The sequence below is a fragment of the Scomber scombrus genome, chromosome 2 (assembly GCF_963691925.1).
Source record: "Scomber scombrus chromosome 2, fScoSco1.1, whole genome shotgun sequence".
Taxonomy (NCBI): domain Eukaryota; kingdom Metazoa; phylum Chordata; class Actinopteri; order Scombriformes; family Scombridae; genus Scomber; species Scomber scombrus.
The window spans coordinates 29,838,754-29,967,654 of record NC_084971.1 but is presented as its reverse complement, the minus strand read 5'-3'; the positions used below and the strand labels follow the sequence as shown (position 1 = coordinate 29,967,654).

The 128,901-nt window shown below is 38.1% G+C and overlaps 6 protein-coding genes, 1 long non-coding RNA gene and 4 other non-coding genes across 11 annotated transcripts in view; 4 read left to right on the top strand and 7 right to left on the bottom strand.

The window, feature by feature from the left end:
• Positions 1-2,911, bottom strand: part of c1qtnf6b (C1q and TNF related 6b) — a 12,072-nt gene extending 9,161 nt beyond the window's left edge. The window contains exon 1 of the mRNA XM_062433214.1: positions 2,874-2,911. The gene's annotated coding sequence lies outside the window, so the exon portion shown is untranslated. The remainder of the gene's footprint in view (positions 1-2,873) is intronic.
• A 19,906-nt stretch (positions 2,912-22,817) lies between these two features.
• trnac-gca (transfer RNA cysteine (anticodon GCA)) lies at positions 22,818-22,889 on the top strand. Its single transcript has one exon. It is a non-coding gene; the product is annotated as a tRNA-Cys (tRNA).
• Positions 22,890-23,204: 315 nt separating this feature from the next.
• trnar-ccg (transfer RNA arginine (anticodon CCG)) lies at positions 23,205-23,277 on the top strand. Its single transcript has one exon. It is a non-coding gene; the product is annotated as a tRNA-Arg (tRNA).
• Positions 23,278-29,415: 6,138 nt separating this feature from the next.
• LOC133996393 (transmembrane protease serine 6) lies at positions 29,416-46,312 on the bottom strand. The gene is made up of 18 exons (XM_062435960.1): positions 46,084-46,312; positions 43,671-43,803; positions 43,442-43,584; positions 43,153-43,220; positions 41,651-41,838; positions 41,258-41,299; positions 40,349-40,553; positions 39,921-40,057; positions 38,395-38,507; positions 37,988-38,097; positions 35,634-35,776; positions 35,418-35,516; positions 34,085-34,198; positions 33,746-33,862; positions 33,385-33,553; positions 32,526-32,803; positions 30,613-30,749; positions 29,416-29,818 (listed from the first exon to the last, which is right to left on the bottom strand). Exons 1-18 carry the CDS (start codon positions 46,156-46,158, stop codon positions 29,654-29,656), a joined length of 2,436 nt encoding a protein of 811 aa, XP_062291944.1. The 5' UTR covers positions 46,159-46,312; the 3' UTR covers positions 29,416-29,653.
• trnac-gca (transfer RNA cysteine (anticodon GCA)) lies at positions 42,648-42,719 on the bottom strand. The gene has a single exon. It is a non-coding gene; the product is annotated as a tRNA-Cys (tRNA).
• On the bottom strand, positions 42,883-42,954 carry trnac-gca (transfer RNA cysteine (anticodon GCA)). The gene has a single exon. It is a non-coding gene; the product is annotated as a tRNA-Cys (tRNA).
• Positions 46,313-49,314: 3,002 nt separating the features above from the next.
• On the bottom strand, positions 49,315-54,012 carry LOC133995967 (uncharacterized). Its single transcript, XM_062435478.1, has 7 exons — positions 53,967-54,012; positions 52,908-52,995; positions 52,681-52,808; positions 52,318-52,510; positions 51,545-51,635; positions 51,337-51,409; positions 49,315-50,325 (listed from the first exon to the last, which is right to left on the bottom strand). Exons 3-7 carry the CDS (start codon positions 52,711-52,713, stop codon positions 49,315-49,317), a joined length of 1,401 nt encoding a protein of 466 aa, XP_062291462.1. The 5' UTR covers positions 52,714-52,808; positions 52,908-52,995; positions 53,967-54,012.
• A 140-nt stretch (positions 54,013-54,152) lies between these two features.
• Positions 54,153-65,902, bottom strand: LOC134000395 (uncharacterized). The gene is made up of 4 exons (XR_009927431.1): positions 65,888-65,902; positions 57,247-57,305; positions 54,394-54,583; positions 54,153-54,267 (listed from the first exon to the last, which is right to left on the bottom strand). It is a non-coding gene; the product is annotated as an uncharacterized LOC134000395 (long non-coding RNA).
• Positions 65,903-67,204: 1,302 nt separating this feature from the next.
• Positions 67,205-72,078, bottom strand: LOC134000385 (3-mercaptopyruvate sulfurtransferase-like). The gene is made up of 2 exons (XM_062439712.1): positions 71,340-72,078; positions 67,205-68,144 (listed from the first exon to the last, which is right to left on the bottom strand). The coding sequence occupies exons 1-2, from the start codon at positions 71,917-71,919 to the stop codon at positions 67,837-67,839; spliced, it is 888 nt and encodes a 295-aa protein (XP_062295696.1). The 5' UTR covers positions 71,920-72,078; the 3' UTR covers positions 67,205-67,836.
• Positions 72,079-72,799: 721 nt separating this feature from the next.
• Positions 72,800-78,493, top strand: rps19bp1 (ribosomal protein S19 binding protein 1). Its single transcript, XM_062436706.1, has 4 exons — positions 72,800-73,345; positions 74,559-74,750; positions 76,191-76,288; positions 77,791-78,493. The coding sequence occupies exons 1-4, from the start codon at positions 73,291-73,293 to the stop codon at positions 77,935-77,937; spliced, it is 492 nt and encodes a 163-aa protein (XP_062292690.1). The 5' UTR covers positions 72,800-73,290; the 3' UTR covers positions 77,938-78,493.
• An 11,519-nt stretch (positions 78,494-90,012) lies between these two features.
• On the top strand, positions 90,013-95,712 carry atf4a (activating transcription factor 4a). The gene is made up of 4 exons (XM_062436397.1): positions 90,013-90,160; positions 92,058-92,243; positions 92,363-92,686; positions 93,751-95,712. The coding sequence occupies exons 2-4, from the start codon at positions 92,195-92,197 to the stop codon at positions 94,782-94,784; spliced, it is 1,407 nt and encodes a 468-aa protein (XP_062292381.1). The 5' UTR covers positions 90,013-90,160; positions 92,058-92,194; the 3' UTR covers positions 94,785-95,712.
• The last annotated feature ends 33,189 nt before the right edge of the window (positions 95,713-128,901 follow it).

Sequence of the window (128,901 nt, the reverse complement as noted above, 5' to 3'; positions counted from 1 at the left end):
ATTTTGTCATTCATCTTCATTATAATAATCTGAAATTCACAATTGTAGCAGTAATCCTCTGAAAAGATGGAGAGGAGAAAACAAAAATGTGAGAAAGATGAGAGTGAATAAGTAAAACAGGGAAGAGACACTTGAGAGAGATAACAGAAAGATTCCCAGAGGGTTTTTTTTTATAGCGATGGATGAATTTTAACAGGATTTGAGATGATGGATGGGGCATGACTGTGAGAAAATGAAATGACTGGAGCTCTGCCTCAATATTTTTATGTGTCTGATAATAAAATATGATCAGAACAGCCATTATCTGAATATGCTTCAGTATCTCAGCCAGTCAGATGTCAGCGGGTACATTTGCACTCATTTCCGAATGTGTACAACTCTTTTTTTTCCAGGTTTGCAAATGACTGTAACAACAAAATCGCTCAAATTCCTTTGGCATCAACTTTACAAACCATCAAAATAATGAGAGCTAATGGAACGTTTATGTAATTTAGGAAGAAGGATAATATGGCATCTTGTCGCTACAGTTTGGAAGTGTTCACAATAAAACAAGGAGAGTTTATTGCACTGGTGTGAATAACTATAACATATTTTATTATTTTGGAAAGCTGTCGACGGTGGATTTACTGCAGTATTTGACACTATGGGGCTGAGACACTGGAAGCCCTAAACCATCGAAACAAAACCTGTCACTTCTAGCAGCCTCTGTTTTCCCCAGTGGAGGTTCATTTTTACAGTAGATCCTATATCACTTGAATGCAGCATATGAGTCCTGATGGGTGCACTGAAGTGAGAGGATGCTGAGAGGTGCTGAGAAAGTTTCTTAAAAAAGTAATCAATTACTTATTACACATTACTAATTGAAATTTAATTGCATGACTTTATTCAGTGCGCAACAGTAAAAGTAGGTACAGTTATTAACCCCCAGTCAAACTCTCTGTAAGACTGTAAATGGGTCGACCCACGAAATGTTTAAGTAACAGATCGTTACTGGGATTACTGACTGTGATGAAATTGCTGAATTTACAAATCTGAATCCCTTACACTACACTACACCCTTGTTACTGAAAAAAGCTGAAAACACTGTCAGGTGGAAAAAGTAAACTGCTGTCAGCTAAAATCCTAAACCAATCAGCATCACCCATCCAAGCTGAACAAAGTTATATTGCAAAAATATTGATGTAGGAATAAAGACTGCTACTGTATTTCCGGCCACAAGTGGGTGAAATGGAAGAAAATTGATTTTTTTTTTTTTAAACTTATATATAGGTCACACAAACATTCAATGCCAGAAATGTTGCATCTCACTCAACTCACCATCCGAGACCACAGTAATATCAAGCATATTGTTTTGATTGATCGACTGACTTTATTGTTCACTTTGATGGAAATGTGTCTTTGACTTCTCCCAAAGTAAATGGTAAATGGACTGCACTAATATAGCAGTTTTCTAGTCTTTTGACCACTCAAAGCTCTTTTACACTACAGGTCACATTCACACACTGATGGCCTCCTGATGAGCAGGATGCCAACCTGCTCATCAGGAGGAAACTAACATTCACTCATAGATTCATACATCATTGGCATAGCCATTGGGAGCAAATTGGGGTTAAGTATCTTGCTCAAGGACACGTCTACATGCGGACTGGAGGAGCCAGGTATCGAACAGCTGATCTTCCGATTTGTGGATGACCGCTCTACCTCCTGAGCCACAGCTTTCCCCAGCTACAAGAATATACATACACTACGCATAGTGCAACACACCATTAAAAACATACACAATATACAACATTGAATAGTGTTAGTGTTAGCAGCAGGTAGTTATTGTCAAAAATATAGCTTAGGAGTGCAGAGGATATTTACAAAACCTGCAAATAGATCCTTTGTGCCTTGAAACTGTGATCCTTAAAAGATATTTGACCCAAAGTTTATTTTTTATATCAGTGTATAACGCAACATTGATTTATTGACATCTGTTCATTCAACTGGGCCGGTTTGCTGTGCTCTGGAGTGCAATAACATAATCCATTAACCTACTGGTTAGTGTAGTACTGATACTGTACTTCACACACCATCACTGTCCATTCACATGCTCTTTGACTGAATGCATTTGTTGAATGTGGCTGCATGTGCAAAAGACAAAAAAAAAGGAAAAGAAAGCTACTGATCTGAATGGCTGTCAAACAAACTGCAAGCACACAAACAGAAAGATTCAAACATACTTTGCACTTGTGCAGCTGAATAACTTTCAGTTTCAAATTTCTTCACACATTTGTCTGACAGAAACTATTTTAATCCATTACATCATAACCTGAGTTTTTACCTCCTCTCTCCTCCCCCAGAGACCACTGGGACCCCCTCAGAGCTGTGTGCACAATCATGATGACTACACACAGCTGATGAACTGAACACACACTGACTGACACTAGGCCAACCACAACACACATCCAACAGCCATAATGAATTCATTTAGGAAGCCACGTCTACAACGCCAGAGCATCAGTTTGGCATGCAGCTGCACTCCGGATAAATCACACAAACACACACACACATGCACGCATACATGCACGCACGCACACATGCACGCAAACTTGAGCGCGAGAACGTGCACGGGGATGTTATGTTAAGGGTAACTTAAAATTAAAAAAAAAAAAACTGCTGCTGAGTTGGCGACTTTTGAGTAACTTTTTCAATCCTGCACGTCTCTGCACGCACGCAAACGCGCCGCCGGGTATTTGTTCGCCTTCTTCTTCAACTTCTTCTTCTTCTTTTTAAACTCAGGAGAATTATTTTGCAGAGTCGTGTCGGCCATGAAACATATTGTCATAAAGTCATTGTCACATCATGTCTGAGTGTCTGGTCGCTTTTCTTACCTGGTGGAGTTTCACTACAGCAGAGGAAGAAAAACGGAGTGCTGGTGTCAAGACTGAGAGGAGGAACTACTGAGGAGCAAGCTCTCTCACTCTTTCTCTCTCCCATATAGACACACACTCTCTCCCCCTCCCTCTCTGTCCCTCTCTCTCCCTCCCCCCTCTCTCTCTACACACACATGTATAGGACACACACACCTTTGCTCTCTCCTTCCCTCATCAAAGAACATCAAAAGTAAGTCTTTCTCTCTCATACCCCAATTATGTCCCCTCATCTCCTGTGATCACCTCCTGTGCTCCCTCACCAAAAACTCCACATCCATCACTCTTACTTTAGGGAGTTTTGACTGCTCTCCCTCTATCCAGCATTTTGAAAACAGAGAGCCAAATGTGGCATGAAGGAATTGTTGCCACCTAAACAGAAAATGTAGGTCGACTCTCCTTGTGTCTCTCCTCCGCCTGCATTTTACTTTACAGTGTCCATGACTCAGGTCCTGGACAGCAGCAACTCCTTTTCCTTTCATTTGTACCATGCTTTCCTATTCTGCATGCCAAAAATAACTTCATTATATCACCTCTCATAAACTCCCACTGTTGTTCTTAAATCACACTGTAGGAAATTATTTTTTATTAAGCCTGTCATCTTTTTTCCGCTCTCAGCTGATTCGTTATCTCTGTATAAAAGCTTGCATTGTTGTGTCATAATTATTTACTAAAGCACAAGAATAATGTAGAGTAATAAAGACACAATTGATCAAATGCAGATCACAAAACTCTCTTTGGTTTCTCTCACACAGAAATTCTGAATCAAAAGTTAGTGTTTCATTCACTGTAGGATGCAATGAAATACTTGCATTGTATCCAACAGATGTACCCAGCATGAGTGCAGGAAACAAAATCATTATTGGGTAAAGTGCAGTAGATAGAATGACAGCTGTGATTGTGAATTCATTAACAGGCTCATGTATATAAAGAGGAGGGTCATGAAGCATGTATTTCCTGTAACAAACTGCATGTTTGTGGCCCTTTGGGATTGAACACAGTGGCGTATAGAAGTCTTTAAAAAGAGAGAGATAAAGAGATTGGCCATTTCTCTACTAGTACTGCAGTATAGCTTCAACATTACCCAATGCATCATACCAGCAAGAAAATAATTATCTTTCCCTCCCTTCTGCCATTTCTTTTATCGCCTAAAAATCCCACATATCTTGAAATGACTGTTTGTATTATCAGATTCCATTAGTGTTGGAAAAGTCTCACAAAGCTGTAGAATTAAGCAATTTCACATCAGTCATGTGTGCGGGGGGGAAAGTGTGAAGTGAACTGGTGCTGCTGGAAGAAGTAGCTAGCCTGCATGCTCAATTGGTCAACAAAAGCCTGAAAACATTTTAGGTGTATGCACCTTCTCAGAAACTTTCATTAGACTTAATGATGCATCAACTTGGAACATGGTATCCAGTTTTCTTATTTACCTCCATGGCTTAATGCAACATTCTTTGTTATATCACAGTTATTGTAATTACAGGTTTCCAAATGGTTCATGTAAGCATCCAAGTTGCAATTATGACTTAAAAACTTGTATGTGAAAGCTCTTGTATATCTGACTTGACGCTATTCATTATTACATTATCAGTCTGCCTGAAAACCAAAAAAACATGGGCGCCTCGCTTAATCTTAACATCATTATTCAGTAGAATTAGACTTAATGTCGATGGCCAGCATTTCTGTTCTCACACAACCGACTCTGTAATCACACGACCGTAACATGGTGTTCTTTCCCATCAATCCCATGTAATGTGAACCTGGCATATACAGATTTTTTTAGATGAAGCAAACAGCGTCCTCTGGCAATCTCTGAGGGTTGTTGAAAGGCAATCTGGGAAATGCAGTAAGAACTGCAGTTGATATTTGGGTTGAGGGAGTCATCAGCATAAAGACATACAAAACCCCACCACCACAACAGCCATCATAAATATCTCCCGATGATATATTACTGTGTACAGTCGGATCAACACAGAGGGGAAATATAGCAGACTGTTGTGATCTAAGCCAAACTGGAACAAAGTCACTTGCTCCTTTTTAGTGGCTTTGGCCCGGAGCCCACTTGCACTTAGAGCTCTCATTGGTTGAAGCCCACATGCAAGTACGCCTGTGATCGTAATAACAGCTAATTATACAGCGAGCACACCCCGTGGTGCCTTTTAACCATCGTCTGGTAGCTGCACTTTCCTAACTCGCTGTCTCAGTAAATTTCTGCAGCGTGCTTTCAGTGCAGGTTCGCCAACCTGGAAGCACCAACTTCCATCCGCCCAACACAAGGAGGGACTGTGCTGTTGGCACTGCTGAGATTTCTATTTTAGTCTACTCTATAAATGACAGGAAGAAAACTATATTATTTTTGTCATACCAGGATATTTTTGGTTAATCTTGTTTCACTGTGTCTCTATTCACATTTTGTCTCCAAAATTTCTCATGATCTATCTTTACCCTACTCTCACAGCCCCCCCCCCCACCCCCTCTCTTTCTCTCTACTGTGCCTGCTATCCATCACCCAGACTTTCCTTCTTTCACTCAGGGCCCTGGCTGTGTTCTGCTTGTTCTGTTTCCTGTTGGCCCGCTCAGCTTGGAGAGCACTCAGTCAACCAGATGCCACAGGGGTGAAAAGACAAAGTAGAGCTAGCACATGAAGAAGAGGAAAGCAATACCTATCTGTGGTGTTGGAGCTGCATGTATTTCTATCCTAGTGAAGAGAAAAATGTCTTAACAGAGCTTTAAAGATGAGGAAAAACTTCAAAGAGATATTTGTCTTACGGCTCCTCGCTCCTTTTTAAGTATTGGTGCAGGAAAAGCTGCCCTTATTTACAATCTCTGTAAATGAATGTAAGCCCATATAAGCCCATATATTACCAATACTATGACCAACCCTTTAGATTTAAGGGCCTACATTTGTGCACCATTTTTAAAGTGACACTGTATAATTGGAGTTTTGAGCGATATGTATTATTATAGTACGTGCCAAATATACTGGCGCAGGGAGGAGCTGCATGGATCCTTTGCCCACACAACACAATTTGATCTGATGAGATGACTTTTTGTTCTGGCTCCTATTTCCCTTGAGACTGTGGAGCTTTAATTGGAGTGCTTTTGATTTATTAATCATATTTGGCAGTTTTTTTTGTGTGTGCTCAGGTTAGGTTATCTAAGGAATTGACTAATTATGTTTTTTTTAGTTGGCATGTCATTTAAATTTTGACCTGATCATCATGAAAGATTCATCATTAAGGTACCATGAATTTCTTCGCTAATCCGCCAAGTACATGTCAAATTATTTAGTAAGTGCCGTTGGCGCTATAAAGTAATGGGATCACCAAAGTAATTAGATTTCATCACCTCCCATGGGGCCCCGAACTAATATATTTTCTTAAATATAAATTATAATTTAATTATTAAAGTTATTAATTGGCAAACTTTCACACAACCAGTGACTCTGTGCAAAGCAGTTGTTGCAAAGTCAGTTAAATCTCACTGGAAAAGTATTCATCTTTGTTTAGACATTTTTATTCTGCCAGGTTTGCTGAACACGCAAGTTCAAGAGTTTAAATTCTTGTTTGTGCCAGACTGGAAACTTGGGTGCAGAAAGGCATGAAACCTAAAACATATTCACCCAAACATAAGAAATCGTAAAATCAATCACCATAAATAAATGCATTTAGATACATCAAATGAGGAATGTGAAGTGCAGAAAGCATTCAAAAATACCAGAGCATGACCTGGAGAGTCTTTCTGTCCAATTTATTCTCACGAGATTTTTGCACTATTTGTTTTAGCTTGTAGCCGCCAAACCTGTGATGTGAAGGGAGTGACTCAGGTTTTCCCGACAAGAGGTGAACGCCGAGACAATCTGGGCTTTTGGCATTGCTTCTTTGCATACAAACACTCTTTTTATTAGGGCTGATTCATCTTCATAGTTACCAACATTCACACTTTACAGCCACAGTCCGCAGCTGCTGCTCTGAACAGCTGCACTGTTGGACTTCTGGTTCAGCAGTATTCACAGCATCAGCGTTTGACAGGGAAAGACATTCATTACAGTGGACCATGTAGTGACAGAGAGTATCAGTTAGTGCTGCGGGTGATCATCAGCCCAACAGGCAAACAGAGGATTGATATTTTGAGTGTAGACGGGTACTTTATTATTGCCAGGCAACAATGTTGGTGGTAATTGTTTGGTACAGCGTGGTAGCTCAGCTCCAGTGTAAAAGAAAGAAAAAAACAAGCAAACAGGGACCGTAAACCATTAAAACAGCACACACACATAAAGGAAACCCATCAATGTGAGAGTATGTACTGTAAATATACCCATCCTGTTGTCTTCTCGGATCTGGTTTGACTGCTTATAAAACATAAGGTATAAATCATCATCCAATTCTGTGTTAGACCTTTTTAGCCAACTTCATTCCAGCTTCTTACCACACTCATATTTTTGGAAATTATGGTCAATAGGCCTCATTTAAATGAAATTATATCTCATCTTTGAGTTAATGCTTGTTGTCCTCCTGGGTCAAAATTGACCTGAGGACAACAGGAAGGATATATGATATGGAGAGTTCAGTTCCTCAGAATATCAAGCAGCCTAACACACTGAAAGTACAATGATTGATGAACCAGTGCACCAAGTTTAGTCTGCATCAAGTGCATTCAAGTCACTATTAGGGGGGGCTAGTAAGAGGTGTTCTGACCGCTGTAGGGAAGATGTTTTTGAATCAAGCAGTATTGGTTAATATGGACCTGTTGCACCTTCCAGACGGGAGAAGCTGGAAGAGGTGATTATTTTAGCTGCCTGGTTGAAAGTGCGCTTTATATACAGCGAGCTTACTGGAGGAAGGTAACAACCAATTATGTTGGAGGCTTTAGTGACAGTTCATTCCAGTTTCCTCTTGGTGTGACTGTCTGAGCTCCCGTACCAGACAGTGAGATAATGATGGCTATATAGAAGTGGGCCAAAAAGTGTTTTTTGACATGATACATATTTAGTCCTTGCTGGACCTTTTTGATGATGTGGTTGGTGTTGATGTTCCAGTGTTACTGATATAGGGGCGAAGGAATTTGAAGGAGTCTCTTACAGTTATAGATTGGTCAGTGATATGAACCAGGGCGTTTATGTTTGTCCTCCTGCTGAAGTCTACAGCTGTTTAAATCATTTTTGAGGTGTTGTGTAAGAGGTCGTTGTTCACCTCTGGGCGGTATTGAGTCTCGTCATTGTTATTGATAAGTCCAATGATAGCTTGATAGTGTAGATGGAGAAAAGCAGAGGCGATAACACACAGCCCTGTGGTGCACCAGTACTGAGGGTCAGAGAGTGTGATGTAGCGTTGTTAACCTTAACAGATTCAATTCTGCTTCTAAGAAAGTCCAGTATCCAGTAACACAGAGATGAGTTGCCGTCCATGTCTTGAAGCCTGGTGCGTGAGCGTGAGAGGATTAATGGTGTCAAGAACCGAGCAAAACGCTACAAACAGGATGTGTGCGTTGGTGTTGATTGATTCCAGGTGTTGCAGAATGACGTAAAGAGCCAGGTTTATAGCATCCTAAACGGATCTATTGGAGTTACATTGCAAAGAATTTTCATTTTCAGTTATTAATGGAGCAAAAGAGGAAACTCTGATATATTGTTTATGGGGAACAAACTATAAACAAAATGTGTTATGTGTTATGCAGAACAACAGTCCAGCAATGCTAGCAACTCTGCAAGGCTGTGCTTAGTCACAGCGATGCTTTGAGCTGAAAGCTAACATGTTCACTATGGTAATGTTAACATATTGACTTTTAGCAGATGTCTTAGCACTCCATATAACAGTGTTTGCATGCTAAAATTTGCTAAATAGCACTAAATAGAAAGTGAATTGCTGTTCACGTTGATGGGAATGTTACCAGTTTAGGCATCTTGTCATAAACCAAAGTACTGGACAAAATACAAATTTGACCTGATGATGGTACTAGATAAAATATTACTGACTTCTACGTCAATCCATATAATAGTTGTAGAGCCATTTCACTCTAAACCACACATGTGAACCTCGTAGGGGCACTAAGGAAGAAGTCAGGGGCTCATTAAAGTCAATATAACTGTACAAAACTTTGAGCTGATTCATCCAGATGTTGAGATATTTCACATGATAAGTGAAAATGTTGACCAGCTGGTGGCACAAGAGGAAAAGTTGGAGGATCACGAAATTGGTTTGGATCCCCTGAGCACCATAGATACCTGTACCAAATCTTAGCAATCCATGTGTTGAAATTTCTCAGTAAAAACCAAAAAGGTCAACCTATTGGTAGCGCTACAGGAAAAGCAAGAGGACCACCAAAGTCATTAGGATTCACCCTCTGGGGAACAGGAACATCTACTCTAAGTTTCAATAGCACCAATAGCTGTTGAGATATTTCAGTCTGGATTGGTGGACTGACTGTCAGACCAGCCATGCCACAGAACCACGTTGCTACCGTGGCAACATTTGGCAAAAACAAAATGAGTTTTTGGGGATGAAGAATGGAAAAAACAATGAACATTCATGTCAGGAATTCAAAAGTTTCCATGCTCTGTGAACTTATTGTGTGCTATGAGTCATTTGAGGATGATTCAAAATGACGAGATACTAAAAAAACTAAAAAACTAAAAATGAGAACATAGAATTGAATGCACTGTGTAAAAGCAACTCATTGCTGATTGTCAAGGTAAGGGATTTATTTTTTATTAACTCCCGCCCCGAGTTAGCCAACGAACTGGGGGCTCGAACCTGCAATCTTCCAAACTTCAAAGTCGGTTTTACATTTTCCAAACAGAAGATTCCTCCTTGGCATGAAACGCTCTTCATTTCATTTAAGTGTGCAGTCATTGGTCTTTACGGCTTTTGGTCTGCATATGTTCTAAGTTAGCGTACACTTCCTCCCAGTTCCCCCTCGACTCATGGGCTTCCAGCTATATTGTGCATGTATGCATATTTATCATTAATAGCAGGCCAAGCAGGATCAGTGTACTGCATGACTTGGCTGCAGATGTAACGTCGTTCATCTGATCTGGAGTTTGTTGGGCTTATCAGTTCATTACAAAAGCAGGGCAGTAAATCTGGGCGTCTGTCAAGCTGAGATTTGTTACTTGCTGTTGTTGAGGAAGTCTACATAATGACACCAGAGTTTCATCTGGGCAACCATGTATGTGGAAGGGATTGCTCCAACTCTGTAGTTTCTCTAACCTCTACCGAGCATTTGTGTGTATTTCAGCTCATTGTGTTGGTTTTACAGCTATTAGCTTTACTACAGCTAGTGCTCAGTGTCATCACCAATATATTCTAACATTACTCCACATCTGCTCAATGTGTTAATTAACAACTGATTACTAACAAGTTCGGCATAACTTTATGTGGTGATATTATGTCACTGTTGTGTTCAAAGCTTCTATGTGTCGCTCCAAAGTGGCGGAAAAAATCAGTTAATGGAGCTTTAATTTAAAATTAGAGTTAAAGCATAGCTCAGTTAAATTGGAATTAAATTGAATTTGATTTTAATAAGTTATAAGAGGTTTAAATGATATTTCATTCATCAGTTTACATTTATTCTGACGTTTAAAGCTCTGAATCATAAAATTGAATTGGGCTTTCTTTAATTGCCTGTCGGCTGGATCATCACTCATACTGCTTCAGCTACTGCAAAGAAAAAATACAATAATTTGGACATTTAAACCAATACTGTACTTAACTGACGAAATGAAATGAAAAAGACGAAAGTATGATAAAAAAAAACATTTAATTCTCATCCAGTACAGTTTAAAACTAGATTTGATTAAAAAAAAAAGATAAAATAAACCTTGCTAACAGGTTTAATTGAAATCTATCAATATTGGTTGATAAAAACATGTATTTTTCATTCAGTGTCTTGTCTTATCAGCTGTCAGCTGACGTAAAAATCTTTTGTAGGTATTGTAGGTGTTATCATAATAAATTTCAGAGCAATATAAGTGCAGCTGAATCTCTGTTCCTCCAAGCGACTCCACATGCCAAAAATATTCACGATTCATCTGGTACCTTATTGTAAACCCTCATAATACCACCTGTCTCTCTGTCACATTGTCTTTTGTTCTGTGTGTGTCTCTCTGCTCCTCTTTGTCTCTTGACGTCTTTACCAGCCTTTTTTTTCTTCTTTTTTCTTCTTTTTTTTAATAATCAAGGTTCAAGTTGTATCATCTCCCAGCTCTGTGTGACACCTTTGGGTCCCATCTGTGAAAACTCAACATGGAAGAAGATGAGACAGATGGTGGGAGATACTGAGGGAGTTGACAGTGTGTGTGCGTGTGTGTGTCCGTGTGTGTGTGCGTGTGTGTGTGTGTGTGTGTGTGTGTGTGTGTGTGTGTGTGTGTATGTGTGTAAGAGAGAGACTGTGTGCATGATTGAGAGTATTAAGTGTTATTTAAAAGCTCAGAAACACATCTATGAACGCAAAGGCTTCTTTCAGAGGAGCAGCACATGTTAGAGTGAAGCTAACGCACACACACACACACTCACACTCACACTCACACACACACACACACTCACACTCACACTCACACACACACAAACACACACTTCTTTCACTGATTCCTGTAAAATGCTTTATGTATGTATATGTTACATAAAATAAAATATAGATTATTCTTGAGCTTCCAGGCTTGAGCTCTCTCTCTATAGAAATGCATTGAACAGTTTCATGAGGAATATTTTGTGTGACACATAGCACATGAAGCCAGAACATTTGGAGGATCAGTAATGGATAACATCCACCCACACACAGTATATGCTCCTATTCAGTTTTTGCTTTATTGTCATTGTGCTTTTAGCTATTTCTTTTTATTCTCTTTCGGTCTCCTCTCTTCTGTTTACATCCCTCTCCCACTACTTCTTTCCTCTCCTCATCTTATCTGAATGTTTAAAAGTGTTGTCATTGAGTATAAATCTGCTTCTAAAGAGCTATTCAATGTCAAAAAATGGGTGGTGATAGGGTTTCATAAGATAAGTTTGCAGCCCTTTTAATCTTCATGTCTTCCTTCCCCCCTCAAATTGTCTGAGGGTCTCATAACTCCAGTGAACTACACAGAATAGGACAGATTTACTGCTCAGGGCCTCAACTGTATACACTGAGTTTCTTTCTGTACACTTTTGTTTACTTTAGTCTCCCGGACTCTGAATTCCACTTTGCATTCTGTTTCTGTCCACTCATGTTCTTAATAAGCTCACGTACATGTGGCTTTTTGCTAGTGTTGCATCAAAATTCATTTGAAAAATCATTTGTTTAATGGATTATAAAAATCGAAACCAATAAAAAAATGGTTTTGGCCAGGATGAAATCAGTCCATCATGGTCAGTCATGTATGCCAAACCTGCTTAACTCTGCATACATGTACAAGACTGAACTGTTGCACTGGATCAAAGCACGAAATAGAAAGGAAGAATACCTCGATACTCACCTCGAAAAAACACCATTACATCAAATATTCAAGTTATTTTGTATTTATGCATTTTCTTTGACCTTTAGTCATAATGTGTGAGGGCAGAAATGCATTCATTAATCTAAAATTTGAAGGAATGCTTTAAACAAATCAATTCATGCTCTTACCTTTGCATTACCAGCACGACTTCAACTTCAACTTCTGCTTTGTTTGGCACTATAACTTTCATATTACATTTATTTTGCACATATTATCAAACCTGTGTTCATTGTGCAAGCCTGCATTGTATAAAATCAATTCAAATAAACACTGAAGCTTGAACCTTGAAAATTGTTGTTGTTTTTTTTGAATGAATGAATGAATTGTGTCTTAAGAATAAGTGTATTTACATTCATGTCCATCTCCCATTTCCTCTCTCACTGTTTTTCCAAAACTGTCTTTTGACGTATGTCTGGCCGTGTCCTCTCTTTATACACAACAATAGTTTCCATGTCATTTACTGTAACATGCTCTGAGTAAAGGGAAATGTTTAGTTGCTCCCTTGTCTCAAATAACTCTGCGTTTATGAGTCAGACACATAAACCTCACAACCTTCAGCGGATTACTCTGCTAAACCTTCACAATATCAATTACATCAAGCCAAAGTTGGATGCAAGCAAAACGTAAAAGTTTGATAGACCGTGCCACACGTTTTACCTTTTCAGTTTACTTTTAATTAAGCTGTAATCCATGCAGGAATATGCATTGCAGATGAATGTTTAAGTAGGGCTGAAAACAATCATGACAATCTTCCCTGGATGAATAAAGCTGAGATCATTTTAAAAACACTGTGGTGATTCTGGCATACAGCGTTTTTTATTATTTATGTTTCTATTACATGCACCTCTTATGTTTATCTTAGAGAAATATGTATTTGAATAAATTGAATGGGTTCAAAGGATGGCTTCAAAGGACAGACGCTGAAGCATTCACTCCACTCAAGATGAAAAAAAAAAAAAGACTAAAGAAACATTAGACAAGCCGCTGACGTCTGTATAGATGTGTACGAATCAAAGTGAAAGGATGATGTGACCAGAACAAAGATTTACCTGGCCGTTCTCTTCTACTCAACCCCATGATGTGACAGTAACATAAGAAAGAAAATGAAACCTGAACAATTGTCATATGTGAAGTATGGTATAGGTTGCACTGACTACAAGTTATTTTAATTAGTATAAACAGCAGGGTTAATAAGAAGATGACAAGAATAATGGCCAAATCATAGAAATAAGACAAAAATGAAACAGTCTTTCTCTTTTTTTTCTTCTATCTGACTAGTTTGAGATCTCACTGATCATTGCAGCATGTAACACCCTCTTATTCGGTTCCTCTCGCTTTCTTTTACACCCACCGCCATTTTAATTCTCTAAGTCTAACATCTTTCTCACTCTTTTCTCAATCCAATTTTCTCCTCTTCCTTCCTTCTGTCATCTCTTGTCCCGCTCGCTCTCCGCCTCCACTCCCTCACATCGTTAAGTTCTTTTCATGTGCCGGTCACGCTGTCTACTTGATTGGAGCTCGCCTTTATGCAGTTTTCCATTGTGTAGCTTTGGGTCATTTTCTATCTGTCTGTTTCATTCCCATGTCCTCTTTCTATATTTCTCATTTCTCATCTTTTCTTCTAAGTTACTGCAATTTTTCTTTTATTTCTCATCTTCTTTCTTTCTGATTTCTTTTTGCCTCACTATCTACTTTTTCCCCATTTACTGTGCTGTCACCTCCTCTTCTTCAATGTCTTCTTCCGACTCATGTTACTGTTCCCTCAGCTCCTATACTACCCTGTTTTTGTGCTTTTGCCTCCCGCCCCCCTTGTCTCTCATATGACCCAATTCCATACTACCTACTAATACGATAAGTATTTGACTATAATGCTTCTTTTCATAGTATATCCTCATGACATTTATAAATGCGAAAAAATACCACCAAACTGTCAAAGTGTGAGTTTCAAAATCTCCTCCTAAAGTAGAATATGGAAAAGTAAAAACTACTCATACTTTTCATGTAACTATATGACTTTGACTCAAATAAGCCATACTTTATTACTTGCCTCACTAGTGGAAGGGCTATCCTGGTAGCAATGTCAGCTAGCTAGCCCATCTGTATGTTGGTCAACACGTCATACTAGCTATGCCAAATGTTAGCATGCTACTAGCTGACTGTACCGAGGACCACTGAGGCTTGAGGTCTTGCAACAAAAGCTTTGGATCAAGATAAAGCAGCTGCATTTCCTATAACTGACCAATGAGCGATGGTCAGCCCTACAAGATCTGCCCCCAAAAGTTTCTGTACTTTTGGAAAGTATTATAAACCTCCCAAGCTGGGACCTTTTACCAGTAACGCAATCTCTGTGGAACTTCATTAGAGCCTGCTTCCTCTAGTGGAAACACAAGTAAAGGAAATTAGTTCTTCAAAATGTTCTCAGTCCCCTGTGGTGGAAACGTGGCTTAAGCTGTCTCACCATTGTCCACAACATGGCGGCGCCAGAGATTGTTTGATGCTGGGAATAGTTGGGGGCTGTGTCATTTACTGGTAGAGCACAAACGCCCCCCCCCCCCCCCCCCCCCCCAAGCAGGGACCTACAAACCCTTCTGAGTATTGAAACACACTACACACAGTAATGACTGCAGATTTTTCTTCAAGGTGATAATTAACAACTATGTTCAGCATTTTAATAACCACGTGCAAACAGAAGGCAGGCAGATGTCTGATTACTGCGGTAAAGTTGGGAAACTGACTGAAAGAACTGACAGCTCACATTTAGAGAGGGAAAAAGCAACAAACAAGAAGTAAAGTGAAGTTAAATGCCACGAGATGACTGCATCTTTAGTGACAGAATATTCCAGAAAGGGCTCTTACTCCTAAAAGCTCTCAATAACACCTTGCTGCAGGTTTTGGAGGTTTTTTTTGTGGGGGTACATTATCAAGGCTGGGTGCCAGGGTCCCTCAGGCTGCAGCACCAGAGGAGCTAATGTAGTCTGTCACCAGTGGCGCTACACGTGTGACGGGCTACACTACAGGCTATTCTCCCTGCCTGCCTCCACTTTGTCTTTTTCACTAGGTTATTTCATGATGAAGCAATATATTTTCATCACGCTGACAGCGTACCAAAGCAAATGAATTAATAGTTTAGCGTGAACTCCCTGAAAACATCGCGTGACATGAGCAAATTACTCAATATGATGATTCGATTATGGGAAAAGTTGCTATGGTAACTAAAATATGAGGAAAAAGCAGCCAAAAAGGCAAAAGTTTACATGTCAAGCAACTTGTAATTACTTGTTGGGGCCTCATCTAGCCCAACTCTAGCACTGCCTTTTGTCCACAATTGATTTTTGATCATTTCCAGCCGTTTCTCTTCTCTTTTTCATTGTGGATTGGACTGTGGGACAACAAAATCCTCCAATGCCACACAAAGACAATATATCAAGCTAATGTAGTGTTCATATACTGAAATCTATCAGTACACTTATTGTAATGTGTCCCTATTCCAATATATTTAAAACCCCAGTAAGAATTATGTAGTATAATATTTGGACTCTGGATATTTAGATGTAATCTCAACCCTCTTCAAACCTTCTACTTCCTCCACCACACAACCCTCCTCTTTCCCACCACATTCAGTATTTGACTTTTTCTATCCATATCATATATATGTATATATAATACGTTATTATATTTGACAATATAGCTCTAAAGTCGAACCATTTGAAAATCAGTCAGTTTAATCTTTTACATTGTATCTTGTAACAAGAATTAATCCTGTTCGATTGCCAACCATTTATTCATATCTTCTGCTTCACTGTAACCTTTATTATGCTGTTTAATCTGTCTCATTTTAGTTTAACATTCTCTCTTGTATTTTAAATCCTATCTGTATGCATACTTTTTACTGCCTGAAAGTCTTTCATGCTTTACATAAAGCACTTTAAATTTCCTTGTAGCTGCTTGTTGGTGCTGTATATATAAAATTGCCCTGCCTTCAAGTGCTTCAGTGTGGATAGAAAACAACTTGAAGATACATTGAATGGAAAATGTTTGACATGTAGACAACATTTTCTAATTAAGCTTTTCCTCTGCCGCTAACAACTTCTCCGTCATTGGTAAACTGTGGGAAGCTCCTGTAAGCTGAAGCCCTATTTCAGTAACCAAAGGATGTGGACGTGGGTCAGACTAATCACTTTAATGCATTCACTCAGAAAGCCGGAAAATACAGTATAATGAGGTTTCTCTATCCCTGCCTGTCTCTTATTATCTCTCAACCCTTCTCTCTTATCAGCATTTCTTATTGCTTCCATAAATAAAACCAGTTTAAAGTGTGTTTTCTTTTTTTGTACATCTTGCACGACTGCACATAAACAAATACAGTATTCTTCTTCTGGTGACTCATCCATGTCATGTGTGTAAGATTTTCCTCTCACATGTTGTGGTTATGTATTTGATTTTGTGTGTCTGTGTTTTGCTTTTGCTCGAGGCAAAAACCCACACAGGCACTTCAAAACTCTCAAATAAAGCATCCGTCCCTTCTTCTCTGTTTTTTCAGCTTGCCTGATCTCCTTTTTTGTTTAACTTTTGATGTGGTGTGTGTGTGTACATTAGTATAACACACATGCTGTGTTATTAAAGTCGTTACTGTCATGCTCCAAGTGTTCCCTTTTTTGTCCCTTTTTCTTGTTTTCTTAATATAAAAATCCAAAAAACAGGAATCCAGTTCCAGTCAGTGAGCAGAGAGAACTGTGAGCACCTCAGCTGGAAAATGAAACACACCTGAACCCCATTAACCTGGGTAAATATACTCAAGCTGTGTCCTATTTCAGGGGCTAGGCTGTACCTCCTACAGAGTCTGCGTTTCAAGGCTGAATATGTCTTGACAGCGTTGTCTCATCCAAAAACCTCCTCCAAATTAGTCTGAAAAATGCTGCCTTGTTTAAAATGTGTAGAGCAACGAGGTGCAGGTTCAACAAACCAACCTTGAATTTGATCACAGTTACAGCATTTTGTCATCTTAGTTGTTAGAGGTTACTACAGCCACATGAGAAAAATGGTGAAATACTTAATCAAAGAAGCTCATTAGTAAACTGAAGCTTGATTCAAAGAGCTAAAGTGGGTGAGGGGTTGATGGTGTTGCTTTAAAAAGAGTTAAGGTCTCCAGTGTCACTGTTGGCTTCTCGTTAGGCCTTTCTCAATATGCTATGAATGTCCTTTAATCAAACAGAAGGATTAATCAAACATTTATTAATGACTGATGGTGAATTAATGAATGTGAATTGGTGTAGAGACTAATTATGAGTCAGGATATGAACACTATGTAAGGGTTAACATTTACAGTATCTTCCAGTATGTGTTCCTTTTAAAGTTGGACATTGCCAAATTGAAAATTAAGGATTATAAAACTCACAGTGTTCCACGACTCAGGCGCCAAACACAAACAATGAACCTGGCTGACCGCAGGAAACTTGCATTCTTAGGGCAGACAGCATGAATATTTGCAACACTCATGATTCATTTTGACATCATTCTGCACAGATAATCCAACAGAGCTTTACAGCAGTTTGTGAAATAGTCACAAAATGTAATCTGTAGATTTATGGACTTGGACACATTTTTTCAAGGCACTCAGCATGACTTTGAAACTAATGTATTTTTAAATGGAAGTATCTTTCATGCCTTTATTCTATCAATCGGGGCTGTGAACTGTTGCACTGTTAAAAAGAAGCTGTTTATGGATGTGACCGTGCCGTGGTTAAGATCTGGTTAGGTTTAGGCTCAAAAACCACTGGGTTAGGGTTAGGGAAAGATCATGGTTAAGGTTAAATGATACTTTCTTAAAGTTGGGTAACCATTGTCGTCATGACAAAATAAACACCATGACAAGAAAACATCTGGACTTGCAGTTGGAAACATGACACTTGAGGTTGGAAACAGGAGGCAAATGGTGGTCCCCTGCAGCAATGTCCCCCTTTTGTCACTTATCTGTCAAACCATCCACCTAATCCACCTCCTCCAAACATGGAAATGTGTACAGTTGCATAGATGGCATGTGTCAGTCAAATGTGGTGAAAGCATAAAAGACACTTCCAAATGAATATATTAGTTTGAAAGTCATGCTTAGTGTCACGAAAAAACTGGAAAATTCGTGTCCATGTACACAAATCTATAGATTAAATTGTGTGACTCTTTCACAAACTGTTGTTACACTCTGTTGGATAATCGGTCTAAATGCATTAAGCTGATTCATTACCATTCACAGTGTTTTCCTCCATGTTCATAGGTTTTGTGCATGAAATTGGCCTGAAGCTCCCAGCTGTAGCTCAAACTCTGAGAGCCACTCCAAAATGTTCAATAAGGAGGTCAAAAATGTTCAAGTTCTGAATTGTCTCACTGTAAATGCCCAAATGACCAGAAATGTTCATGTTCCACCCATTTTCGTGAGAATGCTTGGGAGCTTACTTGTGCGGATTTGGGGAAGACGACTCTCCCAGCAGGCCACTTGAACCAACCAGCTGCATTGAGGATCAGAGCCAGACCCCCAACTGTCATAGTTTTTATCTCACCACTGTTAAGTCAGCAAAATAAAGTTTGGAGACTTTAAGGCAAGAAATTAGACTTGCAGATTTGGAATATGTGGTCAATTTATCAACAATAGTGCCTATGTGTACATTTACATTGTGTCTGTGTCCATCTGTTCTTTTGTCTTCTTCTCTCTGCTCATTTCTCTCTGGACCTTTGCACACTCTCGACACCCTCCTCCCACATCCTCCCTCTCTCCCAGTCTAACCTCTACTCCCAAGTCCCAAGATAAATCTAAACCACAATGAAAACACACACAGCCTTCAGCTGTTTAACCCATCGTTGCAAAGAACAAGAGGGAGAGGAGCCCAGGGGAGCAATGGAGAGATGGAGAAGGAAGAAAAAAAACGAGGCAGAAAAATATTTTTTCAACATAAGATAAAAGTTACTTGGCTGGCTTTGTCATCATGGCAGAACAACAGGCACCGCAGCTGTGAGCCAAAAGCAGTGCGGTTCAACAGCAACGTTAAACCATAATGTAACATGAAGGTTGCAGAATTCCAAATTGTTGTAAATTAAAAGCATTCACCGCTTTCTGTCTTACTCTAACCAGCCTTCATGTTAGTTTCTCAGTGCATGGACCATTATTTCATCAGACTTTATAAGTAAAAATGAAATGAAATGGCATGTTTTTTCATTTATAATGTACATTCCTGCCCCATAAATCACTTGTCCTGTGAGGAGAAACCAAAAGGGATACATTTATATTTCATATTATTTGGTTTCAGGAGTAGACAGAGCACATACAACCAATCAAACCACTTAATTTGAAACCATATTTCCATAAAGCATTTAAATCACTCTTCTATCACAGTCTTTGCTGACCAAAGGCGTGATTGCATCCTGCTACTAAACACAAGGGCCACAGACTTTAAACATCAGCCCACATTAGCTTTCCTGGTAAAGTCTCCCTCTTCTCTAACTTACAAATATGAACATACGTCTTGTCCTGCATGTTAGCTCACTTAACAAGCGACCAAACAAACATTCAGCATTGTTAATCAGTCAGTTAGGCAATATAGATAATTATCTGCTTAGCTGAAGCACATTAAACATCCGTATACACACCGGAAAATGGCACTTTGGTCTGTTTAGAAGCTGTCGCCCTTATACTCTTTAATACCACTTCTAACAACACACTGTCTGCCCATGATTTATACACTACAGCACAAGTTTGCTTACTTTGTCTCTATAGTTTCCTGCCAGAGCTCAGCCTGACAGCTGCTGTCGATCAAAAACAAGATAAAAGAGAAGAAATACATTGATATTATTTTTGACAGGAGGAGAGGATGAGTAAATATGATTTAATGTGGATGTTTTAGTAGATATGATAAAATGCACTTGATATAAACTTGATATTTTGAAGTAAACGGCTGTCCAGGTTAATCCCTGCATGCATCTTTCCAATGCCGTCAGAGTTGACCCATTACGTTGTCTTTGTTCCATTAATTGAAGTGCTTGTGTACAGTATTGATCTTGATTGAGCTTTCCATTTGACTGTCAGTCAGAGTAGTAGGGTTTTGTGTTTTTCTTTGTTTGTTTTTTTAGTTGTGTTTTGGGGCATTTTGCCTTTATGGGGCAGTTAGTGGCAAAGAGGCCAACAGGAAACAGGAAAAGGTCCCTTTGCTGGACTCAAACCAGGGACTCTGTGGATATGTGGTTGTTATGACCCTCTGAAATGGCTCGTGTCCAAGAGGGCCAAACATAACAACATCACCAGAGTCAGGTTGTCAGGAAAAATGACCAATTTACTAACAAAAACAAAGCAACAATCTCAAACTAAAGATGATGGGCCAGCCAAACTGAACCAAAAGAAGGGAAGACAACCAGACCAGCCCACAAAGAGCCGTGGGACAACTACAACTAAACCCAACTGAAAAAAAGCAGCGAAAACAGGACTGCCCGTCCCATTAAACAAACAAACATACAACAGGAAGCACACAAGCTGCTGCTGTGAAGTGGAAGAGGGAGCGTGTGTTTCCTCCCCTCTTTATAGGTCCTGTGACAATCAGTCCAAACCACAGCACCTGAAGAGAAACACACTCGGCCACCAGGACTCAAATTGTTAAGTTTTATGAATAAGGCAGATTAATATCCCTCCACTGGAGATTCACAGCTGTCAGCGTTGGAGAGAGCTATTAACCTTCATCAGTCCAGAGAAAATTAAGTTTATAGGCTTTTCCATCAGTTTAGTAACGTCAGTCTGTCACTGTTTGTTGAACACTTTAGTTCAGAGTGTTACATCGTCTTCTTAAAGATGGATTTATTTCTACCCAGAGAATGACTACTAATATATTGCTGATCCTTTTGCTGCAGGGCCAGAAAAAAAGTGTTTACCAGACTAATACAGGGTTAAATGCATAGATAAAAACATTCACAAACACCTATAGAGAAATTTAGAATGTCCAATTAAGCACATAGTTGAGATTAATTGGGGTTTAGATGGTGGAATGACTATAGAGGCCCAAAAAGTGATATCTTTTTAGATCCATGTCTTGTATGAACATGTTATTTAAGTGTGCAAACAAGATGAAAACATGTGTGTCTAAAGTAAAGTATCACCTTTAAGGATATGAAGGGCTCTGTGAATAACTAAGAAAATCTTTGTATTAATAGCATCAGCAAAACCTGGGCATTATAAATCTTGCACTGCTGTTGGATTGTATTGTATTAGCTTGTTGGCATGTTCCTTAATACTAGTTAACTGTATGCTCCGTCTTAATGAGACTTTTTGGTTATGTCTCTGCTCTGTTTCAACATCTTGCTGTTGTAGTCTGTGGACCTTGTCAAGAAAAACAGAAGCTTCCCTTCATGCTCCTGTGTGTTTCTTTGAGTTATGATGATAAATGCACTGCATCTTAGCCTGCGTCCATGGCATGCACTCAGTTCTTCCATAACAGTGAAAAATTGGTTTGTAAATCCTATTGTGCGCGAGGACACCACTTACACTACTGCAAGGCCAGTATTCATGGTTCAGTGAGTGCAGTGAAGATGTTTTAATCTAGTAGCCTCGAGGACAGCAAGTAAACTACTGGATGTAGATTAAATGGATTTCATCTCGCTGTGGACAAAGTTATTACCACACACACACACACACACACACATTCACACACACACACACACACAATCACAAGCTTTGGCTGTAGCAACGCTATCATAACAAAGACTCAGCAGGATTTATTTTGTGGTTTGACCGCATTTATGAAGACGAATGTGATGTGTTAACCTCGCACAGTAAGTTTCTGTATGTACAAACATGCTCATCTATTGATCCAATAAACAGTCACCGCTCTCCTCATGTATTCAATATGTCACAGAGCATGGGTGAATATTTTGTGGGAATCTGCGAACAGATTATTGTTAGATCTGAACTCCCTGCAGCACGAAACAAGTGTGTTTGTGTACTTAAACCAGCTGTTCAAAGTTTAATATGGCTGCCTAGTTGTGCAATGAAAATATGTCCCAGTGAGTGAGACGTAGTTGGTCGATGTTTTGAGGTCAGAGAGGATGTTTGGAATCGTGGAATACTTTAATGCTGTCAAAGGGCGTTTTCATACTTGGACTAAATACTTGAATGCCGACCCAGGACTATTTCGTTTGAATAATGGGTCATTATGAGAGGGCTGTTCTTACTCGGAATTAAAGTTAGCATTTAGTCATGCCCTCACTGGGTGCTATAATTTTCACAGAACATAGTTACACATTCAAACAAGCATGCTATACACCTCTCAGAGTCTGAAATTGATAGTTTGAAATAAATCCACAAAGATAAAAGACGTATTTTTCTGGACAGCATCCAAATTCAATTTAGTCTTTCCAATATCACCAAATGTTGGATAATAGTGGGACTTCTGATTAAAGAAGAAGGGGGTGTAGCTCAGTGGTAGAGCATTTGACTGCAGATCAAGAGGTCCCCAGTTCAATTCTGGGTGCCCCCTTCATCAGGCTGGTGTAGTTCATTTTAAAAATGTGGATAACAGTACGCACTTCTCAACAATCTCTCCTGGAAGGTATTCCTACTATAGTGTACATTAGAAGTGACAGAAATACTTTTGCAACAAATATATAAAGAGAACTTGAGATAGAAATTTAAATCTTGCTTGGATTGTTGGTTTTGGAAAGTTACAGAAACTGTGAGACACAAGCTTTCAATACTGACGCCAGGAAGATGTAGGAGAAGTAACATCATCATTAACTGATACCATCTGTCAATCCCTTTTTGGCTATTTAACTGTTTTATGCTGTATGAATGTGGCCCAGTGGCCTAATGGATAAGGCATCAGCCTCCGGAGCTGGGGATTGTGGGTTCAAGTCCCACCTGGGTCGGATAGTGGAAACATTTAACTGTGAATCATGAGTAACTCCACATTTGAAGGAAGTGTGGTGTTATAAATTGAATTTGTCATGGTGATTTGGTCAAATTGAATAAAAATAAATACCCCATTTGAAGAAAGAATACATCCTTTATACCGGAGCCGGAGGGTCACTGGATATTCATTTATTTCACAAACAGTTGAGTGACCAGAGAAACGTGTTGACTGTCAACAAGGTCGGCCACAGCTCGTCGTTTTCCCCTATAATCATCTCTGCTTTCCCTTATATGATTTTCTTTCACCAAATAAAGTGCTGCCAGTTTATAATTGAAGAGAAGTTGTTTCCAGCCATTCAAAAGCTTCCAAGTCTCTGTTTACAACAAAATAAAAGACACAGAAATAAACAACTCAAAAACAATGCATGAAGACTGCTTCTGTCCATTGTTGGGATTTTATGCTTAATTTTGAATTGTTGCTTCTGGATTTGTGACGGTAACAGTATCGAGCTGTTATAACAAAGCAATTAGATATTTCAAAAACAAATGCAAAAATCCCTCTAACACATGAGTTTTGTTTGCCTTTGCTTTTGAAAACACACACACACACACACACACACACACACACACACACACACACACACACACACACACACACAGGACTTAAATATGTCTATTTTATTACATATTTCACGTGATGTCTTGCATGTTTGTTTGTTCATACAGGCTGTAAATGTAAATATCGTGGTCACTGTCGAGTCATATTTGACAGGACATACATTATGCTGTTCTGTTAGTTGGAATAAAATCAGCTCCATCTGTCTCCCTAACTGTTTTCATAGTCAAAGCAAAACATAAGTGGAGCGAGATGGCTGATGTCCATAATTTAATCAACATCCCACGTCTGCTGGCCTTCTCCTTCTGGCTCTCTCTGCACAATTTTTCATAACCACTCTTCTACTTCTAGACTGCATGCATTTAGCGTCTACCTTCCTGATAAATATGCTGATTGTTTGGTTGATCTGTACATATAGATAAATTGCTCGTTTGTCTGAATACTGGAGTTCAACACGGCCTCGGGTCCCCACTTTCACCTCAGTCACTTTGTCTATCTGGCATTCACCTCTGCACCGTCACCAGCTGTCAATCAGTGACCTGAAAACCTCAAACTCCTCAGAGGGCAAAGTGGGAAACAGCTCATTAGGGAAGAAAACAAACCAAGACACTGCAGTTTCTTTTTTACCTCCCAGGGAAATAATAATTATGTTCTTGCATCGATGATAATGACACATATTTTAAGACAAGTAACATATTTTTAGACGGTAAACACATACCACAACTGTGTTTTTGGGACCCCCGAGGATATGTGTGTGATGTTATCTGGAAAGCTCAGAAAGGAAGTTTGGAAGAGGTTTTTGTTGTTGTTGTTGTTGTTTGTTAAAACTTCAGCTCAGTGGCCCAGTTTGGTAGACTTGTCTGTAAACGAGCACCAACAACTAAAATTGAATCATAGGTAAAAACTACATAAAACAGTTTTATTTTATCCTGTGGCAATTCACTGTCTGTCAATCTCTCTGTATCTGTTTCCTAAGTCTACATTACGTTCACAACAGCCCATTGAAGCTGTGGATTGTGGGTATAAGTCTCTTAATTTCAAATTGAGATTCTCTAAAAATAAAGAAAGAAATCTCTACACACCTGAGTAGTGCCTGGTGTGTAGGAGGAATGTGCTACCAGAAATAGAAAAAAAAGCTCCCACACACTAGTTAGCGAGACAGTCTGCATTAGCTTATTTTGAATCATTTCCATAAATTGAGATTCTCTAAACAATGATATGTGCATTTTTTTGTAGTTTTCAAACAGAAATTGTATAGGTACACATATCGTCAAATACATCAGGTCACTGCATTTACAGTGGTTTGTATTACTAAACATGCTCATTGTCTAAATCCTCATATGCCAAATATTACTATAACTGATATAACCCTTTAAACAGAAGTGATTCAAATGTTTCTGTAATGTGGTAATGTCTTAAAAAGATAATGGAAAATTCAATAGCATCAGATTTTACTGCAATGAGTTGGTTGATTGTTAAGGTGAAGCTATTCCTGAACTCCAGTGGTTTCAGTTTTAACTAATAGCAGTAGGTATATATAGCTACACCAATAGCCATGTGGAGTACTTCAATACCTCAAGTACCGTATCATACAATCTCGACCCAGGAGGACTATTTCTCTGGAAGAAGGGGTCATTATGAGAGGTTTAATCCCACTCTGAACTGAAGTTGACATTCAGTCATCCCCATTCTGGCTGCTATAATTCATACTGAACGTGGTTACTCATTTGAACAAGCATGCTATACAGCTCTCAGGATCTGAAATGGACATCTTAAATCAAGGCCAGCCTCAAGCTTTCACATTTCACCAAATGTACAATAATAGAGGACCTTGTGTTCAGAGAACAATGGGTTATAGCTCAGTGTTAAAGCGTTTGACTGCAAATCAAGGGGTCGCAGTTCAATTCTTGGTGCTCACAGCACTAGGCCAGTCTAAGGCTCAAACAGCATGTGTGGAAAAGTGTCCTCGACAAGCTGTTGAACAACATAACATTTATCTAATCCATGTGTTCGGGGAAAGTTTTGATTGCTTTAAACAATAGCATCTGTAGTTTATGTCAACAAAATTTACCAACTGCCATAAAATCCAAAAGACAAAACAACAGGCCTAGTGAACAATTCTTGTCAATTACAGTATTCTGTGTTGCAGGAAATATAGCAGGAAATATAACAGGAAGAATAACAGGAATTATACCAAGAGAAACGACCATTGCCACAGCATAAAGAGGGCCCACTCATGCTGTGTTGTTGGCCAGTGACTACAGTCAATGCTCTGCTTTACAGTTTATCTCATGTGGTCAAATGTGGATTACAAGGGCAACCCCTCAGCTATCATTTACACAACACTGGTGAACCTGAGTTTTTGGTCTAGACAGACATCATGGAGCGTCAACAGGAAAATACACACAGTATGTGATGTGCTCGGTCAGAGAGAGAGATGACCCTTGAGGTGGAGTCACAGAGGACAGAGCTTACATGCTGCCTGTGTGAGGACATTATATCAGAGATATCTGGATGCCAAAATGTTTTTTTTGTGTATTTTAAGGACAAATATCAGACCAAATGCTGTGGTCAGATAGAAAGGTTTTAAAAGGATGGATTTTTAGGAGGACATATCTGAAACATGAACATTTATAGTGAGAATAGACTCTTGAGACTAGTGTATGTGTGACATGAGCTCATTTACCTAGTTGACTTTATTATTAGGTTACTGTTTATAAGTCTAAATGAGAAATTACATAAAGAAACTCTGTCATGCTCACAGTTACACAGCCACAAAGGCATTTTAATGGCGCATGGATGAAGGAGGTGATGCCCTTGTTGATTAATTTATTTTCCTTTGATGCATGACTTAAATGTTTGCTGGAGAAATAGATTATTGTTGGGAACACTCTTGGTGTTTTTAGGACTGCATAATGATTTCAGAAAATGTGCTAAAGCGTTTGAGGAAAAACTGTAAAGCAAATGTGGGATTTTTGTTCAATGGCGCCCTCTAATGGTGACCATTAGCAAGAGCATGAAAACTTTTTCAACTGCATGACCTAGAAATCCTGCAGTCATTTACACATAACATTGAGGGGAAAATCCTTTAAATGTTTGAAACTTATTTTCTATTTTAGGTGTAAATGTCAATGAAAATCATGCTACACAGCACACGATGAAGGTCATTTATAAGCATTGACCATTACTGAAAATGTTTAATGATAAATGGTTTTTCTGTGGCCCCCAGAGGCCAGTTTGAGCACTGTAGTTATGCTTCATAGAGCAGAACTGTCATTATGGTTTACAGCCTAATAAAATACCAATTACACTGAAAATGGGAACTTCCAAATATTGAAACATCCCCTGAGGATTAGAGCTCATTTCCAGAGTGAGAAAGAGGAGCGAAAGAGGGAAGTTAATGATACAAAGAGAAGTATGAGGAGAAGGGGGGTGACATTAGATAGATAGATAGATAGATAGATAGATAGATAGATAGATAGATAGATAGATAGATAGATAGATAGATAGATAGATAGATAGATAGATAGATAGATAGATAGATAGATAGATAGATAGATAGATAGATAGATAGATAGATAGATAGATGTGTGTTACTTCTTCTCTTGATGATATCCATTTTTATATACAAACCACAATGACTTATGAGCATCCAGCCACAGGGAGCAATGGCAAGCTCCGCACCTGCTCCCAATCCTTTTGAGAACGTCATTGTTGTTGTTGAAAATAAAATCAGACGAAAGAAGAAGAAGAAGGAGAAATAAGAAAAAAAAGCCTCTCCTCGGATGCAGTGATTCATAAACCCCAAAAATAACCCTTACACAGATGTCAGAGGATTAAGTTGTACCTTGGCTGCTGCAGCTGCATGTGATTTCCACCAGAGGGAAGTGTCAGTCACACAATCAGAGAACCATACATGGGCTCTGGGGATGGAAAAAGGTTTTGTCTGTTTGCCCACCATTTTGGTCTAAACTCAAATATCTCAGCAATTATTGGATTCATAGAGTACCAGCAGATCAAAGTTTCCATGTATCCTATGAAATAGCTCAACAGCTATGGGGTGGATTGCCATGCATTTTGGTGCAGATATCAATTGAGCCCACATAATGTATCCTATGGACTTTGGTGATCTCCTGACCTTTCCACTTAATTGTGCCACCATGAGGCTGACATATGTCATTTTGAGTGACGATTCTTAACAACCATTGAATGAGCTGCCATGAAAACAATGTCCCTTTAGGAAGAATTGTAAGGACTTTGGTGATTGTGTGACTTTATATCAGACCAAAACAATAAATAGTCCAGTAGTTTGGTTTACGCCCAAGTAGCAACGGTTACTGTGCAAATATGCTCAACTAAGATGGTAAACACGGTAAACATTACACCTGCTGAACCCCATGTTAGCATTAAGGGCTGTCCACACTGACAACGATAATGATAACTATAACTATGACAACAACGATGTGAGCGTCCACACTGAGAACGATAACATCCTGTAAACAGCGGTGTCAAGCACGTGCTGCACGCTCCAGCTGTGAGCTAATTATTGATGAGCTGTCACTGCTGTAGTATGTTATACGGAGAAATAAAAAGAAAACCAGAAGAGTTCAGAGGCGGGTGCTGATTCAGTGTGTTGGTCAGTGTTTCACACTAGTTGCTGTGATGTTTCAGTATTTATGGACCAAACTGACCCGCAGCAGATGTTGAACCGCTGCAGCAGTGACACACAGTATGAGCATAGATCCACTTTCAAAGATCCGCTAACTTTGTTTTTTTACATTATAATGGAGAACAAAGTTCCAGCATCTTTGTAATAATTAAGACCTATCTAAATAAATTACCTCTGGGTGTCAGCCTGTTCGAATTTACAGCGCGTCAGTTGGTGGTGAGAGAGGAGCAAAGCTGCATTCAAATAAATGAATAAATAAGGATTTATATTGACAGTCAGCATTTTTATCGTTCATCAAATAGCTCTGAAAGTTATTCCAACGATATTGTTCTCCTCTATCGTTATCGTTATAGTTGTGGTGTGGACTCCTCCGTCCATTTGAATTATAACGACATTTAAAACTATACATTTATAGCTATAGTTATAGTTTTCGTTCTAAGTGTGGACGGCCCTTTACCATTGTGAATATGTTAGCATGCTGGCATTAGCATTTAGCTCACATTGCTGCTAGCACAGATTCACTTTCACAAACACACACACACACACACACACACACACACACACACACACACACACACACACACACACACACACACACACACAGTAAATCAATACTTGCAAGCAAGAATACAAAAGAAGACTATGTTTTATTATGGGAAACATGTTCAATAGGCTGTCAAATAAAAAAGATTCAGTCTGTAAGAGGGTACATGATCAAAAAAGAGATGGTCTTTTAGGAAGTAGCCAACCTAAAAATACTAACATTGTGTGCCATCCTTTACATTTAAATGACTTCACTTTTCGTAGAATTCAGTTTCATTTCCCCTTTCAGTTGCTATTTTTTGGCATGGTTTTTTTTTTTTTTTCTTGTGTGTGTTGGACGAGCACTTCATATCAGTTCTGAAATGTGCCACATAAATATTCTTAACTTTATTATTTTATGATTTTGGAAGCCATTTTTTAAACGTTACCACCTTTCTTTTTGCAGGGAAGAAATCTCAAATAATCTACCATCGATTCCTGAGTTCATTGGTTTAATTTTTTTCATTTTCACCCAGCTTCACCTGATGAGGATATTGATGTAAAAATGATGAAGATACTCAATGACTCAGAAGCTGCTGATGACCTGCTCGATCCAGTGGGTGAGCCTGGTGACACGAGTGTAGACGCCATAGTAGTCCGGACGCCCGCAGCCTTTGCCCCAGCTCACCACCCCGGCCAGGAACCAGCGACCTGACGGCTCCTGGCAAACCAAGGGACCGCCAGAGTCTCCCTGACAGAGACAGGCAATGTTAAAGGGGCAGGGGGTTTAGATTTTCTTGGCTCTACAGCAAAAATTACCATAATCATTGAAAGGGCTGATGATCAGTACCAGTGACTCAACCATGACATCACCGATTGCATGAATGTGCAGCTGTTAAGACTCCTTTTATGGACTGTGTATGAGGAGGAAAATCTCTTTGATAGGATTTTCTAGATTCTCTCGACCTATTTACATTGAGATGCAATAGCTTGCAGGGTTTGTTTTGAGAACATGCGATTTTTACTTTTTTCATTAAATGGATTCCACTTCTTTGTCTTCTGGGAGATACAAATCCAAACAGAGAAAGAAAGAAAGTACATATACCCTAACCCAATTCATACATACCTAAATTTACATTTCAGTGTATAAAATGATCTATAAAATATTACAAAAACATTACTGTTGTGCCAAATCCTCTAAAAATCTGCCTTATATAACGATTTGGTGAATGTGATAACAGTTGCCTTTATGCACATCCAGCAGCAGATATTGGCACTGATTTGATTACTTTTAGATCCAATATTCACTCTTTTTACCTCTTACTTTACTCTCCACTAACTCCTGAGGAAAATACCTGCTAAAAAGTCAACTATGTTAAACAACTAGATGCTAACTTTTTCTTTACAGTTAAAGATGCTGCAAATATCTGAGAGGAAGTTTCACATTTGATTGATAAAAATACTGGTTATAGCAGCTTTGGATCATGCAATTAAGTAGAAAAAGAACATTGCATCTATGTGGTCTATGTATGTGTTTCTGTGTACCTGACAGGCATCTTTCTCTCCACTGCGGTAACCGGCGCAAAGCATTCTGGGAGTCACCACATGGCCATAGGAGCGAACACAGGCCTCCTCACTGACGAGGCGAACGTCTACCTTCTGTAGCACGTTACTGGAACTGCCTGTAAGAGGTCAGAAGGCAAAGGTCAGCAAAGGGAAGGCCAAAAGATTAATCCTCTTTTAAACCTTTTCCTGTTCATACACTTGAGACAATGCATGAACTCTCAAAATGAACCCAAAAGTCATTTTCCCTCACTAATAGCCTGTTTTTTAAGCCTGTTGAGAGCTGAAACTAAGATAATAACTACTTAGGTTTGATCCGCTTACTGAATATCAATTCTAGAGCTTCAGATGACTTTATATGAGCAAACTACAAACCACACAAACCAACAGTGAAATATCTCACGGACTGCAGTCACACATATATCCTCAGCTTGAGCAGAGCCATGCTTGTAAAATCAGTCGTTAAACGTTTTATGTTTAACACTCTACAATAATCAGCCTGAAAATGTCCTACATGACTGTAGCGGCCCTTTTTATGTGTGCAGTTACACACCAGCTCAAGATGTAGTAAATGTTTCATCTTAACAGCTAAATGAAACCACTTCACTGGAATTATAGTGGTGTAACCACACTTGAATGTGCACGAATCAAGGTAAACTTTTTCCTCTCAAAAGATGCAAAGCCATCTACTTCTATGAATTTTTGAAACTGATCTGCACCTTTCTGCTCAAGCAACCTTAACCCACTTCATTTAATTCATCACAATACCGGAAACCAGAACCACAAACTTCCACCCCCTTTACTCAAAGATGAAACTGTTTCTTCTTTTTAGTGTTTTTTCATTTTCTGTGTTTAAGTGCAAATATATTTTTGTGGTATTTTCAGTCTCAATTAATTATGTTTATTCTACTTTGGTCTCCTATTTTTGTTTGTTTCCTGTCTTTGTAAGGCACTTGGCACTCATTTTTGAAAAGGTCAGGTCACTCTATTAGCTCCCAGTACTTTAATCTAAATACTTCATTGCTCCACAGACTTACTCCCCAGGTTATGTTTGCTCTATTATAATGATAGCGTAACCTACTTTTTCTTTTGTATCACCACAAAAAACCCACCAAAGTGTTCAAAGTGTCCCAGAACAAGCGTGCTTTCAATGATTGCACAAGACAAAAAAAAAAAATTGCTTCCTGTGAAATTACTGAAGTCAGTGGAAAAAGTTTAGTGCTCAACATCTAACACGAAAAAAACAAATTTAGAATAAAACAAAATACTCTGCTCTTTTTTCTTTTTTCTTTTTAAACCTACAAGTCAAAAGCCCATATTAAAAGTATTTATGTTAATAAAGCTGCACAGTTTCATTTAAAAGTGTCTTTACAAGGTGTGATATCATGTCTCTCAAACCAAAGAGGTAAATTGACATTACTATAGTGCATGATGCAGGGAAACATATTCTTCTGACGTCAGTGCTGAGATAAACTTTGTTGAATTCATTACTGTGAATGAATTCAACAAAACTGTGGAGTAACTGTCCCAAGCACTAACTGTGAAGTTGCTGTGGCCCAATAGTTCCCATCATGAGTGCACAACAACACAACACATTAACACAACATACTTAAAATTACAAAACCTTTTCTCAATAACTTCCAAATAGCAGAGGTTAGGTTGGCTCATAATTATTCCTTGGTAAGCCTTCCCACAATTAAAAGGAACAGACATTTGTGAAATCTGCAACCTGAGCTGTAATGAGAAGTTGCTTCAGGTCACTTTGTAGCCACTGTGTCTGCTTTTAACAGTAAAACCCATTGTCTGCAAACCACACCACTTCCACAACCAACCTCACTCTCTACCCTCTCTCCATATACCAAAACCCCCCCCTATTTCTCTCCTCCCCTCTTCACCTCCCTCTCGTAGCGCCCCCCAGCCGGTGACCCAGCAGAGCAGGCCCGGCTCCAGCTGATGCGTGGGCGGGGGCAGGCAGGCGGGTCGAGCGTGCCCGGCAAGCAGCATGGAGGCGGGCCGGTCCAGCTTCAGCAGGGCCAGGTCATAGTCGTGGGACTCATCGTCGTAGTATTGGTGAAGGTGGATCCTCTGAACTCGCGCCACTTCTTCGGTGGGGCTGCTGCGGCTGAGAAGGAGTTTTCCCAGGTAGACCGTCCACATCGAGGGGGAGTAGAGACTGGAGGAAGAGGAGGAGAGATGAAGAGTTGTTATGTGTAAAAGGGTGATTTGTTATGTGTAAAGTATGATTTTCTTCCAATGGCACAAATTAAAGTGAAATACTTTCAAAACGTACTTTCTACTTTAGAGCCAAATCTCTCTCATCCACTGAAGTTCCATGGCTCTCTGAGAGCTGCACAAGCTTTTAATCGCTGTACAAGAAACATTAAAAGAGAACTAATCCTTTACAGTATGTTGCAGGCAGCTATAGCTGCGGCAGTGATCCAACCGGCTGATGCTGGCTTTGAAAGATACAAGTGTATAAATGCATCCAATGAATACTCATTCATGTGAGTCAGACATGCTGTCACAGCTAAACCCTGGATTGTAGAGACAAAGTCATATGTCATCGTGACATAGTCATAAAAAAGTGCTAAAAATGCTACAAAATATTCCATCAAATCAGCATATAAACATCTTTTACCGAAGATAATTAAAGTTTTTGCTCAACAAAGTGCCCTGGGTTGTTTTTGCTCTAAAAACACTTTCTCACACCTCAAGTAACACACCACTTCCTCCCCTCTCTTTTCCTGTACTCACCGGTCGTCATAGAAACAGTGGGCTGCAGATATCACCCACTGGCTGGAGATAAGCGCGCCCCCACAGATATGGGTACCTCGTACCTGAAGGCTGGCCTGCCATGGCCATTCCCCCTCTGTGGCGTTGCCCCCCCCAACAATACGGCTGGGGAACTGCCTCAGTCCGCATTCTGAATACACACAGAAGTACAAAGATGTTGACATAAATATATGTTTCTTTTGTGTTGAAAAAAGCTTTAACATGACATTTTTACAAGAAAGAAAATGCCTTTTTAAGAATGATACTGTGAAAAAAAAGGTTCCCCCGGATGAGGTTAGTTTTAAGAATGAATTGGTCTAACAGGAACTTGGTCAAGTCTCACCACAATGTTTCTCATCAGAGGCATCAGGGCAGTCAGAGATGAAATCACACTCTGGATTTGGTTTCTTCAGGCATGTTCCATCAGCGCACACATAGGTCATATCTGTACACTGCACAGCTGGACACACGGACACATGGACACACACACACACACACACACACACACACACACACACACACACACACATACACACACACACACACACACACACACACACACACACACACACACACACACACACACACACACACACAGAAATAAAGTTTTTTGCAAAAGATTGTGAATCACTTTGAAATGTTGTATGAATGTGGATGTGTAGATTTGAGTGTGTTACAGTACCATCAGTACAGTTCAGCTCGTCTGTGCCATCGGGGCAGTCTGGATGTTGGTCGCACACCTTGTACTGGTCCACGCACTGACTGTCCTCTGGGCACTCGTACTGCGCCACACACACTTAAAAAGGACACACACACACACACACACACACACACACACACACACACACACACACACAAATAATGCATGACCTATGATGAGTACTGAGGTCACTGAATGACACTAGAAACAGTTTAGCATTAGATTTAGCAACAAAGGCTACATTTTGCTCTGTGTTGATACTCTTAATTAACTTTTTTTTTTAACAATATTGAGAAACATAAATGAACAACCAGTACAGTACATGTTGTCACATTTGATCATCTTTGGAGTGAGAAATGAGAAAGAAACAATATATTAACTATGAGTATGTAATAAAGTTAATGATAATGATGATTGAGAAAGTGTCTCTTCCCTTTTTTACTTTCAGAATAGTCTATATAATTATTTCTATTCTTCTATTCTTTCTAATGTGTTTATATCAGATGATAAATGTTTTTTCCACCAATTCAATCTTTGCACCATCTGCATTCATTTCCTTTTCAATACTATGTATAAATGATACTGCCTTGCTCTTGAACACCACTTCATACTTTTAATCAATTTATCTTCAATCCACTAAATTGCCCTCTTTAAACATCGTTCTTATCTACAGAAATTACATTTTTTTGTGCACTGTTGTGTGTGCACGATTTTTCAAACAGTTCTTCTAATTTATGTATTTATCTTGTGAGGTGGGGTTGTATATAATGTACTTATTGTAAATGTTTTACCCAGAAGGCCCAAGCAGCTATATGACCAGCTTTAGTTTTGCAGTAATACCATCATCACTTTTGATGAGGTCATAGCAACTTGAATTGTTGTTTTCTTAGCTTTCTCTTTCCATCGCTTTATCACATGTTGTGTATTATCTCTTGGCTGTCACAGCACATGAGTTTCTGTCTATCAAAAAGTCAAACTGATTATAGTTTTAGCTTGACAAGTTTTCACTTTGCCAGATATTGTCAACCATCCAAGTAGGTTTAGCGACAGAAAAGAGAAGAAGGCCCATCAGATCAGATCAGCATCACTCACAGATTTTTAAGCCAGCTTGCTTTCATGAGCAACAAGCTGAAAAGGCTCACGTTACAGATGCTTGAACAATCCAGCCCTTAACAATTTTATATGATACAAAACCGGCAACTTTTTATCTTCCAAAGTAACGCAGCAGTCAATTCTTTACACAGCTCCAGTTTCAACAGGAAATACTGTGCAGGATGTGATATGTGAATTCATACGTTTAAAACTAAATATATACCACAGTTCCTCTCATCAAGTCCACTGGGACAGTCCTTTATTCCATCACAGGCGGGGACACACAGGCCGTTCACAGTGCACAGAAACTGACCCGGGCAAGCTGTAAAACACACAAATGCATGCAGTCACACATCTGTTCAAAAACAGAAGAAATTTGACCTATTGATTGCTTTAATCTGAAATGTACTGTGCAGTCTCTTCTGCATCCATAACTTACGATCCGATAGGTTAAAGACGCTGTAGTGCAGCTGGAGGCCCGGCCCTGTGAGTGACACCTCTGATGCCATGACAACAGTGGCAGTCATAGAGAGCAGGAAGAGGCGTTCGCTGTATGGCTGGAGGTTCCTCGTACCACACAGTCTGAGAAAAGACAAAAAAAAGACAGAGATACTACAGTAAAATCAAATGGAACTGAAAGAGTTTGTGTCTTTTTTGCAGTGCATGGAAGTTACAATGTAATATACTGTATATGTTCTGCTATGTCGGTCTATTCTGTGCACACAACATCTCCAGTATTACATGTCTGACTGTGCTGGGAGAGGGATCCCTCCTCTGTTGCTCTTCCCGAGGTTTCCTGAGAGTTTTGTCTTATTTGAATCAAGAGTCTAAAGACAGATTGTACAGAAAGGCCCTCTAAGGCAAATTTGTGATTTATGATATTAGGCTATTTGACATGACTTGAATTCCTGCTATGTTTCCCTGTGGCAAACAATTGTTCTTTTGTTCTTTTTGGCCAGGCCTCCTGACTCTCATTGTTTTGGGTTAGTTTTGGTATTCATAGCATTGGTACATTTATATATTCTTTTCAAATAAATCAACTTGGTGATCGTGAGTTTGGATTCAGTGTCTGACTGTAGGTCAGTCATCATTTGAGCCATTTGTAAGTTTTGGTGGCAATAACATAAAACACACACACACTGAAGGTAAAAATTGGCAATGCATGAAAAATTATGTAGCTATCTGCAGTATATTGAGCTCAAATGAGATGCTGGTGCCCACTCTCGTCGGTGTAGGAAAATGTGACGACATGACATAGACAGAACATTAATGCTGTGTAATATAAATAATAATTTAACACATTATGCGTATTTACTTTTTTAATCATAACTGAAAACACCTGACTAGTCTGCACATTGTGACTTACATGGAAAACTTTGACCTGCACCAACGCTTCCTGTCAGAGAGCAAACTGCGTAGGTTAAAAATAGTCATTAGATTAATCTGCTGGAAATATGCTCAACTTATTCTGATCTCTGTACACATGTTGCGTAATGTCTATTTATCGATGTCCTCAACATGTGGTTTTTCTGAGAAGAAACAGACTAAAGAAGATGTAGGGCTCAACCTAAAACACCTGTGCCTATTAAAAGTTTTTATATATTTAAGTTGTGGTGTGCAGACTTTCCAGTTGTTCTCATTTGAAGATCAAACACCTGCAGCACTACACAGATGAGTTTTAAAACGTCTTCACGCACCAGAATTTCCATTGGTTAATCGTTTCAGCTGTTTTATCAACCAAAAATGCCAAATTACAGACAAAACAGGAAAATTACGACACTGATCTCTCAGAACTTGTGATAGGTATTTTTATGCCTCCGCACCAGCAACGGCCGTGGTTGGTGGCATTATGTTTTCAGGTTGTCTGTCTGTACCGTCTTCTTGAGAGAATTTCTTAAAATTTGGCACAAGCGTTTACTGGAACCCATGACTAGATTTTGGTGTTGAAAGGTCAAAGTTACTGTGACCTCACAAAACACCTTTTTGGCCATAAATGAAGAATTGATACATTAATTATGACAAACTTTCACAAAAATGTCTAAAATGATCAAAGGATGACATTTTATATCCAAAATCATAGATGAGTCCATCATCAAAAACACAACTACTTTTCAGTAAAACTCTAAATATGACAACTTTAATGATTACCTTACTACTGCAATGGCCTTAACTTTAATAAAACCCTTAATTTTCTTGGTAGAAAAACACCAATTAAGGATATTTCAATTTCAAATTAAGCTCATTGCAAGCTAATTGATGACAAAAATACAATTTCATCAAGAAAAAAGCTTGTCTCATGTCTCATTATAGTAAGACAGCCTAATATGGCTTTATGATAATATCATAATATTATAATATTCTGCAAAAAACACTTTTCTGGCCATTATTCAACGCCTTAACTCAGGAACAAAAGGGGAGATTGTGACCATATTTCACATTTGGTCAGATACTGAACTCATGACACTAATCTTCTGTGTCTTCATCTTGAAACTGTGGTGATTGTATTGATCTTTTGTGCTGCTGGGTTGACGAGGTGTGTGAAGCATCCACATTTTAAAATGTGTAGCTTCTTTGCTGCAATATGGATATTTAAAGCATTGTCTACTGTCTGGAAAATACACTTAATACCTCTTATTACATTCCTTCAAGTCTGGATAGACATGGATGTAAACTGCAACATGACTGGTTGGTGATGGCATTAAAGCACAAGGCAGTTTTTCTAGTTTAATACCACTGAGGCTGAGTCACCCTCTGTTCGTACAGACCAGCTGGACTCACTGTGGTACAATCTACCTGCGGTTCTGGATGATCCACGCTCCCTGGGTGCAGGCCTGGTTGTAGCTGGCTCGGCTGAGCTCATAGCCCTCAAATGTCAGAGATAAGCCCATCCCTTCACTGGGCATCTGAACACACACACACACACACACACGCACACACACGCACACAGATGACAAAAAAACAAAAAACCCAATCACAGACATACAGTATAACGCCCTTAAAAATACAATTTTTTGGTGAATTTCATGCTAAAAGAATGGTGCTTCGGGTGCTTTTTACTGGCCTCAAATGTCAAAAAATGAGTCATATTTGATCTATAAAGGTTAAATAATGTATGCAATTGGGTGAATGACAGATTAGATTGATGATTAAATGAGCAAATTCATCAATTAGTCAATCAACGAAAGACACAAGCGTCTTACAGTAAAGTTCCAGGTACAGTTGGTGTCGGGCGGGTAGTAGCTGGGAAAGAAGGGTGTCTTCAGTACGCCCTGGATCTCTGATACTGCCTTCAGCTCTATAGTGTAATTACAGTCTGAGAAAGAGACAGTGGGAAAGAGAGAGAGATGTTCCTCAAAATAAAAATCCATTCTCATTTGAGGCATCAATGCATTTTAATTACAATACACAGAATGAGAAAAAAGTTCATCTTGAATTCTGTGGCGTCTACGTTCCACCATTGTCTGCATCTGAGAACAGAGCCTGCAGGTTTTCATACAAACTGGCTCAATCAGGTCCAAAGTGGTATTCATTTAGCTATGTCGGAGATGACTCATCGCGTTGTATTTTCGTAGTTTCCCTTGAAAACGAAATAACACCATTAACTAATTCTGGTTTAATGTCAGCTGCTGAATAATCACAACTTTGGGTTTTTTCCTATGAAACATTTTAACTCCTACAGCCAGTGGCAAAACATGTTATTCAGACATTCATGTCGCCAAGATGATGTATCATTTTTTAAATAATATTATTAGAAAATTGAGTACTGATAGCATAGTGTTTTATCTACACAGTGTATATAGGTAACGCTAGTATAATAATAGTGTTGTGGTCTGTGAAGCCCCTGTGGGTTCATGTGTGGGGACGTGGCTAAATTCTCTCTCGCTTGCAGGTGAACAGCTGAGGCTGATTGCAGTAACTCAGGGCATCTGGGTCCAGCACCCTGTAGCTTATTTGCGATTCCTCTTTCTCATTCATGGGAAGGCTGTGCTAAAGTTCAGACCACCCTGCTGACTCTCTTCCCTCTGCTTCTCCCCACAGGCATCACCATCTTTGGTTTGGTTTCTGGATATGTAGCTTCAGTTGTAGATATCTTGCTTTCTGCACATTACAACACCCTCACCATTCATCATCCAGCCCTTCCAATACTGACGCCACTGATGTCCACAGCTCATACTTGAATTACTCTAATTTGGCACAACTTTTAATTTGGTCTGGTCCTTCCCCCAGGACCTGTTTACTAGGGGCATAAAGCCCCGGACAACTGAGCTCCTAGGGTCATTGGGACACGCAAACCCCTCCACCACGATAAGGTAGTAGCTCAGGGAGGGGACCAACCAAGAAATCAAATCAAAGGACATAAGAAAAGCCATGAACATATAGTCTGTTTGCAAGAGGAAGTCATAGAATTGGTCTGTTAAGAATCATTGACGTGACCAGAAGATGGATATTAACGACTTTTGTAATCACCTGACTTTTAAAACCTCATGGGGTTGAAATTTTTGTCATTTTAAATTAAAAGTCTCCTCAGCTAATGAATGTCTCTTATTGTCATTTTTGCAAAATGACATTCCCATCAGCCTTGGCCTCAGGTTTTTATTCTGCTCACTGAATTGCAAAGCAAAGAATTCATATTTCAGTATACTAGAATTCATCCTACTCCTTTCAGTCTTGTTTATGTAACATTTGTGAACTAGTAAAGAAGATGTGGGCATTCAGGTGGTCTTACCCTGGTGGTCCCAGGCCTGTGCAGTCAGAGAAAAGGGGTCCTTGTAGTTGTACAGACCCTGTTTCCAAACTACCGTCATCCACTCGCCTGATGAAAGGACACGGACTACACGTTCATGTCTGCTGCAGCCATAAACACTGAAGGATAGAGAGAAATATGGATAGAAGGATGGAAGGATGGAAGGATGGAAGATAATTAATGACAGGTAGTGAAAATCCATGAGAATCCTAATCTCTAGTCTCTAATTATGCATTGACTTTGGAAGAAGTGGACAGAAAGTGATGCGAATGTGTTATTCTACTTATTTGTGGACAGCAGTGACCAACTGATATCAGGTGTTTACCGGAGGGTTAATATTGGCCTCATATGTCACAGCCAATATGTACAGTATCTGTCTAATTGTATACTTGTCAGTGGATGAAACTCACGAGGTGATGAGGTGAATATCAGTGGGGGTGAGGGAGTCATACACCACCAGTCTGTCGCGGCACTCTGGCAGCAGCCACTCCATGTGAAGCTCCAGCTGGGAGCCAGGGGCGGCCTGGAGGTGCCACATGCAGGAGGAACGCTGTGTGTCGGGGCCGCGGAGAGCCACAGGACTGCTGGACACCAACTTTTGATAACGGTAACAGTCTGGAAGAAGACATTTTAAAAAAGAATGAGGAGCGGTAGAACTAAGCTGTCCTTGTGTGGGAACTGTTTTGGAGTAAATTTTGTGTTGCGGTTGAGACTGACTTATGGGTCCAAGTTGCTACAGATATTGTAGGAGATGAATGGCAATATCAACACTATCAAACCCTTAATAAAAGATTTAATCTATTATTCAACATTATGAAGGCCTATGTTAATTATTTTGGTAAACATTTGCTTCAGTCAATATTCGGAAATCATAGCTGAATCCAAAAACATAAAACTCTAAATATGACAACTTTAATGATTACTCTTTTACTACAATGAACTTTAATAAAACTCTTAATTTTCTTGGTAGAAAAACACCAATAAAGGATATTTCAATTTCAAATTAAGCTGTTCTCTAATTTATGACAAAAATATAACTACTTTGTCAATATAAAGGCTTTAAATGTCTCATAATATAATAAAAGATGAGACAGCCTAACGTGACTTTTAGTTTTATTTAAATATAAAGTTAAAAGCTTTAATAACTGTGTTAGAGACACACATTGGAACAACCATGTATAACAGTGGATCACTGCAGTACATGCAGAAAATTCATTTGCAAATTCATTTTTGTGATGCATGCTCATAGATCAGATGAATCAAAAAGCATTGAAAGAAACTATAATTATGAATAAGGAAATGAAAATACACGGTTATACCAAATGAGGCTTTGAGAAGTTCTATAACTTTGGAGTCGGTCTCTGTAGGGAGCAGAACAAAAACACAGAAGAGAAAATAAAGAAGAAAAAAAAACACTTTTCATTCCTGTGTCTTCATCTCTACACACACACACACACACACACACACACACACACACACACACACACACACACACACACACACACACACACACACACACACACACACATACACACACACACACACACACACACACACACACACACACACACACACACACACACACACACACACACACACACACACACACACATACACACACACACACACACACACACACACACACACACACACACACACACACACACACACAGTCTTTCCTCTCTTTGCTTCCCCTCCTCTCTGTCTCTCACCACTGATGGACAGCGAGGGGAGGTGAAGGAGGTATCCATCAAAGCTGACCGTCTCCTCTTCCTCTGACCTCCAGTAACCTCTCAGACCCTCCACCAGGCTGCTGGTCACCTTATCCAGTCTCACCCTCTCAACATGGCTGCTGGGCACAGACAGTACTATCCAAAAGTGAGCCACAACACTCCCTTCCCTGCAGAAACAAAGCAGAGACCAACATTTATGGTGTTTAGGAGATGTGAACACACACACAACAGATGAAAGTCATAATATGGCTTTCCCTCTGTTTGTTTTGTTATACAAGTCATTTTGGCTGTCGTACATCTGTTAAAGGGTATTAAATAAATAAACCAGCAGTAATGGAGACAGTGGGCAGAGTTCACGAACCTATTATACAATCAAGTGTGTGTTTGATATTTTTTTCAGCTCTGAAAAGTCACCAATGGAGATTTTTTTAGCTGAAGTTCCGGAGCAGGGCCACAAATGCCTTCCTGCCCAACCCATTTCTTTGTTTTCATGTTCTTTACAAGCTGCTCTGGATGTTTGAGCCCTATGCATTTAATCATAATGGGGTTTTTTTTGCGGTTAGTTTCTGTGTCAACTTTCGTTCACACTCAGAGACAAATATGTGTAACCATTTTAGAGCTGTAGGAGGCCTGTGCTGCTGGTCCCAGTATATGTTGTTTTCAGCCAGTTCTTGTTTCCCCAAATCTCTATATTGGAGCTGGCGAGTGCATGAGAAGTTGGCATGACCCATGGAGCCACAATGGTCACATTTATGGAAAATACATCCGGTTAAAATAAACAGGAATTATCCTTTAACTTAAGATATAAATGATCCATGTATTGTGTATGTCTGTGGTCTATTTGGAGCACCACAATGTTATGATTGCAAGTACATTTTTTTTTAATAATCCAGTTCAACCCAGCTTGAACTTTGGTTGCTTTGAGAGCGAGCATTTATTAAAAGTGAAACTACAACACCAACACCAACACCAACACAGGGGGCACCCAGATTTGAACTAGGGACCTCTTGATCTGCAGTCAAATGCTCTACCACTGAGCTATACCCCCTCTGGTAAGAGGATTAGCACTCAAAACACTCATCATATAAGCCTGCTGATACTGGTTGAAGATGAAAACAAGCGGTTCTTGTTCATTTTCAAGCACCCCTCTAAATCCATGCTTCAATTTTGGGATCAAAGCTAACACTTGCTGGTAGTCACCATAGTAACACAGGGGGCACCCAGATTTGAACTAGGGACCTCTTGATCTGCAGTCAAATGCTCTACCACTGAGCTATACCCCCTTATATAACATAATTACCATACTCACAACATTGATTATAGGCATAATTATAAACTGAGTGAATGAATATCAAAACATGTTTTCTTATTTGGCTTCTTATGAGTAAAAACATTACTGAGAGTCATTACTTCCATCTAGAAAGTACTTCCCAGTTCCCATTTTTGTGCTTGTAAGTTAAAAAAAAGTCTGATTCAGTTACCCAAAAGCAAACACAGTGGTGTAGTTGAAGTATCGAGAAAGGCTGGAGCTCTTCATTATCTTCTCTACCTGAAAGACGGAGAAAGAAAATATCACCTTTCACATGAGTGTATTAAACCACATCTAGGCCTATGTATACCCACATCTAAATATTGCTGGCTTCCTTTTTTACAAGTAGTAGTTAAGTTCAAAACTACCTAGAAAAACCCGCACCTGTGAGCTCCCTTGGCATATGAGCCATGTTATTCAGGTGTACATTAGCATCAGGGGAATGAATGATCCCTGCTCACCATGCTCTGTACTCCCTTGGCCTCTTTCTTGAACGCACGGCTGCTGTGAGAGGACAGATCAGCAGAGAAGTTCCTGTTGAGGATTGACACATAGGCCGTGTACTGCTGCTGGACACGAGGCTCCAACACCCAAACCTTGTACTCTGTCGGAGAGAAAGGTATGAAGATCAATACAGCATGATTAAATGTGTAATTATATAAAAAAAAAGGAGGGAAAAAAATCACTCACCCAGGAAGTACCAGGCCAATGTGGCTCCTGCAACAATGAGGATGATGATGAGGATGATGAGAAAGGCCAGGAGACATTTGCAGGAGCGAGTCTTCCTGATGGGTTGAGCCACAGTTTGTGCACCAGCTACTATCTGTGGAGATATACAAATAATTTCATAATAATAATTTCATGGATACACATAAAAAAAACTGCAGTGTTGAAAACAAACTTGAAGTGATTGCGCAACGGAGCACACAAGGCACTGAGATGTTTCCCAATGGACTATATTTAGCCACAGGGTTGTTAGGTTCATTGTTTTTATCTGGTGGGTGAAATGTGTCTTCTTAGAAAACAACATTACATTTAGATTTTTGGAAATAAAAAAACAACTTTGCATTAAGCACTTAGTGAATTAGTTGTATTTGTATTCACATGCGTCATATTCTTCTTATTTTTGAATACTAATGATGCAACACTGTAAAAACCAACCTCTGAACTGTCGCTGCTATAATGAACCTGTGATCATTTAAAATGTATACTTGCAAAAAAACAACATATATGTTAACAGAAAGCTTTTTAATTACAACGTTTTGGGGTAAATGCTGATGCCGATATTAGGGAGTAAAAAAAACTGATTTCTATATTTAAAATGATAATATTATACATATAGAATATACATAAACACACATTTTTTTGCAAAGATCCCTCAAATGTGGTTAATGTATATATTTTATTGTGCACTGAAACAGGAAACTGAAAGAATGTAATAATTATAATTAACTATTCATTAAAAAACAGAACAAAAAACATCTACGTATAAGCTTGAATTAAGAAAAAGGATCACATATATACATAAGATGATGCTTATATACCTAAAATAGAAATTATCAGCACACATAGACAACATATAATACTGATCTGTGAATGGCCAATATTACTGGTTGGCATATATATGAGTCAGACTCTAATTATAACCATGATAGTCTTCTATGAAGGTTGGAGATGAGCCACATCTTTGCTCTGACGTGTGAAAAGGCGAAAGAGTTCACCAACCTCTACATTCACGTAAGCACCAACTCATCGATGTCAAAAGCCACATTTCTCACGAATAATTTATCGTTACTAGAGTTTCAAATTGTGTAAATGCTACCCTGAAAACAGTTTGATTTGTTCTGGTCTGAGTGGAAAGTGCTAGTGTCCCCAAATGGCTTGTTTCTAACTTAATTGACACATGATCATGAACAGAGATACTAATAAGTGGTGTAATATATTCAGTATTTGCAACTGTAATCATATCTATACCCTTTAACCCTTACATACTGTTCATATTCTCACTCATTAATTCGTCTCTACACCTATTCACATTCATGAATTCTCACATCAGTCATTAATAAAATGATTAATCCTTCAATTGATTCATCTTATGGGAAAAACACATTCACAATCACTATTTTATAGAACATGGTGAATACAGCAACATGACGGATGCTGATTTTTTTTCCATTTTTTGTACATTTGCATATAAAAATGTGTATCAGCTGCAGAAAAACTATTTTTTTTAAAATGCATTTTATTTCCATTTTTGTAAACTGTGGGTCACATTAGGAAAAGTCTGACTAAAATAAATGTGTATAAGATGTCTTTATTATTTTATAGCGTATAGTGTATAAATGAGTCAAATTTGACCCTGAATAGTATGTAAGGGTTAAGACAACGTTGTGCAAACATTTATTGTAATCATTTTACCCACTTCCATCATGAATTTCAAACACTGAGAATTTAAAATGTTTGCAGTAAAAGAGCAAATCTTTGTTGAAGAATTATATACTTATCTCTGTCCTTGTAGCGAGACTCAAACAAGGGAGGTTTGTCCACTAAAGGGCACATGGGGACAGATTTTAAAGAAATATTTTTGTGGAATAAGCTTATTTGCTTTCTGGTGGAGAGTTGGATCAGAAGATTGATACCGTTCTTAAAAGGGAGTTCTTTCAATCTTATTATCTAGAGCAAATATCTCCTAAAATGTTGAATTATTCCTTTAAATGCAGGAAGACAGACATTTTATCAGTTGTGGCTTTTAGCCTAGAGCTAAAGTTCTTCAGTTTTAATCCAGTGTAGATACAATACTTTGGGGTTTATTAAAGTATGCTTTGTTTATGTATCTTGATTAAGTTGCCTCTCAGTGTGTGAAGCATTCATGAACCCAAGAATATATGAATGAAGCTTCTAAATGTGGAGATTTAAGCCTAAAGGTCCACAGTCAACCAAAACAAGAGCTTCCATTTGCCATCATATGAAGGCCTACGAATGTGGTATTCTATTAAACACGTATTTATTCTAACAACTCTACAGGTTTGACACATTTATCTGAACATACTGACTGATAAACCTCAGACTACAACATATGTATTTCAGTGTTCGCCTTACTGACCCCATTGTTCAGAGAAGCGGGTGCGACACCCTGGTCACATGAAATGGACTTCTTAGACCCCTGTCCGAGCGCCATTGTGTCACTCCAGATCCCTCGTTCCTTGAGAAAACATCTCACTGTCTATGCAAGCTCATCGATGTCTGAATTTACAATTTAACAGCTTTTAAAGCATCTCTTGTAAGCACATGACCAGACATGCTGCTCCGACAGACAGAGAATGGCTCCTTCTTTGTTTGTAAGTCCAAAGGTAAAAACATGTCAGTCAATATTTCCCAAAGCTTGTTTAAATCCGCCCATTTCTCAAAGATAGGTATATCTATGCTCTGGATGACAGTAGAATAAAAACCAAAATACATTCACAAAGTCCTGACTGGTAGCTTAATTATAACTGATCACACAGGTAGCAAAGCACAGCAGTGAGTAAAGGTAGGTAGGCAGCAGGTACGCTGATGTCAAAAACTCTCACCTAGCAACAGTGATGCTCCCAGTCACCTCCCCCCTGCACAAGTACATCTGATGGGAGTGGAGCAGGGATAGGCTATAACTCATATCTCCAGAGTTCATTTCATTTTCCATGAAAACAAGACACCCCAGTGGACCATAATGTAAGCACATAGTGAGGAAGTCTGAGGCACCAGCAGACATTTGTATATATCGGGATTGTGTATTTTAAATTATGAGGCAAACAAAACAGTTGGTAGATACTATCACATTTATTTGCATGGTGTCAAAAACAAGATTGAAATAGCTGCCTCTTTTCATGTCAACACTTGTGAAAACAGTCTGAAATGTAAAATAGGATATATGCTGGTATACACACTACAGCATACAAAGAAAACATTCATCATTCAAAAATGTTCCCTTTAAAATTCAGCATCCACCATTAGTCATGCTCTCAAGAGTGATGTTTGGATGAATATTTCACCAAGTGGGAACACACACATGCATATCACAAGCAAATGATATATAATACACACTTTAGGCAAAGTAGCAGTGCAGCAAAAAAATAAAAAAAACAATAAAAAAAAAACAAAATGACAAGAAGAAGGTTAAAAATAACAAACAACAGTGTGTTTAGGTAAGCAATGCTGAGTATTGCTTACAAAAAAATCCACAGAATACAATACAGAAATGCATCAAATATTAACCATGGGTTTTAACTAGAAGAGTAAATAATATAAAATATTATATAACATTTCTCTTACATAATATAATAATGTAAAATACATTTTGTTTTAAGGTTCAGTGTTACACAGTGTATGTTTCAGCATCAAGTACGATCCTTTTTTTGTTATTAGTTAGTGGTTACACTGACCTCTCACAGGGAGAATATTTGTCAAAAGTCGGCATTTCAGAAGAAGGATGTGTGAGTGTGATTAAGCGACCAACTGAATACCCCTCCCCTAATAGTCCACCTACAACCTACAGTGGTCGTGAAACTACATCAAATGTGAAAGACGCTCTAAATTCACACACTGGACCTTTAAATGAGGCAGCAATCACATCACTAACAATACTGGAGTATATGATAAAAAACATGGTAAAAAAAATAAAAATAAAAGGTTCTCACACAATGAGCAAAACAAAATATACATATATTTGAACTATTTACAAAGAGTTTGACAGACCTCAGAATCTGTTGGGCAGCTGAAAGAAAATGGAGGAAAACAAGATTCACAGTTCACTGAAATACAAACAAAAGTAAATTCTTTGATTCCCATCTTTTTAGACCCAAAGAAAGCATTTGATACAATTGTCCATGATATCAGATAATCAGTCGTCTTGAAAGGTTTGTTGGCCTTTTTGACTTTGTGTTAAACTGGTTCAAAACATACATCAAATGGAGCAAGTTAGCAGCTATAAAACTCATAAACTAAATAAATGCATGAGCAATAGTTTCTTAAAGTTAAATGAGGACGAAACTGAGATCCTTCGAGTTGTCCCAACAAAAAGAAAAAAGTTGTTTAATAATCTGGAGAAATAAACTTGCTAGGTTAAATCTGAGGTTATTTGTACTTTTTGCTTGTTTCAACCTCAGTGACATTACAAAAAGAAGACATGACGTGCAAATAAGTTATAGAAAAACAATCTTTTTTTTTGTTTTGGTGTGTGCGCTCCGTGCCGTGAAAGTCCCAACAATGTGAGCAGACAATGCAGGAATATTACAGCAGCAGGAAGACTCCTACCAAACGAACACATGCTGTGCACTGAACAGAGGGCCATTATAACAGCAGTCTTTGTCTTTGTCTCAGTCAGTGGCTTTTTTGACTTTCAGCAAAAAGTGATTTTTTATTTATTTTTTTACGATTTATTTATTGGGGGGGCATTTTTTTCCTTTATTTGACAGAGGGAGGGAAATGACCTGCAGCAAGAGAGGTATTGTGTATAATTGACAATAAATATGTATTTTTACTTTTGTACTTAATTACATTTTAAAACCTGCACGTTCTTACTTTTATTTGAGTGAAGGAGTTGAATCAGTACTTCTACATTTACCAGAGTCTTTTTATACATTCTGTATCTTTAGTTCTACTTAAGTACAGGATGTGAGCTCATTCAAAACGCTGCAGCTCAGTTATTAACCAGAACCAAGAGGAGAGAGCACATTAGTCCAGTTTTAGCTGCTCTGCACTGGCTTTCTATAACATTTAGAATCCCCTTTAACGTCTTCCTCCTTACATTCAAAGCCCTTGATGGGCTAGGATCAAACTACATTGCTAACTGCCTTTTTAACTATTGTCCTTCAAGAACACTGCGATCATTTGCTGCAGGTTTATTGGTCGTTCCCAGCCACAGCTGAAAGACAATTGGAGATGCAGCCTTTGTCAGTTACACCCCAAAGCTATGGAACACACTACCAATGGATATCAGTGAAACCAGCTCACTAAATATTTTTAAAAGGAAGCTAAAAAACGTATGTCTTCACTTTAGCCAATCAGGAAATTAGTACATAGGTCAATACTACATTTGGTTTAAGGTGATAAATAAATAAATAAAATAAGAATACATTCATTAAATGACTTCATAAAAAAGCAAGTCGTTTGACATTAAGCAGTAAATAAAGGATCATATGATGTGTCAATTCAATTATCTGTATAGTGCCAAATCATAACAGCAGTAAGCAGGCTTAGACCCTTATTTATAGGGATCCTACAATGCTCCACATGATAACAAACTACTGTATCGTAGAGCGTTAATTGTTAGGCTTACTGAACAGATTCCTGTCTGTTTTTAGCTCTGTTTCTGTGTCACTGGCATATATCCATCTCCAGAGGGCTCCACTGACTTGGTAGTTGACATGAGAGCAATTCTTTCCAGTAGGTGACATGGCAGAGGTTGCTGAGCTGGACTGAATCCTGGCCCAGAGAACTTCAAAGGCAGTGATGTGGAAAAAGGCAGCATGCACGGTAAAGCGCAAGAGGGAGGAGGAAACGGGAACCTTGTAGATTCAGTGGACTTGTCAATGTCCTCCATGCTCTCCTCTTGACTCAGCTGCTCCTCACCCCCACTGCTCAGACCTGAATCCAGGCTAAGGAGCTCATTGCTATCAGCCTGCAGCTTCTGGACTGGTTCGTAACCAGAACAAACCTGAATGGACCCTTTGCAAACAATGCCTCCGCTGCTGATATTACCAAATAACTTCTGAAAACCTTCATCTTGCCCATTGTCTCCTTCCCTCTCCTCCTTGGCTTGTGGCACCTCATCATGGCTATCAGTCATATTGATGCTATCTGCCTCCAGGCTCTCTTGACTGACCTCTTCCCCACTACACATACCTGAATCTAGACTCTGGAGCCTGACACGTTCGGGCTGGAGCTTCTCAACCCTATTATAGTCTAAAATGACTGGTATCGTCTCCCTGTTGCTGCTGCCTGTTTTAAGCAGCTGTAGAATCTCCTCGTCTTTCCTTCTTTCTTCTTCCTTTCTATCCTGTTCTGCGGTGTTACCTTTGCCTTGACCACCAACAGGCCCATAAGGTGAATCAGTCGCACAGGGCTCCAGATTCCCCGCAGTGAGAGAGGGGACAGGAGGAAGAGGATCAAGGTGGGAGTAACTGGGGTTGGAGAAGCTGGAATTGGTTGAATCATAGCTGCTTTCGCTCTTCATCTTCTCGAGCAGTGCCACGTCTGACCTGCAGGGCGCAAAACCATCCCCTTTGCAGGTTACCTCTACTGAGATGAATTCCTCTGGTTTTATGAAGAAATGTAAGGATTTGTTGGTGAACGGAGGACTCTGCCAAATCTGGAGGATAAAAGGGTCAAAAGTTGAGAAGTAAATAAAACAATAAAGAATAATTGAAATTTGCACTGGACTATGAGTTTATCTTAAAGTCTAAAAATAGGCATATAGTGTCTATAGTGTTTTTGTTTTCATTCTGTACTCGCATGTGACACAGTTACAACCTTTTGGAATATAAAGGTAACATGTCTATCACTTGACTGATGAGTAATTTTTTCTGTCAGGTTTCAAAGCCTATGTGGGCGATTTGACACCTACAACAGGCTATTGTGTCATGTTTTCCGTGTCTTATTTTGATATGTGGTCTGGTGTGTTTTCTTTCATTAAAGCTGCACTAATCAATATTATTATATTGACAATGTATCAAATGATTGTAAAGTTATATGACATGGGTTGCTGACAGTGACAAAGCCGCAGATAATTATGACACAACTCTGCAGTTCCTCTCAGATTTTTCTCATTGTTGTTGTTACTGGGTTAGCAAATTTAGGGCAGCATGGACTTCTTTTCCAGCACCAAACAGCTGACAGACAAAGTTTGCATTTAGCTTGTGACCAGAGGTAAACATCCAGTATTTAAAGAGACAGATATCTTTGTCTGAGGTTTGTCAGAAGGTGCTGCCAATTACTGCTGCTCGGAGTACCAAAATACCAAAAGTGCATGGCCAAATATCTATGTGGTTTTTTAATGTAGAGGACTTCTTATACATGCTTATCTGCTAATAAATTCAGTACGATAATAACATCTATGTTGTGTTTACAGCTTGTTCTGCTGCCCTCAAGTGGCCAGAAAATATAAAATATTTCTGCTTATATTTCTGCTTAATATGTTGTGAAATATTTAACACTGTTTTTATGTTGCATAATGAACATATTTATAACTAACATTTAAACACATATTGCAAAAAAAAAGCCCCCAATGTAAAAAAAAAAAAAAAAGAGAAAGAAAGTAAAGTAAAGTCTTTGTCTTGATTAAGATGAAACAAACCCTGAGAAAAAGAACATTTCAACACACCTGGTCTTTCATAATTAAGGACTCTCCTGGGTCTGGCAGTGGTGAACCTTTGACCTTCTTTTCTATGTAAACCCTAAAAGACAAAACAACATCATATTAAAGCAAAGTCAATATACTCCTCTTGAACACAGAAGGGTAGAATTGAACACAGTTTAGCACCAAAACAGACACAAACATCATGGAATATTACTCCGGTGTGGTTACTTACCAGGCGGTTTTGTCAGTCTTAAAATATACGAGGGCTAGAAGCAAGGAGCCTACAACTGCAACAGTCATACCCAAGATCATCGAAAGATCAGCTGGTGAAGACAAGTCAGAAATATCACATTAGCCAAGAGGTTAGGCATACTCTATTTATCTCTGTGTGAAGAACAAATAGTGATATTTATGCAATTCTCTTTAGTCATCCGGATCTTGAGTGCTGAATTTGAAGGATCATGACATGATTAAGGATAATATAGAAAAACATTGTTTTCTCTTATACACATTTAGGTAGATTTATGCCTGAGTGAAATACTGTATTCTATACTTTCATGTATTTGGGCCCTAAAAATATCATTTAAATGAAACAATCTGAGAAGGGAGAAATCACTTTGATTAAACTGCCCACCCATCACTACTAAGGTCACTACGGTCATTTCCTCTGATTATGGGTCAGGGCCAGGGTTAGGCAACTAAACCCAGTTAAATTAAGGGACATGTAAGGTTGCAGTTAATATTAAAGCAAATGACAGGTCTGTGACAAGACCGCAAACTCTGCTATCTTTCTTAAAAGTCTGGCGTACAACGAACTCAACACCTTTCAACCTCCTCCCCTCTACCTTCCACTTCGCTACATGGGCAGCAGACAAAGGTTACAAATATGCACCTGTTCTCTTTGCAGGGTTACAGTTAAACACAGCAGTTGTCGCTTACGTCTGACTACATTGTTTAAAAAAAACAAAAAAACACTTTGCTTTCTATAAATTTGGTAACCCTTACCTGATTGTGGTGGTTTAGGTTTTCCAACGCGTGAAACCCAAGTTACAGTGGGGCTCCATTCACTCCAGACTGACTCATATTTATTGGACTTCACTCTGACGTGTGCCTCATACTCCTCCCCTATTATCAACAGGTCTGAGTCCAGCTCGGCCTTGCATTCCGACTTACATGAGCTTTCCACTGTCCTTTCAGCCTGCTAGGGTTAAAACAAATATGTGGATGTTTAATGGGCTGGTTCATTTACACTGAACTTGTGAATCATTTGTATACATTCACTGCCAAGATAATCTCTCCACAACACTTGCACTCATCTCTGACAACATACCATTCATGCAGTCACATAAAAATAAAATATGTACACACACTCAATGGCTGATCCTTTTGTCTCCACTTCATTTGGGTGTCGTGAAGTAAGATTCTTCTATTTTTTTTTGGAAACCAGGAAACGGTGGTCAAATTGACTTTTGGTGCTTCTGGTGGATTCAGCTTTACTGCAATATGAGAAACACATGCACAGACTGTGTTTAAGGTCGTCATGAAAAGCTCACAAAGTAATATCACAAAGAGGCAATATACTTTATTGTACTCACTGTGACAAGATGGCTTGTAGCGCGTCGTCCAATTTTGCTTCCCAGGGTTACAGGTCAGAGTAATGGACAACACATCGATGCTCTTAAACTGAAAATATTTTGAGAAAAAATGATGCTCTTAGAACACATTAATAAGACAACAATACAAAACAAAATAAGATCTTAATTAGCTAGTGTTTTACTTGCTTACTTGTTTTACTAGTCGAGGTGATAATCTGCTAGTTGCACTCAAAAAGCTCTGATTAAAAGCTCCAGCTAATAACACATTACAACATAGTCAGCTAGCTTAGGATACAGACTCGAAACTGGCTGAAACATCTGGTCTAGTTCTGTCTAAATGTGGAGAAATCAGACTATAAACACATCTATAGGCCACTTATTAAAAGGTTATTTTTACAGCTCTTTTGTTTAATCTGTAGAAAAACCGAGGTGTAAACATTTGCAGTTTAACAGGGTGATTATGTTAGGCTATTGGTTGGGAGTAGAACCTTTCAAGATATAATGCGTTAAGTTTTAGAGATAGCTACTGGCTGATGGAATTTGTTCCCATTTTGTTATTGGACTAGCTCTTTTTAGCCCTTACGCTAAGCTAACTGTTTGCTTGCTATAGCTTCATATTTAATGGACATATATGAGATTGGAAAACAAAGCCAATAAGCAAATATCCTAAAATGAACTATTCCTTTATCATCCAGTGGTAAATGGACTGTACTTATATAGCGCTTTTCTAGTCGTTATGACCATTCAAAGCGCTTTTACACAACATGTCTCATTCACCAATTCACACACATTCACACACCCCAAGCAGGGTGCCAACCTGCTCATCAGGAGGAAACTAACCATTCATACAAGTATCTTGCCCAAGGACACATTGACATGTGGACTGGAGGAGCTGGGAATCAAATTGCCAATCTTCCAATTAGTGGACGACTGCTCTACCGACTGAGCCACAGCCGTGTTGCAGTGATATGCACAGCTATTCAAAATATATATTTTTCTTTTTTATGTAAGTGGGCTATAGTAGTAATAATGTTTGGTCACTAAGCTTCTCAGACTCACGGCGCCTTCTCTATTGAAGATCAGGGAGCAATTCTTCAGTGCTGGTCTGGAGACATCAAAGGGTTCCAACTTACAAGAAGTGCTGTATGCAGTGGAACTGTATGAACACATATAATTTATAATTAAGTACATAGATTTAAAGTACATGACTGTCCAATTTTTCTTTTTTGTAACTCCCATCCTTACCGTGATCCATCCTTTTTGACGTGTATTTCGCACACATTGCCTGTGAGATCAGACACATCTGCGCTGTTCCACACGCAAGTGATGATACGATTGTAGTCATTGTAGCAGGTGAGACCTATGAGAAATAATGGAGATGAGAAGCCAAGAGTGACTGTTATTTTGTGTTCAGTCTTGTGTGACAAAAGATTGTCAAATTAAACATAATTACTGTCATAAATGAAATTATTAAAGTGTTACTAACCTTTCAGTTTTGCCTTGCAATCGTCATCCGTTCTGACAGCACCGACTAGAAGCAGAGCAAGCAGAAGAGTCAGGGGGGTTTTCTTATTTCGCTCCATTTAATGTGTCATCTGGGTTCTCGAAGTTGACTGGGAGATGTGGTTTGATACTTTCTTCAAGGTGTAAGTCACTGCTTCCTCCTTCTTCTCATCCTGTGTAGATAAAAAGAGATATATGCTGAAGTGGCAGAGGCAAATGGCACCTACAATGCCATTATTTCTTTACTTTCGTTACTTTATATGTATGTCAGTTTGTTTGTGCATCTGGTGACACACATGCACAAAGCCAAATAAACCTGACCACAAACATACTAAGAAACAGTTGTGACATAAGCAGGTGATCGAAAAACAGAAACAGAAGTGTTTCACATCCTATTCTGGTGCAGTTTACTTTGTTTGGTAAAGGACACCTGTTAGAATAGGCCAGATTATTTTGCAAAATGTGGAAAATACCAGTGTGATGCAGCGATAAGTTGATACTAGGAAATCCCCTATTACTTCAGGTTTAAAAGGTCATGAGCAGCCCGACATTTAATTGTATTCCTTCAATGTATTTTTATTTTTAATCTAATTTATCTTTCACTACTGTAGTTTCCATTTGCAGGTGCCGCAGGAAGCAAGAATTTAAAAATGTTGTCAGTGAACATAATCTGGTGGTTTTGCAGTATCGTCCAATATCTACATTGTTGTCTTGTGAGAAGATTGTTCTTCAAACTGTTTTTTGACACAGGGATCCTTCACCAGACAGGACAGTGTGTAGGGTACGCACATCAAAACACTTTCACAGGTGCTAGAACAAAAATCAACTGAAGGCAAAAAACAGAAAAAGGATCTGCACACGTTATGATACTGGAGATTTTGGGATCTTTAAACATTTGAGGCAGTTGAACAGACTTCTGAAAGTTTATCAACATCTCAGCTTAGAATTAAAAGATTCTTGGCATACATTGATGATGTGACATATGGCTTTTTGGTGGTAGGGAGGCAGTTATACCATCACTACCAGCTCTAGGTTTACCTTCCCAAGGGGCAAGGTAAACTGTATTATCACTGAGGGGCAAATTGTGGTACAGCCAGCAGCAATCACATATAACATACAATAAACAATGAAGACTTCCACAAATAATAGACAAAACACACATGTCACTCATTGAGGACTTTCATGGCAGCAGTAACAGAAGATTTCTTAAGTCTATTTGTCCTGCACTGAGGGGGCAAATCAAATTCCACAGCCAGAGGGTGAGACAGCTCAGCAAGGATTGTCTGGGCCTTGCTTAAAACTCTCGCCTTGTAGAGCTGAGTGAGGTCATTTAAAGTGGTACCCACACCTTACGGCACACTTTAACAATACCCAGAAGTCGATTTTTGTTTTTAACATTAAGAAGGCCAAAGCAGCTAATAAAAGTAAAAGTTAAAACAGATTCGCAAAATGTTAAAAAATCCAAAAGCCAAAAAATCAGTCCTGGATTAATGTGCAAACTAAGCAGTCTGTTAGCTAAAATATGGGGCTGAATACAATTAAAAGCTGAGGAGAAGTCGATAAAAATCAAGCGTACAGCTGCTTTTGCAGTATCAAGATGAGTTAAAGTCATATTCAATCAACTCCCCTGCCTTGCCTATAAGTAAATTGGAGAGGATCTAACTGATCTTGGACAACATTTAGAAGCTCACTTTCCACAATTTTTTCTAATAATTTCATTACTAGACTGGTAAGTTTTACTGGCCTGAAATCACTTAGTGTTCGTGGATATCTGTTCTTAGGCATAGGTACAATTATAGAGTCTTTCCACAGACTGGGGATCCTATGGAGAGACAGTGACCATTGGAAAATAAAACAAAAGATATCAGCCAACTGTGCTGCACAGTTTTTGAGTATGCAGCCTCCAATGCCATCGGGGCCAGGGCTCTTTCTCTCCTTCCCACGCCAAAAAAGTTCCCTTACGTGTGTTATTTTCAAAAGCAGAACTTTTATTCTGAACTACGTCTCACTGTGATACCAGACAAAAAAAACAAAGAAAACACTGTGACACTAAGTATCTTCCCTAATTCATGGTCTGAATCAGGTTTGACCCTCCGCCCATGCCCAGCTACTGCACTGTAGCTGACTTCGTGTTTAAAACCAACATGGGCACTTGTTCCTCAAAAGTCTTTATTGTCAGCCATTATTTAATGCAGTTTAGTGCATTAATGGCTTTAGCGTAAAAGCTGTTTTGTAATCTATTAGTGCGTACTCTCAATGTCCTGTAGCTTTTGCCTGAGGGCAGCAGCTCAAAGAGCGAGTGTCCTGGGTGAGATGGGTCCCTGGGGATATGGATTGTTGGTAGCACTTTATCTTTTGTCATGTACTATACTTCATTCTGACATTTTTGTAGCAGTTGGTCCTATTTCTCATCATATTTCTCACATCATTACTTGTAAAAAAAAACAGTACCAGCAAAGTACTGTTTGTTAACACATGAGTATTCTCGCTGTTATTCAACCACAAACAGCCTAATTCAGTAGTTGTGGGTGGTTGAGCGGCTTCTGCCAACTAAATGACTTGGAGAAACTGAACAACTTTCAGTAAAACATTTTTGATAATGTGGCTTGTAAAAATGCATCTTATCTTACCAACTTTTCATTAACATTAAAAAAACCCAACCAAAATCAACTATTTAATCAAAGCAGCTGTTTGTCTGTCAGGTATCATATCCTCTTTGACCACCTGATGCCAGTAAACTACATGTATTCCACCTCTTATGAGCTAGATATGAACAGACTTAATCTTTGAAACAAACATGATAGATGAGCTCAATGCCTTTGCTTTAGTGTCTTACCTGTTGGTGAAGCTGCGCAGGATCTGCTTCAAAGCGCTGGTTTCAGTCCATTTAATGTCCTGTGAAAGAACATCAGACATATAAGGTTTTCCTCTCTTATAACCGTCACCCCGCAAAGATATTAGATAGAGGATACTGTCTACTGTCTATAAAGGTCAGTACTAAGAAATGTAATCACAAGTCTTGATCAGTCTTTTATGTCTTCTCGGTTTGAATCCAGCCCACTCCCTCACACTTTTTTCTTCTCTTTTTTTTTTGCGGTGAGCACTTCAGAGCAATTTCCTCTTCTGTCTTCCTTATTACTAATTAACTACACTTGAAGTATTGCCACACCTTCAATACTTGCACCATAGCTGTTTCTGAGTATTAGTCCACTACTAAAATAAAAAGAATACACAACTCTGTCTTAATGGATTCACTGTTGCTGCTACAGTCTTTATACCCCATGCAGGTTAATTGTTAACCTTCATTTACTTCCCTGTCATTTCATGTCATTCTACATCTTCAATTTGATGTGTCTCTCTTCTCTTTTTAAAAAAAAACATTTTTGCTCTTTTTTTGGAAAACCCACGATTGTCACATATTGAAAAGTGACTGCTTTTTCATCTGAACTACATTGACATTTAAACCTGGGTGTAAACAGGATGAAAAAGTAAATGAAAGTGTGCATGTTTCAGCTCATGCTTCAGGTAGGATTCGTGGTATGTGGTTATTACAGCCCACTATAAGTCGACACAAACACCCACAGCCCCAAATACAAAAACTAACTTTCAGTCTTGCACACTAACAACAACTGTGCAATATCCTATATCCCTTTTCACACTTCTACACGTTTTAAACATTTTATATTCATAATATAACATATCTGTTAATGCAATCTTCTCTTTTTTGCAGCATGCACATACCATTTCAAAATATATGTTGTTTTTTTTAAATTTTCCATTTCCGTTCCTCTTGACTCCCCGGTCACCTGTTTATGCGGTTTAATAAAGGTCAGGTTGTTTTTTTTTATGAGAACCCAAATGTTCCACTAGTCTGATAGCACTTCCTGCTACCTACTCTTCTTGTTTGTAAAATAGCATTAATTATATTTCAGTTCATAACTTTAAAACATCATAATCGTTCTTACTTATCTTCACCATAAAAGATAAAATGTAAAACGAAGAAGTAAATGTTCCCACATGTGTGCTTTATAGGAAACAGCTAATCACATTCATCACTAACACCTCTTTACTATTTCTGAAAAAGCAGTCACACCTGTTTAAAAAAAGCTGAGAAAAGGGAAGCTGATCTGATAGCATGAGCTGATAGCTCCTTTTAAAGTCATATGCCATAGTATCAAGTTCAGGTTGCTCTGTGGTGCTTATAAAAGTCAAAAAGTTAAAACCCATGATCAAACAAGAAGAGGTGAAAGAAGTACTCAGATACTTTACTTCAGTAAAAGTACCAATACAGCAATGTAGAAATACACAATTACATATGAGTAGTGGTTTGGTTCCTCTGACATATGACATAATTAGATTATTAATACTGAAGCATCAGTGTTAGAGCAGCATGTTACTGTTGTAGCTGCTGAATTTGGAACTAGTTTCAACTACTTTATGTGCTATGGTTTAGTCCAGTGGTTCCCAACCTAGGGGTCAGTTCCATCCAAGGGGTCACTAGATAAATCTGAAGGGTCGTGAGTTGGTTAAAGGGAGAGGAAAGAAGACATATCAATCTCTGAGAGTCACAAAGTACAAATACTCCGTTACTTCCCACCTCTGCTTAAACTGCTGTGGTTTCTGCTTTTCGGAGTCTGCAAACAAACAAACACCCACAGTGTTGAGCTCTTCAGCCTCGATCAGCTGTATTTCCATGTCCTGTTTATCCATCCAGTCTATTAAAGATACATCCAAATCATGTCCATCAAAGCTGCCGGGCTTGATCAAGAAAGAAAACATTGCTCCATACCTCGTCATGCCCCCAAATCGTCTGAACTCAGACTCAAGCTCACGCATGTATTTCAGCGGTGCTGATGTTGCGCTCGGAGGACATGATTGATTGATTTTAGGTGATTTTAGGTTGATTTTTAGTGAAATGAGACATCCTTTCGCTGGCTTGGATCTACCTTGGGTAAGTGCACAGGGATTAGAAGGAAACAGCTGCAATAACAATGTCCAGTGAAATTAAACAGAATTAAGCAGATTGCGCGTGCAAATACTGCGCAATTCACATTGCTGTAACATTCGCAGTAAATCCTCTGATGTAACTCTGAGTGGACCGCTGGCTGTGTAAGTCTTCCTCAGAGTTTTATATAACTTATTCAGAATTGAAAGTGTTCGGCAGCCAGTGACCCACTGTCAGCTCTGAACACTTTACGCACACACAGTTACATCAGTGGACAGTTATGTGCTACAAGTTGTCATAAACTCAGGCTCTCTTTAACTCATTTGGGACTGCCACAGTGCGCAACAAACGTGTACGTGCGCCTGCTCTGCAGATGCTGTTACAGGCCTGTGTGGGAGATGACTTGTGCCTTATATGTTGACATTTGCAATGTGTGAAGTTGCCTACCTCACTTAGTCCTTCTTATTTTGGAACCTGCATTCAGCTGTGCTGTGTGTATCTCAGGATGGCATTGTTGTACACTCATTCACATGTATCAGTCATAACTGTTGTACGGTCTGCCTGGGCGGTTTTCAGTGAACACTGATTTTACCATCTACGTGAGCCATACACTGCCTTGAGATGACTTGTGAGTGAAATGGCAGTATTATTGAAGTGTAGGCAGACCTGCTCCCAGCTCAGATCAACTTCTTATTTAGCTTTGCTAAGTGCTCAGTGCTCAGGGGCCCCTGGGGGTACTAATCCAGCCTTGGGTAGGAAGAGTGGCTCTTGAGTGCAATTTCAAGGTGGCAGACCCCTGGTTGAGGACACTTTCTGTGCTCTGATTTTGAATGCTGATTTTCAGGTGGATACAGCTCATAAGCTCAACATTATTGGACTGACGAGACACTGGTTCTCTCAAGTCAAGTCCTCTTTGATTGTGTCACATCAAGGCTGAGGTCATCATGACAATGACGTAACAAACTTCAACGTAATACTTAATAACCAGAAGTTTCAAGACATAGAAATACTGTCTGCTGTACTGTCCACCAACTCTCCCAGCTGAACGTATCCAGCATTTCCAGCAAGTGAACATGGGGAATTCAAGTGACTCACATTCAGTCAGCCACATGGGAAAAACCTCCCTGGGAAAGCAGCAATTTAAATCACACTAACAAATCACAAGCTCTATTCAGTCTCACTTTGTCAGCCACTGTCTTCTAAATTTTATCACTTTATATCTGTTTTCTTTTGACATTTGGCTTTCCCCTAACTGTCTCCAACGGTGAAGTGAGACAGCGGACACGCTTTGTCTCTCTCTCTTTTTTTCCCTTCTTTCTTCTCTCTGTTTCACAGAGACACAAGCACAGGAAAAAACCCTCAACTACACACGCACGTAACACACACAAACCACTTCCTAACCTTCTCTTCCCCGAAAGCTACTGCTGTTTCCACCCAGAAAAGAGAATCAAACACTTGTATCCAGCACATCCGCTCTTCCTTTCTTGAATTCTCACGTATAACCTTTACTGGTGTAAAGATGACTAACATCATAGCTTCTAAGAGATGCCGTGCGGCCAGGCATAAAAAAAACCAAACGTATCCTAGTCTTGTTAACATGCAAGCTGAGGTAGTTAATTTCTTGTAAGATAAGAACATTTCTTTTAATTTAACTCCTTTCTTTAACTTTCAACATGCAGTACAACAGTTTGGGAAATATGGGCCACTTGTGAAGTTCTAACTCTTAAACAATGAACTTTAAATAACCATATTTAGCATTTATAAGAAGTATATAAACATTTAATAAATGGTTTATAACATGCTATAAGCAGATATAAGGACATTTTTAAGTGTTTGTCATCAATTATAACTTCTCTGAAGACAGATTTCATATTATTACATATTCTATTTTACTATATAATCATTCATTATAATGGTTTATACACCTACCTCCACTAATGGGTGCCCCCAAGAGGAGTTCTAGATGCTGACAGGTTTAGTCATGAACATTTATATTTGCTTACAACCACATCATAGTGTGATATAGTCCATGTACTAAATGTGCTGCTTGTAAATGCTAAAATGGGTCACTTACAGTAAAAGTGTTACCCTGTTGGGTTGGGGTCTTTTGACTCAGCCGTCACCACATGAGTTGACTGTGGTTGCATGCAGGCACATGTTGTTCGTTTATTTGTCAGCAAGTTAACAAATGAGAAGGAGCAGTATAGGTATTACATCTTCCCTTATCTTGTATCCTGCTATAAGATAAGACAGGTGGACAGTGGCAAACTGGCTCCATTTAACTCATTCATGAAAAAAAACCAAAGAGATAGCCATTATGGATGTTTATGGACCATTGCTATTGCCCTTTAGTTACAACATAATGCTAGTTGGCACTGCAGGATCTTTCACTACAACTGAATATGGACTATACATAATGGACAATGGAAATAAAATCAAAGCCGGATGATGGTGGGAGAAATTAGCATAACCTGCAACAACAGCATGTAGCATGTAGGAGTTAGAAGCATAACCTGAAACAGCAACACTGGCATGACTGATAAGCAGAGTGTCAAACTGCAGACTTTGGTGATCACCTGACTACATTGCCACCAACAGGTCGACATGTTTTTAGTGAGATTATCAGATGCATTGCCATGAAATGTGTTACATACATTCCTAGTCCCCACAGAATGTGTTACAATAATTTTAGTGATAACCTAAACTATTGTATAGCGCAATCATCAGGTTAAACTTTTTAGGTCAATGTATGTATGTAATGTTGTAAGCATGTTGCTAAAATTTAGTTCAAAGTTCAGCCTCACAGAGCAGCCTGTGTAGCTGTAGACTCCTGTGTATTTTTGTGAATTGGGTGAACAGAAGCTTTAATAGTCTAAAAAAGCATGTAAGATCTATTGATGTGGCCTTTTTCATACACCATTAAAAGTTACTTGGGTCTCTCTCTCTCTCTCTCTCTCTCTCTCTCTCTCTCTCTCTCTCTCTCTCTCTATCTCTCTCTCTCTCTCTCTCTCTCTAACTCTCTGTCTCTATCTCTCCACCCGCCCCCACACTGTTTGCTTTTCCCTCTGTCTCACTTCCTCCACTTCCTCTCACCCTACCACGTATATGCATCATTTCTCGTTCTCAAACACCCTTTCTTCCCCCACTTATCAGCATTTCTCTTTACATTCTTGCTAACGTCCTCATCTTCTCGTATGACTACTTAGTATGTCACATGTCATGATGTCACTTTTTATCTGAGAGCATTATAGATAGCTTAGTAGATGGTTTTAAATGGTTACGGGAAATAATCATTATACCAAGTTCACATGTATGTCAATGTTTCCAGTGCTAATACAGTATTATCTTTACAATGTTGAATATTTGTTATGATAGGGCTAAAATGTTCCACAGTGTTATATTTGCATTTATGTACACTTACTAAACTCAGCACTTACTTAATACTTGTATTACGCATCCCATTACCAAGCATTTACTGCCATTGTCATGTTTCATTGGAAGACCTTAAGCAAAGGAAGTGGACCTTCCTCATTCATTATCATAATGACTTAACTCATAATTAGTTCTTGGTATAAATTAAAAAAAACAACAACATCACTTATCATTAACTCATCACTATGACTGTAAGACATTCACACACAGACCAGGACTAAAACCGCTTCTTATCTGGCTTCGAACAAACCAAACAACACTCTATCATCTGCTCCATCGCCATTATCGCCTCTGCTGGAGCATCATTTCCCACCGCAGACTCATTCATTCACTACTCAGAAAAATACGTTCGCTCAACGTCACAAAATGATTAAGAAAAGTCTATGTAAACTTACCTGCCCGATGTCGTTCTGTGAAGAGCTCTTCCACTTTTGTGACAGTTTGTCATAACTAAGAGTCAAAATGATTGATTAGTGTGCTGTCTGAACTGATCTATAGGTATGGGAACAACTGAAGTTTTGTTCTCCCTCTCAAATGAGATTATGTGACGTGCTGGAAATTTTTCTCGGTAGAGAAAAAAACTGCTGTGGTTAGTGGTTTCACTGTCAGTAGTATCATGGTGTTACCCACCATCCATGAAGAACTATGAAACAACGGGGTGAAAACCCCTTCATAGGTCGGCTTTTTCATTTCTGGCCTGCTTTTTTCACTTTCTATTCCTGTTTTCTGCCGTTCTTGTTGTTTACATTTAACACTTTAGAGTTTCACTAAGTTGTGTGTGTGTGTTTGTGTGTGTGTGTGTGTGTGTGTGTGTGTGTGTGTGTGTGTGTGTGTGTGTGTGTGTGTGTGTGTGTGTGTGTGTGTGTGTGTGTGTGTGTGTGTGTGTGTGTGTGTGTGTGTCCTTTGTGTATCTCTTCAACCATTCATCTAATCAACTCCACATTCGGCAGGTGTATGGCTGGGGATAAAAGGAACTGTTGTGTCAAACTTGGTGCAAATTGAAGAAGTGATACATTTAATGTTATTAAAGTTTGTATACACCAGTGATCAGTGAGCTGTGCAGGGCAGGCTGACTCCTGCATGTCAGAGACAGACCAGAAACAAGCTGTTACACATGTATGAGAAAAGTGCTCTAAACAGAGAAGTGTAGAAAGCGAAAACAGACATTTGAATTAAAAATAGATGCTCTGACCCTGTCTCTAGACCCTCTGTGCAGGTAGCATTAACAGCACGTTTAGCAGACCAGCAGGGAGAGACCACACAAGAGGTGTTCAGGTGCATGGTTGGCCTGTGTTCAGGAAGCACTCAGAGCCCAATACACACAGACTGTAGTTAAGCACGTAAAACGGAGCAAATACTTCCACAGGCAATCCAAAATCAGTTTGCCTCATATGCTCCAAGACCATGAAGACTGTGAAGTATCACTACAGACAAAGCACAAATCTCTGGAGCAAACATTCCCATTCAATGATCTAAGAGCCCAATATGATCAATCCACTTTATATTTAAGATGCACATTATTCTTTTTAAATGCAGCCCTTATTTTACTTAAAGAAAGAAAATAAAAGAAAAAGTTAATAACATTTGCATATTCATAGATTCTGGGCCTTTCAGTTTCAGAGAATGGGGTTATTTTATGTCATGTCTAAAGGGGAACTTACTTAAAACAAGACTCAACTTCATGCCTCCATTTCTCCTCACTTCATTTTTATTTTCTATTTTAGACTTGCTGTTTAAACTTTTGTGAAATATGTTTACTGCCTGTCTTGCTAAAAGTTAAGATGAGAAAATCAATACCCCTCTCATGTTTGTACAGTAAATATGAAGCCGGTTAGCTTAGCATAAAGAGTGGAAGCAGGGGGGAAACAGCTAGCCTAGCTGAGTCCAAAGATATCTAGAGCATTAGACAGAACATGTCCTTTTCAATACTTAACCAAAGCCACGAACCTTCTCTAACCTTTACCATAGTGGGTTAGCTGCCTACACTTAACATGAACCCCAGCTACAGTGTCACAAGTTCAGCACTTCAATGTGCAATTTGCAAGTATGGGACTTTGGAGCCCCCAAGTGGTAGATCATATGATTGCAGCAACAACAAAAAACACTAAACATTGAGCTGTTATCCAGACCGACATGAACTGTCATTTGTTTAAATAAAGTTCACTAAATTAAGTTATCAAGCAGCAGCACACCCATATTTATTGATAATTAGTTTTCTAATTAGATTCTGTGACACGTCATCAGGTTAAGCAATTAGGAGCTGGATGTTTGTGTTTGTTGCGTATGAAGTAAACCCATCCAAAGTCATTAGTCTCCTTGCCTAAATATTGAAATGAAGACACACATCAACCCCATCAAACTTATCCTGATGCTGGTAGCCTAATGAACGCTTAATTAGTTTGAAGGAGGAGGACGGCACACACAGACTTTGATTCAGCACAATGCAGTTTGTCTTCCTTCAGGTGTTTAAAATATTCTATAACACCCTAATTCATATTCACAATCACTTTGTTTCAACATTATTTCTTAATGTAAAAACTCAGCTAAGCATTCAATAATCAGTAAGCAGGACACCAATTAACACTATGAGAATAACAAACAACAAAGTGTTTCAAGACAGGCACAACAAAAACACCATGAACAAGATGAATAATACTGTATTTCTTTATGTTTTAAGTAAAAACTCACCAGGCTTCGCTGCTCCCCTAGTGAACATAGTTGTAACTTACCATAAAAAAGTGATTAGGGCCTGTTTTTTTATCAGATTAAATAAAAGATTTTGACTGATTTTGTAGTTATATAATTGCAAGATTTTTATATATTGTGTAATAAGTTATTATTATTAAAGTACACAACTTACATGTCTAAAATATCATGTCAGCCATGAATAAGAATTCAAAAGCATATTGATTTTTGATATTTATACAGTTACTTGAAGAAAATAATATTTTAAGATCCTACACCAAAAGTAGACACATTGGAGATATTTTTGGACGTGCAGTGCCCCTGACGGTCAGCCTATCTCTGGCACAGTGCCAGTGAAACTCATGTTTACAGCAAGATAACAGAAATAATTTCTTTATCAGATCAACACACTCACTGGTTAGGGTCAGGACAGGACGGCTACTCCCAAAGGCTTGAACGGCAGCGCAGAAGAATTCGGTTGAGTCCTTTCTGTCTAGCATTTGTAAAACATCTACGACAGGGAACATATAAAAATCACCCAGCATGTGGTCAAAAGAGGAAGTCTGGAAGTTTCAGGTCCTTTTTATTTCAAATCACATGTCCATCAATTGGTCTTTGTACTTGAGAACAGCTTTGGAAGTTATTTTATTACGTAACTCCATGTAATAGTAGTTAGTTGTTAGTGTACCTGTGTATTAATATGTCAAAATATGTTATAGCAAAATGGCTTTTAGTGTAAAGTGTGATGGTGCTTACTGCTTTAAAGGTGCAGTGTGTTTAATTTAGTGGCATCTAGCAGAAGGGACCTTGCAGAAATGTAATATAATCTTAAGTATGTTTTAATTAGTGTATAATCCCCTTTTTGTTATCTTAAAATGAGTCCTTTATTTCTACATAGGGAGCAGGTACCATGGAGAGCTGGATACTGGCCCAAAAATGGCCCCTATTCAGTCCAATTAGAATTGCACAGCTGACACATACACCAAAAAAAAGTATCTAGCTTCGGCGTTATGTGGACAACTGAATATGCCCAGTAGTGTTTCTCCCGTTGGCCCCGTCTGAGTTCCTGCTCGGCTCATAAACTTTACATGAAGATGACGTCACAGATTATTAAATTGCTTTTCTTGGCTGGAGGAAGGTTTTGCAGGCATTACAGGTTCACCTACATGCTTGAAGGAGGAGGAGCAGAGAGGTATTCAGTTGGTTTCAATCTGCAACCTCACAACTAAACGCCATTGAATCCTACACACTGGTGTTTTAAATGTAATGCAAGATTATTATTTTGATTTTAAGACTTAATTGGAAAATAGCAGATTTACATGATTTTAGTGTGTAGGTCTTTACAGATTTCGATTGTTCACCACTCAAAACTATCTAAGATAACAAGATCTTCATTTTAAGAAGAGGCTCCATTACTTGTAACAAGTAATATTTTTGTTATAAGCGACATTGCTTGGGAACCAAATAAACATTTTAACCATTTTCAACGGGAAACAAAGAGATAATGAGCTTTCAAAACAGTGCATGTTAATGGCTATAATTTGGTGGATAAAATGTGCATTGTCTATAATAGCACTTTTCTTTCTCTAATGGATATTATATGTATGTGTGTGTAACTGTCTAATCAGCATTTTTTGAATTCAGAGCTCAGCACAACAGTCAAACTCAAAGTGCACCTTTCTACCAGCCGGTTTCTGTCCGCTTCACTAAGCTTAAAGCCCTCAAGGAATACTCAAGGAAGTGCAGATCTATTTTATTCCAACATGAGCATTACAGCTGTAAACAAACATTTTCCAGTTTCAAAACGTATTAAACAATCAGACTTAGTGTTCACATCTTGCAGGCGTTGGTCATCTATTCATGCCTATTAGTATTTGAAATGAAAAAAAGTACCTTACTCATCTATGTTTGGATTACAAATGGTTGTTTTTAATCTTAAAGAAATATTTTGACACTGTTTTCTTGCCAAGAAGTAGATAAGAAGATTGATAACACCTTCATGTACACTAAATATGATATAACATGTAAATTAGGTCCTGGTTGGTGGGTTTGTTAAACTACACTATAGGCTAGGCTAAACTAGGCTAGTTAGAACCGGGCTAGCTGTTTTTGTCTATTTTCTACCTTTAGCTTCCTGCTAAGCTGACTGGCTGCTGACTGTAGATTTAAATTCAAAAAGTGGTATCAATCTTCTCTTCTTTCAGCAAAGAAACAATTAAGTGTACTTCCCAAAATTTCAAACTATCCCTTTAAACCTTAGCGCACTTTACCCCCAAAACAGGCAATGGAAATCATTCTTCTTCTCTTGTCATCAAGTCCCAGTGTGATCCAGCCTGAAGCCATCAAACACACCTCCTGTAGTTTTTAAGCTAATAACAAATGTTTCCCTCGTCCTTCAGATATAACGTGCTCTGGCACAGCGCGGGTGAACCACTCTGACCAGCCGCCGTCGTAAACAGACACCCCAGGGTGCCCGCATTCGTGGGCCGCCAGTGCTACGTGACAGGCAGTCACGCCCGATCCACACGAGACACAAATAGGGCGGCTGAGGTCCACGCCAGCCCGGGTGAACAAGGCCTGGAGTTGCTCTTTGGGCAGGAAGTGGCCTGACTTGGACAGAAAGGAGTGGAAGGGCATGCTGACGGAGCCGGGGATGTGGCCTGGCTCTGTGTCTGTCAGTCAGAGAGAGAGAGTTTGAATTATTAACTTACAGACTGTTAGTCTTGCACAACATGATTTTGGAGAAGCCTGAAAGAGTTTGTTGTAGTTGTGTTAAAGCTGCATCTGTAGATTTTATGACAATTTAGGGACATAATAAAGTTAAAATGGCTAACATGTTAGCAAATACTGGCTTATTTAACCTCCTAGCAGACACAAAGCTACATTAGCATTCATTCTGAGATGTGTTCGTCCCCACTTGATGATTTCCTCCACCAACACCTTTTTTGGAGGTTTTGAGCTGGAAGATGCTATAATGAATAACAGAGGTGAAGGGGAACTGATAATTCCCTGTGGTTTTGTCACGAACACTTTCACATGACACAAAGACACTCTTATCAGGTGATAGCCACTGTCATGGCTTATTGGAACACTTAAATAGAAAGTAGCCATTGTTAATGTTACTAGTAACACTTCTGCTTTTATTACTAGTGAAAATGTCTGCTGGTACAAAGATAGTTGCGGCAGACTGGAACTGCTGTGCTTCTTTTTCACTATATTTTCTCTCAAGTGTCTTTTATTATCTTATTTCACATTTTGATTTGGCAACAGACCTGTGATGCAAACACAACTCTGCAGCTGTGAGCGCTGTATGCATCAGAGGGAGCGAGGGGGTCAGAGGGTCGCAAGTGTTATATCATCTCAGCTGCACCTCACTATCCACGACTTAGCATTGTTTTTAACCAGAAACCAGAAGACAAGCATGAGAGGTTGATGCAAATAAAAACAGACGACAGTCACATTTAAAACTCACAAAACTAAAACAGAAAATAGATGCATAAAAATATAATAAAGCATCATTGATGTCAGCTGCTGAGCTCCTAACGTCTGAGCTGCAAGAAGAGCTTGGCAGACAGAGAATAGTTAACCTTTTGCTTCTTTCACCTTTCTCAGTCATCTTGGAGACTATACTGTACATTCATATAGATAAAGTCGGTGGGTATTATATTATACTTTCACTTTCCAGTATATAATACCTGAGTAACATCTCAAGTTCTCAAATGTTAAGTGTTGTCTTACCACCAGCAGCCGTATAAAAGTGTTATAGATTTTCATTGGGATCATTATGATGATATGATCATATCTGTTTTAGAAATTCTGTTGCCAAATGTAATGCAACTGTGGGACAAAGATTATACATCAATTTGATTATCTTATGTAGTTTTACATACATTTGCCATATTATTATATGTAGCTTGATATTGGAGAAAATACTTAATAAATTAATACAAATCAGAGGAGAAAGAATTAGTTGATTAATGGATTAGTAGGTGGACAGAAAATGAATAGGCAACTATTTCTACTCAAAATTGCTTCATAACCTAATACAGAGGATTCAGTCAGCTAAATAATGAGCGGGAATTGAGAAAAAGGAGGAACTAGTCCCTCTCCTAAACCCCTGAACTGCAAGCTGTTTAAAAGCATCTCCATCTTCTCCATGGCAACAGTCAATTAGCCTGAGGTCAAAGTTCACTGCTGAGACAGCTTTAACTAATGAAGCTTCACCTGTGAAAGAGCACATCAAAGACTTGTTCTACGTGCGAAATTGTGCATGTACAGTATATATATGTATGTTTGTATGTATGTATGTATGTATGTATGTGTGAGTGTGAGAAGTTAACAGGGTTGATAAGGCACATATCATCATATATCATATATCATATCTGTAAAGATCGACAATATAACCAAAGGTGGAGCATATCTAAATTCTACCTGCTACTGCCCCTCTGCAGTGTGTGTGAGGAAGAGAGAGAGAGAGAGAGAGAGAGAGAGAGAGAGAGAGAGAGAGAGAGAGAGAGAGAGAGAGAGAGAGAGAGAGAGAGAGAGAGAGAGAGAGAGAGAGAGAGAGCGTGAGAGAAAGAGTGAGAATATATGTTTGACTGTAGATAAAAGGCAGGGTTATGTGAGCATGTCCTGTCTGCTTGCTCTTCTTCTGTGTTTGAGTTGTGCAGTGAGTTAGACCCATGAAGCTTGCTCCCTGCTAATGTTTGTCTAGAGTAAACTCTGCAGAAAGCCTATGTAGCAGGAAGCTGTGCATAGACTCACTGGACCATCGTAGTTTTTCCACTACATGCCTGAACTCATAATGAGTCCATAGTGTCACAGAACGGCATGTTTTTCTATAGATTTTGTTAAAGGGTGCAATTGCTCCATTCATTTGTTTATCAGTATAGTCCCTCAGTCTTCTGTGTGTTATATCAGACACCACAGAGTGAAAATTGAAATCAGGAAACGGAATAGTCTCTTAATTTTCAGTATGACACTAAAAAGAGAGAGCGACTATGTAAAAGGATCGATGTTATAAGGAAATGCCTCAGCCTACACCTTTCAGTCAGAAACTGCTATATTTCTTTCTTTCTTTCTTTCTTTCTTTCTTTTTTTCCTTCTTTTTCCTTTTATTATATTTCCCTTTTGGCTTTTCTACTATTTCTAATGGAGATGAAGGACAAGGAACTAGGACATATGATAAACTAAACTAAAGGACTGCAGTTGAAAATTAAATAATAACTCATGTCTCCTATTCTGTAGATTCATATTTGAATAAACTGAGAGTCCAAAATGATGACTTATTCGGGGGACATGTCTTGCTCGCTGTTACGGCTGGGTGACACTATTATTATTATAACTTTTGTTAATAATAGAGAGTCTTTTTCATGTGCAGATTTTGAAGATCTGATGACTCACACCACTGTTAGGTAATTAGGAATGTAATCATGTAATCATGTGCACTTAAATCATGTAATAGTTTTTAACTTGCAGATAGGTGCACACTCTAATTGACCCATAATTTGTAGCTGTGCAAGACACCTAAACAGGACAGTAGACTATCATCATAAAGCAGTGGTTCTCTAAAGTGGAGTACGGAGGCCCCCAGTGGTTCTTGAGGTTCCAGGGAGTCAAAAAATATAATTTATTTTTTCTCTATAATTCCATCCATAAGTAAAACAATGATATAATGTATGAATGTTTTTTGTAATGGGTTTCAAACACTTTCTTTAATAAAACATCTACAAGGCAAAGTCTTTTTTAGATAGGGGACCATGGGACAAAATCTTATCAAATGATGGTCGGTGGTCTAATTTGTGTCAGTTTAGGGGTCCTTGACATGGAAAAAGTTGAATATCATAAGGAGGTGGCAGATTACTCACTGTCTCTGGGTTCAGGGTCCAGTCCTATGAACCTGCCTGCTGGTCTGGCGTCTACCACCTGGAACTTCTTGGTGTCCAGGTTATTCAGGATATCCTCATACGTCTTGATCCAGGAGCGGTTTAAGGAGGCCTTGAACTCAGTCGGCTTGGGTTTGACGTGCTGCTCACTCACCTGTCGCTCCTCCAGATCCCAGTTTCTGAGCCCCCCGTTGAGCAATGAGACCGCACTGTGCCCGAAAACTCGGAACATCCACCACACACGGGGCGCAGAGAACGCACCATAGTCGCTGGTATCGTACACCACAACGTGCGTGTCGCTTTCTATTCCCAAATTCCCGACATAGTCTGCAAAAATCTTCTCTGTCGGCAACATGTGGTCCAGAGGAGAAGTTTTATCACAACATTGGTCTATGTCAAAGAAAGCTGCACCCCTGATGTGTTTCTCCTTGAACTCGCTCTTGGCGTTGCGCCGCAGTTTGGGCAAATACCACGAAGTGTCCAAGATGCGCATTTTCCCCTGCGCCTTCATTGCCTCCGAAAGCCATTTAGAGGTGACCAGAGCTCGTGCTTGAAGCGCCATGGTTGATTCTGGAGAGGTAGACTGGCTTTAAACTTTACTGTAGTTTAACTATATCGACCCAATCCTACATGTGCAAAAGGTTTAGAGTGGTGGAGAGAGATAGGCATCAATCGAGGAGAGAGATAGAGCAACAACAAACAACACGCCCCCAGCTCAGCATGCAACAGCTGGAAGTGACTGGAGGTGGTTACACACTGCAGGACAGTATTGTGATTACTTTGTAACGAATAATAATAATAATAATAATAATAATAATAATAATAATAATAATAATAATAATAATAAAATAGCCCAATTAATTGCTACTACTACTATTACTACTACTGCTGCTACTACTACTACTACTATTACTATTACTACTACTACTACTACTACTACTACTACTACTACTAATAATAATAATAATAATAATAATAATAATAATAAAATAGCCCAATTAATTGCTACTACTACTATTACTACTACTGCTGCTACTACTACTACTACTATTACTATTACTACTACTACTACTACTACTACTACTACTACTACTACTAATAATAATAATAATAATAATAATAATAATAATAATAATAATAATATAGCACAATTAATTATTGCAGTTAATTCTTGCTTCACAAGGTCTCAAAACATGATATATTAAGTAAAAGTTAAACAATAAAGTGGAATCACGTTAATTATGCACTTTTAGGACCTATTGTGTTATTATTACTAGTATAACACCTCTTTGGGCATTTTTAATTATGATATTGTTCTGACCTTTTTGGGCCTCTGTGGACCTATGTAATCTATTTTGTAGTTTATTTGGTTGTTTTGTTGTTGCTTTTGTTGTTTTGAACACTTTTTTCTACCTAATTTGCATTCATCTTAATACAGCAGATCGTTTTTTACTTGGCTTTATATTGACCTATATTGTAATATACCGGCAACTTTTTAACATACATAGATTGCAACAGATATGAGGAAGTAAAAAAGGGAGTTAATATGAGTAATAGTATGAGTAGTAGTAGTATGAGAAATATAGGCTAATATTAGATTGGGGAATTTGCTGAGAAAGATATGGAAAGTACACAATTTTCTAATTAATTACTTAAGAGTAAAATGAACAATAGAAATAATTTAGATGTTTTTTTTCCCCCTGCTAATGTATTTTTCCACACTCCAGTCCAGTAAGTGGCGGTGAAGCACATGAAAACTAAAGTAGGAACTTTACACCTCCTCCGGTTTGTTTCCCGGTCGGCTGCTTTTAATCGGTGCACACTGAGAGCTTACCGGATGTTGATTGTTGGTTCACATGTCTTCAGTAAAAAAGCACATTTCTCATCCTGCAGTGTGTAAACTATTTAACTAAACGTAGAGATATAAGTGAGGATGTCGGCATCGTTGATCAGGAGAGGACTGGAGCTGCTGAGCGACGATATTAAAAGTGAGTTTAGCTTTTTTTTTTTTTTGCTGGATCGAAAAAGTAATAATTTTATTTTACTTTAGATAAGCAGGGATTACTTTCCATTATAACCCATCGTGTTATTTTTTTAAAGGCACATTAGTCACAACACAAAGCCAAATTATTAGTGATAAAAACAGAAACAAAGTAAGCTATCTTTAGCATATATCACTGATGGCTGATATATGGCTGATACCGCCATAAAATACTTAAAAATAAATAAATTACAATATAAATGTAAGTACAATCTGTAACATTTACTGAGAAAACATGTGTCATTAAATTAAAGTTATTTATGGAAATGTTGTTCATTACAAAGGAAGTTACATCTGAAGTCAGACCTTAAAGATTTTGCTCAGGAGGGTTTTTTCCTCATTTTTTAATATTTAACATGTTACCGAATACATATATTGTTGCGTTTAACTCTATGTAATCAATATTATTTTTTTATATTTTGTAAATAAATCATGATGTTGGCTAAAATGATGCCACAGTACCAATTAAGCTCCATGCCAGACTTTTTACTTTTTTAATCAAATATCTTTATTTTATATTCCAAAACCTACATGAACTAATGAACACATTTTCAAATGAGAGATAAATGTTGCTTTATAAAAAATGATCTCCCTTATACATCATGTCAGTATCAATGAAACACATCTGAACTTACCCTAACAGCTGAAAACATTGGTTAGGAAATAAAAGTTAAAAGTTACATTATTTTAATTAAGTAATTGAAATAGTTACATTACTTATTACATTTTAAATGAGGTAACTAGTCATCTGTAACCTATTACATTTCCAAAGTAACCTTCCCAACCCTGGTTACTGCATTGGCAAAGTCATTATGAGACAATCAAAATAGATAGATAGATAGATAGATAGATAGATAGATAGATAGATTGATAGATAGATAGATAGATAGATAGATAGATAGATAGATAGATCTTTATTTTGTCATTGTACGAAAATACAATACAATTCTGTTTAGCAGCTCTTCAGTAAAACCAGTGCAATCAATGAATAAACAAGATAAAAGACAAAAACACTAAAAGGTACAGTTTAAGAGGGACAGACAGTATAAAGTGACCAGTGCATATGGGTAATCGCTGTGTGTAACAGTGCCGTCATCTTGATCTTGAATGTTTCATCTCATCAGATTTCTCTCTGCTTTCTCTCCCTCTCCTGCACACAGATGTCAGTAAAGGGAAGAAGAAGAAGACGACGCAGCAGCAGCAGAAGAAGACACCCAGCTCGGCCACTGTGATGGATCTGGTGAGCACCAAGCGGCAGGGAGTCACCAAGCAGGTCAAACGGCTGCAGGGTCGCCTCGGTCCCGGCAAGAGCAAAGCTACCGTCAAAGACAAGAGGATCAAGTCTGCCGTGGGTGAGTCCGCCTCCTGCTGTCCTGCACAGAATCAGTATCATAGTATCAAACCATCATTCAAGATAAAAAAAAAAACACTCTGCACATGTTTTAGTTGGGTGCTTTTGTGCAGCTCAGTTTTAATCTGTGAATCTGTTAAATGTTTTAATTGTGAGCCATATCAAATGTTGATTTAAATTATTCGCCAATATTGACCACGCTGTCTAAAATATGTGGAATAGAGTTGTAATTCATGTTTTAGATGGGTTTTTCCTCTAATGGGGAACAAATGGATCATCATGAAGATCACAAGAGCTTTGTCCTTCTTTTTAAATGATGGCTTCACAGTTTTTCAAATATGTCTTAAAACAGCAGTCAGGTGCTCAAATGAACATTAAAAACATGTTTTTCTTGCTGTAATCATTCCTCCTGTTCATACTGACCATTAGAAGATCCCTTCATAATGTACTTACAATGTAAATGATGGAGGACAAAATCCACAGTCCTACTTCTGTGCAAAGATTTATATAACACCTTTCATACAGGTAAATGTAGTTTCAAAGTGCTTCATGTGTAAGTGACAAGCTGATGATAAGACAGAACAAGTGTAGACCGAAGACAAAGTTAAAAAAACAAATAAATAAATAAAGTAAACTATATAATAAAAAATAAACAGAAAATGTTTTTTTACAAGTTAGAGTAAAAAACTATGTTAAAATTGATTAAAAAGACAAAACAAAGGTAAAATGAAATAAAAGACGTAAAACTGAAGCCAATATGAAGTTTCAGTCATCCAAATGTGTCAAATCAAGTAGATATCTTTCAACGTTAGTCTTTTTAGTGCCCAAGTCCCTCTTTTTGTTACTATACACCACACTCCACCACAGCTCAACAGGTCAACACTGTCTGAGGAAACACAAAGAGGGAATTGATGCTATGAAGACTGTAAATATGGCAGATATCCACCTGACATGACTAATTCAGACTGCTGAAGCCTCATATAAACTTCACATCCACTTTCAAATCCATTTTTGTACAAAATGACTGTCCACACTGTGGATTTTGGCCCCGTCACTTATATTGAAAGCATATTTGAAGGGTATCTTTTAAAGTTCAGGATGATTATGGCAAGAAAAGACACTTTCACTGTTCATATGGGCACCTGACTGTTGTTTTGAGGCTCCAGTTTTAACTCTGAAAATGCACACACAGCAAGATGCAGGCCAGTGTGAGCTTCAGTGCAAGTTCATCAGCTATGCAACATGTTTTAAAGTCCATTATATAGTTAACAAGCTTTCAGTAGCAGACTGTAATGACGACCAAATCTGCTATCTAAATGATTCTTCCGTCACAATCAGAAACAAGAAAACACTGCCATACTTAACTTCTCTTTTAAAGCGACAGTCACTGTTTATTTTGTATAACAATCTTCCTTTTCTTCTTCTTTGGTGGTAAATGTAGAGGAGTTCAGGAAGAAGCAGGGGAAGAACCAGATGAGTAGTAACCTCAAGTACTTCATGGAAACCACCTGCAAAGCAACAGATTCTGATACTTTGAAGGTAAGAAAGACTCCAGATCCACTCAGCTATCATCAGTGTTTATTATGTTCAACTATAATAATAATAATATTTACCATTAAAGTAGGGCCATTTTTATATCAGGTTGTCAAATAAAACAAATAAGGACGGATCTCACCGGTTCCTAAAGAAATCAGATTTTTTTACTGTGCAAATCTTAAAAAGCTTTTCTGATAGTTAAAAGTCTTAAACTACACTTTTGTGATATATGAGTGGATTTGCTTCGTAGTTTTGTGCAGAATACAAAAACAAAGATACACATTGATGTGCAGTAAAGAGTGTAATCCCAGGTGGGCTAATAGTGTAAGAGTCTCCATAGCGCTAGGTATCTGTATTTGATATCTTTAAGGTATCAACCAAGATAAATCGAGACCAAGTAGTATCGAAACATCTCCAGTCAAATGATACCTGCAATCGATCCTTTTTACACCCAGAGATAGAAAATATGACTATTTCTATGGACTTACTCACAGCCAATCAATGCAAGCGTTCTTTGATTTAATGTGAATTTGAGTTAGTGCACTTAGAAGTTCAGCAGCCAAGATGCCCCCTAAACGCTATTCACATGATGGGTATCGAATGAAGTACTCAGCTGGTATCAGAATCACTTTAAGGGTACTTGGATTGGTACTGGTTAGGGCTGGGTATCATTTATTATGATACCAGTACCAATCCAAGTACCCTTAAAGTGATACCGATACCAATTAAGTTATTAATTCGATACCCATTACACATTTTGTACACTTGCTTTTCTATCAATCAAACTTTATTTATATAGCACCTTTCATACAGGCTAGTGCAGTTCAAAGACACAACAAGAAAAGGAATAAAAAACAAAGAACAAATTAAAAGACAAAATAATGAGAACAATGCACACAAGAGAAAATAAGTTTAGAAAATTTAAATAAAATAAGTAAAAGGAATAAGTAAATAAATTTAAATAAAAAAAGTAAAATAAGAGAGAAAACAGAAAGGGTTTATTAAAAGTCAGAGTAAAAACTAGGTTAAAATATATTAAAGGGACAAACGTAAAATAAAAGATGAAGTTTAATAAACACTCGACTAAAACTAGGTAAAAAAAGACAGAAGAAACAGACAACTAAAAAAGATAAGAGGATAAAACTATAGAATGATAATAAAACAATGTAAAAATAAAGTAAAACAGGCATGTAGTGTAGCCACACTTTGGAGCTGAACTGCTAAGCGTGTTAACTCAAATTCACCTGCGTCAATATCTTAAAAGTATCGAGTACCGATACTCAGCCCTAGTACTGGTATCGTACGATGCCCAGCGCTAGGTATCATACAGGTCTCCACAAAGTCAAATAATGCACACTTTGTTATATTTTATGTTTGAGGTGGTTTGTTGACACTGTTCATTGATTTTAAATAAACAGAAGGATTTGATGAGTGATATTTTGTGCTGTCTACATATTCTCTTGAGTTTTGTGCCACAGTGTTGATTTTCTCTCTGCTTCACTCAGATCCTGAGCCACCACACAGGCAGACAGTCCAGGAATCGCCCCGAGAAACTTGCCAAGAAGGCCAAGGAGCCGGAGTCCTTGTTTACAGAGGAAGACTTCCAGCAGTTCCAGAAGGAGTATTTTGGCAGGACTGTGGAGAAGAAGTGAAAGTCGCCCCAAACACAAGACGCTGCAGCCTCGGAGATAACAGCAGGGCTGCCGTTTGTGGAGCTTGAAGAGTGGAAGTCGATTTCTGGACCAGACTGACTCAACAATGAAACAAAAAACTTTGAAGAGAAGTGATTGTATGAGCTGAACGTGTACCAGTAATATGTGACCGCATACACACATTGTTGCATTCAGGGAACCACGTTTTTTTTTTTTTTGTGCCTGACTCATACAATGTGCTGTAATGTTTGGGTAAATGATCAGATGCGGACATTGATTCTAAAGAATTTGTAACATCATTACAAAAGATGAACTGCACGTTCAACACTTCTCATCTGTGAATGACTCATAACAGATGTCGGCAAAGTGCGGCCAGTAGTCATTTCACAACGTACTCAAATGTAAGTTTCGGACCTTTGTTATGTAGTGAAACCTTTCATATGTGTCATATATGTCGTTTTCTTTCACTTTGTTTTCACGAGTTGCAAATTGAATATTTGTAAAGAAAAGACACACAAGTATGCGTTGAATTTGTTGAACATCCCGTTGTCAAAATGTGTCACATCCCCGAATAAAAATACAGGGGATTAGGGAAGTAACAATGATGTTAACCAGGGAAAACGAGTAGGATTAACACAGTTTTCTTTAACAGATAAATAAGGTTCAAAATTTAAATTTAATTGAAAACTGATTATCTAGTAAAATAAGGAAAGGAAATACCACAATGCAAAATGAACACAATTGGAGTAAACGCCACCAGTTATCTTAACAGTCACTTACAACTAGTTTTGCAACACCTCAAAGCACTAAGCTGAGAAAACAGCCCACTGGCACCGTCAGCAGGATCCCCGGTTCTCTGGTGCGCTCGCTCAGCCACACACATCCCCGTACATAGGGGGGGAGGGGGGGAGCCTAATAGAGGAAACAGAAAACAGGTGAAAGAGGAAAAGACAACCCACTCCGCCCGTATATATACTATAGATACTTATTAGCACAGGTTTTACACATATCTTTTGGAAATTATGATAGGCATCATTTAAATTAAATTATACCAAATTTTTGGTGGGCTTCTTTGTCTGTGGCCCCCCAGTTCCTAGGATTGCCACTGCCAGGGGCGACACGGAGCAGCGCACACACCAAAAGGAAAAAATTGATTGTTTTTTTATCGCTTTTTTGTCTTCTTTTTATAAAGTCATGGAGGTTGAAAGTAACAAGCCTGTTTAAACAATGTAAGGAGTACCAAGTACAGATATTTGTGTTCACATGTAGGGAGTAAAAGTAAAAAGTCGTCAGAAAAATAAATACTCAAGTAAATTACAGATTCCTGAAAAGTCTACTTAAGTATATTAACGAAGTGCAAATACTTTGTAACTTCACACCTCTGGTAAAAATTGACCTGAGGACAACAGGAGAGTTAATCAATACATTTTCAGCTTTTCTTTATATCCTCATGCTGTCCTCTTCCAGTCAGTCCAGTTAGTATCAGAACATCGTTGAAGTAAGACTTTTTTTTTTTTTTTTTTTTAGCTTTACGGTTGAGCAGAAATTAAAACCTCTTTGTTTTAAATATGGAGAGTCACAAGTTTACTTTGTTATTTATGTTTTCATTTAGGTTGCAATAGAAGTAAATTAAACATGCAAAAAGATTTCCACATTGACTTTGTATGAACTTGGCCAAAATTAATGCTTATCAGACTACAGAAAACAGGTTTGACTGTTGTTATTACCTGGCTCAAGTGGCCACAAAGAAAATGGGAGACACACCATGGCGATTAGTTAACAAAAGATATATATGTATTTAATTCAACTAAACCAAATTAAAGTTATGCGTGAGGGTGTTGTAAGGTGCAGAAATCAACAATAACTGCAAACCAAGGACGGGACCTGGGAGAGAAAACAAAGGGGAGAATATTAGCAAAGGAGGTCTGAGCATATACCACATATATACTACAGGGCACCGGGCCCAGTTGCCCTGAGTTACTGCAATCAACTCCTCACCTGCAAGAGAGAGTAAAGTTAACCACACCACCCACACAAACCCAAAGGGGCATCACACTGTTATGTAACATTGAGTCTTGTGTGTGAACACAGAAGGAAGTTTTAGGCAGTGAAATTAAAGGTTTTCAGCTTCAATCTGCTTTATTATCTGTAGGACAAACAACATTTTTCATTCCTGAAACAAATCTGGTGTGTAAATCACAACAATGCAGATGCTTGAAAAGCAAAGAAATGAATACTCGTAGAATGATGAGATGTCAATCATTTCACGTCTAACCGGTTGAGATTGAGTGATTCAGTCCTTATAGTGAAAGTCAACCTGAGTGCAGCAATCAGAGGAGAGCAATCACAGAGTATCTTTAGTACAGCAGGAAAAGTTGCACCATGTTAAAGGTAAGAAATAATATCATTAAATAAAGTAGTATTTAACATGTATTAAACATTTAACATATTTAACATTTTACATTCATATTTATGCAGAAGCTGAACAGATGGATTTATATGAATGCAGATTTGATGCATAATTTGGTTCAAATCACAAATAATACTTTCATATTCCTGCTTGTGGTTTCTAACCATTCATATAGTTTTGTGTTCCAAGATTAGATCAGTGCTGCAACCCTAATAAAGAGAATGGGTCTTGCAGACTGCACCCATTGTACTCCTGTATCTTCTTTGGTGCAATTGTTCAAATATAATTCTGAAATGCTTTGATTATAACAAACACATTATATGTCTGTCTTTTGCACTGGGGTAAAATCATAGGGTAAAATCATAGGGTAAAATCAGTGCATATAAAATCAAAATCTGCAAGGCACCAATGAGAAAATCTTTATTTTGATTAAGATGATGATGATCTTACTCTTAACTTCAACTCTCTGATTACCAGAGCATCACATTTCTAATATACTGCAAAATGCCTGTTAGTTCATAAGAGTAACAGATGTTGATGGCACAGAAATTTTTGCACCAAAATTTGTCATTTCAGTATTGATATGTGTAACGTTGACTGTCATCTGAAATTACAATTGATATCAACTGTTTCTCATTATTGCAAATATCATTTAATCTTTCTGTTTCTTTTCTAACTTAAATTACTTGAATAAACTGATTAAATGCATGTGACCAACTGCACATCACAATCATTATTATTTGAGCTAATATCCAGTTTGCAGAGGTAGATTATTTAACCACAGTCTTGTGGGTTATTGTTCAGAGCGAAAGTGAAATAACATGTGAGTGCTAACAAAGATGTAATCAGTCGACAGGAACAATGAACACTTCAGTTGTCTTGAATTAAACCACAACAGACAGTTACTACATTAATAAATCATAGAGGTGCGTTCAGATGTGGAATGCAGATTAAAAGTGTTTTTGTCTCGACCATATTTACACTTCTCACAGACTGCACCCGTTGTACTCCTGTATCTTCTTTGGTGCAATTGTTTAAATACAATTCTGAAATGTTTTAATCACAACAAATGTGATATTTCTGTCTTTTTCACTGGGGTAAAATCAGTGCACATTAAACCAAAATGATCTGCAAGGCACCAGCTAAGGAAAATGTTCTTTATTTTGATTGAGCTGATTTGACTCTTTGAACTTCATCTCTCTGATTACCAGAGCATCAAATGTCTAATATACTGAAAAATGCCTTTTAGTTTATAAGAGTAACAGATGTCGGTGTCACAGAAACCTTTTGTAAATTTTTTGAACCAAAATTTCAGTTACATTTGCAAAATAAAGTTTAAAGTCTAAATTAAATTAAATTACACTCACACACAAATTCATATTGAAACCATCTTCCTGCTCAAGGCACGTGACTATTGCATGGGAACATTTCTCACACCGGAAGGTTTGCAAATAATTTTATTGATATGTGTAACGTTGACTGTCATCTGAAATTACAATTGATATCAACTGCTTCTCATTATTGCAAATATCATTTAATCTTTCAGTTTCTTTTCTAACTTAAATTACTTGAACAAACTGATTCAATGCATGTGACCAACTGCACATCACAATCATTATTATTTTAGCTAATATCCAGTTTGCAGAGGTAGATTATTTAACCACAGTCTTGTCGGTTATTGTTCAGAGCGAAAGTGAAATAAGATGTGAGTGCTAACAAAGATGTAATCAGTCTTGTTCGACAGGAACAATGAACACTTCAGTCGTCTTGAATTAAACCACAACAGACAGTTACTACGTTGATAAATCGTAGAGATGTGCGTTCAGATGTAGAATGCGGATTAAAAGTGTTTTTGTCTCGACCATATTTACATTTTACTCACAAGAGGATTGTAAATAAGAATCTAAAAGGCATTTGTTTTGAAACACCCTTTTTTAAAATATGAATTCTTCTGTGGGGATAGTCAGATCACTGCATGATATAATTAGTTTGGAATTTGACTCTTCAGTTAGGCAAGGCAAGGCAAGGCAAGGCAGTTTTATTTATATAGCACATTTCATACACAATGGCAACTCAATGTACTTTACATAAAACAAACATTTAACAGTAAGAATTGGAAATAAAAACATGCAATTTGAGAAATAAAAATAAAACCCAATAATAGTAAACACACACACAAAGTTAGGATCATGTTTACTTAGAAACTGTGAGTAATTCATTTATTTGTGGTTATGTTGCATAATACATCTTAATGATTGGATAAAGGTCATTTCTTCATCATCAACAAACTATTTTGTCAGGGTTACATTGAGGGGTGAGATTTAAAAGGTGTAAAAGCTCAACAAAAAAAAAAAAGGAAGATTATATTGGTAAAGTGTCCCAGTGTTATCAGGGAATCGATATTTAAAGTGCTTTTTAAAGTTTAAAGTTTACCAAGTTGAAGGTTGTTCGATGAGTCTGCAGCACAAAATCTAAAAGCACTGACCCGGGGAACATATGTAATCCATTCCTGAGAGCGGGTTTGATAAGTGCTTTGTAGATGAATATGTACCAGTGTTGATCTCTTCTCACAGAGAGAGAGAGGACCAACCTACCTTTTATACAGAGAGCAATGATGGGTATTTTGAGTTAAGTAAATTAATTCAGAAAATTATCACAATTATCACAAAAATATTGGATATAAATTCTCTCCTCTACTTTTCTAATTCATTCCTGTGATTTGCTAAACTTTTTTGCAATATATTACAGAATGTTTCATCAGATCATCCAAGCAGCTTAAGCGTTTAAATGTATGCAATTGGTTGAATACGGCTACACTTCCTCTCTTTATGTAGGCAAATCCTCCAGTTCCTCTGCTAAAGAAACAGCATTCACTTCAAGAAAGAACTGTGGATGGTGAACCTCTGTCTCCCACACGATCCGAGGTTGGTGTCACTAATCTATAGCAGCGCTGCTTTATTCTGTAATGAGATCAAACCTGCATGTTAACTCAAGCTGTCATGTGTGACTACAGTCTTTAATGCAGTGTTCAACATACAGTACTATATGGTGAAATTAATTGTTTATTGATGTATATTTCTGGAGGGGATGTGCTGCTACATTTGATGTATTTTTAACATATACAACATCCAAAAAGTAAAATCCTGCATAATTCAAACTCCCATTAAAAACATACATTAAAGTTACAGTGACAAATAAGGGTTGGCAAGATGAGCAATTCAAAAATGTGTCTTAAAAGCAGCGTCAGGTTTGTTAAAATGTACATTTTGTATTTTTGTTGGTTTTATGTAATTTGAAATGCTGAAAATGTCAAATGGTGTAACCACAAAAGAATAATAAAAATGTAATATTTTATCCAACTACAGTGTATTTAAGTTTAGTTATACAAATAATTACTTCATTTAAAAAAAGTTAATGGTTCCTGATTTACACGATTCCCCAGACTAAATTTAATATTTAGAACAATTATATTCCATTACCTTTATTACTATAAAAAGTTATAATGTAAGATCATGTCAAACTAGTTGATATGGTGTTTTACTGAGAATTTTAGAGGTTTTAAGCAAGTTGAATTATTTTGTATAAAGTTTTTTATGGTTACATCACTTTTTAGCCATAATCCTCTAATATATTCTCTCAAATTGGAAAAAAACAGAAATGTTATGCTGGGTCCACACAAAGAAAGAATGTGACTAAACCACATGGACATAAAAAAATGTCATTGAACCATAAACAGACATCTCAACAGTAACATGAAAGGCATAATTAGAATTTTTTTTTATATCTCTAGTGAATCCATTTGTAGGTTTCACACGGTCACACTGTCAGATACAGATGCTGATTGTGTATTTTGTTTTTCATTCCAACTCAGGGAGGTTTGGTCGGTTTAACTCCGCCACCGGTTTTGCCGAAGAAGTGGACTGCTAAAAGGATTCCAGTAGACAGCAACAATGAAAAGATCACGCAGGAATTAGACAAGGTGATGATGTTTTATGTTTTATTTCAGATATGATGAGGGACAAAAGCTACTCATGTAGTCAAGTCAATCCAATACTTCAAGAAGAAGAAGAAGAAGAAGAAGAAGAAGAAGAAGAAGAAGAAGAAGTAGAACCAAATGTTACTGTTACTCTGAACACTATAAAGAAAAACATCACTGCGCAGGGAAACCAACTGATTCTTTACATGTTTGATTGAAGATCTTATATATTTGTAAAATATGTATAAAAAATATATACAGTTTCCTTTAGGTAACACTATTCGGAAACACTCAATAAATGTTCGTTGTTATGCAGACGATACTCAAATATATCTATCAATAGAGCCAGGTGAAAGACACCAGTTAACCAAACTACAAACATGCCTTAAGGACATAAAGGCCCGGATGACCTGCAACTTCCTGCTACTAAACTCAGAAAAAACTGAAGTTATTGTGCTTGGCCCTAAACACCTCAGAAACACATTATCTAATGACATAACTACTCTGGATGGCATTACTTTGACCTCCAGTACTACTGTAAGGAACCTAGGAGTTTTATTTGATCAGGATTTGTCCTTCAATTCACACATAAAACACATTTCAAAGACTGCCTTTTTTCATCTGCGTAATATTACAAAAATCCGGCACATTCTGTCTCAAAATGATGCTGAAAAACTAGTCTATGCATTTGCTACTTCTTATTATTATCAGGCTGTCCTAACAAGTCTTTAAAGACTCTCCAACTGGTCCAGAATGCAGCTGCACGTGTTCTGACAAAAAACTAGAAAGAGAGATCATATTACTCCCATTTTAGCTTCATTGCATTGGCTTCCTGTAAAATCCAGAATAGAATTTAAAATCCTTCTCCTCACTTTCAAAGGTCTTAATGGTCAGGGTCCAGGGGGCGGACACCCTCTCTACGTTTAGGAGTGGGCTTGAAACTTTCCTTTTTTGATAAAGCTTATAGTTAGGGCCGGCCAGGCTTGTCCTGGACCAGCTCCAGTTTATGCTGCTATAGGCTTAGACTGCCGGGGGACTCCCACTCCCATGATGCACTGAGCTCCTCTCTCCTCTCTCTCTCTCTATCCATCCATCTATATCCATTAACATTCATGTACTATTAATGCATTCAATAACCTACACTTCTTCCCTTGTGTTTTCTCGTCTCACATGTAATCCGGGTCTCTAAACGACGTCCAGTCCTGGACCTACTAGCTTCAGTGTTGATTTTCAATGTGCTTCTCTCTCCTATCCTTCCTCTCTCTCCTCTCTACCCCAACCGGTCGAGGCAGATGGCCCCCCAATTTGAGCCTGGTTTCTTCCCGTTAAAAGGGAGTTTTTTTCTTGCCACTGTCGCCAAGTGCTTGCTCATGTGGGAATGTTGGGTCTCTTTCAAATTAAACCTGAAGAGTACGGTTTAGACCTGCTCTATGTGTAAAGTGCCTTGAGATGACTTTTGTTGTGATTTGGCGCTATATAAATAAAGATTGATTGATTGATTGATTATTTGTATTTTCTCAGATGTTTGCAAAGCAATCACTTCATGATACCTGTGAAGCACAACCTCCGCCACGGTCTCCCTGGCTACTAAAGGATAGGACTGACGACAAAAAAGAATACATCCTGGTAATCACAACCAAGTAGTATTTTCTACAAAATCAAAGGATTTAAAGACAATGTAGAAGTGTATGTAGAACAACATCACTGCACAGGGAAACCAGCTGATTTCTTACATGTTTGATTGAACAACATCATGTTGAATACTGTGTCAGAGGAGGAAGCAGAGAACTGACAGAATGAAAAAAACCCACTGCCATGTGAGATTGTAAAACTCATCACTCAGATCTAACTTATTTGTACATTCATTGAATAAAATGTTACTTATTTTCTCAGGTGTTGGCCGAGCGAAAAGATCATTTTACCCGTAAAGCACCACCTCCACCTCCCAAGCTTCTACAGAAAAAGGCTCATGACAAAATGGTAGAAATCCTGGTAATCACAACCATGAAAAGTATTTCACTACAAAATCAAAGGAGGCAATCATCATGTTTTAGCTCAACTGTAAATTACCTTTCATTTTCCATCAGGATGCCGACGCACTGATGGACTGGTGGAAGAACGTGACGCGTGAGTGAGAAAAAAAGCTTGAAATCATTTCTTTTTGAGGTTTTTCATGTGTTTGTTGAACTATAATTTTATTGATTTACAGCCTGGGAGGATCTCAGCAGGGATCTCACTCTGAGGGGGGAGAGAGAACAAAAGTAAGAAAATAGTACATATTTTCTACATCTATAATTGAACAAAATTCTGCAATAAGAGTTTATTTCCATATCAAATCTGTGCTTGTGTTAAATCATTAGACAGATATTTGGTGTTAATGTCAAACTTGTTGACCTGGAAGGCCATTTTACCACCACACCACAACCAATAATGATATTGTTGAAGACTTATGGAGGATGCATCTCATAACTGACTTTTCTGAAGGATGAGTTTAATCAATTAGTTGTAATAATCTGATCAAATATTCTCATAAAACGGTACATTCCAGGATCACCAGGCTGAAAACTCAGCATCTCTATAATGCTGTCCAGCTTTACATCCTCCTCACGTCTGATCATGGTTGCACCCTGACGCAGTACAATACTGAGCTTCTCGGCATCGCTGACAACTTAGACAAGGTGAAAAGACCACTTAAGGCCATGTAAATGCATTCAATTTAATCATAATACTTTAAATCCAAATGTCAGACTTTTACAGATGGATTTGGCCAAGTTATTACACTCAGATTGTGTTGTGTTTTTTGGATGCTTGAGATATCGAAGTTCTGTCATCATCATATCAATTCCCTTCAACCTTTTTAAGGTTTCTAAGGGAACAAAGATTGCTGGCATTACAGGAGGAGCTACAACTGTAGTAGGAGGAGTGGCAGCAGCTGCTGGAGTGATACTGTCTCCGCTCACACTGGGCGCCTCACTGGCCCTGACAGTAGTCGGGGTGGGTGTTGCTGCTGCGGGTGGCGTCACCGGTGCATCAGCAGCCATCGCCCACAAGGTGACCAGACATGAAACAAACATTATTGATCAAAGCGTCTGTTTTTGCATTGTGTGGATGCAGCGTTTAGGAATTTGGATTGTTTTCTTTTCAGTTTTCTTATGCTTGGATATCTTTCTTTACTCTTTTTTTCTATAACACTTTATTTTATTCATTGTATTCGGGTGTTGTTGCTAAATGCATGTCAATGTGAAAACCGATGAGTTTACATGTTATAAAATGCGCTTCATCAATTGAATTGGCCAGCTCTAAGTTGCATATTAACAAGAGTCTTAGTATCATGGTCGGATGGATCTTTATCAGCTGATGAGATACATGCCTTCAGGTGAAGAAGAGACACGAAAAATAAGAATAAAAATCTCTTTAAAGGTTTTCAAATGCTAAATATTTCAGAAAAATATATCTCAAGCCCTCCTTCATGAAAAGTTACATTTTTCAGCTTTGATACCCCTAGTGGTAGTATAAATAACCTACACTCCAGCAAACAGCAATACATACTGTAGGCACATTAAATAGATGTTATAGTCATATTTTAAAAAATCTATGCCACAAAGTGGCTTTGATTTATATTCTGGATTTAAATCATTTTAAAGTTTTTTAACAGCCAATGAAATCTGTTCTTTCAGGTGAATGCCACACAGGACAAAAAGAAAATAGAAAAGATCCTCACGGACTACACCGACCTTGTGGAGGAAATTTATGGCTGCTTGAAATTCATCAAGGAGGGTAGGCTGCAGCTAAAGTGGCATGATCTGTCCATTCTGGGTGAAACCAGGTTAGATTCTGTGAGGGTCGTGAGAGAGCTGCTTACTAAAAAAGGGGATCGTATCATGACCACAGAGCTGAGCACTAGGGCATTGAGGCTGATACAAGGCTTCACCCTTGGCATGGAAATGTTCTTCACCCAAGGAAAGCATGGGCTGAAGATGAAGAAGGGCCTTGAGTCAAAGTTTGCGGTGAAAATCCGCACACTAGTGGACGAGCTTGGCAAGGAATTGGATGAGCTCATAAAGGTCAGGGACTCGTTAAATGAGTTTAATTCAGATGAGTGAAAGTTTTTCATGTGATGATGCTTCTCCTACCTGATTTGACTACATACTTTTGTATTTACACATATTTTTATATATATTTCTGTGGTAGGTTGTGGCATGATACTTAATATTTCTAAGTTAAATAAAAGTAAATAGGGAACAAACTTAAACAAATCACACCAAGCATCATATTTATAACTTCACAGTCACAACAGCAACACTGATTTTTCTGTCTAACAATGTTTTTCCTTTGCTATTATCGCCTTATTGAAGCGATTTTAAGGGACCACAACTGTATACATACATACACTGATTAATCAAGGTTGAAAACACGAGGGTTAAGGCACCTGAAGTTGAAGGGGCCTGTATATAATACTGTAGGTTACATACTGTGTATAATTTGGGGCGTTTTGTGATCACATATCCTTTTAATCTTTTGAGTTTTTTGGGCTCATCTTTCTTTGGAGCTGAATTCCTTATTAAAGGTTTTTGATGCATTATGTAAATCACATATGTCTTTGTGTATGAATATAGGCTATAAATTAAATACCAATAAACCTTGACTCACCTTACCTCTCCAGCTTTAAATATTTGGTGTCCTTTGTTCTTTTTGAGCTATTGCTGAGCTGATTATTAACCTGAATAATTCCATCCACACACTAGCACATTCACCATACACACTCTATTTATCATCGCTGCTATTATTCAATTAATTAACTGGTAAACTTGTACTGTAAATATATAAAGTATAGTTTTTAAGGGGTGCAGCTAACCACTAGGGGGCAGTCCAATCCTTAAACCCTGTGAACTAAAATCGGGTTCACCAGGTTTAACCCCCAGCTGCAATGAATTCTAGACTACAGAGATCACCAACTAATACAGGAATACAATATATGGTGTAGTGACAGCCCAGCAAAAAAATAAATAAATCAAAGGCTGGAAATATATCTGGAAAACACTACAATAAACAAACATGGTCGTTTTATTCCTCCTATTTAAGTTAATTGGTTCGGAAAGTAATCGTGCAAAGTGTAAAAAGGTGTCTTTATAAAGAGTTAATTAGTCCATAATGCTGTAAAAACGACTGAAAATTATGAATTAAAGATCATCACCAACATGTTTAAGAGATACATAAAGTTATAAAAATCATTTAAAACGGGACACTGCATGCAAGATAAGTATCAGTAAAGTGTAAACACAAGCTTAATTGTTTCTGATCATATTTAATTTGAGATATATGCCTTAATACACGGACAATGTAACTAATTTAATAAAAAAACGGCCCCAATAATGACAAAACATCTTGAGAGATATATTACGTAATCTATGCTGTAGCCTATGTTACTTTATCATTAGTTGACATTTGAAAAAGACCCCAAAACGCGTTTCCTTTTTTTTAATGTTTACATTTTGCATTTGACCTACATTTGACGAGGGGAGGCGCTCGTAGTAAGTTTTCCGATGGATCTATTTTGTCCAACTGTATAGATGTGTGCGTCTAACCAATCACAAAAAAGACGCGAGCGGAGTGACACGGCGGAGGAGCACAGTCGGCGGTGCGCTGGCTCTATAAATCCTGACGTGACGCTTCACTTCACGTCCTTCGCCTCTTCAACAACACAGTAAAGTATCGGTATCTCGGTGAAAGCTCTCCCGCGCTAAACAAGAATGGCAGTGTGAAGGCGTGCTAACCTGCAGCGGCAACAACACGGCAGTGCAAAGGCTAAGTGCACTGGCTATTTCTGGCAAAATGGCGTAAGTATTTTTTTTAAATATATTTTTTAAGGATATTTTTCAGCGTTCTTGAGTGTTTCTAGCCACAAGACAACACTATTGTAGGTGTTTGATAAAGTTAACAGACCTGTTGAGTTGGCTAAACATCCTGAAAAGTGTTTATTATGATAAAGGAAGCGAGTAAAATTGGTTGATGTATGTTTATTTCCTGGTTAGAAGTTGTCAGTGTCAAATTACAGCCTGTCAGTGGGGAGTAATTTAGTTCCCAGCTGCTGGTGTTATGGTTTAACTGGCGACCGTGTTAACTGGTGACTTTCACGGAAGTGTCCTCCTTTTAAAAAGCCTTTTAATTGTAGTTTAATAATTTTTTATACACATACTCATTTGTGTTTTATATGTAAGACACGCTAATATTTTTATTAAGTTAAGTCGTGGTCTATTAATGTGAGAGTCACCAGTTAACACGGTCACCAATTATTCCAAAACACCATTGACAGCTTGTGGTGTTTTGAGGCGTGTTAAAGGCTGCTTCGGACTTATTAAACCCGATGTTAAAATATCTTTTTAATTTTAAAGCGGCTTTTAAAGCCTTCTCCAATATCGGCTGTGTTTGTGTATGTTTGAGACTGACAACGTGGCGTGTCCAAAATGGCGCGCACTATCGCCCCCTTTCTCTTTTTTTTTTTTGTTTTCCTCCACTCAGCCGTCTGTTGTGAAAATGGCTGCCGTCCTCCTCTCTCAACGGGCGCGGTGACTCAGAGGAGGGGGGGCGGAGGGGGGAGAGAGTGGAGGCGGGGCTACCGGCCAAAGCATGACCAAATTAGGAAATGTTATCCCCCGGTGGAGGGCGGGGTGTTTACCCATCAACGCCGCTTTGACACTTCAATGGCACGGATTAGACAAAATTAGCTTCCCCTCCCCCCTTCAGTGGAGACAGGCAGTGGCTGTTTTAACGACCAAAGTGCAAACCAATACGAGAAGTTGTGAAGTTGTAATGCTTTCAACGAGGTTGTTTTAACCAGGAAATGTGTGGTGGTGTTAATACCATGAAGTTCAGACATTGTATGGGTAGTTTTTCTAGATATTAGAGACGGGGTTCGCCCAATTATTGTCCGCCACGTGGCTTAATACTGTAACAGATGGATGGGAGAGTACTTCATTAATCCTTTACTAATCCTAAAGGGAAATTACAATGAGGTAGCTAAAAGAAACAATACTAACTAGTAGTATTAGTAACCTTTTATTTTTCCTTAAGACCATTGAGTAGGAATCCAAACTTACAATGGTGTTGAGAAATAACAACATGCAAAACAATATTAGGTAAAAGACAATAAAACTAAACACAAAAGCTTATGGTGAAGTCAAAAACATTTGCAGTTAATTAATTAAAGCAGGGTCTTAGATAAGGCCTTTTAACAGCTGTAGTGGTAAATAATCTGATTAAGTGGCAGATCTTTCCAAGTGTAAGGTGCATTATTATAACATTTTTCCCATTTCAGTTCTGGCTAGTGGAGAATATAATAACTTTCTTTTTATTGCACCTTTTCATACAATAAATGCAGCTTAAAGTGCTTCACAATAAAACAAATTACATACACAAAGTGCTTCATATAAAAAGGAGCAATGTATAAACAATGTATGCAATCAAGTAAAATACAACTATTAAAATAAGGGCAGTAGTGACTGATAGAAAAGCTAATTAAAAGTTAAAGTGAAGACTTTTTAGCTTTGAAACAAATACACTTAACGGCAAAACTATATGCAATAACTACATTAAGTCAAATATTAAATGAATAAATAGTGTAATTAGGAAGAATACACTATACTCAAGCTCATATTGATGTTTATTATTTGCTACTTAACTCAGTGACCGCTTACTAAACGTTTCTTAACTCACGGCTGTGTCTCTTTCTCTCAGGTCTCTCTCGGCAACCACCCTCAGCTTTGCTGCCGTCGACAGCAGTACCGGACCCCTCGACTTGGTAACGTCACCGGACTCACCTTTGTTTTTATTCACCCGTTTGCGGATACCACTGACCAGCAGCAGCAGCAGTGATGACACTCTCCCAGCTTGCCTTGGAGGACGTGGGGGACCTGTACTTAGGTTGGTATTATAAGAGCAAATGATCCCAAAGCACGCAGTATTTGGATAGTGAGGGTGTTACCTTTTTTTGGTGGCAGAAAATTATACTTGATACTGACTGAGAACGTCTTTGTTCACAGGGCCCTCGTTTCTGATGGCTGACCCGATGGGGCCCCTTCTGGACCAAGATGAAGAAGAAGCTCTTTCTCCCTCCTCCTCTCTAGAGGGGAAGGCGCCAGCTTCGCCCCCCCTCTCTTTCTCCTCCTCTTCCTCCTATGCATCCTCTCTGTCTCCCTATCAGACCATGTCGTCCTCCCCTACCTCTTTGCCTCCCTCTCCTCCTCCTCCCCCCACCAATCCCTCCTCGTTCCTGGGAACCAAGGCTGGCGTGAACTCGCTGTCCCTCCCCTGGCTGGGTGCCAACGACCTGCTCGAAGCCCATATTGGAGCAGAAGATGGCAAAGGTGATTTAAAAGTTCCCACTAAACAAAGTTCTTTAAAACAAGACATTAAAAGTTAAAAGCCACATGAAAAAGGTTAAAGGAGCTCAAATTGAGATCACGTGCACTATAAAATAACAGGCTTGAGCAGTTTCTTTAGTCAAATGTCACAGAGAACTAAACAAACAACTCAAAATGTTTCCAGCGCTATTAAATGTGAGTTTAAAGTTGGGAATGTTAATTACTTGCAGGCTCGTTGTTCAGTTTTACGTGGGTGGTTTAATTGGTTAAAGGAACTTGAGATAGCGCTGCAGGCTGCGTGTCCTAGATGTTAAAATTAGGTCATCGTTAGAGCTCCCCTCAAAGACACATTAATGTGAATCCTACAGCCAAACATGACCAAAATAAACAAGTTAACTTCAAGCTGCTAAATCATTATTTAAAGTAGTGAATAATGTACTTTTACAGGACGCCATTCACAAAAAATTAAAGGCATGAATGTGTTATGTGTAGGTGTGGTGAGCAGTGGTCAACATTCATTGGTTAGCAGCCGGCAGGTGTGGCTGAGACTGGCTCAAACCAGTTTTGTCAGATGTGTTTATTTCACTATGACGCAGATCCCCCCCATTGTTTCCAGTTTCCTCATTCACTGATATCAGGCACATTGTACTCTGGTTATCATTTAGAAGAGGTGTCAAGTTTCTTGTTCCCTGGATACACAGTGTGAGGTGTTAATGTGTCATAAAGTTTTTAGTTTAGTAGCTTTATTGTCATGATATTGAGAGTCAGACAACAATATAACGAAATTTAGATAGCACTCCCGTAGCCATAACAACATTTAAGACAATTAAAAACAACTTAAGACATAAATACAACATTAACAATCTATAAGAGCAACAAAGTGCAATATGCAATAAAACAAGGTGCAAACAGTAGGAAAGATAATTTTGAGCTCGAGGTCGTCATGGAGTGGGGTTTTTTGCTTTTCTATTAATTAAATATCACTAAATGGCATTAAAGTTTGTATTTTTGTTTTTATTCTTTTAACATTTATATTAATTTTTTTAAAATAACTCCCCTGTCTGCAGATGCTTTTGCGGGCATGGACTGGATGTCAGAGAAAATCGACCTGAGTGAATTTGACCTGGATTCGCTCATTGGCTCCTGCTCGTCTGATGAGTCTCCCGGCTCCCCCGAGGATCTCCTGGCCTCCCTCGACACCCACATGGATCTGGATCTCGACACCTTCGACGCGGCCGTCCCGGCCCCGCACAACAGTCTCGATGAGCTCGGGCTGTCGCTGCCCAGCATCCCCTTCCTCCCCGTGGAGTTCCCTCTCCCCGGGGTAGCCGAGGCCAAGACAGCAGCGGCGGAGGTGATTCCCGATCTTGAGGTTGGCATGAAGTCAGAGCCTCCATCCCCAGCTCCTCCTACTCCTCCTCCTCAGTCTCCGCCTTCTCCAGCTTACACATTGGAGCTTGGGAGTGAAGTGGATGTTCTGGATGCTGAAAAAATCACCACTTCCATCACCGCCACCGCCACCATCATCCCAGACCCCAGTGGAAGCGTTGAGACCAGCAGCCCCATCGTGCTCTCCCTCCCCACCACCGGCCACTTACTGGTGGTGCTCACCAGTAAAGATGAGTCCTCTGTTGTATCTCTCTCCGACCAGTCCATCAAAGCCTCTCCTCCATCCAGCGACTGCGACAGCGACTCGGGCATCGATTCCGTTCCCGATTCACCGGCTCACCTCCCCTCTCCTTCTCCCACCCCCTCTCCTGCAGCTGGTTCCTCCAGGACCAAACCATACTCCAAACAGGAGCCCTCTGATTCCTCCTCCCCGTCGGCCAAGGGCTCCAAGGTCAAATCGGTGTCCGGCGCTCCCAAGGTGGTGGAGAAGAAACTGAAGAAGATGGAGCAGAACAAGACGGCGGCCACCCGCTACCGTCAGAAGAAGAGGGTGGAGCAGGATCTGCTGAACGATGAGTGCACCGTGCTGGAGAAGAAGAACCACGAGTTGGCGGAAAAGGCAGAGTCCATAAGCAGAGAGATCCAGTACCTGAAAGATCTGATGGAGGAAGTTCGTAAGCACCGCCGAAGCAAGACCGGCTCAGTGGCGTAGAAAGGTCCAACGCTCGCACGCCGTCGCCGCAGAGAAATTTAAATTTTTTTTAGATATCAGAATTTTTCTTTTTTAAGAGATTTAAAGGCGGCGTGTGACGGTGGACGTATGAAACGCTCACCCACTGAACAGAAAAGAGGGAATGGCTGGATGCAAAAGTAGAAAAGGCCTCTGAAAGTTGATGAGATTATAGCGTAGAGCAGGGGGGCTGGGAGGTAGTCAGGTGAAGCATCTGTACATGCTTGTCTCTCAGTCCCCTGTTAGACTCCCCACCTAATCCCCCCAAATGTGTTCTCCCTGCCCTCAGTAGTAAATAACGTGTAAACAGGGCAGGGGTGCATATTTGTCCTTTTTGTTTTTTTGTAGACTAGGCATGAAAAACATGAGTCACTATAGCTCCCAGTAGTAATGTAGACTCTAACCAACGATGAGATATTCCTCCTCAGAGAATGACCACACTCCAGCATCAGTCAGTATCCAAACCACCCTCTGACCCCCTCTCCGCCCACCCACCCCACCCACCAGCTCCTGTGCGTCTTTTTAAAGTGAGATAAATCACTTCTTACCTTCTTGTTATTACCCACTTCCTTTTTTATTTAACCCGGTGTCAACCCCCCCCATTTCCAACCTTCTCTCTAAACAGCTTCAAGTCCAGAAAGGGGCCTCAAATATATTTTATGAATTCCTGGATGTCACACTGTCAACATTTTTCTTTTTTCGTGTGTGTATATAGTTTGTCCTTTTTTGCTTGCAGATTTGTGGCTTTTATTTAATGCTGGATTTTAAAAAACAACAACAAAAAAACATAAAACCTGACCATGTCTTTACTAGATCAGAGTGTCTTTAGCGCAGCTGGGTTTTCTTTTTTTTTTGCCTGTAAAAATGCTTTGCGTCTCTTTTTTCTAATAAATGTCAGTACTCTTTAAGAGATGTGTGTCTGCTGTACTTTTTTCTAGTTTTAATGGGAGCTGCAAGTTAGTCATTATTATAAATTAATCTGATAATTGCCAGTAGGAAAAGCAGGGATGTAAATGTATTCCTTTAAGCTGCTTCCTTTTTCTGACTCATACAACAGAGCCTCTCTCAGTATAAACACCTGCTCTTTCCTTCCTTTTTGAAAAGTGATAAACCTTTTTCTAAAGGTGGAAAGCCCCTGAAAGTTGCAAATATATTAAAATATTATCTATTACAACAATACAAACCAAAGGAAGCTATATTTCTCACTACTTTTTTTTATTGCTTTTGTACTTATTTATTCATTACTATTGATGCTCTACTTTTTTATTATCCACTTACTGCTGCAATAATATTCCCCACCATGGGACTAATTAAGGAATATCTTATCGTAGTTATCAAAATAGTTGCAGATAAATATTCTTCCTCATATTGAAAGTAATTGTGTCAGCTCCCAAGAGAAAAGCTGTAAATCCTCACGTTTAAACAGTCCGCCTTAAAGACTGCAGCTTGGAAAAATCACTAAAACAAATAATTACTAAAACAGTTGTAGATGAATACTTTCCGTACTGAAATAGTAAAAGAAATGTCTTCTACTCAATATTTGTTAATACTGAAAGGCAATGAAACATACATTTTAATGTCAGCTCTTTTCCTACTTTCATAAATAAAAATCAAACCCCAAATATATTCAAGTTCACAACGATACAAACAAATCCTCACATTTAAACACAGCAACCAAATACTGTCACTAATACAATCCATTATCTCAAAAGTTGCAGATTAATATTCTTCCAATATTACAAGTAAATGTCAGCTAAAAAAAATGAAAAATTAAATGTCTTCTACGTCATATTTGTACGCGAGCAGCCACATTTGTTAATACTGGCAAGTTCAAATGATGAGAAAGTGTCCAGCTCACCGGTAAAACAGGCTTATATTGTGAAATATAAAGATTCATGAAACTTTTATCGTTCCTCTATGACAGCTCAAACACAGAAAAATAAAATGCCTGATCTGAAATTGATAGTAATCTGTTACTTCATGACTCATTTACGGATTGTACCTTTAAACCAAACATGCTGACAGTGAGCTAAAAATATGGGGAAGTCACGCTGTACTGTTTCCATACATACCTTACAAATTTTTTAACATGTTTCCACGTGTGAGTCATTAAGTTTCTGTCTGCGGTATTTTGGTCTTTCACAGTAATTAATGAAATATAGTTTACTGACAGCACGGAAAAGGGTGTGAGCACTGAGGATTACATCAGAAGTAAAAACTGAAGTGGTATTTGAAATAACTGGATAAACATGTCAGGCAGAAGCCATCAGAATATGCAAATGATTCATAAGGATCCTTTAAAGGCCACTGTGCATCTTTCTAGTGTTAAATATCTTCATGTCTTAAGCACGGCTAAAAAAAACCCAACCTGTTTGTCAACTTTCAGCTGAGAAATAAATTAAAAGTAAATGTCACTTAACTTTAAGCCTGAAGCTAAAAGAGCAACGAGTCTTATCAGGAAGTGAGAGACGAGGAAGAAGAAAGCGAGAAACAGCTGGTCAAAGGCTTTATGGGAAGGACCTTGTAATTCAGAAACCAGACTACACTTCAGTTGTGTGTTTCACAGGTGGGTGTTAAAAGGAGGAGGAGGAGGAGGAGGGGAGAAGAAGGGGGGCGGAAGCCACAGATGTCCCTGTACAGTCTGGATCATGAGTGACACAGATGTTTATAAGAAACCACCCTGTCTCTCTCTCTCTGTGTGTGTGTGTGTGTGTGTGTGTGTGTGTGTGTGTGTGTGTGTGTGTGTGTGTGTGTGTGTGTGTGTGTGTGTGTGTGTGTGTGTGTGTGTGTGTGTGTGTGTGTGGTGTCATATAGGACAGATTTAAAGACATATTTCGGACATTAAAACATTTATTTGTCTAAAGCCAAAAGTGTCTCCAGTTTGGTTTCATTGGCAATTAAAGCAGTTTCTTCACCGTAATAACGTTTATTTGAGTATTTGTTATGATTAACAGTTTCCCAGAAGGTGATACTGACGTGTGTGTTTGTGTGTGTGTGGTGTCATGTTTGGACAGCTTTAGCAACATATTTCGGACATCAAAACATTTATGTGTGAGCATGGTGTGTCTAAGCGATCCCAAAAGTGTCTCTTATTTGGTTTAGTAAGTGAATAAAGCAGGTTCTTCCTCAGTAATAATGTTTATTTGAGTATTTATTATGATTAACAGTCTCCCAGAAGGTGATACTGACGTGTGTGTGTGTGTGTATGTTGGTGTGGTATAGAATCGACTCAATGTGCTGACTTCAGACAAGCAGCTGTGTAAATTTAGTCTTGGCAGTAAAACCCCTTAGGCACACACACACACACACACACACACACACACACACACACACGCAAACACTAAGATGCACTCCTCCCTGACAGATTCCTCAGTAGTGAGGCCTTGCCTTCCTGAGAAGACACAGATAAGACGAACGGACGAAGTTGTAAGCAGACAGAGAGAGAGAGAAAAGAAAGGCTGCTTCACTATGAGGTTTAGTATGTTGGAAACAAAGAAGTAATTCATACGATTGAATTATTTGTGATTAATAGCAGATTCTCATGTTGCATTCCCATCGACCATGCAACTTTTGTCCTCCCGGGTGTTTCTAAAACATGAGATATAAATTATCACCGAATTCTTTGTTACACCTTTTGAGCCAACTTCATTTCAACTTATTACTGCAGGTTTTACACATATTCTTTTAGAAATTATGATCAATAGGCCTCATATAAAGAAACTATGGCTCATTTTTGAGTTAACGCCTGTTGTCGTCCTGGGTCAAAATTGACCACAGGACAACAAAAGGGTTAATGACTATGTTGTGTCGCTTTTTTTAAGTAAAGTACATCCTCATCACATCTGTTCTCATCCTCTAATTAAAAGATATGAAAGGCTAGACATCTCAAAACTGCTGCTGTGCTACAACATAGTAAATATCATATATAATAATGTCATATTAGCTATATATATATATATATTTTTTAAAGGCAAACATTGAATCATTAAACACACCATGCCATATTTCTCTGTTTAGTTTTATCTCTTGGATGCTTTTTCAGGAGCAGGATGCCACACATATGTTTGGATAAGTGTCTTTATAAACAGTCAATACAAACCTCATTATTTTCATTACCTGAGTTATTCCACAGCAGATTATCTTCCCTTTTGCAGGACAAGTCTAGTAACTAATACAATTAACAATGGCTTCATTTCATTTAAATGTCCCAGGAAGTATGTGTCCTAAATCCATACTACACACTGATTCTTTATGTATAGTTTACTACATAATAATGTCATAGCGTATTATTTTAGCAGTTAGCACACATAAAAAGTATGCATACTTAACTGTTTTATACTAATTGGAAATTAAACGTCAATTAAACTGTGACTTTGGAGTATCACCACCAATTAAACATCACACAGAGAAAGTTAAATGTGTTTCTGACAATTTAATACTTATTTATTGAAGTTTCTGCTTATATTCTTTGTGCATTCAGTCGGGGGAGGGGAGAAAGTTTACTTTATGTTGTTGCTTTTCCAGTGTACACATGCTACAGACTCCTTCAAACCTGCTCAGTCAGTGTGTAGTATGGGATCTGGCTAATGCCTATCTGTGCACATGAGCAGAGAATTATAATGGGATGCAGCCATGATTAATGTTATTGTTTACATCTCTGCTTCTCTTATTATGACATTTGATCTTTGACTGTAAAAAAGGTCAAAGATCAAAATGCTTTGCAACTTGTGACAACATCTTGTTCGCTTTCAAATGTTTTTCTTTAGCTGTAAAAGTGAAATTAAGCAGATTTTCCTCTATTTAACAAAGCAGTATATTGATTTATGTTCATACTATCATGATATGACACTCCCTCCATCTGTGAACATAGTTAAAATATCACAGTGTAGCATAAAATATTGTCTTTTCCACTTCTTAAAGTATGAACTTACTGACTCTTGAAACAGATTCCTTTACCTGCTTGGCCAAATATATCCAAACTGTCATATGTGTGTGGTTTGTGTTTCTAGCATGTAAGTAGAAAATGCTTTAGAGGCGAGTTCTCTCACGAGACATGACCTTAAGAGTCCAAAGTAAAGCTGAGGTTAACATGCACGTGGAGTTTGGTTACTGTAAGAAAAACCCCGGACATGCTTCGAATTTAGGACGTACAGAGTCTGAAGTTAAATTGTAAAGTATAAAACAGTAATTGAAAAGTTTCTGAGGCTGGTAAAAGTGTTTCGTACTTAAGAAAGAGGAAAACATTTTTCTTTCTGTACCACATGAGCAGTTTGCAGGCGTGGTAGCTCCGAGCAAAGCATCAGCGCAGATTATTCTCGTCCCGTCACATTCCTCTGTGGTCGATTATAATCAGGATCACGGCACTTTCATTCACTCGTTTATTCACGACACACTGACAATTAGACAAAGACGGTGTCGGGTCAGAAACTGTGCATCCATGTGTTTGTGTGCAATCATGTGTCTTAGCTCATGATGTTTTCATGACTGAGTTGGTTTGAACTAAAGCCTTGTTTCATACAAAACAAACAACAGGCAGCTTTGTTGTCAGTAAACTTAAATGGCTTCCTTTCTCGTCGACAGTTCATTTCCACTCTGATATTTACAGGGTAAATATGAAGCTACAACCAGCAGCAGGTTAGTGCTGGTACCAGAAGTGCTAGGTTGACAATGTTTCAAGTGTGTATTTAAACAATAGGCCGCTTATCTTGTGCAAAAATGCATTTAAAAGTTGTTCTGGAGCTTATAGGAGGCTTCAGCAGTCTGAGTTAGTTATCAGGTGGATATCTGACACATTTACAGTCTTTTTAGCATCAAATCTCCTCTTTGTGGTGTGGTGGTACTAGTAGTAACAAAAAGAAGGACCTTGACACTAAAAAGACTGTAACATTGAAAGATATCTGCTTGATTTGACTCATTTTGACAATTGAAGCTTCATATTAGCTTCAGATAAACTTTGAATACATTTTTTTTGCACAGAAGGAGGACTGTGGACTTTGTCCCCCATCACACGGCATTATGAAGGGATCTTCTAATGGCCAGTATGAACAGGAGGAATGATTACAGCATGTTAATTTTGGCTCCTGACTGTTGTTTTCAGACAGATTTGAAAAATTGTGAACCTTTCCTTTAACACGTTATATCTCTTTTGTAAATCCATACAAAAGCTGAGGTGTAAAAACAGAAACTTTCACTGAAGATTTTGAGCCAGATTATTTCTCGGCCAGCCACAATGTATCCAGTGACTCCAGGAAGTCGCTGGTAGTAACTAGTATTAATTTTCAGTTTGTTTGTTTGTTTGAAACTAATCTGTTGCACAGTAGTAGAACAAGTTTTATATATTCATCCATAAATCATCAGTTAAGACTTATTGCCTGAAGCTACCTTCTGAAACCGGTTTAATACGTTTACTAAGTGCAGACTGCCGAGACAATCCTCACCTTTATTTCAAATAACATTACATGACTTGATGGCATTTGGCGGAGCAAAGTTGTGAAACCTAGTAAGGCTCTATGGCTATTCATAGTTTGTCTACTGTAAGTCAGTGATAGCCGAGCAACATGCTATAATATTCAAATACTCTTCAGGCTGTTCACACATCTATTCCAGGCTGATAGTAACACGTGTACGCCACGTGATGGATGGATCCTCGTATGAACTCCACCTGTTGACAGTGTCAAATTGGGGAAAAAAAGAGCTATGTGGTTATGATTTGTTTAAAAGTGTTATAAATTGTGAATGAAAAGTAAACCACTAACAACATGGACTGCAGGATTTATCTCGCTGCTGGTTGCAAGTTTATTTAACCTTAAAGATGTTTACTTTTAATGATATAACTCATCACAGCAGCATGGGACAGTCGTGGATATTTTAACCATTAATGGTCATTGTTTACATTGTTAGATTTTCAGAAGAATGAATGAAACAGCTGGTCAGTTTTAACCTGGATTTGCCCCAAAAAATTCAAACCTCATTTACCATCCAGCTGCAAGAGGACGCAGTTCATTACAATTCAAAGTAAATAAAGTCCTTACTGGTGAAGCTGCTCATGTAGATGACTGGCCAAACATATTTAAGACTAAAACAGAAAATCCAGCTGTTTACACACCATTATCCATTATATATTTGTAATGTTTACATTTGAACCAATAACTCATGAAAGGTTTAGCAAAGAGTCATAATGGATCAGAATAAAATAGGTAAATAAGGTGAATAAATGAAATCTGTAATATCAGTATAATTAAAAACCCTGATACGCGTTGGTCTGATGAAGGCCACAAGCCGAAACGCGTTGGTCTGTTAATAAAGTCCTTCTATACTACAAGTGTTGCTGGAGTTTGACTTTCTTCAGACTTTTTTCCTTCTCTGGGCACCTTAGAAGAAGGGGAAGTTGTGCCAGAAACCTCCACCCTGTTTCTACAGTATAATAAAAAACTAAATAAAGAGACTGTTCCAGTGAAAAAGGAAGTAAAAGGTTAATTTATGCAAATCAGAATAATCTCTCCAATAACAGTAAATTGGTACTGACTCAGTCCGACTCATTTCTATCATTTTACTCCTTTAGGTTTCTTTGTTGAATAGAAGTAGCTCAGATTTGCAGATTGCTCACCATTTATTTCTATTATTTTGTATTTTATCTTTTGAACTATTGTATCTAAGCCTACATTTTGCACCATCTGCTACACAAATACAATCAAAGCTGATGGTAGAAACATACAAACAATAACTCAGGTCTTGTGTCTGGGAGGGGTCAATAAATGGTTTCTTAGCTCCTTTCTTTTTACTGTAAAGTTGGTGATTCAAAGGCTTTCAAACTCATGACCTCAGTAAAAATCCTGGAGAAACCACTGAGGTCATGGGAAAATACATCAAAAAAATGATCAGATTTAAAGGGATATTGCAAGAAAACTATCATACAAAATATCAGCATTACTATCGGTATCATCCTCCATTAATCCACATCAGCCAACAAGTCATATTAAGATTTAACTAAACGTTTTGCCTGTGGTGACATTAAATGTCATCATAAGTTACAGAGTTCAGGGAGGGATGTAGAAACAGTGTGTGGGAAAGCTCCATCACATCCTGTTTGTGCTGTTTGTGATGAAGAGCGGGTGGAGGAAAAAAACTAGCCACGTCAACGGGCCTGTCCACATGACTCTTTACGACGGCGGCGCCTGCCATTTGTCAACAAGTCCCAGAACAGCCAGACCCACTCATAAACTACATCTGGTGAATACATTAAATAAGGAATATGTGCAAGTTACATAACAAATAGAGAGTGACAGTCAAACTGAAAAAGCGAAAGAAAAAAGGCCAGTTCCTCAACTATGTGTGACCCTTGCATGATTCTTTCTTTATCTGTCTTTAGACATTCTGGGCTGGATTAGTGCATCACACCCTGTGTCAGTAAAGATTTTATCATTAGTGCGTTTCCTCCACTTCTGTTCTTCTCCAGTAGAATATACAAAAACTAAAAATGCTGTAATATTTATGTAATTGTTTCAGGGTAGCTTTTTTAAAAATTTGTAACTGGGCTCCTTTTTGAACATTTGTGAAAGAGTTCTGCTTTCTCGCATTAATGAATCCTTAAAATTGATCAGCTCTGGACATGTTGCAGCATAAACATAATTGTATTTCGTTCTTAAATCTTTATAAAGCAGTTTGAAATCTATCCATCATCATAGTTTTCTGACTTCTGTTTTTTTTCTCAGCCTAACATGAACATAAAAATAGATGCAGTCAGACATCCTTCAACCATTTGTTGCGATTTAAATTAGTTACTTGTGACTCATGCATATTTTTAATACAAGAAACCTGACTTGTGCTTCAGTACAACTTTAAAAGAGTGCTGAAAGAGAGATATTTTAGTCTGTTTGGTCCTCCTCTTCTGAATTTCACCCAGCGTGACCCTCTGCCCCCTCTGTCTGAGTGAATCATCGTGCTGGTCTACAGTTGATATCCTCCACGGAGGATCTCTGAGCAGCTGAGCTCATTACTGAGGTCATGGGCTGCAGATTAGGAGGACAGATTTACTCCCAGAAAGTGGGACGACACATTTGTTCACTGTACCTTACTGTGTTTCATGTTAGACCACTTGTAAAACCTTGTGAAATTACCAGTTATTTCACAAATATTGGAATATACTAAAGAAAAACTACATATCTTCACCTGTCCTCCTTTTATAGTATATGCTAAAGTCATTTCTGTAATAATGTTTCACTAAATGCTGCGACCATACATCCCATTCCTCTTTATGTTGTATACACGGTGACTATACAGAATATATGTGACTAACCAGCAGTTCCTGCAAAGTATGAGACATATCTGTTTCAAATTAAGAAAGAGATGCACAGTAACTGTATTGCATAAGTGCCACATGTTCCTTTTTTGCTCTTCTTTTTATTGACCTCAAACCTACCTAAATAACTTCATCTGGACAAGTTCAAGCACACAAGGGCAGTGAAAGCTTTTTGGCAGCTTGGCACAGGTATTACTGTGTGTGTGTGTGCGTGTGAGTGTGTGTGTGTGTGTGTGTGTGTGTGTGTGTGTGTGTGTGTGTGTGTGTCTGTGTGTGTGTGTGATCGTGTCTTTTCAAGGACTCGAGTTTTAGACCTTGAACCTTGAACTGTTTTCTGTCCTCATTTCTTCAAAGGTGTGTTTGAGGGTTAAGATCTTGTTTTAGGAAAAAAAGGTTTGAATTATGTCGAGGATAAGGTTTGCAGTAGTTGTGACGATTAAGGAAAGACAAGTTCAGGGGGCACATTAATATAATTTTGTCACTGTTGGTCCTTACAAGTGTAGAAGAACAAGTATATAAGTGTGTAGTGAGTTTTTTTTCTAATTTGAGAAATGGGCGGAGGCGACAGGGAAGCATGTTCACAAATGTACTTTATGGGGGTTTCATGTTGACATTCTACAGAAACAGGAAGTGAGAATATTTCTTAGAATAAACCAAAGAAGAGGAATTCCCCCCCTCCTGGCAAACATGGCTGATAAAATGGTGTGGATGTCTCACACACAATGATGTGACAGTTATAAAAAGGTTTTATTGTGGCAATTGTGCTTCATTTGTTTCTGAGTCTTGTTTTTAACCTACAGGCATGCATCTCCCATCGTTTGCTGCTCACAGGTGCCCTCTGGTGTCATGACTTCATACTGCAACCAAAGATTTATTTTCTACTACTACTACAACTAGTGACTTTCGATAGATTGTTTTTAAAAAATAACACAGACTTTGTAAATAAATAAATAAATATACAGACAATTATTGTGTGATTCATATTAAGGAAACAGGGAGAACCCAAGCCAGAGTCTCAGTAGGATATCACATTATTATTTCTTGTTGGAGAGTCAAAGGGATCAGTCAAAAGTCCATCTGAAAAACACATTGATTTTATTTTATTTTTTTCATTTATTTACATTTTAAGACATTACATGACAACAGTATGCTGGATTTAGATAGCATAGAAAAGCAATTGAAAACAACAACATCAATAATGAGAAAGAAATAAAAAAGAACAAAGCAAAAACAGGACAAAAAACAACAACAAATTTGGCGACTAATACTAGTTCATCAGATATAAAAATTAAGTAGATTAATAGGTCAGAGCATATATTACCCCAGTGAAACAGACACCATATATATATATATACCAAGCACTGATACGCCCTCACAAACGGAACATATAAAAACATAGATTTTTAGTGATTGATGTCATGACCTTGTTTCAAAATATCGTGACACATTTTGGAAGACCAGTATCAGCAGATATAGTCATATGACCACAAGCTGTGCTCACACATGTCAACATGACCCTGAATCAAGAGTCGGGCAGACCGAGTCATGTTGATTCTTTCAGAGCAGGTCCCTACAGGTCACTTAAACTTTTCAGGTTATCAGGTTTTGCACATTTTAGTCCACTTTTTACAAATAATATATTTAAAAAAAACTATGCTTCACATTTCCACTGTCCATGTCCAACACATGACATCTAAAACCATGAGAATGAGATGTGAGGTAAATCTGACATATTTTAATTTACTTTTATGCCAGCTGTGTGGCATACAGGCATTTGTGAATGTGGTACAACTGAGGTGACTTTAGGGAAAAAGTTAGGGACACATTGTGAGATTTTGATTGAGACTGCGAAGTTAGCTTGATGAAAACAAAGTTGGGTGTGCTTGATCTAAAATTTGCGACAATGTAGAAACACTGAACTCTAACTTGTTTCCTCCGTTCTCCTGTTGCACATGCACTTCCTGTAAGGATGACCGTAAGCCTGCACTGTTGCAGACTCACTATTTAACGGTTTCACAATCCACTTCCACTCTGGCCCTTAATTTGTCGATCCCCTACATGAACACACAAACAAAGGGGGAGTGCATAGGATTAGGGGATAAGGGCTGGTTTGAGATTGGGCCAAGGTTATCAACTGAATCACCTAAGTGTAAATGCAAGGGTTAAAAACCAGAAACATATTCCTCTATACATCAAAGGAAGGTTACTATCACTCTCTTTAAGCCTCTGTTTTCTGTGTTGTTTGAACTTTAGGGATCAACCACCTGGTCGTTATAACTGAAAAAAAGAAATGTACTCTATGAGTATAATGTTGGTTTATAATGTATCAAAGTGGGCTATTCAGAAATATAAGAAAAGCAATTTTTCTCAGTCGCAGTTTCATCATACAGCTCACAATCTTTAACTACATTCTGGTAATCTTGTAAGCAATTTTCACAGAAATCTGACCAGTGGTGTGTTCAATGTTATCAATGTAAACATTACAGTGAAAGAAGCTAATCCAAGTTCAAAATATCAAAATAGTACCAGGAAGTTCTGAAATAATGTATAGATGAACTTGTAATAAGCTCTATAATTATTATTTCCATCACATATAATGAGTTGTATTGGAGAGATGTTTACTCAGGGGTTGTGTTGGATCTTAAGTTGACAACAGAATAGAGGACCTGATCCTGTTCTTCAGGCTGATGTGGCTGGACGGTGGGGTAAAGAGGATCTGTCTGGTTCTTAGAGAAGTAAACTCTGCTATAGTGAAGCTCAGCCTGCTCGGTTAGTTGAGCTGAGATGTCTTCACACACAGGATCAGGGTTTAGCTGATAGAGAAACAAAATAAATATGACTCTACAATATGTTGAATTTAAAGTTTTGGTTGATGCTCCAAAGCAAAGCAATAGTTAACAATTCAAAGTTGAACACATTGGGTTTGGAAGTTATATTAAGTGAGTGTAACAGCAGATATTTGGTTTCTTTATATTCCAGTTTCATGATAAAGAAAATAAATAACAACGAAATTACCCCATTCAGGGTTTCTCCAAGATAATTATCAACATTGAAAATAATGATAAAATGGTGTTTAGTAACAAAATAAAAACCTATGAGGAAAGCATTTAATGCATTTAAGCATTAAGCATTTAACCTGCAAGAAAATCATTTAAAAAGGATGTGTGCAATAATGTTTTGTAATGTAGCAGAATTGTTTAAATCATTTTATTTACCTCCATATTGTCTGATGGTTCAGGTTTAGGAGAATGTCTGGAGGACCTCTTTCTCCTGCTTAGTGAAATGAGAAATGAGAATATAAAAATAAATAGATGATGTCAGGTTAGTATGTAAATATCATGACTCTGAAACAAAGCTCAGTGTTTCTCACCTAATCCAGAAGAAGACAGCGAGTGTTATTATAACCAGGAGAGCAGCAACAACTCCTGCAGCTGCTGCTGTTGATGTTCCTGTAATACTTTGGACAGTTAGAGACTTTTCACCAGAGATGATGTTTTGGTGGGTTTTGACAGCACAGGAGTAGTTTCCTGCATGTTGAATGGTGACTGGGTCTAGAAGCAGATGTTTGTTTTGGCTCTCTGGCTCCGTCAGACGTCGACTGTTCAGGTACCAAATGTAGTTTGTGTTGTCAGTCAGAGGACAGCTGGTACTGCAGGTCAGTGTGACTCTCTGGCCCTCTGTCCCCACAGCAGGATGCAACTTAACTTCCAAACCTGAAAGATGATTAGATTGGACAGTAAATGTAAAAGAGACAAATCATCCTAAAAGTCCTCGTACTGAAATGACAAACTAGGTTTGTCACTGTCTTTGAAAACAACTCAAACAACTATCCGTGAATAAAAAGATTAATTTAAGTGTTTAATGTACAGACAGGTTTTTGCAGCTAAAAATACAGTAAAATCCACATCATACCTTCATCAAAGCCTTTGCACTACCCATCCATCCAGTCTGACCTCCTCTCTAACTATGATAGTATGAAGATCTTCATCTCTTATTTTAACAGACTTACCCGCACAGTACAACAATTCAGAAATGATAATATTAGGTGACCTTAATCTCAACTGGCTGACATCTGATTCAGATTGTTTAAAAGAAATGTGTAATAATCTGAATCTGACACAGATAATTAATGAGATAACTAGACCTAACATGAAGGACTCCATTTTAATAGACTTTTAATAGACTTCATTATGTGCAACCGGAGTGAAAAAATAACTGCTTCTGGTGTTTTCAGCCTCAGTGTCAGTGACCACTGTCCTTTAGCCTGTATCAGAAACGCTAAAATAAAAAAATCTCACTCCAAAATTATTATCAAAAGGAATTTCAAACAATTCAACGAGGAGGCTTTTCTCTACCTTGCTTTACCTTGCTACAAGTAACATACATCACACATCTGAAATATCACACCTGGACCTGGCCCTTGCCCTGGACTACTTTACAAACTCCTTTCTGTCAACCATTGATAAACATGCACCCTTTAAAAAACTCAGGGTTAAAAACAGATCAAGCCCCTGGTCCTACACTGAGTTATCATCGATGCTGAAGGCATGAGACAAAGCCTGGGCCCAAACACGGTTTACTGGTGAAGCAGCTCATTGGTCAACATTTAGACAGCTTAGAAATATTGATTTCTAGCTCCCTTACAAACCCATCTAAATTCTGGAAAGCAGTTAATATAAATAAAAACAAGTCCTGTGCATCTTTCCCTACCTCCATCATACTTAATGACCACCTAATTGATAAACCCCTTAGAAATCTGTGATGCGTTAAATGCACACTTTGCTGCTGCTGGAAACCAGTTCGACATGGTGTATCCTGGTCTTGATCATAACAGCAACCCACTACATCACTTGTCCTCAAACCCTTCCTCTCTGTTTTCACTGTAGCCGTTCACCTCCTCCACCGTTAAAGAGGCTCTTCAGAACATAGACTGCAGGAAATCAACTGGTGAAAAATAAAATAGATCCATATATCTTAAAACTTTGTGCTCCCTACATTACAGACCAAATTACATATCTGTTTAATCTTTCAATTTCCTCTGGAGTCATACCCATAGTCTGGAAAAGTGCACATGTAGTCCCACTTCATAAGAATGGTGATGAATCAAATCTTAGTAACTATTGACCAATCTCCAAATTACCCTGTCTTGCAAAGGTCCTAGAATTTCTAGTGAATAATCAGCTCAAATCATTCTTTTCACATAATGATGTGTTGAGTCCTCACCAGTCCGGTTTCCGAACCAAACATAGCACTTCTACTGCTATAACATCAGATACAAATGACATCATATGTGCTATGGACAAGAGTAAATACTGTGCAGCTCTATTTGTTGACCTAACTAAAGCATTTGACACTGTTGACCATGATCTGCTCCTACAAAGACTGAAAGATATCGGATTCAATTCCAATTCCCTAAAATGGTTTCACAATTATTTATCTCACCGACAGCAATGTGTAACCCTTGAAAACTATCCATCTGCTTTTTTTACCATTAACAAAGGGGGTTCCACAAGGCTCAATACTGGGTCCTGTCCTGTTCATCATTTATATCAACAACATCACATCCTCTATAACAGATTGTAAAGCCCATCTCTATGCAGACGACACTGTTCTGTACTGCACTTCCAACACCCCCACACTCCATTAAGATCCTCCAGAAAGCCTTTAACACATTACAACGCTCACTTCTCAACCTGAAATTAGTCCTCAATGCAGATAAGACCAAATACATGGTACTGTCAATAGCAAGAAACTTCACAGATGATGGTTTACAGATCACCACACTATCTGGACACAATATTGACAGAGTTACAGAGTACAAATATCTAGGCATCTGGTTGGATCTAAAACTCACATACCGGAACAAAACCAATTTCCCCTTGCCCTGCAGGAAACAGCTCATCCAAGCAGTCTTTTTATCAGTTCTGGACTATGGTGATATCATATATAGACATGCCTCTGTCTCCAATCTAAAACCACTGGACTCAGTTTATCACTCTGCTCTCAGATTCATTACTGGTGACAGCTACTCCACCCATCATTGCACTTTATATGAAAAGGTTGAATAAGCACCTTTATCCACGAGACGAGACACGCACTGGTTCATTTTCATTTACAAAGTCTTGAAAGGAAACGTGACATCATACATTAGCACTTTATTAAATTGGTCTCACAGTAACTTTTCAACACGTTCAACTGATTACTTAATGCTCAACGTTCCCCGGATTAACACTGAATTTGGTAAAACTGATTTCATTTACTCTGCTGCATCATCCTGGAATACTTTACAACAGACACTCAAACTCAACACAATCGTTACCCTGGACCAATTTAAAACTATGATTTCAAGCTACTCTGTTTTTGAATGTAACTGTTTTTAACAATGTTTATTTTGTTGTTGTTTGTCTCTTTGTGCCTCTCGATATCTTTGAAAATGAGGGCTTGCCCTCAATGATCCCTCGAGATTTAAATAAAGGTTCAATAAAATAAGATGTGACATGAAGAAAGCACATTTCTTTATGCTGTGTTTCAGAGTGGTGAGTATGTTATCTTCATTTGCTTCTTTTTTTTGTACACTTAGAAGTGACACATTTTAATTATGCATCATGTTTTAATTAGACCATGGAGGTTCCTAATTTGGACACATTTGTGAAATTAACATTGATGTACTCCACCATCCATGATTTATTGTGAGACATCTAAGAAATCACTGGTCTGATTTTGACAAAACACAGATGCATCTTTACACTGTATTGTTATGAATTAAAGGTGTTGTATCATCCTGTATACAGCTGATTGTGTGTCTTAATTAAACTACAGTTACATTATTCTGACTGTCTACTCTTTTGCAGCAGTTATCATATTAAACATGAACCAGCCTTTGATCTCTTGTACAGTCATTACAGAGTAAAGTCTGCTGTCTGCTGTCAGTACATGGTGAGGAAGCAGCAAAGTCTCTATTGAAAAGTACACAGACAGAAATTACCTGAGACAATCAGATTCACTCCAAGTCGATTACTCTTCCATCCCCCATCTTTTATGAGATTGAATGTGTATTCTGCTGAGTCATTCTTCTTCAGGTTTTTGATTCTCAGGATGTGCTGGTTGTTCATGTTGTCAACATGCTGCACACGGCCTGCATCCTTAGTCAGCTCGACAGCTACCTCTTTACCACTTCTCTTTATTTTATACCAAAATTTAAAGCTGGGCTTCTTGTTGTCAGGATACAAATATTGACTTGAAATGTCCACTGAAGAGCCTTCCAGGGCGCAGATTCTCCTTCTGATATAATTTACACTCCAGCAGCTCTCTTCATCAATACCTGAAATATAGATTAAAGACTTGAAGTAGGGTCACCCCAAATAACTGCAGAAGTAGTCTTTCTAATACTTAAATACATATATTAAATAGGAGTTTAGGCGTTTTATTTTATGTTGTTTGTCTTTTTTTTTATAAATGTTTTTCTTTTTTTTTTCTGCAAATTCTTTATCAGAAAAAATATCACACAATGTGAAAGCAGTTAAAGGGCTTCTTTAAATACTTTATATAACTCTTGGCAAGAAATCTAAAACATTGTTCGGATTAACACTGAAGTTTGAATTTAATTCTTCCTCATGGCAAAAATCTCTAAAATGAAATCGTTAAGTATTTTTATCATTCTAATTTTTAATTATTGAGTAATTACTGTTACTATTAATACGGACAGTAATTTACAGCATCACAGTCATATCAACTCAAACACTAATCAGCAGCTTGTGTCACCTTTAATAGGGCACACTGTTTACCAGCAGATCACCTCCATCACTATCATGATTCAGATAATTGATTAACACAAAGTACAGCCTAAAAATTAGGTTAAATCAAAACCTCTGACAGTATAAATAAAAATTTAACATCAAACACTTTCAAGACTGATGTTTATTACTGAATAGAAAAGGAAAACATTTGTCATTTTAAAATGATTTTCTGTAACTTTGGTGTTCTGATATAATTTACACTCCAGCAGCTCTTATCACCTATACCTGAAATATAGAACAAAGACTTAAAGTAGGGTCCCGCTAAATAACTGTTAATAGAAGCTCAGGTGTTTTTTTTATGAATCACGTCTTCTGCAAATTGTTCATCAGGAAATATCAAACAATGTGAAAGCAGCTAAAGGGCTTTAAATACTTTATATGACTTTAGGCAAAATCTCTAAAATGAAATAGTTAATTATTTCTGTAAATCTGATTTGTAATTTGTCTTTAATTATTATTACTATTAATGTAAAAGGCAATTGTCAATAAGGCACACTGCTTACCAGCGGTTCCCCCCCATCATTGACTAAATCATAATTCAGATAATGGATTATTAACACTCCCAAGTACAGCCTAAAAATCAGGTTGAATCAAAACCTCTGACAGTATAAAGAAAAATAAAATAAACACTTTCAAGACTGATGTTTATTACTTAAAACAAAAGGAAAAATGTGTTGTTTTAAAATGAATTTCTTTGACTTTGGTGTTTGATGTTTAGACATTATTAAAGTCATCATATTTCATATTGCCCATTAATCATGCAAACTGTCATGTTTGTGTAAGTTATAACAGACTGTAAGTTGGTTTATACTCACAGACTTCATCAGAGTGCAGATCCTCGTGATCTTTGACAGCGCAGGAGAAGATATCAGGAGAGGAGCGGGGAACTGAAAGCTGCTGTTTCTTCTCATACATCATTAAGTTTCTGTTATTGTACCACCTGTAGGCAGTTTGGTTGTCAGCCAGTGGACAGCTGGTGTTACAGGTCAGTCTAACGTTCACATCTGCAGGAATCCTTTGAAGGCCTACTTCTGTTAAGAGATGTTAACTACATTATTAACAGTTATATGTGCAATGTTGAATTAAATAAAAATAATATATTTATTAGTAAGTTTATAAGTTATGTAAGTGTGGTTAGTGCAGAAAAGAAGAATGTGTAGAACTGCAGTAAGCATGTATGTAACATAATAATAATGAGAAAACAAAGATAAAATATTGATATGAAAATAAATGAGTGGTCAATTAGATGTCTGCTATTAAAATATTGTTTTAAAGGTATTATAATTGTGGGTAGTGGGACGGGTGTTTGTGTAAATGTTTGTGGATGTTAAGAGAAAGTTAACCTCTGGGATATGTGATGGAGCAGGACTCATCCACTGATGTCTGCTTTTCAGAGCACATTCTTCCTTTAGCGTAGGTCACAGTAAAGCAGGTCGATGTGACAGAATCTGAACAAAAACAAATGGTATTCAGTAATTTAACTGGTGAACACTTAGTTATAGTATTTCATAGACTTTATAATTTAAATCAAAGCTTAAATAGTACAAATGTCCTTGGAAGTGTTTAACTAGAGGTTTTGTTACGTGATGAGGAGCCAAATGTTGTCACTCACCCACTGAGACTTCAGGAGCTCTGAGATGCTCGTAGCCTTTGACAGCACAGGAGTATCTGACTGCTTCCTCACTGCTGACCAGCTGTTGGTACCAGGGAGACCAGTCCTGATAGAGAAACTCTCTGTTCTTGTACCAGATGTAGGCTGCAGGGTTTTCAGTAAGGCGATAGTTGGAGCTACAAATCAGTGATACTGTCTGTCCCTCTGTGGCAGGAATCACCTTCACCTGCAGGTCTGAGATGATGGTGAATAACGTGAGAGTTCATATACTGATTTCATTCTTAAAGTAACACATTAGTGACAAACACTGTACCTGTAACATGGAGGTAGAATCCACTTTTCCAGCAGTCTTGTATGTTTTCTGCACTCTGTCTACAGCAGTAAACCTTTGCATCACTCTCTGTCAGATCTTTGATTGTTAGAGTTGGATGAGTCTCTTCAGACATGTTGTACTTTACATGATTTCCATCTGCAGAGAGCTCTTTGAGAACACGCTTGGAGCCCTCCCAGTGTACAGTGAACCATTTCATGGTTGAAGTGTGATGTTGAGCTGAGCAGGGCAGATCCACTGCTGAACCTTTTAAGGCACAGATGCTGCTTGTTTGTCCCTGAACCCCTTTAACAGAAAACATCTGGATTGATTTAAAATAAATGATAACATTCTTCTTATACTAATCCCTGAATATTTGTTTAAAGGAAGGAATTTTTTTTTAAATAATTTGAAGTTTCCCTTAAACTTTGCAAATTTTAACCACTATAATCAAATAATTTTTTTTTTTACAGACTGCATTTTAATAATCTCATATTGTATATATCATGTTTACAGTCATCATATAAGAAGAGAATAAACAATAATTCATACCTGAGATGCACAGAATGAAACCCATAAACACACAGCCAGCTTCTTTCAACAACATGGTTGCTGTGGTCTCTCCACTTTTACACAGAAAGTTGATTATTTATTTTTACCACACCTGTTGTGATTATGAAAGCTCAGAAAATATTAACAATATGAATAAATTGTCAAAATCAACAGCAGTCCTCTTGCAGAGTAAAGACTTAAGAGGACAGAATAGACTGTTGGTCATTGTGAGAGTGGCTTGTAGACACCCAGCAAGCAGCTCTCTCAAATTCACTTCCTTCCTCATTGTTACAAAATGAAACTTCAAATACACAATCTAGCAGTAGTTATTTGTCATCACCGTTGAACAGTAAACTTTGCCTTCAACTTGAGGGTGTCATCAGTTTTTTTTACTGTGTATCTCATCATGTTATTATTGATCATTTCCGCTTTCATCCTGTATTGGCTCTTCATGCCAGACATCGTAGTGTTCAACTACTTATTACTGATTATGAAAGTTTATTTATGTTTTGATGTTTTATTTACAAGAGTTTTTGAAGTTATATTGTGAGTGTAACAACTGTTATTAAGTATCTTTACATTCCAGTTTCATGACAAAGTAAATGAAAAACAATAAAAAATACTTTTCCCCATTTAGATAACCTGGGCACCCCCTATATATTTGTTTTTATTGTCTGAGATCCTAATTTTTGTGTGACTCAGGTAAACATTTACTTCTGTTGTTATTTGTTTGATTAATAAGCAGTTACTGTGCTCCAACTATATTACACACGCATTGTACATTATTGATGTAGTAACTAAGTTTCGCCACCAGATGGAGCTCATGGTTTATGATTGTCAGAGCCGTTAATAGAAAGAGTTCAATATTAGGCGCCATGTTGTCACCATAAGGCTCAATGGTTCTGAGTGCAATGAAACTTCAAAATACACTTGCAACTTTATCACCTTTTTATGATCTATATTTGATGCAGTTTAACTCTAATGCATGTTGCATGATAAGCTAATACCTAACATAAAAATGAGAAACAATGACACCTGAAAGTTAATATAAAAAGATACATAAAAGATACAGAACATAAAAGTTTTCTATGTTAAAATATGACATCAAATAAGTAAACAACTGCTGCACTACATCAATTGTTTATCTGTGATTTCATTTTACTGAGAATTATAATGAGGAAGGTTCATTTTTGGTATCAGAGCTACATGCAGCATGTCTGCCTGCCGTCCTCACACTGACCAACAGTTCATTCTGGCTTCAGTCACTAGTCTGTAAACCTGCTCTTAATTTACACTTTTTAGCTAAACTTGTTTTTATGAGCTTTCATGAGGTCAGCAGTTATGATATAGCAGATACAAACACTTACATACAATCAACGTATAGAGCCAGCACACTTGAATACAAAACGGTCAACTTTCCCTTATACACTTGGACACTCGTCGATAGGTACATTAGGTACATTCGTAACTCGTCGATAGGTATGACTCATACGCTGCCTCTTTTTCTCCAAATACAGACATTGTTAGCAACACATTTCTGTCCATGTTTCATCTCAGCACTATACCTCCATCTTTTGGCGAAATTTAGTTACTACATCAACAATGTACAATGCCTGTGGAATCTAGTTGGAGCACAATAACTACTTATAAATCAAATATCAGCAGTAAATGTTAAACGGAATGACACAAAAATGTGAATCTTATACTATACAATAAACAAATATGTGGGGTGTGTCCTTGTTTTAAAGCCACTCTCCTCACAAAAATATCTGCTGTGAAAAAGGTCGACAGCAGGGGGCAGAGTGAAACTGTCTGTGATGAAGTACTGCCAGCTAAGTAGCAGCAGCAGAAGAAGTTTTTCTTTTTAAATTATGACGGAACGTCGACAGCTTGTCCTTTAGGTTTTGCCAGTCTTACCGTGAGCAATAAAAAAGTGAACTTATTCCACACCACACTGTTGTACATTGAGTGGTGTAACACTTGCATCCCGGAGTGATGTGGGCGAATATACGGGACAACGTCTCAGTGAACAGATTAAGGGATTTACACACTTGAAAGATATTATATTCAATCTAGACTGGGAATAATACCTCTGGATCTCTCAAGAGGAGCTGGATCAAGCATGGTTGGATTTGCTGTTGATTTACTGTTAATTTGATTCAACACAAATTAATTTAGGAATTTGTCATGTGAAATAATTTAGGTCTTAAGACAAGAAATGGTGTCAAGATCAGATTATTATCAGAGTTATTATCATATTGTTTTACTTTAGTGGTGCATATCCCCAAAGTTACAATGTATGAAATTGCCAAACGTTTATTGTGAAGAAGGGAATTCATCTGATTTCCTATGCTTTATTGTTATTTATTTTTAGTTGCTGACTAAGGTAATATGCACCGTTTTACTTTATTATTTATTTTACTATCCAAATCAGCAACACCAAAGCCTAAACTGCAGCTGCATGTTTCGTCAGACCTGCCTGCTTCACATGTGCAGGTTTCTATCTTTTTACGGCTAACACAAAAAGCTGCACACCAGAGTTTCAGTAGAATAATGTAACACTGTGATCTCTAGTAGGCTACACCACCACGACCCACTTCAACCTCAATAATAAAAAATAAAGTAAGAATTATAACTTCTCTGACAGTGTCAACAACAACTGAAAATGTACAACTTTCATAAATGTAGAATTTATGGCAGAGTCGCCTTTTAACCTACTGGTGTGCAATTCACTCCCATTGTCCATTGTCTGCAGCTCACGGGTGCCCTCTGGTGTCCTGACTTCACACTGCAAACAAATATTTCTTCTCCATAACTAATAATTTTCCATGGATTTTCTTAAAAATAACACAAACTTTGTAAATAAACGGATAAATAAATACAGACAATTATTGTGTGACTCATATTAAGGAATCAGGGGGACACCAAGCCAGAGTCTCAGTTGGAAGTCACATTATTATTTCTTGTTGGAGACACAAAGGGAACAGTCAAAAGGTCATCTGAAAAACGTATTGATTTTGTTTTTCTTTATTTACATTTTAAGAAATTATATAACAAAAGTATGCTGGACTTACATAGCATAGAAAAGCAATTGACAACAACATAATCATCAACGAGAAAGGAACAATAAAGAACAAAGCAAAAAGCGACTAATACCAGTTCATCTGATATAGTAATTAAGTAGGTTAATAGTTTAGTAGTTCTTTAAGGTCATACTATGCCAGTGTACAAAACAGGAAACAGACACCATATATATACCAAGCACTCATACGCCCTCACAAATGTTGTAAAATGGGTTTAAGTGTAAATAAAGAGATATGAAGCAGTTCATGGTAACTTAATAAACTACATCTAAAGAGCTCATTCAGGCAGATGAAGTAAAAACCTTGAGAGCCTTTTTGGTGGCTATCAGACATGCTGCATGTAGCTCTGATACCAAAAATGAACCTCCTTCCTCTTTATAATTCTCAGTAAAATGAAACCACAGATAAACAATTGATGTGGTGCAGCAGTTGTTTACTTATTTGTTGTCATATTTTAACATAGAAAACCTTTTATATTTACTTTAAGGTGTCATTGGTTCTCATTTTTATGTAATGCATTGGCTTATCATGCAACATGCAGCAAAGTTAAACTACATAAAAATGTGATGTAGTTGCTAGCGTAGGGCAGAGAGTTGTAAGGCTGGGTGTGCTTCACAGTGAGAAAAAAATAAAGCACTTGTGAAGAGGAAGTTGCACACATAGTTTTTATTGTCATTTCATACACTGCAGAACATGCAGAGTGGAACATGTTTCTGAGAGCAAAATTAGTTTTTAAAAGCTTTTTTACAGTTACAGCTGCAAATCAAACAGAAAGTAATACAACATGAAGCTCACCAGAAAAAAGGACAAAAATACTAATGCTTAAATAAGCTTACTTGGCATTGCATTGTGGTCTGACAATGTCACTGCTCAGTTTACTTGAGACATATAAGTATTCTGTACAGTTAAATGGTTTAACAGGATGGATTTTAAAAGGTCCTTGTTTCTCTTCTCAAAGCAGACAGTGGATATCCATCACTGCCAATGAGGTGCTAGTGTCCCTCCAAATCAAGTAACACTCACAGCTGTGGAAGGCACTTCTAATGAAGCGGCAGTGTATGAATGGATAGCCAAATTATGGGATGCTGTTGCTGCTCTACAAGGACGCAGCCATCACCATGGCGACGGACAGACGCCATGTTATATTATTTCACATTATACGCAGCCTTATGAGCTGCCTTGTCTTTTCCACGATACCCTCTAACAGATGACATCTAAAACCATGAGAATGATATGTGAGGTAAATTTGACATATTTTAATTTACTTTTATGTCGGCTGTGCTGCATACAGGCATTTGTGAGTTTGGTTCAACTTAGGTGACTTTAGGGATATTCTCCTCATTTATGTTTTATCTTTCCACACCACACATTCAGAGATTTTGTTGGAGATTGTGAAGTTGAAGTGTGAGGAAAACAAATGTGCGTATATTTGATCTAAAATCTTTGACAAAGTAGAAAGACAGAACTCCTACGTTGTTTCCTCTGTTCTCCTGTTGTACATGCACGAATGCGCTAATTTGATTAGAACAGCCCTTAATATGGCAACCACTTCAAGAATGTGCATACAAAGGGGGGGTGGATAGGGATAAGGGGATAAAGGCTCGTTCATCAACTGAATCACCTAAGTACATCAAAGGAAGGTTACTGTCACTCTCTTTAAGCCTCTGTTTGCTGTGTTGTTTGAACTTTAGGGATCAACCACCTGGCCATCATACCTGAAAAAAGTAAAGAATGTGCTGTATGAGTTTAATGTGGGTTAATTATGTATCCAAGTGGCCTATTTAAAAATATAAGAAAAGCAATTTCATCATACAGCTAAAAATAGTTTACTACATTCTGGTAATCCTGTAAGCAAGTTTCACAGAAATCTAATCAGTGGTGTCTTCAATGATTATCAATTAATTTCTGAGATATCATATAGCCCAACCTGTAATAAGCTACATAACTCTTATTGTATTCACATATAATCAGTTGTAATGAAGAGATGCTTACTCAGGGGTTGTGTTGGATCTTAAGTTGACAACGGAATAGAGGACATGCTGCTGTTCTCCAGGCTGATGTGGCTGGACGGTGGAGTAGAGAGGATCTGTCTGGTTCTTAGTGAAGTGAACTCTGCTATAGTGAAGGTCAGCCTGCTCTGTTATTTGAGCTGAGATGTCTTCATACACAGGACCAGGATTTAGCTGATGAAGAATAAATATTAATTTATAATATGTTGTATTGACATTTTTGCTGATACTCCAAAGAAAAGTGATATGAAATGATTCAAGATAGAGCACAATAGTTTTTTGAAGTTATATTAAGTGAGTACGGCAGATATTTGATATCTTTACATTCCAGTTTACATTATTTTATTTACCTGCTCCATATTGTCTGATGTTTCAGGTCTAGGAGAATGTCTGGAGGACCTCTTTCTCCTGCTTAGTGAAATGAGAAATGAGAATATAAAAACAAACACCGTAAAAAACGGTGTATAAAACGCACCTTCAACACGATTTCTTTTTTTTCATTTAAAAGTGGGGAGCATCTTATTTGTTGTCTAGTTTGTCCTATTCACCAGTAAATACAGAGAGTGGATGGATCTGGATATGATTATAGGCAGTCCACACTAAGAATGATAACTATCACAATAACTATAACTATAAACACTTATGAACTATAACGTGCTATAAACAGCGGTGTTCGCACTCCAGCAAATTAAAATAGACCTGTTACTGTTGTTAGTTGTACGGAAAAATAAAAAATAAAACAGGCGGGTGCTGATTGATTCAGTCTGTTGATCAGAAGTATTTTGGGACACAAATTCAAAACAGCAGCAGATGTTGAAGCGCGATATGCAAAAGCGCACAGATGAGCAGGTTTTATTGAGCTGTAACAGAAACACACAGTATGAGCACAGATCTGAAGCCTAACAGATTCACTAACTTTTTTGTTTTTCCACTAGATGGAACAGAGGATGATGTTTGTTCGACTCTGGGACTGACACAGAGTCCGATGACAGTGAGCTTGGTGAGACTTACAGTGACAGCTCTGATGAAGAATTTTTTTGACTAAGCATAGAGTAAGCATACAGCTGCACACTACAGCCCAAGAAGTATGTAAAGTTAATGTGTTCTCTTAAAAGGCTTAATTGAAACTCAAAGCCTAACCCAAAGCTGGTCTGAGTTATTATACCATTTCAAATAAAGTAAGCATTTCAAATAAAAGTAATTTGAAAAGCTTTGGAGTTTAAACCTGTGTTTATAAATGTATCGCTACTGGTACATTCAAATAAACTAGTTTTAATAGAAAAACTATTAAACACTGGTTTTTACAATAGATGATGTCAGGTTAGTGGGTAAATATCATGACTCTGAAACAAAGCTCAGTGTTTCTCACCTAATCCAGAAGAAGACAGCAAGTGGCATTATAACCAGGAGAGCAACAACAACTCCTGCAACTGCTGCTGTTGATGTTCCTGTAATACTTTGGACAGTTGGAGTCTCTTCACCAGAGATGATGTTTTTGGTTGTTTGGAAAGTTGGAGTCTCTTCACCAGAGCTGATGTTTTTGGTGGTTTGGATAGTTAGAGTCTCTTCACCAGAGCTGATGTTTTGGTGGGTTTGGACAGTTAGAGTCTTTTCACCATAGATGATGTTTTGGGGGGTTTTGACAGCACAGGAGTAGTTTCCTGCATGTTGAATGGTGACTGGGTCTAGAAGCAGGTGTTTGTTTTGGCTCTCTGGCTCCGTCAGACGTCGACTGTTCAGGTACCAAATGTAGTTTGTGTTGTCAGTCAGAGGACAGCTGGTACTGCAGGTCAGTGTGACTCTCTGGCCCTCTGTCACCACAGCGGGATGCAACTTAACCTCCAAGCCTGAAAGATGATTAGATTGGACAGTAAATGTAAAAGAGACAATCATCTCAAAAGTCCTCAAACTGAAAGTACAAGCTACGTTTGTTACTGACTTTACAAACAATTCAGATGATGTCTCGAGAAAAATAAAAGACTTGTTTAAGTGTTTACTGTACTGACAGGTTTAGGAAACTAAAAATACAGTAAAATCACCATCATGCTTTGTAGAAGATGGGACATGAACCACAGACTCCTGAGTCAGAGTCACAGCCTTTGTATGTCCATCCATCCATTCTGACTTCCTCTCTAACTATGGTGGCTGAGAGAGCTCAATGCAAATTATGAAAACACAAATTATTATTATTATGCAAATACGTAAACGCTGCTAATTATACAGGGATTCTTTTTCTTTTTTTGACACCAGAAAGTAAGTTTCCCCCCGAACACTTCTTTATTTTTGTAACTTCAGTTTAGTTCTGATTTGAAATGTTTCTCTATTTGCTTGTTTTGTCTGTATTTGAAGCATGTTTCGCGTTCTTCATGAGCTTTTTTTTTATTTTTTTTTTTAAGTTGCAACGTGTTGAGCTCTCCGTACCAACATTTTGTTAGCACAAATACAATTTCTACAATAATTTCACATATTTTAAGCATGATGTTTTAAGTAGTTATTGAGTTATTGTGTTACATCTAAGAAATCACTAGTCTACAGTTACTGTCTACTCTTTTGCAGCTGTTATCATATTAAACATGAACCAGCCTTTGATCTCTTGTACAGTCATTAATGAGTAAAGTCTGCTGACTGCTGTCAGTACATGGTGAGGAAGCAGCAAAGTCTCTATTGAAAAGTACACAGACAGAAATTACCTGAGACAATCAGAGTCACTCCAAGTCGACTACTCTTCCATCCTCCATCATCTTTTAGGAGTCTGAATGTGTATTCTGCTGAGTCATTCTTCTTCAGGTTGTAGATTCTCAGGATGTGCTGGTTGTTCATGTTGTCAACATATTGCACGCGACCTGCATCCTTAGTCGACTCGACAGCTTCCTCTTTACCACTTCTGTTTATTTTATACCAAACTTTAGATCTGGGATTCTTGTTGACAGGATACAAATATTTACTTGAAATGTCCACTGAAGAGCTTTCCAGGGCACAGATTCTCCTTCTGATGTAATATACACTCCAGCAGCTCTTATCATCAATACCTGAAATACAGATTAAATACATAAAGTATGGTCACCCCAAATAACTGCTAAAGTAGCCTTGTCTAGTTTTTTTGTTGTTGTTGTTGTTTTTTAAATAAATGTTTTCTTCAAATTCTTCATCAGGAAATATCACAAACATTGTTTGGATTTATACTGAAACAAACAGTTTCAAGACTTTCCAACATGACTGAAAAGAAAAATGCAACAAATTGTAATGAATTTCTGTTACTTAGGTGTTTGATGTTTAGACATTATTAAAGTCATCATATTTCATATTGCCCATTAATCATGTAAACTGTCATGTTTGTGTAAGTTATAACAGACTGTAAGTTGGTTTATACTCACAGACTTCAGCAGAGTGCAGATCCTCGTGATCTTTGACAGCACAGGAGAAGATATCAAGAGAGGAGCTGGAAGCTGATGAAAACTGTTGTTTCTTCTCATTCGTCATTAAGTTTGTGTTCTTGTACCACCTGTAGGCAGTTTGTTGGTCAGCCAGTGGACAGCTGGTGTTACAGGTCAGTCTACCTTTTACATTTGCAGGAGTCCTTTGAAGGCCTACCTCTGTTTGGAGATATTAAATACAATATTCAACAGTTTATATGTGCCATGTTGAATTAAATAAAGTTATGTAAGAAAAGAAGAATGTGTAGAACTGCAGTAATCATGAATGTTACACAATAATAATGAGAAAAGAAAGAAAATAAATATACATTAAAATATTGATATGAAAATAAATGATTGATCAATTAGATGTGTGTTCTGTTTTAAATGGATTATAATTGTGGGTGGTGAAAGTGGTGTTTGTGTAAATGTTTGTGGATGTTTATAGAAAGTTAACCTCTGGGATATGTGATGGAGCAGGACTCATCCACCGATGTCTGCTTTTCACAGCACATTCTTCCTTTAGCGTAGGTCACAGTAAAGCAGGTCGATGTGACAGAATCTGAACAAAAACAAATAGTATTTAATAATTTAACTGATGAACACTTAGTTATAGTATTTCATAGACTTTATAATTTGAATCAAAGCTTAAATAGTAAAAACGTTCTCGGAAGAGTTTAACTAAACTTATGTAACATGATTAGGAGCCAAATGTTGTCACTCACCCACTGAGACTTCAGGAGCTCTGAGATGCTCGTAGCCTTTGACAGCACAGGAGTATCTGACTGCTTCCTTACTGCTGACCAGCTGTTGGTACCAGGGAGACCAGTCCTGATAGAGAAACTCTCTGTTCTTGTACCAGATGTAGGCTGCAGGGTTTTCAGTCAGAGGACAGCTGGTGTTGCAAATCAGTGATACTGTCTGTCCCTCTGTGGCAGGAATCACCTTCACCTGCAGGTCTGAGATGATGGTGAATAACGTGAGAGTTCATATACTGATTTCATTCTTAAAGTAACACGTTAGTGACAAACACTGTACCTGCAACATTGAGGAGGACTGTACTGCTCCCGCAGTCTTGTGGTTTTTTTGCACTCTCTCTACAGCAGTAAAACTTTGCATCACTCTCTGTCAGATCTTTGATTGTTAGAGTGTTACTTTTTTCAGACATGTTGTACTTTACATGATTTCCAGCTGCAGAGAGCTCATTGAGAACATAATTGGATCCATTCCAGTGTACAGTGAACCATTTCATGGTTGAAGTGTGATGTTGAGCTGAGCAGGGCAGATCCACTGATGAACCTTTTAAGGCACAGATGCTGTTTGCTCGTCCCTGAACCCCTTTAATATAAAAAAAACATCTGGATCAATTCATAATCATAATACTATTCTACTAATAATAACTGAATATTGATATAATGTAAATTGTACATTTAATTAAGGACAGTTGCTAACTCCTATAATCAAATAAAACATTATTTTTCATAGATAACAGTTAATAATCTCATATAAATCATTTATACAGTCATTAAATAAGAAGAGAAAAACAATAATTCATACCTGAGATGCACAGAATGAAACCCATAAACACACAGCCAGCTTCTGTCAACAACATGGCTGCTGTAGTCTCTCCGCTTCTTAACAGGAAGTTGATTATTTATTTTTACCTCACCTGCTGTTATTATGAAAATTCATAACACATTGAAACTATAAATAAATGGTCAAAATCACCTGCAGTCGTCTTACAGAGTAAAGGCTTAAGACGACAGAATAGACTGTTGGTCATTGTGAGAGTGGTGGCAGACACACATCATGCAGCTCTATTAAATTCACTTCCTTCCTTATTTTAAACCAATGAAACTTCAAATACAGAATATAACAGTAGTTATATGACGTTATATGACAGGAAATCTTTGGGTTTAACTTGAGGAAGTCATCATGTTGCTAATTTTATGTCTCATTACAATTATTATTGCTAATTTCTGCTTTTATCGTGTTTTGGATCTTCATGCATCGTAGTGTTTAACTACTTTATATTTTCACTGCAAGTGTAGAGCAGAAAGATGTGAGGCCATTTGTGGTTAACAGTGAAAAACGAACACTTGTGAAGGGGAAGTTGCTAATATAGTATTTATAATCATATCATACAATGCAGATCATGCAGAGTGGTGTTGTGGGAATGTTTCTGAGAGCAAAATCAATTTTACAAAAGCTTTAAGGTGTCATTGTTTTCTCATTGTTATGTAATGTATTGGCTTATCATGCAACATAAAGCAGAGTTAAACTACATAAAAATGTGATAAAGTTGCTAGCGTAGGGCAGAGAGATGTAAGGCTGGGTGTGGTTCACAGTGAGAAAACCAAAACAACACTTGTGAAGAGGAAACCACAGACGTAGTTTTTATAATCATATCAAACAACATGAAACATGTTTGTGAGAACAAAATCAATTTTACAAAAGCTTTTTAACAGTTACAGCTGCAAATCAACCAGAAAGTAATACAACATGAAGCTCACCAGAAAAAAGAACAAAAACACAAAATACTTCAATAAGCTTATCTGGCATTGTATTGTGGTCTGACAATGTCACTGCTCAATCTACTTGAGACATATAAGTATTGTGTACAGTTAGATCAGTCTGTTCAGTCATCACTTGAGATGCTGCTTCATCTGCCTCTACTGGAGCTTTCAAACACTCTGATTCAGCAGTGAAAGAGTTGATGATGATAAATCTGTGGCCTTATCACCTCTGATTATGTTTTACTGAACTGTGTTGAAGGGTTTTTTCTGTGATTTGGAAAAGGTCCTTGTTTCTCTTCTCAAAGCAGACAGTTGATGTCCATCACTGCCAATGTGGCTCCTGAGGTGCTTGCTCATTCACAGTAAGGTGTTGTAGAGAAAGTCATCGACTGGATTTCCTAAATGTAAATACAATGAGTGATAACCAGAAACATTCCTCTGTACATCACAAAGGAAGGTTACTATCACTCTCTTTAAGCTTCTGTTTGCTGTGTTGTATGAACTTTAGGGATCCATCACCACGTTATAACTGAAAAAAGAAAACAATGTGTTGTATAAGTATAATGTGGGTTCATTGTGTTTCAAAGTACAATATTTAAAAAAACATAACACATTTTTCTCAGTTGGTGAAGTTTCGTCATATGGCTTGAAATCTTTAAGTGCATTACGGTAACCTTTTAACAAGTTTTATGGAAATCTGATTATTTGTGTGTTCAGTGATTATCAATGTAAATTCTAAAAACTTATAGACCCAGTAGATTGAGTATGGATGCCATCATTATGTTATTATTTACACATGCACTTTTACTGCTTTAACAAGTCAAAATGTAGGTCACACTTGAAGAAACGGCCAACTTTGCCTTATCCACTGTGACCCCAGCAACATATTTCTGTCCATGTTTCATCTCAGCACTGCACAACAATATACCGCCATCTTGTGGCGAAACGTAGTTACTACATCAACAATGTACAATGCCTGTGTAATCTAGTTGGAGCACAATAACTGCTTATAAATCATCAGCGGTAAATGTTAACCTGAATGATACAACAATATTAATCTTAGACTATACAATAAACAAATATGTGGGGTGTGTCTTTGTTTTAAAGCCACTCTCCTCACAAAAATATCTGTTGTGAAAAAGGTCCACTGATACAGTTGTTGTCCTTACATCTTCTGAGATGTAAGGACAATAACAACTGTTTTAATGGCAGAAGTTGGATGTGTGTTTATTGGTTTCACCCCGTACATCTCAGGTATCGTATAAATGTTAATCCTCTCTAATGTAATGATCAATTACTGTACACTGTAAGAAATGCACAAAACATTTGTAATGTAGGAGTTTAGGAGATTTTTACTTCATCTGCCTGAATGAGCTCTTCAGACTTCCTTCATCTACAACATATTTTACTGTTTTTAGTTTCATTCTGAATGCTCTGCAGTGCATTAAGTGATCATAAACTTCTGAAGCTTCCACCACAAAAACCACCAACAGACAGCTTCACATCTCTCTGTTTCATACTTTAGGACCTTTTACAATGTTTCAATGAAAATATAAAGTAGTTTAACACTACTATATCTGGCATGAAGAGGTGCTACACAATAAAAAACTGAAAATAACAATCATAATTGTGATGGGACACAATCAAGTTAAAGTTGAAATGTGACATCAAATAAATACTGCACTATGTCCTAGATTCTTCACTGGAGGTGTTGTTGGGTTACAAGGAAGGAAGTGATCTTTAGTGGCAGAGCTGCATGCTGTGCATCTGCCCACAACCCTCACAATGACTAAAAGTCTATTCTGTTCTCTTAAACCTTTAATCTGTAAGACGACTGCTGTTGATTTTTTATTTGATGTTTTATTTACAAGTATGTTGGAAGTTACGTTAAGTGAGTATAACAACAGATATTTGTTATCTTTACGTTACAGTTTCATAATAAAGTAAATGAATAACAACAAAAATACTTTTCCACATTGAGGAATCCAGTGTTAAAAGAGTGTAAAAGGTTTGAGTGCAATAATTTTATGTAACGTACCAGAGTTGTTTAAATTATTTTATTTACCTCCATATTGTCTGATGTTTAAGGTCTAGGAGAATGTCTGGAGGACCTCTTTTTCCTGCTTAGTGAAAGGAGAAATGAGAATATAAACAAATAGATGATGTCAGGTTAGTGTGTAAATATCATGACTCTGAAACAAAGCTCAGTGTTTTTTCTCACCTAATCCAGAAGAAGACAGCGAGTGGCATTATAACCAGGAGAGCAGCAACAACTCCTGCAGCTGCTGCTGTTGATGTTCCTGTAATACTTTGGACAGTTAGAGTCTTTTCACCAGAGATGATGTTTTGGTGGGTTTTGACAGCACAGGAGTAGTTTCCTGCATGTTGAATGGTGACTGGGTCTAGAAGCAGGTGTTTGTTTTGGCTCTCTGGCTCCGTCAGACGTCGACTGTTCAGGTACCAAATGTAGTTTGTGTTGTCAGACAGAGGACAGCTGGTACTGCAGGTCAGTGTGACTCTCTGGCCCTCTGTCCCCACAGCAGGATGCAACTTAACTTCCAAGCCTGAAAGATGATTAGATTGGACAGTAAATGTAAAAGAGACAAATCATCCTAAAAGTCCTCATACTGAAATGACAAACTAGGTTTGTCACTGTCTTTAAAAACAAACCAGATGGCTGTCCCTCAATAAAAAGATTAATTTTAGTGTGTAATGTTCAGACAGGTTAAGGCATTAAAAATACAATAAAATCACCATTGTGCTTCAAACAGACAATGCTATAACTTAAACTACTGCTTAAAATGCATGCTAAAAACAGGCAGTGTTTTGTAGAAGATGGGACATGAACCACAGACTCCTGAGTCAGAGTCACAGCCGTTGTACGTCCATCCATCCATTCTGACCTCCTCTCTAACTATGGTGGCTGAGAGAGCTCAATGCAAGTTATGAAAACCAAACAGATGCAGGCCTTCATTTCTAATCTTACATAAAGAAAGCATATTTCTTTATGTCAGAGTGGTGAGCATGTTATCTTCATTTGCTTTTTTTTTGTACACTTGGAAGTTTTCTTTAAGTTGCAGTATGTTGAGTTCTCTTTGCTAAAACTTTGTTATCAGAGATACGACTTCTACAATTATTTGACATCTTTTAAGTAGTCATCATGTTTTAATTAGACCATGGAAAGAATGGAGGCTCCTAATTTAGACAAATTTGAGAAATTCCACCATCCATGATTTATTGTGAGACATCTAATAAATCACTGGTCTGATTCTGACAAAACAAAGATACAGCTTTACACTGTATTGTTATGAATTTCAGGTGTTGCCTGATCCTGCATACAGTGTATTGCGTGCACTTAATTAAACAACTTGTACATTATTCTGATTGTCTACTATTTTGCAGCTGTTATCATATTAAACATGAACCAGCCTTTAATCTCTTGTCATTAATGAGTAAAGTCTGCTGACTGCTGTCAGTACATGGTGAGGAAGCAGCAAAGTCTCTATTGAA

Bases quoted from the DNA above. Each gene is read 5' to 3' on its own strand.
- LOC133996393 (XM_062435960.1), bottom strand. From the start codon at position 46,158: ATGGCGCTCGGACAGGGGTCTAAGAAGTCCATTTCATGTGACCAGGGT. The intron at 43,221-43,441 runs GTGAGCAGGGAT...TCCGTCTTTCAG, and splicing joins CCAAGGGAGTACAGAGCATG to GTAGAGAAGATAATGAAGAG. The intron at 41,839-43,152 runs GTAACTGAATCA...TTGTTTCTGCAG, and splicing joins ACCACTGTGTTTGCTTTTGG to GGAAGGGAGTGTTGTGGCTC.
- rps19bp1 (XM_062436706.1), top strand. From the start codon at position 73,291: ATGTCGGCATCGTTGATCAGGAGAGGACTGGAGCTGCTGAGCGACGAT. The intron at 73,346-74,558 runs GTGAGTTTAGCT...TCCTGCACACAG, and splicing joins GCTGAGCGACGATATTAAAA to ATGTCAGTAAAGGGAAGAAG. The intron at 74,751-76,190 runs GTGAGTCCGCCT...TGGTAAATGTAG, and splicing joins GAGGATCAAGTCTGCCGTGG to AGGAGTTCAGGAAGAAGCAG.
- LOC133995967 (XM_062435478.1), bottom strand. From the start codon at position 52,713: ATGAAGTGGAGACAAAAGGATCAGCCATTGAGT. The intron at 52,511-52,680 runs GTGTGTACATAT...TAACCCTAGCAG, and splicing joins AAAAGGATCAGCCATTGAGT to GCTGAAAGGACAGTGGAAAG. The intron at 50,326-51,336 runs GTGTGTTGAAAT...TTTATCCTCCAG, and splicing joins CCTTAATTATGAAAGACCAG to ATTTGGCAGAGTCCTCCGTT.
- LOC134000385 (XM_062439712.1), bottom strand. From the start codon at position 71,919: ATGGCGCTTCAAGCACGAGCTCTGGTCACCTCTAAATGGCTTTCGGAG. The intron at 68,145-71,339 runs GTGAGTAATCTG...TCTGACTGACAG, and splicing joins GGACCCTGAACCCAGAGACA to ACACAGAGCCAGGCCACATC.
- atf4a (XM_062436397.1), top strand. From the start codon at position 92,195: ATGACACTCTCCCAGCTTGCCTTGGAGGACGTGGGGGACCTGTACTTA. The intron at 92,244-92,362 runs GTTGGTATTATA...CTTTGTTCACAG, and splicing joins CGTGGGGGACCTGTACTTAG to GGCCCTCGTTTCTGATGGCT. The intron at 92,687-93,750 runs GTGATTTAAAAG...CCCTGTCTGCAG, and splicing joins TGGAGCAGAAGATGGCAAAG to ATGCTTTTGCGGGCATGGAC.